At 45.7% G+C, this 144,179-nt stretch overlaps 1 long non-coding RNA gene across 1 annotated transcript; it reads left to right on the top strand.

Moving 5' to 3' along the window:
* The first annotated feature begins 23,704 nt into the window (after positions 1-23,704).
* On the top strand, positions 23,705-67,173 carry LOC138297434 (uncharacterized). The gene is made up of 3 exons (XR_011204102.1): positions 23,705-23,836; positions 64,365-64,415; positions 66,974-67,173. It is a non-coding gene; the product is annotated as an uncharacterized lncRNA (long non-coding RNA).
* The last annotated feature ends 77,006 nt before the right edge of the window (positions 67,174-144,179 follow it).

A 144,179-nucleotide genomic window follows, 5' to 3' on the forward strand; every position in this document is an offset into this window, starting at 1 on the left:
CAATGAGGCCATTGTCTCTGAATTCACGGCGTACTATCGTCAGTTATACACTTTGCGCGTTAACCCGCCAGCTGCAGATCTGGCAAACTATTGATCAGACATTGCCATAGTGTGACTGGATGGAGGCTAGTGGCAGTTTTTGGTTGCCCCTATTACTTGCAAGGAAATTTCCCAGGCCATATATTCCTTAAGCGGGTTGAAGTCCCCTGGATTGGGTGTTTTTTGGGGTGATTTCTATAAAGCATACAAAGATATCCTGACCCCGCATCTCCTAGAAGTATATTCGGACTCCCTGGAGCTGGGAGTATTCCCCCCTATCCGTTGAGAGGCTGTGATTACATTATTATTGAAATCTGGCAAGCCGTAATATCTATGTGCCTCTTATAGGCCACTGTCACTGCAGAATCACGACAATAAGATATTGGCCAAGGTTGTGGCTATTCACGTGTCTCTCCTCATGGCCCAAATCATTTCCCATATGCAATTTGGGTTTGTTCAACAGCAATTAATTTGAGCTCCTAATTTGCAGTGATCAACGCGATCTCTCCAGACCTGCCAGTGGTGGCAGTACCTTTAGATGCTAAAAAAGCATTCAACACTCTTAAATGGGCTTTCCTCCACGCTACCTTATCAAAATTAGGAGTGCCAAAGGGATTGAGAGACTTGATTTGGTTGCTTTACTCAGACCCTACTGCAAAGCTGCGCATCAATGGCACTCTATCTGAGCCTTTTTCCCTTACACGTGGCAGGGTTGCCCGTTGTCTCCATTGCTGTTTATTATTGCTATGGATCCACTGGTGCGCTATTTCTTTTGGCTTCCCTATATGCCGATGATATTTTTTTGTTTGTTTAAAACCCCTCCCTCAACCTTCCTACCCTTTTTAGGGTGGTGATACGATTCAGTACCTACTCTGGTCTAGCCATAAACTGGGGCAAATTGGAATTGTTTCCATTAATTGATGTAATACTACTCTAGCCTTTGGAATATCCACTGCATTGGTGTGAGGACCCACCTAAATAACTAGATATTTTTCTGCATAGAAGCAACGCTGAGGTGGTGCACTTGAACTACGGCGCAGAGATAGATAAACTTACTTCCCATATAGAGCGCTGGATTAAACTCCCCATTTCTATGGCTGGTAGGATATTTATTATTCAAATGGTGGTCCTTTCCCGCTTTTTATATTTGTTTTTAAACATTCTGATTCTGCTATACAATACTTTTTTTGATACTCTTAGCAGCCTGCACACGCGGCTCGTATGACGCCCCCGGGTGCAATGGGACATGGTGACTCTCCCGTACGGGCAGGGAGGTTTTTCCGTCCCTGACTTTCAACTTTATTATCTAGTGGCCCAGGCACACTTTGCTTATTTCTGTTACCACCCAGACGCCCAACTGCAATTTCTTAAACCTGATCATTCGCAGACCCTCCCATTCACTCTCTCAATGCTTCTGCCGCAAGGCCTTCCCAGGACCGCAGCTGAAATCGAAACAATTTCTATTACAAGCTGGCCTTCGCTAAAGCTACACTGGTATCTAGGCTATGATATGCTCTACTCCCCACACCTCCCCCTATTGGTGAATCCATGGCTCCTGCTTACACTGGAACGGCTAACTCACAAAGTGCCCAAAGTGTTCGGATGCGAACGCTGACTTTGCTCACTTAACCTGGAACCGCTCTCCAATCCGTACATTTTGGGACTCAGTGCATATAATTCTCACTCAAATGATAGGGCATCTGCTCACTCTTAACCCACTGCTCGCATTACTAGGCTATGTTAGGCCATTACCTCAGTCGTCTCAGCGTTTTGTTGCATTAGCTTTCCTTCTCAGGATATGACAAACCACACTCCGATGGGGCAGTAATATAATTCCTAACACGTCTGCATGGCTGTGTGACATGTCCTATTGTGACACTACCAGTGTCACTTATGCAGCACTACAGCCGCTGTCTTTCCAACCCAGGGACATGTGGCAGCCGCTTCGTAATTATCTATTGACCCTACCCTCCCAACAAATGGAGGATCCAAGCAAGACTGATTAAATTCCTCATCATACAGCTATCCTGACCCCCCACTCAGTGGGACACATGTAGACAGTACTACTGAAGGGTTGGATGATTAATGCCCGTGATAATTTCTACCTCTCTTTCTGGCTGGGCTACACTTCATATTGATATTCTATATTGCTTTTCCGTCCCTCTTGTCCTACTGTCCCTTATTAATTTCTAAATAGGTATTGAATTATTTCTACATGGCTTCAGATGTGGACTAAGATGATGTTCCTACTATGACCCTCTGTGATAGTGTGCATGTTTGTAATTTTTGTTGATTGATGATAAAGCATAAAACCAAAAAATTGTTTAAAAAAAAAGAATTTATTTGACAATGTTTGTCCGAACGTTATTTTTCTTTTACAATTCATTGATTCATAAAATGTTTATGATGCAAATGTTATTTACATATATTTACTTACAATTATGACAAGGAATAGAACAGTTGTTTTAAATGTCTTATTAGTAAAGTCTATACACTGGTAAAAAAGGAATGCAATGGACATAATCTTTTTGGTGCAAGCTTTCATCATGATAACGAACATTTACACCAAAAACTAAAGTTGAAAATATTTTTTTAAGCTTTAATACAGGTGTGTTTATGTCAAAGCAATAAGTAAATAAATAAATACATATGCATTGCACCTTACAAAAAACATTAATTTAAATTTAATCAAGTACAAAAAATGCACTAGAATGGGAGAAATGTTACAATAATAAAAACTGAGAAATAATTTCAGTTTATGACTAGCATTGATTTTACTTATGTTTTTTCAACTAAAACGTTTTGCCTTGTCTAGTGCAATTACAAAATTATATAAAATTTTCATTATTCTAAAAATATGTGATGCATATATTTATACTTTGATAGTTTACGAACAATAAGGCAGCACACTGTATGAACACATTATACATTTTGTTTACTGCCATCTTTTGTGTAAGTGTCCATTATCATGAAGGAAGCTTGCACCAAGATTGCCAATATTTGAATTATTTTAATACAGATGTGCTTCTTTAAATTTCTTAAACTACAACCTTACACACATGTTCATTACACATTTGTCAAAAATTGTTGTAAGTGAAATTTTTAAATTGTACTAGTCCAGAGTTAATGTAAACAGACAATTCAAAAGGAAACCTTTGATCCCGGCAACAACAGGGTTGATTTTCTTTGTGGTCAAGTAGCAGCAGCAAAGGAGGGACTTAGACAATTGAGTTCATGTCAGAAAAGGAAGTGGAAAAAAGAAAAAAAGTAAGTTTCTACTTTACATCCCTTCCAAACTGCCAACTCAGGTGTGGAGGTTTACTGACGAGAAGGCACATCATGATTGGTCCGGCAGAAATACTGGCTGTACTCCCTCCGATTTTGCCTATGATGCCTTTGATTCTGGCAGAGACCGCTTGATGCTGATGGACTATCATCTGTAGCCCCACCAGCATCTAAATAGAGCAGGTGGACTTCCTAGTAGACTCACAGATTAACAGATGGAAAGGTGAGGGCAAGACCAAATCCGCCAAGATCTAAGTCAGGCCCTGAGTTCCTCAAAAGCAGCACACGTGTATTGTCCTGCCTTGGTTCAGGTTAGAGATATTTTGTTTGGATACCCTCTCTTCCAAATTTTTAATTTGTCTGGTTGAATATCTTTTCTATGGTTATACTTTAGCATTGTGCTTGTTTACACTTTTTCTATTATGAAAAATAGAAAAATAAATAATGAGCAATTTACTTTAAAAATCTTGGTGAGTATTGGGGTTCTTCTTAAATGCACTGATCTTCTTACCACTTATTTACAAATCCATTATTTTGGGGTTCTCCTTTTCTCTAATGTGCACAAGACAAAGATTCTTGAACTTTTATTTTCACCTGAAGTCACAGTGAAGCGCAGTTAAGGGAAAAGCCTGTAGGTAGAAAAAACACAGAGAGGAAAGAGTGGATATCTAAATCACTCTGGGCATCCTTCACAAAGGTAAATGTACACTTCGTAATAATTAAGATTACTACTTTTTGGTATTCATAAAGACATTACAAGTAGTATCTTTATGAATGCGGAGTCTCCCCAATCAAGCAGAGTCTCCTTACTCAGGGCGCAGCCTCTGCTCTCACAGTGGACATTATGCACTCAGGGCAGAGGACTCTGCACTTGAGGTAAAAGACTATACATCCCAGAGAAGATGAGAACTACACATGACAAATTGTGAGTACATACACCTGAAGTCAATTACTGACACCTGAAAAATCATTGCATTCAAGCCACAGAAATGCAGCTCACAACCAAGCCTCAGTTTGTTCCCACCTCATTCCACTACCCGGCTGCTTCCTTTGCTACCTGGCTGCTCCATTGGCTACCTAGCTGACAGAAAAAATGTAACATTTGTAGTGGCAATCTTCAAAAACTACATGGGGCAACCCCATGTATTAGTAGTGCAACACAGAAGGCAGCCTTATGGCAGCAGTTGGTACATGGAATCAATGCATTAGCGGAGAACATTCAGATTGTGTGTATTATAAAAAAGAAATGTGGCAGGATGAGAGGAGGCAGGTGACAGAGAAGTTCATTAGGATAGAGGTGGCTAAAGCTGTTCCTGGTGGACACACTTGATCCTGTCTCCGTCTCATCCCTCTCAGGAAGGACATACTCTCCACTATGAACCCACACATGCCACATAGGCTGCCTGTTACAGATGACCGTAGTGTGGTGCCAGATAATATATTAAACAAAAACATCCATTCTATATGTAAATAAGAGTTTTCATTGTAGCAGTTGTGACTATGGAAATCATTCCATATTTGTTTTTTACCTTATAGTGAATCGTACTCTAATCTTTTGTTATTTTCTCTATCACACAATTCCCAGAATTCTTTGTAAAGCAAAAATGAAGTTCCTTACTCATCATGTTTGAAATTTGTCAGTGTTACTTGTCACTTGATATAGCAATAATTATAGGTTAATGGATTTGCCCTTGTTTGTGTTACCATCACACCTGCATTGTGTAGTGTCCAACACAGGTATGTTCATTTATTAATTTAACAATATTTTGTTGTCACTGTTTTTAATATTTCATTTAACTGTCCTCAGCCAGAATGAATCCCTCTGCTGTGGCAGAAGTCCATGCTCCTTCAGAAGGTCAAAGTCAAGGGCTGGTTCACTGACAACCACAAGAGGTGGTATGCTAACCAGACGCGTCTTTCATGTTATCCCAAAGTTTAAATCATTCATTAGAAATGTTTTGCATTGTCCATTACTTGGTTTTTAACATAACAATTACTACTAGATGTGTGTCTGGCATGTTGAAAATTGTATTTAATTAGAAATGTACTCATCGGCCGTGTTGTTGGCTCTGCCCCCACTCTAAGGCAAGAGCGAGTTCTGATCCTCACAATGATATCACAACTGGTCAGACACCACACAGTGGGCAGATGGTAGACAATGGTAATTTACTTACCTATTACTTCACAAATGACAAATCTTTTGATTTAATGTGCGACATGTTAGCAGTATGTTTTGTTAAACATCCCTGTAGTCACAGAATTCATTATGCACATTTATGGTTTCAAAGATTTGAAACCTTCATAACATATTCTTCAATGCAACTGTCTGCATTTTCAATTGTAATTTTAAATCTGTTTTAAAAGTAATTCATATTGTGTTTTCTAAAGAGGAGTAGCTCAAACATTTTTAGAGTGTCTTCTAGTAAAACTTACACTTGGTTTAACACTTAGGGGGTCATTATGACCCTGGCGGAAGGCGGAGAAGCGGCGGTAAGAACGCCAACAGGCTGGCGGTCTTTTTTTTTTTGTATTATGACCATGGCGGCTACCGCCATGGTCATCCGCCGGTTCTCCGTTCCGCCCGCCAGGGCGGAGACGACCGCAGGGCTGGAGACCAGGGTCTCCAGCCCGGCGGCCATCACTATACCGCCGGCGGTATTTTGACCCGGATTACCGCCATGGATTTCATGCGGTTTGAAACCGCCATGAAATCCATGGCGGTAAGCACTATCAGTGCCAGGGAGTTCCTTCCCTGGCACTGATAATGTCTCGTCCAACGCCCACCCCCACCCGACTCCCTCCCTTACACCCTCCACCACCCCTGCCACCCCCCAAAGGTGGCAGGACCCCCCTCCCCACCCCGACCCCCAACATAACATCACTCATACACACACGACACGCACGCAGGCACCACCAACACACATACACGCACACACACGACATACATGCAAACATCCACACACACAGTCAGACACGCACATCCACATTCAAACATACACACACACATCTATACAGACATACCTACAGACATACACACACTCATTCCCAAACACACAACACCCCCGCAAGCATACACCCACTCACACACCCCCTCTACATACACACATGCACACCCACATGCACGCACACAACACACAACACCCCCCCACCCCCATCCCCTCACGGACGATCGACTTAACTGGTCCGACGATCCTCCGGGAGGGGACGGGAGCCATGGGGGCTGGTCCACCGACACCACACCGCCAACCGAACACCGCCATGCCGAATTACAGGACGTGATTCGCTGGGCGGGGTTCTGTTGGCGTGGCAGTGGAGGTGGAGCAACCTCCACTTCCCCGCTGCCCGCCAGTATGGCTGTTGGCGGCTCTCCGTCTGTAAAAGGACGGAGAGCTGCCAACGGTCATAATAGGCCGAGCGGCAAACCGCCACCACTGGCGGTCTTCCGCACGGCGGTCCCTCGGCAGTCTTGGAAAAAGACCGCTGAGGTCAAAATTACCCCCTTAAACTTCTTTACTCAAATATGGATGTGATGGCTTCATTTCAACTGCTGTTAGGACCAGACTGGTCAACAGGAGCACTGAAAATACCACAACTCTGGTATCGGAAGACATAATGTCAGTAGCAATTAGGCCCTCTATCATTCACCTGTCAGGAAATGTTGCTAATTTTTGTATGTAATTAAATAATAGCATACTTTACACAACAACTAACTCTTGTGGAAATTAGTTATACAGTCTTTGCAATTTTTTTCTAATCATGTAATGGTGGTGTGCAATTTTTCCTAATACCTGGTGTAATGTTTCTGCTTTGGTTTTCATGTTTACTTATTAATACCTCTGAAACATAATGAAGGTTAAACTGGATTTTTAATCATCTGGATTGAGGAGCTCTTTGTCCATTCAAAACTCAAGGAGCCAGGTTCAGCAGCTGACCTCACGGGGATACAGAAACCACATAGATCTGTGTCTGGAGTTGGCGAGTTTGAGTCTGCATTTTATGTTTGTTTATCACATCACTGCTAATCTCTGAGCTATCATATGTTGGATTTCACAAACCCCATATCACACATAACTTAAAACATAGCTGAAGATGTATTCCATTCATTTGTAGTGTTGTAGCACTTAAACTAGTCTGTGATTTACTTTGTCTGTTGCAATCTTCTTCTTTCAGGTGCTGGGGACAATGAGTCATTTGATGATGCAAAACCATCTACAAGCAGAGGGCGGCAGGCAATCTGAGGAAAGAATCCGATTATCTGCCAAAGAGCAATGTCTGCAGCCAGTACTGCTCAACAAGCAGAGGATGAGGAAGAAGAAGATGAGAAGGAGCTGATCGAGGAGAAGGCCATGGATGAAGAGGCGGGCTTTTTTGGCTCAAGGTCTCAGGCCTACACTCAAACATCTGAAGCATAAAACATCTCTGGTGAGGTGCAGTTATCCCCTGTGAATTAATCTTCTCTCCACAATCTCCCACAATCCGTGATTGTTGAACTTCTGGACATATCAGAGGACATCCCATTCAGATGGAGATACCATGCGCTTATGTTGGCCATCAGGAGGAAGAATTTTTCAAAAAGCAGACTGAAGTGCAGCAGGTTATTTGTGCACTAGGTGCTACTCTGTCTGTCATTTCAGGCTCACTTGTATTATACGGTTCTTACTATAATAGGACTTCGTATTAGGACAACAGGACCCCAGAATGTGGGAGCCTACGTTCATCCACACCATCGGAATCTGTTGGCCCAAATCCTAGGTAGCACACAGTGCCTCAGCTGAACCCCCAAATCAGCCGGGGTGGAAGGTGATTATGGCAGCCTAAAAATAATACTCTGACCCCCCAGGGAAGCCATGGAAACATATCTTACTCTTTAATGGCATTACTCATGCATGTCCAGGCAAGACACAAAGAAATACACAATATGTTTTTAATACATTTATTGAAGCAATCACAACCTAGTATAAAGAGAATGAACTGTGATTATTAGGCAGATGAAACTAAGCAAAGTAATCAGTATTATAAACATGGGACAAAATAAGCAATTCAACCACAGTGAATGTGATTCTAGATGTTTTAGAGATAATGGAGGTTCCTACCTAATCCTAGGGCTATACTCGAGAGTACAGCAGGTGTACCCTTCTCCCTGGCCAGATCAAAGGGATTATCCCCAAACCCATAGCTGAAGACAGTGTCAGGAGTTGGCCTGTGGTGTAGATGGCAATCCTCTCAGGGACTGGTGGATTAGCACCAGCAAAGCTGCATGTTAAACCCAGCCTTCATCCCAGGGTGGTCGTGGCTGGAATACCCTCTGCCCCTTCCGGGTCAGTGCATCGTTTATATAATAAAGCCATACTGTGTTGGAAGCACAGCCCTAATGCAATGCTTTGTCTAGATGTTAGAAGCTGTCTCCTGGGAGACCAACACAACTAGCATATCGTGTACAATGTTCCTAGCCTTGAGCAAAAAGTACAGATTACATGTTGTGCAAAGGCTAACTAAACAAGCAGCTCATTCTTTATATTCCTAGAATAAAAACAAGCTGATAAAAGTATGTAAATAGTCATTGCTAAAAGCAGCCTAACTAGATTGAATAAAATATTAAAATTAAGCTAAAAACAGGGAGAACCAAAACGGGTCCAAGAGGTCCTCACAATATTTCTAGGGCTTCCTCAGATGTTTGGCAGGCAGCCCCGTGCCTTGGATAATGTTACAAGACAAGATCAAATCAAAATTTAAAGGGAAGAGAGAGCAAGATATCATGCCTTGGCCTGAACATGATGAACACTTTTCAACGTTTACCTTCAGGGTCAACACCTGGAGAAAAATCTACACAACCACCTGCACTCCCACCTGCATAGCCACGTGCATCCCCCACCTGTATTGCTACTGGCACCCCTACCTGTACAGCCACCAGCCTCCCAACTTGTAAAGCCACCTGCACAGGCAAGTGCCACACATCCACAGACACAATGTCAACCACCCAGAATGTGTACACAGTCACAAAGATTCACTCCCACATTTGCGCAGCCATAAATATAGTAAATATATTTTTATTAATTGTATATAAATAACAATATGTGCACTAAACACGAACTCTACTGTGAGTTGACTTGGATTTTTTTAAATAATTTCCCTGGTTGTAGGACATATCTTGCAATATCACTGTTCATGATTACTACATTTAGAGCAGTACGCCTATTTGAGTTATAAACCATCACATTGCAAGCATTCGCTAAATACCACACACATTTACACAAAACCACATTGAATACAACAACCATTATGAAGAATAAATGACAGAGAGTTTTGGTAAATTGCAAGAATGAATTCAATGTCACAAAATAAAAATAAAAAGTCAAACAATTATCGATGGAATTGGAGAAACATACACAAATAAAGTCTTCAGGCAGACTAGGCAAGGGACCTTGAAGGTGGTTGGCCAACATTAAAATAGCAGGTCAGGAACCACCAGGAAAACCAGTCTATATACAAAGGTTCAAACTAAATAGTACAAAGCCATGACGTTTTCCAAACATAAGAGTCCACAGTCAAGTAAGATAATAATGTGAGCCCCCAAGCCATATGTAGTTTTGTAACTAAGGTTTGGACATGGGGGAAAAAGTCCTTGGCCATCCTCACTTCCGGTTTTCACAATAATGTGCAAATCCTCCTCCAACGTGGAGAGATAATGGTTGGTCAATGCAAGGCCAGACACCCCACGGGAAAAAGCAGCATGAGAGGCAGCATGAGCAGGGGAAAAAGTAAGGACAGAAAAAGTGGGAGACTGGACAACAGTAGGTTGGGTATGGTTGGGAGCCAATGGAGACAAAATAGCTACAGTCAAGTTGCTGATGGTAGCATTCAAAGCTTCAAGCTGCACAGACAGTTTCTCTCAGACAATCAGAAACTCTTCCTTCAAGTTCCAAATTTCTAGAGGTTCACCATCTCAACATACTTGATTGCCAACATCGCCCCTGGAGTGCAGCCAAAGGAACAGATACAGATAAGGGGTTGGGGGCTCACAATTGGGTTGTGGGGTGTCGGGTTCAGATGACTCCTTCGACTCAGGGTCATCTGTGTGGGCCATGGGAGTGGAAGTAATGGCAATGCTGCATTTGGAGGCCATGTTGGAATGAGGGCCTCAGGAGTCGAGTTTAGGGGCAGGCCAAGTGGTGTTGGGGCCTGCTCCGGGGACACCATTTCCATTAGTTCTTTTTAATAGGGTAGGAGGAGACCCAACTTCTTCCATCCCCTGACTGGTGGTCTCCATTGCAATTTCCCCCCATTAAGCCTCTTCAGCCTCCAGTCTAGTAAATTTAAGAGCAGGAGTACTACCCCAGCTGATGGTTTGCTTCTCCTCCTGTTCGCTTGTGGAGTCAAGTGGTTGTGCTCACCTGTGAGCAGAGGATCTTCTGTCCAGCCCCTGGTCCTGCAGCGATGTTCCTCGGCCAGTCCAGTCAGCTGAAAACCAAATATAAACAAATATAAATTTGGTTAACAAATTTTGCACAAAGAAAAACAACAATTGTAGTCATTGTAGTTCTTTGACCTAACTGATGAATATCATGTGCAGTAAAAAATAATGGTTGTGAATTAGCTGAAATGTAAATCATTAATTCATAAGAAATATAATTTGTCACACATGTTAAGCATTTTGAAGGCAATCAAAAAAGTATTCAGTTGTAAGTAGTATTTTACACAAGGGAACTTAGATTTTTACATGGGTAAAGCCACTGTTTCCCTTACAATAACGCTTTGTTTATGCAGCACAAATGCACAATGCAAATCATATGTCCTTCCTTAGTATTGCTATGAATAAATATATGTATATATAGATATATATATATATATATATATATGTATATATATATATATATATATAATATTTGAACAATAACTGACATGACATTGTCCAGAAAATGTGTGCCTGTCCTACACTTCGAATATGTACGTATTATATGAAGTACGGTAAAGTTACACCATGTCATCCTTGACTATGTTTCAAACAACAAATAGTTAAGAGAAACAAAACAAACAAAAGGAATGCTTGCTACAACATCACAAACTGTCATGCTAACAATAAGCAGTGCCAAGACAAAAACGCAACATAGCATTCAAATGTTATAAGGTACCTGGGTCACTAGTAATACCAGTCCTAGATTTTTTACTTTCATAAATGTACTTGTAATGCAATTCTAACCAATTGTGAAACGAAAACTACACGTCACAGGCTTCCTTGTGAAATGGCTTAGCCAAATGAAATACTGATGCATGGAACTAGAGGACATCTCTCCCACTACTCACATCAAACTTTATGACAAATAATACAGTGCATGCACCTCCTATGGCTCAGCTTCGAGGGTCAGCCAAGCAGCTTGTGGACCTTCCTATACAGTGAGGTCATGTGGGGCTGCTGTGTATGTGGCTTGGAAGGCACACCCATGATGTCCTGGACCCTGATTCTGGCCCTGGATCACAGGTGCTCAAAGCATTTTTGGGATATTTTTGCCCACTGGTTACATGTTTCAAGTGCACTGCAGCACATAGAAATGTCCAGTCTGATTTGGGCCCACGCAGCATTGCTCAGTTGGCTTTATGGACCCCAACATAGCTGGGGGTAGTTTCCAAGCACCTCTTCACTTATGATGTTCAATTCACTGTAGATCAAGTGGTGGGGGGGCTTCTTATCAAGTCCCTTAGTCATGTTGGACGCATGATTGATACACAGAGCATCAAGATGGAGGAGGATATTTCTCTGAAGAGAGTATGGCACAGAATGATTTTTAAAACAGCATACTTCCTCTTCTTGTATGACATTGCCTGTATGTCTTTTCCTCTTCATTCTCAGTAGATGGACCCACCCCACGACTGTGGAGTCTCCGCTCTGTATATGGGGCAGAGTCTCCACACATGGAGCAGAGTTGTCATGCTCGGGTGGTATCTCTATTCTCAGGGCAGAGCTCTGCATGCAGGAGAAAAACGTTGTACATGGATATGTTTGTTGACAAATGTGATTATGTTCTCTCTGAAAAATAGAAAAATATTATTATGTGTATTGACCTCAGGTAGGATGATCTGCAACACTAAATAACCTACAACAGCTCAACTCTGTTTTGTATAAATATATGGGCTTGATTCAGAATTTTGCAAATGGGATATTCCATCACAAATGTGCCAAATATCATGTCCCCCATTGTACAAGTGCCATTGGATATAATGCACTTGTAATATGGCAATATCCTTTGCATGTGTGACAGAATATCCCATCCTCCAATCCATAAATCAGGCCCTAAGTGCTACATGTATAAGGTAAGAAATTGTTCTGGAACCCAGTTTATACCCACATTTACTTGTTCTTTGTGTTGTCATTGCATTTGCAATGCAAGGCAATGAAAAAATCTTAACTGCTAATCACAATGCCATGCAAGGGGAGATTTGCACCACCATGTATGTCTTTGTGACAACAAACAGAGAGCATTACACTGTTTTGCTTTGCCTTGCATCATGCAGTCCTTACATGGGTAGAACAAGGACATCCCGTGCATCTAGCCATGGATTTTGACACATTCCTAGATTTCTATGTCGATCTGGATTTTAGAGAAAATGGTAACCCTCCCCAGCCTAGGCATCAGGAAGAGACATTTATCGATTTCTCCAAGTTACTTATTATTTGTATGTGTGACGCCTATGGCATCACACATACAAATCCAAACATTTTATTTGGTGCAGGAAGAACTCCCTTCCTGATCAAACAAAATCCTAACCATAACCCAGAAACACTTGGCCCCGGGTGCAAGGGTGCCTGCATTGGTGCTACACTGCCACAAGAGTAGCAGCACAAGGAGATAGCAGAAAGGATACATATCTTGTACAATTTTGAGCATTTTTGTTCCCTTGCTGTCACACTATTCTGCATAGTTAACTTGCTGCGTTCCATTACATCAGAGTATATCATGTATGCTCCTTACAGTTTGGCACAGAGGGTACTTTGTCACAACTATGTCATACTACCCTGTCCTGAAGGCCATACCTCATCATTTGTACTCATCCAGAGCCTCAGTAAGTCAATACCAGAGACTACTCTCTCTCCATCACTGACATTCAGCTCAAATGGATTAAGCCATTAAGTCCCATCTGAGGTTTCACCATTTGCCGGCCCCACAATGAAGTGTTAACTGCCTGCTACCCCAATGTTACATCTGCTTGTAAGGACCATTGAAAATGGGGAAAATGAGCCACACAGCATGGCATCTAAATCCCATGGGGAATGTATAATTGCTTGTGTTTTTGTAACCTGCTAATTCCAAAATAACACTTTTTAAAATTAGAATTCAAATAAAATTAAATTTTGTTATAAAACCTGTAATGCTCCATCATGTTCACAAAGCCATCCCCCTCACTCTCAATGCATAGACATGAACCATTGTGACTGCTGTTCCTGACAGTGCTAGAAATGTCCAATGGGCGGGGGACATCTCAAAATTAAAGGAACGGCTCGTCACCGAGGGTAAAAGAGTCTGTAACTCTGTAACCTTGACAGACTAAAGACACGTCCCACAGAGCAAATTTGATGTGCTTTATTTTAACTTGTGAATACAGCATTTATTCACATACATTATCAAAGGGTTACAGAGTTGTCTCTGTGTGAAATTTGTGGACAGGGTATTGAATGTCCACCAGTCATCACTGACAACAGACTGCAAAACAACATAAAGAGTGCAACCTAACTAGTACCAGAAGAGAAAAAAGAGTTGACAAGCTGATCACACACCTGCATACACTGACCTCTGTTTGGACAACACCCTGGTTCCCTGTGGAGGGTTCAACGGTACGTGTAAGCCTTGTCATATTGTAATGCTGTACAAGACACAAAAGGCTACTATTATCTCACAAACAACTACAGGGGAGGACACCAGCACCCCCTCTGTATAGTTAAGACATCTGCATCGCAACTTAAGGACACCAAAACTCTGCACAATAGTAGCTTGTGTACGAATGTGTGCCCTATTGTAACTCAGATGAGATAATGTGGTAGGACGTCTGTACGGTCAGATCAAATGGGGAGATAATACATGAGCAGCATAACCTGAAAGGAAATATACTACAACATTGTAAATGGTCTCAGATCATATTTAGAGTACATTATTTATGCCAGGCTACATGCAGTGTCTATTGCTTAAGTATTAATCCCTGTATATTGCTAGAGTATTAGTCATTTGCTTTGGATGTGAAAAGGTCACCAGCAAGTATGAATATTAGACCTGTGTGGTGAGTAAGTACTTACCAAGAAGCCACATGTTACTCAGTTCTCCAGCTTCCAAGTGGCATGCAAGAGGTGATCTGTGGAAAATGAAGCGGTTGTGCGTACTGCCTGGAAACACAGCATACACATTGCTGAAGTAGGCACTGGCATCACACATAGCCTACACGTTGACTGGGTGTCAGTGGTGTCTGTTGTGGAAAATGTGTTTTGTGTGGTAAGGTGGCTGAAGTGCCACATGAGTACAATCAACAGTAGTTAGCACATGTGGTAAGTGGCAAATGACATGAAATTCTCCAGCAACCCTTTACCTTCCTGCCAGTGTATGTGGCAGGCCTATATAGAGATGCACTCTTCTATTGATGCGTCTTCGGATCTGATGCAAGCATCGGGACTGGCTGTGAGATGTCAGCAACATCACTAAACACTCAACACGCTCAGAAAAGGGTTGGTGGCAAGAAAATGTACAGCAGCTAATATCTTCACATGGGCTGGGATAGCCTGGGAGCGGCATGTGTTAGAATCAAGATCCTGCTCCCACTCAGAAGGCATGTCCGAGATGGCCTCAGGTGAGATGTCAAAAGCTGGCTGGTGCGCACGTGCACCAGTCCCAAAATGCACTGCCAAGCAACATGAGTTGAAGCTGAACCAAGTAATCCATAGTAATCCAAGTTTTATTCCTATTTCTTCAATACTTTCAATGTTCGCGCAGAGGCAACACGATTGCAGTCTTCAAACGCAGGGAAATGCCTGTCCAGGCTTTATTTCTCACCATGTCGAAATTCTCGTTTCATCCTGGATAACCGGGATAGCATACACCAAATGCATTTCATGGAACAAGTCCTTCGTCAGGGGCAACTATCATGTAGGAAGAAAAAACCATCAGCAAACTGCAATGACATCATGCATATGATCACGAATAAACAATCAAACCTTTCCTGCATTAAAACTAATAGTTTAAGCCCCCACCAAAACATATTATGAACGATTTTCCCCAAAATAAACACACTCTATATGGAGCCAAAAGGGAAAAAGGAAAAAGTGATCAATGCTTCCCCAAGTGTGGTGAAATTAAACTAAACAAGCACTTGTACATGCATTAGGTTTTGCTGATGTGATTAGTAATACTTTTTTGGATGTAATTTGTACCTTTGTGAGTAGTTGTGCAATGTAAGTTAGTGAAACTCTGTTAAAGTGGTATGAATTGTTTATTGAGAAAGTCAATATATTGTGCTGTTACTGCTGGTATTATAAAGGTGGAATATTAGGTAAAGTGTGGATGTCAAATCAAGAAAACATGTACCTGATAAGTGGGGCTGAAGTGAATCATGCCATGCTGACCATGCTTATTACATGAGCATCATGCCAAACTTCTTCTCAAACGATGTTAATAAAATGTATTGGTCTACACAGTAATAAAAACCACGTAATACATTGCTCACTATTTGAATTAACAATGCCTCAAACCAAACACAAACATAAACATGTACCCTTTCACTGAACAAATAATGCAACAAGGAAAACAATATTTACTCCAAAGGTAAATTATTCATTATTTGCTATTGAATGTGGATGACTTCTGCTGATACACATAACCCATTTAGATTTTTCCACTAGACTCTTAAGTGATGTACTATATCACCATTATTTTTAACTTAGCAACATAACCAGGCAGGACAGAAAAAGACATCTCTGAATAGATAATGGTCAAATGCGCTCCACGTTCCTCAAAAAAAAAATTGTAACGCTCAAAGGGAAAAATTAGTTGTGCAGCATTTGGTTAATGCTCTGCCTCACAGCACAGTTAGTATTCCATAAACTGGATGTAGCACATAGAGCGCGCAAGTTGCAAAACGCACAGCCTAGCAACATGAGTTCAATTTGAACTAAGTAATCCATAGTAATCCACTTTTTATTCTAATTTCTTCAATAGTTTCAAAGTTCGTGCAGAGGCAACATGATTCCAATTTTCAAAAGCATGGGAATGCTTGTCCAGGCTTTATTTCATAGCATGTCGAAATTCTCATTTCATCATGGGTAACCGTGATAAAACACACCCAATGCATTTCATGCAACAAGTCGTTCCTTGGGGTAACTTTAATGTAGGAAATGAGATGTGGTATCTGGAAATCACGTTTTGACTGCACATCCCAAAGATGTTAATTCTTTCCCTACAAATCCACTCTGCTTCCCTCCTCCTCCTCCTCCTTGGGACATTCATTCACAAAATAATGGGCAAACCCACAAACACATTCAGTGCACATGCAGAAAGCTCTGAAAGAGATTGTGTCTCTGCTATAATTCAAAAGTATGACTCAAAGTACAGCTCAGATGAGTATTTATTGGTAAAAAGTAAGACAGCCTCACAGCCACTTCAGGTACTAAACACTTTGCCTCAGAACCTTCCGACTGTTCAACAATGGTCCATACAATGCTAGTAACTACCACTAGGAAACAAGGGAAAACAGGGGAGGAAAGGAAGGGTACATTTGAATATATATTACATGCAGATAAATAAATATAAAACAGAGTATTAAGAAAAGCTTACATATCTTAATATATCCTATATTATTCCTTGATAGATTACAACACTTTTCCTTCCCAGAAAATGAAGATTATTCTGTAGAATAATTCAAGACAATTCTTAATTCATGAATTAAGTTAATATGTAATCCTTATGCCAGGCAAGGACTGTGTGAGTTTTGGCATTGCGGCCATGCCCACTGCAGTTTAACTCACTTTTAAGTTTTACATCTATAAATGCGTTGCTCTGAGCTTGATGATGAGGTGTCAATCTGTCAATGCACCATGTTCTACTGCCCTCTAGTGTTACTACATTTTACATCTGCTATTTTCACAGGTTCAGAAAACTTACTACGACACCTTTGGTGGGAATCTGGGGGTTTAACCATTTCCCAATCACCAACCTTCCACTTGTCTTACTTGGACCCATGCTTTTGATCATACCTTTTGCTGTGATATCTTTTGACTTGATTGCTCATTTTGTCTCCATGCACCCATCTTGGCTCTCACCATTAAGCCAGTTCCGGGTCGGTTTAGTGCATGATATTCTCCCTTAGAGTGCAAAAAAGGTGACACATTAGTGATGGAATTCGGAGTTGTGTGATAGGACAACATCATTTTTGAAATGCCTTGTCTGCAGGACTTCCTGATTTGTGTGCAAATTGAATGCAAGCTTTGATCATATGGTTGACACATTCCAACAACCCGTTTGCTCTTGAACAATATAATGCTGTTTTATGATGTTCTATAGACAATTTTTCCAAGAATTCTTGCATCTCTGCCAACCTGAATTGAACACAATTGTCTGTTGCAATGGTACTAAGCAAACCTTCAGCCATGAATGAATCAGTTAAGAAATTCACAAGAGATTGAGGGCAAGATGTATCAAAGTGTTTTGCGATCGCAAAAACTGCATTTTGGTGTGTAACAAATCCAATCTGCGATTCGGTAACTTGTTGCCGAATCGCAAATTGGATTTGCCACTACATACAGATTCGGTATTAGGAAGGGGCTTGTCAAGGGCGTCCCTTCCTAACACAGAATAACCGAGGTGTGTATGATTGTTTTGTGACCGTGAATGCATGACCCCTTCCCCTTTGTGAATGCATGCAAAAGCATTTTTTTAAGAGCAGGCAGTGGTCCCAAGGACCACTGTCTGCTCTTAAAAAATAAAAAGAAACTTTTTCATTTTTCTTTTTTAAACTCATCCCGCTTTCCTTTAAGGAAAATGGGCTGCAGTTAAAAAAAAAAAAAAGATTGCTTTACTGAAAAGCAATCACAGATATGATGGTCTGCTGAGCCCAGCAGGCCACCATCCCTGTGATTGTAGCCATTCGCAATGGCTCGCAAATTGCGACCTTCCTCATGAATATTAATGAGGTAGGTCCATTTGCGAGCCCTTGCGAATCGCAGTGTGAAACTCCTGCAGTTTCATATATTCCAATGGCGATTACTTAATTGCAGTTCGCAAAAAATCGCAATTAGGTAATCGCTATTGGAAATAATTATACATCTGGCCCTGAGTCATGATGCTACTGACTACTTTGGTGGTAATCCAATGAGAGAGGTAGTCTACTAGTATTAGCATAATCTACCCAGCCCACATGGAAATGTTTAATGGACCAATGATATCTAGACATAGCTTGTCCCAAAGCTTGAATGGCACAGTCACAGGAGATTGCGGTGCAGACCTAGTATTCTTCCTTTGATCACCTTCCTGAGCTAATTCTGTTATCCATTCCCACAAACCCTTGGGTGGTGTTATCCTTTCCCCTCTCGTGACTTTGTTATCTATAATGCTCAATTCTTGTCTCACAGCCCAAAAGTTCTTGAGGTCTTGGTCTAAATATTTTGACTTAGAGGGCCATCCCGAACAATCTTTTCCTTCACACGTGATACAGTTGAGTCACTTTCCATGCAAGTATCCCACTCCTCTTTTGTAATACTAGGAATAATAATCAACAGTAAAGACTCTTCAGTCTAATTTACATCTGCCTCTTCCCCTATGCACGGTAGCCTAGATAAGCAATCAGCTACTGGGTTTTTGTACCAGGAACATACTCAACTTTGAAATTGTATCCTTCCAGACCTATGATCCATTTAGCTATACGAGGAGGAGTGGTCTCCCTCCCCTTCATGGAAAATATGTAAATCAGGAGCTTATGGTCCATGCGCATGGCAAAAGGTAATCCCCTTAGAAAATATGTAAATACATGCAAGTGCCTCACCCTCCACCGCGGAATAGTTGCATTCCGCATCTTTTATTCTCTGGATGCAAACTCCATAATTGGTTCTTCACCTTCCATAGTTTGTGTTAAAGATGCTCCAATTCCCTTCTGGCATCAGTAGTTGGGACAGTTTTACACCTGGTGTCAAAGTTTACCAAGGATGAGGCATTAATATTGGCTTTTTTGACTAATTCAAAAGCTTCCTGGCATTTTACATCCCATTTGAAATGAGTACCTTTTTTAAAAGGATTCAATGGTGCTGTGATATCTGCAAATTTCGTAACAAACGTTGTCATGTATTCAACTAACTCTATGAAGGATTTTAATTCCTCTTTGATCATGGGAGGTGGAGCATCTTTTACTGCCTTTACCAAATCAAGTTCAGCTTTAGGACCATGTCTGGAAATAGTATGCCAAAAGTAATTTACTGATTGCACTCCTATACAGCAGTTCTCTTTTTTATGGTTAGCCATGCCTCCTTGAGTGCTGTCAGAACTTCCCCTAACAAGTTATCATGAATGTTTACTGAATCAGTATAAATGAGTATGTCATCTTGGAAACATAATACATTTTTATTCCCTGCAAAGCTTGTTATATAACTCTCTGTAACCCTGCAGCCGCTGACACAAGACCAAATGGCATCCTGCAGCACATGAAAGCTCCGAATGGGGTCATGAATGAGGTCAAGGATTTGGAATCTCAATGTAACTCTATTTGGTGGTACGCCGAGGAGAGATCAATGACACTAAAACGATTGGCCTTTCCAATGACACTGTCATTTCATTTATTCTGTATGGAGGAAATCTATCCACCCAAATATTTGTGTTAAGGTCTCTCAAATCAACACCAAGGCGAAGATCCCTCCCTCCAGACTTTTGGGTGATCTCAATTGGGGCTAGACATAAGAAGCTTTCAATAGGTTCTGTGATTCCATGTTTAACTAATTTATTCATCTCCTTCCGTAGAGGATCACGCGTCAAATGTGGAATTGGTCTTACTTTGTGTATTACTGGTACAGTGTTGTTTTGTAATGTAATTTTGTGTTGAAAATTTTTAAGATGGCCTAATTCATTGGCAAACACTTCAGGGAACTCCACACACAGTCTCCCATACATGCACCTTCCCTTCATCAATCAATAACACAGTTTTATCGACTATCAGGATCAAACTTGATTCCTCAGTCTTTCTGATGAGCACATCCTAATAAATTAGACCCTTTCTTTGTTAGATCAATGTTTCCCACCATAGAGTGGTCTTTAAAGGTTTTATGCATATTTGCCGTTCCTACTAATGGTATTGGATCCTTGTTGTATCCCCCAGGTTCAATATCTGCTTGAAGAATGACACACTTCTTTCCTTTGAATTTCTCTTTGAAATTATCATAACCAATCCATGTGTAGGGAGAGCATGATTCAGCATACACTCTGAATTTCTCCATCTAGTGGTATATCACATGTTGGGTAATTATTTCCATTAGTAGTTACTTTACTTACTACTTGAAATATATATTTATTTGCACTTTCCCCCAATTCTTCCACTACATGCACACTCTTCTTTTCATCCTTTAAATTGTTTACATAGTCTAGCATTGTGCCCTTTCTTATTACATTTTCTACACACAAGAGAACAAACGGGACAGTAGGGATTATTTGCTAGAGAGTTGTAATTTCCACAACAATAACACTTCAATTTTTGCTTCTTCTCACCTTCATTTTTTTTTATTTGAGAATCTGCATTTTTTCTCCTCTCTCCAACTTCATCTAATTTCTCTTTTTTTCCCTTGTGCGATCCTTTTAGTACATGGAAATTATCTGAATTGTTGCTTTGCTTCATTTCACTAATGCACTCTGCAGTATATTCTATACTTTTGGCTATTTCCACTGCCTCCTCAATGTCCAGATTCCCTGCCAATAGCTTTTCCTGTATTTTAGGATTGTTCGTGCAGCAAACCAATTGGTCTCTAATCAGGGAATCATACAATGGCCCCAAATCACACATACCAGCCAATCCTCTCAAAATTGCACTATAGCTAGATACTTTTCCACTCTTTCCTTGCACTCTACAGAAACACTTGTGTCTTTCAAACACACTATTTACAGTTTTACTGCCATTTTGACCTCACAAAATAAACTTTTAGCCAGGCACAAACCTTCCTTCCTAATACATATGTCACCCATAGTGTAGGCCCTGGACAGCCCAGATGGTAGGATGCAATGTCTCTAAAAGTAGGACATGTATTTTTTAGTTTTGCATGTCCTGGTAGTGAAAAACTCTTACATTCGTTTTTCACTACTGCAAGGCCCATCTTTCCCAGAGGATAACAGTGTAACAGGCAAGAGATGATCCCTTTATGTTTGGTATTGCTGGAATCACAATTTAAAATCCTAACTCATGGTGAAGTCAGATTTTAAATTGCAATTCTGAAAATGCCATTTTTAAAAAGTTGGCATTTACTTGCCTTAGCCATTTGGGGTCTGTAGCTTGTCTCTGGTCATATGGCTGGGAGTAGTTGGGGTTTAGGCTTTGTGTATTCCTCCCAGACAGTCACACAATAGTGGGATTAGGTGTGCCCATGGCTTGATGGAAGAGCAGAGCTGAGCACAGGCTCAATTGCACCTGGATATACTGTGTCCTGTCCACACACAAAAGGTGTAACAACCCTATATTTTCACTCCAGCCAGCGTGGAGCCAAGGCAGGGAAGGAAGGGGATTCCTTGCACTTCAAAGCCATTGTCTGTAAGTTTCTCCCACCTTCCAGAAAAGGGGTACCAAAGTATACATACTAGACCCCAGACACCACCACTTCAGGACATCTGGCCCTGTATATACTCTGCCAGGAAAAAGGACTGCTGTAAAGGACTGCCACTCTGCTGGACTGCTGCTCTCAAAAGACTGCTGCCTGGCTGTGCTGACCACCTTCCTACTGCCCTACTTACGTGAGTGGGAAGGAATGGACCCTCATCTCTGTAACCCAGAGTGACTCCAAGAGCCAGACAGCTGGTCTCCTTATCTGAAGTCTCAGGGAAATAAAAGGTTTCTAACCAACCCAACTTTGCTGTGGAGCGGCCCAGCCAAGTGATGCCAACCCTGTCCTAGGGCCTTGGAGGTTGATCTTTAAGTGCTACTCCATCAGAACCGTTGTATCTCCGCCTTTGCACGGACAGAACCGGCACAACTCTGCCCTTTCTGTGTGATAAAACTGTGGCATCGCTTTTGGAAGCAGTACTGTGCCGTTTCCTTTGATGCAAGACTCCTGCTTCTCCGTCAATGACCGCCTCAATGACAACTACGAAATCATTATTGCAGCCACTACGCTCATCAGACTCAGTGCATTGCCTTGACGTCCATGCGACTGACATTTGCACCGAAATTCCTTCGCACCTCGCCTCCAACACATAGGCGGCGATGTGAGGGTAACTATGATGCATCTCTCCGACTGCATGAAGAAAACCAATGCATCTCTGCAACGGAATGGTTCAGAACCAGTGCAACACTCCTGCAATAGAATTTGAGATAGTTTGGTTCAGCTGGCCCAAATGGGTCCCTGCAGCCGGCTTGTGCTCCATCGTGGTCAGCCTGAACGTTTGACTTTGTCCCGGTCTAGCACAACCAGATAACCCCGGTTGGGGTTTTTGCTTCTAAGCACTTAAGTTCTACTTATTGGATTTTTGTTGTTTTGGTCTTGTTTTATTTATTAAATTAAATTCTATTTTCCTAAGCAGGTGCCATATCTTTTTGTGTTGTGTTTTCACTGTTTAACTGCTTGAAGTGTTGTACAAATACTTTAAACACTGCCCCTTAAGTTAAGCCTGCCCGCTCAGTGTCAAGCTACCAGAGGGTGAGCACAGGTTAATTTAGGGTGTGTTTGTGACTTACCCTGACTAGGATTGGGGTTCTTGCTTGCTCAGGGTGCATAACTCTGGCAATCAGAAACCCAGTACAATAATCTCTTTGTATTTTCTTTGCTATATATGGTGTATGTTTGTACTACAGGTTTTTCTTTTTTCCTTATTAGGGTTACCTTGCATGACATTTGTAAGTACCCATACATCAAAAGCTTTTACTTTTCATTACATTTCATTCTGTTCTATGCACAAGTAATGATGCTATTTTATTTATATGCTTTTTATATGTACCTGTACAAATGCAAATGAAAATCTTTGAATAGCTATCGGAACACAATGTACATCATCTGATTTCTTTTTAAGCTGCTCCAAGTCTCTGGGCTTTAAGGAACAGCCATAGATCAACCTTCTAACACGCCTGTGCCATACTGAGTATATTTGAAGCATTTAACCTTTATATATATATCTATATATATATATCATGGAACTGTATTCAAGAAACCCTCTCAAATCCTTTGCAAACGTTCTGAGCAGAGCAAGTGCACTTTGTGATTGTAGGAAACCTGACATTTCCACATTGGTCTGCTGACAATTTGTGAGCACCATGAAACCCCTGTGCCTTCTCCTCTTCGCTGGGATCCTCCTTATTGCAGCCACTGGTAATATCTGCAACATTAGAAGAATGGATTATTAATTGTAGTGAAGATGTAAGATTTTGCAGAGTGTACTGTTGTTTGATTGTATTCTTTCAGTCACCAAAAGATGACAGCAGGAATTCTTGCAAACAGTCTAATAACTGGCAATCACTCTGGGTAACATTCCAACCTATTGCCTTTTACTCATTGTGCCAATCTAGAAAAACACCTCTCTTATGTAAATCAGTATTGGCCCTACTCTTCATTAGAGCAATCTATCCCATACTGTTAGGTGAGGACCCCACCAGCAGGCTACACAAGCACTCCAGACTGGTTTTGACCTTGTTAGCTCTCATCAATAATGTATAGCTTTGGTCATATGGCATTATGAGCAAGGAACCCAGTTCTGGACATAAATGAATACGCTATGAGCTTATCTTCATTTATAGTTAACCATTTTGCTATATATTTAATTTTGGTAACAACATGTTTATTTTGTGATGGGAGTAGGCAAATAAGAAGAATCAGAGTTCTACCATTATATTTGTAGCCAGAAACCTTGACAAAAGAGGAGGCACTAGCCTTGACCACTAAAACTGCTATATTTGGGTTGAGTGTAATGACCAATACATCGTCGCCATGTGCCAAAGATTTGATTTCATTGGTAAAAAAAGGTATAAGGGGGATTGTCAATACAACCCATCAGTGATCATTAAAATGGTTCCATGTAGAGTCCGTAAAGGACAGGAGACAGGGGACATCCTTGTCAAGTTTATGAGGATATTAGAAATACAACTGAGAGGTGTTTGTTAATGGCTGCTACTGCTGGAGGGGCAGAGCATGTAGCCTATATCCATTTGATAGAAAGGCAGTGGCAGCTTATATTGTCACAAGGCTACCAATAAAAATGGTAATTTCACTCTATCAAATGTCTTTTTTCATCAAGATATAAAATAAATAGGATGTTGTATGAGCATTTGCCTAGTCGATCAGAGTGACAGCTAGATTGGTATTTCCTACTGTATCTTGACCTGGCATAAACGCATGTTGCTGAAGAATCTCTAACTGGGTAATAAATGTATTGGTTCTCATCAACAGAAGATGTGCATAGTTTTATGGTACAATATGTAGTGATATAAGCTGTTATGAATTTAGTTCTCAGGGAGATTTGACTTTCTTAAGGAAAACCCTAATTTGAGTGAGATTCCAGGATTTGGGGGCTGTTGCTTTCTTAAATACTGCCTTGCGTAAAGAAAAAGGCCTTTTCATTAATCCTCACTTTGCATAACTCACTAGGCAGTGTGCCCATCCAAGCCACTTTACTTAGCAGAACTGATTTACTATAATCCTGGAGCTCATCTAGAGTTACTGGAGCTTGCATGAGGTCAGGACTATTTAGTCTTGTAATTATTTTAAAGTCTCCTAGTCAGTATGGTTATCTATTGAGGTACTGTAAAAATCTGTGCAGTATTTTTACAAGGCAGTAATATTGGCAGATGTTGTTAGACAAAGTTCCCCTTCCTGAACCATAATCTCTAAAATAACCTGGTGGGTGAGGTCTTGATAGCTGGAAGCTCATAGTGAGAATGGCTACAGGTTTGGAGTTGTTGATTAGCTTTGATGCTCTAACTTGACAGCTACCAAGGGTTAATTTATCCTTTATTGTATGGTGCTGTGGATTCAGAGTTTGAATAAATAGAGCATGTTTTTTCAAAATCACTAATATAAGTTTTACCTGTGTTTTTATAGCATATGTTTGCTGTTGGGCTGTGTATTGTATAGGAAAACCTTGGATAACCACCTTTATCACATTCCCAGCTATACTGCCTGAGGCTGGCTTGATGTTACACTTCAGGTACTCTTTTATGAAACCCTTGATCTGGTTAACATATGCATCCTCCTCTGAAGAACAGTACAAAATGTCCATTGTGGCCTTTCTTGTGAATCACCTGCTGACCTCAATTTTAAAGTCACAGGTCCATGATCAGAAACTCAAATCGGCCCATGCATGACCTGTGAGTACTCTAGTAAGGCAGGACTGACTAAAAAGCAATCAACTTTTGATGATGGATCGGAGATTACAAGGAATACACAATCTCCTGAAAGTGTCTTCTCATCCAGGGGTCAGAAACATCTAGTAATGTGGAAAGTGTTGAGAAGCTATTTCAAACTCATGACAAGCACATGCCATCCAGTATTGGTGATATCTAACTACAGACACGGGATACAACTGAAATCTTGGCTATTATGATATTTCTTGAAGTTGTTAGTGTGTCTGTTAGATCTGAATAAAAGGCACAGAAAACTCTTTGATGGGGCCGTATACTGAACAGATATGCAATTCCGGTGTACCAATCATACTCCAAAAATAATCTAATAGACATTGATACCTATAGTAACGTAGATAACTTTGAGAAACGGTTCAAACTAAATATTTTGGTTGCCTTCACCAAAGCCATTGTTTGAGAAGTAGCATCTGATGATTTAGCCCCCAAGTGTGAAAAAATGCCACGATTTCCATAAGCGACCTTGGTTTTCAATAATCAAGCTCGTCTTTAATTTTATTTTGCATAGCATACACATTTAGCCCTTTACCATCAAGCGTAGCAATTCTTAAATGCTTAGACATGACTATATATCTATAAATATAACTTTATCAGATTTCTAGCTCAAGCACAAAACTGCCCTTTTTCCCCATTTTTCCACTACTTTTCCTAACACATCACCCACCCATCCCTTATGGACGGCAAGTCCAATGTGAGCTGAGACCTAGTGAGGCCTTGTACAATTACTCATGTCTTCTGGTTTGGGAATGTCTGTAGCAGCATTCCAGGATGCAGCTTAACTGTTACTCACCCATATCCAATTTCTTTTGATTATTGTCTACATCTGACCTACTTTAGATGAGAACTGATTGTTCTCCTTTTTAATGAATTTTAATAAGAAACTTGTGAACTTTTTCTAGTTCATGAAAGACATGTGCTTGTCTCTGCCAAGTCGTTTTCAAACTAGTTAAGGGTAATATGGAACCTGGAAACTCATTTTATGCAGTTTCATGTAGTTTTATGTAGTTTGAATTGGCATGATTTCATATCTCCTAATTACTCTGCCATACTACAGGACTAGTCAAGAAATATGGAAAGCAGTATCCAGCTGAAGACTTAAGTCACCTTTATTCCACATGCTTTAGACAGTATGTTCTCCTTAGTGAGAAAGTCTTGGAAAAACTCTCCATCAGTTATGGATGGAGTGCCTGATTTCGAGGCAGTGTACAGAATCCAACATGTGCTAGCACGTGGCAATCATTTTTGTGTACAGTTCTTTTTCTTCCTCCAATATCTCATCCCTAAATAATTGGGTGGTCCACCTGATTAGGGATTCCCCTTCTGTAGCATCTATGATGCCATCAGGAATCCCTACTATCCTCTTATTAATCTGTCAATAATGTCTTTTAATTTCCTCACACATTTGAGGCTCTTTATTCACAGATTTTGCTGTATTATTTCTTTCTGTATTTAGATTACAGCATCACAACCCATTCTTCAATGTGTTCTCTTACAATCATCCCAATCTTTTCAAATATTTTGTGTTGCTTTCCAGTTAAATACTCACAATTTTACATATGTTGTTTATGTGTAAATTTAATTTCAGTAACTTGTTTTATTATGAGCAGAATTTTTGCTTTACTTCCAACTATGATTTTCGAGATCATTTTGGCACTTGATGGCCTTGCTGGGTTTTATGTCATCTAACTCATTTCTGTTGATCAGTTACTTGTCTTCAAAGCTAGAATCTTCCAAATTTCTCACACCAACTGAGTCAGTGAAAAGATGTCGAAACCATAAGTTTTCTTGCAGGACATGCAAGGTGTTGGTTGACGGTACTCTTTGTTTGAGAGTGGGACCTTTCGTGGATTTTTTGCTTTCTTCACTCTCCTCCTTGTCTTGTTTTCTTCATCTATCTCATCAGAATTTTTACCAGCAGTTTGTTGCATAACCAAATGCTGCCTTTCAGCTTTGATTTCGCCTTTGGTTATGCTGGGTGAATTTTAGCAAGCCCAAACCTCTTGAATTCAAAATTATTCCACTTGTTTTTTTATTCTCTCCCCTTCTGTTGCAGTGCTATGTTCCTTAGGTTGCTCACTAATATTTAAAGTCAGGTCAGCCCTGAATGAGCTTGGGAATTTTGGGCAAGATGTACGAACATTTAAGTTGGCGATTTCCTAATTGCGAATCTTTGTGATTCGCAATTAGGAAGTTGCAAACTGGGATGTACAACACTGTCCCAGACAATGTTTGTGATTTCCAATGGGTCGCAAATGGACCTGCCTCAGAAATATTCATGAGGTAGGTCGCTGTTTGCGCCCCATTAGGAATGGCCTACACTCCTTGGAAGGGTGGTCTGCTGGGGTTAGCAGACCACCATGTCTGTGATTGCTTTTTCAATAAAGATATGTTTTTTGTAATGCATCCTGTTTTCCTGAAAGGAAATTGAATGCAACACAAAAATGAAAAGTTTTCTTTTAATTTTATAAGAGTAGACAGTGATCCGTGGGGACACTGCCTGTTCTTAAAAATGTTTTTACCCACATTCACAATGGGGATGTGGTCCCTTGGGTACACTTTCCTGTTTCGGATGGGTTACCACCTCCTCTATGGATTCAGTAAAATATGAATGTCTTGTGACTACATTCCAGTCGCAAAACATTCATACATACCAGTGCTATTCGGTATTAGGAAGGGATGCCCTAAATACGATCCTTCCTAATACCGAATTGCAAAAGCAAAATGTGATCGGGTAAGTTACTGAGTTGCATTTTGCCTTTAGTACATGCCAAAAAGCATTTTAGCATTCACAAATAGCCCGATGGGCTGTTGGCAACTAGTAAAATGGTTTGTACAAGTGACCCTTAATCTAATTTCTGTTCAATGAAAGGCCACATGTTCGGTGTGGCTGTGATGTTTGTACCTGGATTATTGCCTTAAAAGAATAGATTTCCCTGTTTTTTCTGTCAACGTAGACAACGGATGGGGCTCCAGGCCGGAGACAGAGGAGGAGGATGTAGTTGGTGAGGACTCCAAGGGCACTGTGACCCTTGCCAAAAAGAAAGTCCTAGAGCATGATGAGGTTAACTAGCCTGACTGTCCCCAGCTCTTGCTTTGGCAACTTCTTGGAGCTGCAGATCCATGGAAACGGGTATAGCTTGTAGGCACACAGGGACACAATGGTATGGAAAGTAGTAAGACTATGGCAAAAACCTCCAGTAATACCTCAAACACTATAAACACTATAAGCGTCATTTATTTTGACGCTAAAGCAGCGGTAACTTAACTCCATATTTATATTTTTACACTAGACTCATCTAGCATCAAAATATTGGAGTTAGTGCCATTTATAGGAAGCGCCAACCCACCTTGCATCAATGAGATGCAAAGTAGGCGATCTCTTCCCAGCGCAATATTTAACACAAAGACTCAGAAACGGCACGCAACTAGGACGTGGGCCTAAATAATGGCACTAAGCCCGATTAGCGTCATTATTTACCACCTGGTCAGACCAGGTGTTAAAGTGCAGGTAGGCCCATTTCCATGGGAAAACACCATGGGATGGGCACATAGATGCCCACCCCAATACCCAGCATCACCATCACCAACACCACAGGGACACTACAGGAGGAGGGAGCCCATCCCAGGTAAGTTGCAGGTAAGTGTACATGCATAAATGTGGTGTGCCACTGGAGGCCCCTTACATGAGGCCCCCTGGCTGGCACTGGTATGTTGGGCTTGCCCTGGGGACACTGGTCTCCTGTGCCGGGCATTGGGGTAGTGGTAATGACTCCTGTCTATACTTAGACAGGAGTCACTTTTTGGCTGCTTCTGCATCAAAAAATGTTGCTAGGCTGACTAGCGGCAGAAATGTTGCCGCTAATCAGCCTACCATCATTTATTACCCACTAACGCCATTTCCCCTAACGCCATCTGTCACCAGCTAGTGTCTTTTTTGAGAAGCTAACCATTCTTTAGCGCCATTGTGCATCATTTCTTTAATATGGCGCATGGATGGCATTAGGGAATGGCGTTAGCTTGCGTTAAATTATATGATGCAAAACTGCGCAGGTGCAGTTGTGTGCCATTTTTCATAAATATGGGCCTATATGTAGGGCTGTTTCCAAAGAGGACACACAAGTCTTTCCACCTGGGGGAGGTTTACTCACTGTTATATTATTTCCCTTCTTGTTATTGGTCGGGGTGAAGGCAGTAGATTAGGGACGAATGGAATAAATGGTACATGGGCAGTTTTAAGTAGATGACATGATTAAAAGTGGGACTCAGCCGTGATGTACAAAGTAATGACACTAAGGCCCGTATTTATACTTTTTTAGCGCCGCATTTGCGGCGCTTTTTGACGCAAAAACGGCGCAAACATACAAAATACAATTGTATTTTGTAAGTTTGCGCCGACTGTGCGTCAAAAATCGACGCAAATGCGGCGCTAAAAAAGTATAAATGTCGGCCTAAATGTGGAGGGTTGAACCACCCAACAAATGTGCTGACATTGAGGATTTACTTTGGTATGACATTGAAAAGGCAGGACTGAAAAGGATTCAGGCCTTCTCACTCACACTACTCAGCAAACCTATTCCAGTGTCCCACATATATGGATTTTGTGGCAGGTTTCCTAGTGACCAAGATGACATCCGCAACCTCTGATGGCAAAAAGAAGGACTGCAGTTGGCACCACTCAATCTCTAATACGTGCAGCTGTGAGAACTGGGGTGGAGGATCAACCATTCTGCTGTAAAACCAGATACAGTCTGTGCGGTGAGACCCAGGCATGACCTTCTAATCTGAAGAAGATCATTTGTGTCACTTTGGGATGAAGTTCTCCCATTACAGAGAAGGCCTTCATAAAAAGATGAACTTCCCACAGTACCAACATATTTATGTGTAGACATTGCACTGATGTGAACTTCAAGCTCCGTGTCGTGATGTCACACCGATGGGCACTCCATCCCAACAAAGTTTTAGTAACCATGGTAACTTTGACCTTCAGAGGACTGAAAGTATGACCTCCTCCCGGGGCATGATCACCACCAAAAGAAGTGTTGCAGCGCAAGGAGAACAAGAATCACACTCCTTATAAACATTAAAACAGGAAATGACAGACAGGAAGAAAAAAGATGCCATGTTGGATTGGGAAAAGGACCATAGGAGAATATAGAGAAGGTACCATTTTGGAAAAGGATCCTAATGCATGCAGGGAAAAGGGTAGAAGCAAGGCATGCTGGGATAAAGAAGAACATGGCTTCTAAGTGTAAAAAAGGAAAGAAAGAAGAAAAAGAGAAAGAAGAGAAAAGAAGAGAAAAGAAGAAAAGAACAGGCTTCACCAGGTAGGTGAGGAGTCGGGGGAGGGGTGCCTACTTCTAATTTCGAGGGCACGCCACGCTCTGAATTCGCCGAGGCCCAGTGCCCACTTTAGGGCCTCATGTGAGAAAATACAAGAAAAAGGGAGCCTGGCATGCTCGGTGGCCGAGAACATGAACCGTGGCTCCAGCCGCGCCCCAAGCCGATCGCTATGCTCGGGTCGCGGTGGGCCATTACAGGACTGGAGCAAAGGATGAGTTAATGTTTCAGTAGATGATTACTGGAGGATCAAAGAACATCAGAAAATGGTGAAAAGGAAACACAATTTTTATGCAAAACGTGGTGAGAGAGATAGATGTCAAGGTAGGAGAGGATAAGAGCTCCAGTTGGGATGTGATCTGGATCTAAGTGCACAGAACCTAGAAAAGTAATCAAATTGTTTAGAAATGCCATCAACATGGAGGACGGCAGAAAATGGGTGGTACTATTGAAAAACTATGATTTTGAAAATGATTCTCAAAAACCATTTCCAAGAGATTCTTTTCTAGAAAAGAGTCAGATGATTGTGAAGGATCTACTGAATTTTTGGGTGCTTCATCCCAAGAAGAGGTTAATCATTCTGGCAACAGCAGCAACAGGTTGCCACAAGGTATTAAGCCAAAAAGATTACGTAGAATTCCTAATTAACTCAATGACTATGTAAGGACATAGGGGGTTATTACAACTTTGGAGGAGGTGTTAATCCGTCCCAAAAGTGACAGTAAAGTGACGAATATACCACCAGCCATATTACGAGTCCATTATATCCTATGGAACTCGTAATACGGCTGGTGGTATATCCGTCAATTTACCGTCACTTTTTGAATGGATTAACACCTCCTCCAAAGTTGTAATAACCCCCTTAATGTATCTTGTTTTGACATGCACTGTAACACTGTGTGTGCCTTGTTATTCTGCTTTTCAAGGAAACTAGTAATTGAATGGAAATAAATGTCTTATTTTATTGTTAGTTAAATTATTGCTTATTTTCTTCTTTAATTGTTGTTGTATAAAGGGAAGATGTGTGGTATTACCCATGCCTCACACCTCTCTCTTATCTGTATTCTTTATCGGGGCATAGCCTTCTGAGTTCTACGTTGGGAACTCGGTTGGGATTTGAGATGTGAAATGTTAGTAGAAGTGAGCTGTGGATGAGGCAGTATTAAACCCAGCTACTTCTACATCTCAGTCTCTGCATCTGTTCAAATACCACAGTATGACTTCTAGAAGTTGATCTGAAGCCCAAATTATGCCAGCGGCAGATGGTGCGCTGAAGAGGTTCTATGACCAGCACAGGGACCCTGCCTTCACCAGCCAATCATCCAAGTACTGAAATATATGTGCTCATAAACTCTGCAGTGAATCCGCCCCCACAGTCAGCACCTTGATAAAGACCCAAAGTGCAGTTGTCATGGAAGAACCTGGTAGCACTGGTAGTGCTGAAATCCCACAGTAAACCACAGATAATTCCTGTGAGCAAGAATTATTGTCAGAAGAAATATTTGTTCTAGAGATCCAGCCAATCCTCCATACTTGCGGCCAACAAAACAAGTCCCAAAGACAGCATTATGAACTTGCCTGTCCTAGTGAATGGAAAAATTGAAGAGGCCAGTTTCCTGGTGGGTTTGAGCCCTTCATCTTTCTTTAAAAAGCAGTAGAATCCTGTACCCCTTTCTTTTAAGGTCATCACTTCCATCAACACTTTGTTTGTCAGGTAAAAACCACTATCTCTAAATGTGAGACATGAGCTAGAGATCATGTCCTGGAGAAATTAAAGCAGTCAAGAGAGGGGAGGACAGGAAGGGTGTAGCACTTGCTGTAGAGCTTGACCATCCAGAGATCAATCTTGTTTATCACCCTTTGATAGAGAAATAGGATACTCTCACTCCAGGGAATCTAGTGGTGTAGTGGGGAGTTAATGTTCATGTGAATCACTTGGAAGGCAAGGCATTCAGGCTGTGGCCATGGATTAAGCCAGTGTCTGTGGAATCCAGGCCGTTATTTACTAATGGAGGCATTGAGACCATCATTGACCAGATCAGAATAGGGCTTTGTTGTGTGGCCATGGAGACTGATGGTTATTTTTTTCAAGTTGCAACAGAGTTTGGGTATAAGACCCAAATGGTACATAGCCATTGCAGCAGAAAAGGCAAGGCCTTCAGAGCCTAAAACGTGTTTAGCCCATGCAGGCCAATCTCTTAATTTCTTGAGCTATAGGGGCCATAGGAAAGGTCCTTGAGTTTAACCTTGGACCACCAGACTCTTTGGAGTAAGATGTAAAAAAAGTCATTTTGGATCATAAAGGGGCATGCAGGTTGGTATCATTGAGTTATTTGCTCATGGACTGACTGAGAAGAGTTTTTCACATGCAGACAAAAATGGGTCCAGTAGCGATTCAATGAAAGGTATTAGGATCTCTGAAACTGTAGATGAATGTCACAAAATGTATGTCAAAATATTATATTTGCCCTCAGTAGTGGGCAGGTGCATTTGAACATTTCCGGAGCTTGTTGTTTCACTGGTGTGAACAAAGAGACTTCCTTTTAAAGAGGACCAGAGTGGTAAGGAATGTCCCCTTTTGGAAATTTATCCACACAACCTGCATTTTGTAAATTCAGGAAAATGTCATAATCTGTATCTTAAGAAGAAGGAGCTTAACTTTTAAAGTCATCATCTTCTGTGAGGCATTGATGCAGCATTTTAATCAGATCAAGAGCTTCTATCCAGTTGATTATCTGGGTCCTAGGGAGGAGCTCATTCAAGGATCATCATTGACAGGGCAGGACTGGGAACCCAAATCAGCCTTGGAAAATGTAGTCAGAACAGCCCCCATAGTGTGCATAGCAAGCGAGCCTTGGGTAAAAAATGGCAATAACTGTGCATCCTACAACATACTTTTCATTATATATTCAATTGTCTTAATTTTTGAAGCATAGTAAATGATGACCTTACAGTACACCAGGATGCAGCAATCTTTATTGAGGTTCTTCAATGATTCCCTTACCATCACCCTCCAACAATGCCTCTCATCTCTTAGCCCCTCTCTCACATGTACTTCGTTTGTATTATATGTCCTCTCTTACCAGCTTAGGGTGTTGGAGCACTTTATATCATACACACATACAGAAACAGTGAATCATACGTGTGTAAATCAGGGTATGTTGACAAGGGTGATGACAGGGTGTAGGATTCATATGTCATCCATACTTGCAGACATTTATTGAGAGTGCTTGGTCGGGGGAAGCATAAACTCAGTATTCAGAATGTAACACATTGGAGAGGTTTGACTTTACTAATAATTTATTTCTACCCAAACAAACCATCTTTAGCAAAATTAGGATAATCAAAGACTGGAAAAAACATAACTTTCTAACCTGTACCATGCAGTTTGCACACAGCTTTTTGATGGCAGTCCATAGCTCTCTGTGCTAGATTCTGATTGTAATTTACGAAGTGCACAGCAACAAATGGACCTCTGTGACAAAAGTAGTCTCACTGAGATCGCACATAAAATACTGTTCTGTGATCTGCATAGTACACGTTCTTTGCAGCAGGCATATTAACCCTCTGCGGTACCATAGATGAGTCAAAACTGCCACCAGACAAAACCCTGATCTCTCTCCAGCAGGTACATTACTCACCAGGCGTGGCTCCCAGCGCGTTGAAGGGGCGAGGTGATGGAGTGGGGGGAAGAGGGGAATACATATTAAAATAATATAAAATAAAAATAAAAACACTTACCTGCATGCCGCCGTGCTGTGCCACTCCTCCGTCTCCTCTGCTGCAGGCAGGCACAAGCTCCCAGCCTGCCCTGTGGCCAATCCTGACGATGCTCAGAGTAGCGTTAGGATTGACTGCGAGCACCTGTGCCTACTCTCTCCAGTCCAGCAACACAGTGCCGGGTTGGAGAGCGCACATTGCGCATGTGTGTTTGGCTGGCCCGAGACGGCCGGCCAAACATACATGTGCAATGAGGGGGAGTGCTGCGCACTCCCCCTCACTGCTCGTCACCCGTGGCCCACCCATTTACAAGAAAACAATAATAAACACAGTTTTTGCAGCTGCCGCTAACCTGCCCTAACGGAGAGGCCCCCCCTGTTATTTAGCAGAGTTATTTTGCCACTTTTATTGTTGCCTGAAAACTGTTTGATATAAAGAAGGAGCTCTGCAGTGCTTTTAAAACTGCTGCACTTCTACAAGTAACCAGTAACACAACCAGACCCCACCCTTCCAGCTTCCTGGGGCCTGGTACAAGCAGTCTGGCCTTGAACGTTGAAACAGTCTCAGACATTTTCTTGAGCCCTCGGACAATATGAGCCAATTTTAAGGGTGGAATAAAGTGCAGGAATTGGCTTGGAGAGTGTGGCACCAGAGGCGGTGTCAATGACGGCACAGGGTGGACAGAGGCTAGCACTTTGGAAGGTGCTTAAGTCTATAGAAATGGCACCAGAGCATGTGGATGTGCACAGATGGAAGGGGTGGAGTGGCTGGAGTTGCCAAACCTGTAGTACTGGATCCACCTTTGCGAGCTGCCCAGATGGTAGCAGGGCCACCCTGAAGATGTCCAACATGGCATGTCGGATAAGCTCGACCTGTGCCAGATCTCCCCATTCTTAGTTAAAAAAAAATGTTATTTTAAGTATTAGAGTTTCTAAGATCAGAATCAGCTCTGTCTATGCGGAAGAGATTAGTATCAGTGAATGGCGTAGATTAGCTTAATGATCCCAGGAGCAGGAACCTTTGCTGAAGAAACAAGAGGGCGTACGTTTATTAGGGATCTTTTTTTTTAAAGATTTCTAGCCAGGGCATTCCCTATCAGGAGATTTACCTGGCGGCAAAGGGACCACCTGGCATGTTAATGTGGGTCTTGGCCAAAAATGAGTTGGCCTCCCTCTATCTAATGGATTGTGGGAGCATCAGGGAGCAGGAGGAACAGATAGACACCACATGTAGAAGTCATGATGGTACATTAGGAGATCTTCTTTCAGCATCTGCGTTAGGGGTTGAACCCTGACAGTTTCAGAGGAGGCATTTCACCTTGTTGTTTTAAAAGCTGAGGAATTGTGTTGGTGAAAAACAGACAATCGTAGAAAAAAGTGAAATGATGCCCGCACACCACTGTGAGCCTTTATTGTCACAGTCATCACACCCTAGGCGAGCGAAGTGATATATTTTTCTCCGGTGGGAAACACTCAGGACTTATTTACAAGCCCCTTGTGCCGCCGGTGCGTCACTTTTTCCCATATAAAAAGTGACACACCAGCGGCGCAATGGGCTTGTAAATAAGCCCCTCAGTATTTTGGCATTGCTTTGAAAGCCCTTTGACTTGTGCGTGCCCGTGAGTAGGACTTGAACAACGTTGTTTGCATGCAAGCAGTGTAGACAGTTTATTGTGGATGGCAAGCCTCCTACTGGATTTTGTAGAGTGTTTTGTGGGTTATATTTATATGTTGCACCAATAAAACAATTGTTCTTTAAGTGTGTCACAATACATCCAATGTACACGGTACAGGGATGGTTTAGGCATTCAGAGAACACCCAAAGGGTAAAGGGTATAGTGGGGGTGGAAGAGGTAGTGCACGCGTTTGCACTTTTGAGCGCACGCACACACACACACACACACACACACACCCACACACACGCTCTATCTCTTTCTATGTCTCTCTCTCGCTCTCTCCTCCTCCCTCAGCAGCGGGTGGGAGATGCAAACCACCTTCAGAGAACTGTTCTTCTCTAGTTCTGTCTTTTTTTTCTGTGGCTCTCTTTCAGCAGATACAGGCACACATTTATGGGCTGTCTTCACTATTAATGCACTAGCTGCCCAGAGGCTCTCCCTATGGAATGAGTTTGACCTTTGCTCTCCAACCACTAAGTGATTTATTGTACATCTGGAGACGGATTTTCCAACTGTGGGTGTCTGTCTAATCAGATAAAAAGTACAGTTTCAAACAGGCAGGATGACCAGGGTCTTCCCACATAAACCAGCATAAGTGTTGTGCGGGCATCATTTAACTTTTTTCTACGATTGTCTGTTTTTCACCAACACAGATTCACCCTCATTTGAAGCGCCCATGGACATATCTGCAGTGAGTAAAACAGAATTCAGTCCATCATTTGTCAATCTTCACAGAGAACAGTTTCATTCAGCATAGGCTAGTAATATGATGTGCAGTATAACTAGTTTCCAGCTCATTCAGTCCACTGTTTGCAGGATGCCGCCTACATTTATGTGTGTCATTGCCCCCCCACCCACAAAAACGCGTCAGTAACTAGTCCAGCTAGGTATGTGTGATATGGGCCCCAATTATCTCTTTGGTGGCTACAGCTTGGGATAGTTCACTGTATGTGCCTGACTACGTATGATAATACGCCATGTCCTTGTGCCAATTCCTCAAGAGAACAAGATCTACCCGTATGTTCACATGAACATGGGCATAAACATGACAACATACACACCTATTCAGGTGAAACTTATTCACAATCATAAACAATGAAGCAGACAATTCTGCATCATGTCAATCAATGAAACCTGCTTTTTTTCTCTTCAAGATAGTGTGCATTCTGTCTGACATTAATCCGTCATAGAAAGCGCAAGCAGTACTTGTAGTAAATATCAAACACATTTTTCATTCATAAATATCATTGAACAAAATCATAGAAAAAACCTTTTTGAGAGGTGAAAAATGTGAGACAGTGATAAGTGCACCCCAAGTGACCGCAAACCAAAACCAAGGCAAAACAACGTGATTTACGATATCATGGATTGATTTGTGTACTGGTACACAACTTTAGACATCCACAATTGTTAAGGGTATAGATGTACACATGGGTTGTTGCCCTATGTGAAAAAACATCAAAGAGGTCTGTCTATTCAAGTGTCAGCAGCGTTTCAACCCTATGTAGGGATATCAGGGTCTCATCAGGACAAGCAATGACCTGGGTGATTAAATAAAAAAATGAAAAATTATCAATATCCCAATAGCATTGGACCACAGTGGGTTGATATGACTTAATTATACCTACTTGTTACCCAGTCAACAGGGACTCCGAGTAAGACGTCTAAGATTGTAGAAAAACAGTTGTACAATAAGGGGTCCAGGTGGTACCTGTAGGAGAGGGGGCACCATCGAAGTAAGGAGATAGTGGCTTAAGCATTAAGAGCTATGGATACATGCACTGTAATAGTTATGTGCCTCTTATTCAGCATAGACAATGCCCAGAACACCCATGTGGGAATATGTAGGCTGCACAAATTATTCTCCGAGTACCGAGGCATGCAATGGCCCAGGATAGGAGAAAGGAATAAAATGATAAAAGGGTTAATCAAACCAACTAGGAAATTTCCCGAACGATTAAAAAGAAATGATGACAGTGTCGTGGGGCCTGCATTGGGTCTAGATGCTTAAAGATGAAGCACAATTGGTGCGCTCCCGGTTGGAGACCCGCCCAAAGGAGAACAAGAAGAGCTCTCCTGCTGGTCCCTAACTATAGACAAGCAGAAGCAAGGATACCGTCTTCACCACAGAGCAGCAGTGCATCCATTGCTAGTTGCCAATTGTTGATCGTAGGTCTCTTTGCTAGGCCAGTCTGATCTTAGACATTCCCACCCTACGCGCTTCCTGCGCACATGCTTATAGTCTCGACACTATGGAGTCTAATGACTGCCAGGGTTGAGGTGGTGGTCGGACCACCACCAATGCAGCGGTCTGAGCGCCATATTACGGCCGTGGTGGTAGCGCGGCAGTCAGACCACAAGCACCGCAGATTACGACTTCACGTCGGTCTGGCAGTGATGCAGGTCCCAATCTGCCAGGGCAGTGCTGCAAACAGCACTAACCTGGGGATTACGACCCCCTTCTCTGCCAGCGATTTCATGGCGGTAACACAGCCATGAAAAGGCTGGCGGAGATGGGGTGCGGGGCCCCAGGGGGAGCCCTGCATTGCCCATGCAGTTGGCATGGGCAGTGCAGGGGCCCCTCTGGCCAGCCCTGTTGCAATGTTGACTGTAGTGTGCACCCTTCGCACTACAGCATTACCTCCGGCTTTATTACGAGCCGGAGACAATGCTGTAGGCCATTTCCTGGTGGGCCAACGGGCGGAAATTGAGGGGCATATTAATACTCTGCTTGCACCGGATTTGCGTCATTTTTTTTAGGCAAATTCGGCGTAAAACTAAGACCATATTAATACTTTGACGTTAGACCTCGCTAACGTCAAAATTTCGCAGTGTGCGTCATTTTCTGGATGCGTGAAACCACCTTGCATTAATGACATGCAAGGTAGGCGTTCCTGTCCAAAAAATTACTTAAACACCCGTGCGCCACATTTATCTGACCGGGCAAAAATGGCCCACGGCTGGTAGGCGGAGCCGGAAAATGACATAAATCCCGATTTGTGTAAAAATTAACGCCTGGTTCAGGGCAGGCGTTAAGGGACCTGTGGGCTCTTTTCCATGGTGGGAGACCATGGACACAGTCCGCAGGTGCCCTTCCCTGCACCCAGGGACACCCCCTGCCACCCTAGCCCACCCTTGGAAGACACCCATGGATGGGGGGACCCATTCATGGTGAGTGCAGGTAAGTGCAGATAAGTTTATATATATATTTTTTTTTAGAGTGGCATGGGGGGCCTAACTTGGGCCCCCCTACATGCCACTATGCCCAATGGCCATGCCCAGGGGACATGAGGCCCCTGGGCATGGCCATTTGGCAGGGGGGCATTACTCCTGTCTTTGCTAAGACAGGAGTCATTTCCATGGGGGTTGTCCGTCAAAAAATGGCGCAAGTCAGGTTGGAGCCAATATTTTTGACACTAACCTGACTTGCAGCATTCTTTGGCACACAACCCCCAGTCTTCCCTTCGCCCCTGCTGCCGGTTTGAGTAATTTATTTTGATGCAAACCAGGCCGCAGCGCCGGCTAACGTCATTCCATAAATAAGGCGCCTGGCTGGCGTGTCGGAATGGCAAATAAATCCCCCTTTGTGGATATGCCTAGGTCCCTCAGTGCCCTTGCAGTGCCTCATTCCTGACCAAGTGGAAACCATGTGAACCAGTCCAGAGGTGTCAGAGGTGAGTATAGCAGCGAACCCGCCTGTCTCTCCAGGAGTTGAAGCCAAGCACTGAGGGTTGTGTTCAACAAGTCACTGCCATAATGACGAATTAGTTGATGGAACATGAGCTGGGGCAGCATGTGTGGAGTCGCCACACTAAGCTCTAACCACACATGTGGTATGTCCCATGGGCCATTGACCCAGTAATGTGTACATTTTTACTTCGCAGCCCAATAGTACACTTTGAAGTCAGGAGCATTGGGTACCTCCATATTATAGGGTAAGATAAGAGTTGTCCACCCTGACTGCGGTTGCTTTCCCATCCATGCTAAACTGTCCATCAGGTACCTAAGTTAATCAAACACTGAACGGGTCAGAAGGAATGGAAAATTCATGAAGAGGAACAGAAAGCATGGCAAGACTACCATTTTCATAATAGCTAGGGACCCGGCAAGCAAGAAAGGCAATCTGAAACAGCTGTCCAGAGGGTCCAACAGACACTGCATCGCCCTGCTATAATTATCCCACATAACGACCACTTGGTCCATGTGCACCTGAATCTCCAAATGATGTACTGAGTCTTCTGTCCACTGCAAAGGATAATCAATGGGTGTCGGCTTCATGGACGAGGTGAGTGGGAATAGGACAGATTTACCCCAATTCACTCAAAGTCTGGCATGATACCCAAACAGTACCACCTCTCTGAGCATAAATTACATTCAGGGTCATGAATGTACAGCACAGGCCAAAACAATTAGACTATAATTGGGGAACCATAGACGACTATGTGAACTCAGAACTCACAAGCCAACGGTTCTGCAACCTAGGGCATACAATGGAGGGGTAACGGGACATCCCAGTTTGGTGCCCCTTGTAATAGAGATGGGAGCCGTGATCACATCATTGACCCTGACCTGCGCTGTTGGTTGTACGTATAGTTTCCTGTCCTGCTGAAGAAATTTTTTGCCTACCCCAGTACAGAGCAGAACCGCGAGCATGTCTCCCTACTCTACAAAATCAAACACTTTTTCTGCGCAGAGAAACACTGCCACAGTTCTAGCTTCAGGGTCCATATAGTGTATTGCACCGAATAGTGTCCTGATATTAAATGAAAGACTTTGACCTGGGAAAAATCCTGTGTGCTCTGCGCCTACCAACCCAGGCAGCAGCTGAGCCAAGTGGTTGGTCAAGGTCTTGGTGTATAGTTTAGTATCCACGGTCATGAGTGACAGTGGCCTATACAATGAGCAGCAGTCTGCTGGTTTATCCCATTTTAACAGGACCACCCGCAACGCATCACACATAGTGGGGGGGCATAAAGCCATCTTCGTTCATTTCTTTGTACAGTGAGCCTAACGCCCTCATTACGACCCTGGTGGTTGGCGGTAATTTTGGGAAAGGCACTGGCAACAGGCTGCCGGTACCTTTTCACAAATTATGATATTAGTGCCAATGTACCACTCCGGCCGCCAGGGTGGTAAGGTGCCGCTGGACTGGAAACTCCGGTCTCCAGCCAGGCGGCCTTCACAATCCCACCCTCGGGATTATGACCCTGCCTACTGCCATGGTTTTCGTGGCAAGCGTACCGCCACAAAAACCATGGCAGTAGGCACTATCAGTGCCAGGGAATTCCTTCGCTGGCACTGAAAGGGGTCTCCCCCACCCCTCTCCCCAGAGTCCTCCCCCACCCTCCCCCTCCCTCTCCTGCCCCCCGCACATTTACACACCCATACGTGCACACATACACAATCATACACACATGCATACCCACATACACCCATGCATGCACACATACACACCCACACACCACAACACACACCGACATACATTGTCGCACACATGCTTTCACAACACACAACATACACGTACACTCACATTCAGTCATTCACGCCCGCATTCAACGTGACTCACACCCGCATGCACGCATACAATAACAGACACACACCCACACACAGAACACCCCCACACACGCACACACCATCCCCCACCCCCCTCTCCTGTCAGAGAACCCGACTTACCTGCTTGCAGGGGGTCCTCCGGCAGCAGCATCCGCCAGAAAAACACAGCCAGGCCGTATCATTGCTCATGATACTGTTGGCGGTGTTTTGCTGGCGTGGTGCTGCTGCTGGCAGCAGCGCCACCTTACCGCCATCCGCCGCCATGACCGTCGACGGTATTCCACCAGCCTTCTGGCGGAATTCCGTCTACGGTTATAATGTGGGTGGGTGGCTGGTAGCCACGGCGATGGAATGGTGGTGGCCGTCGCCATGGCGGTAGGCAGCAGTTACTGCCAAAGTTGTAATGAGGGCCTAAGTGTGGTATGAGTTGCTCTTGGTACGCTTTACACTGTGAGCCCAGCAGTTCCCGGTGCCTTTTCCGACGTCATGTCTCTAAGGGCAGGGCAACGGGTCCATAAGTCGCTCTCCATGTTCCGCCATGAGCCACTTCATAGCTATGTGCGGAAGATAATCTGTGACAGCATCCTCATCAAATACCAACGGCGACAGGTATAAATCTACCTCTTCTGCTGCACACAGGATCTGACCATGCTCATCCTGTATTTCTAGAATCATATCATTCTCCAGTCTGCAATGCAGTAGTGATGCCAAGGTCGCCCCAGGGCGTTCCCCTTCACCTTACACACATGCCACTGCATATTTGCCCATACTATTCACCTTGCTCTCTACCACCTCCTGAAATTCTTCCATCTTAGTACTGATGGTTCCCAAGGTGCCCAATCCGCCACTGTCTCGTGTTGCCTCTCCAGATCTACTATCTCTGCCTTTAAGAACTGTAGAGTCCCACATAGGGACCTAAGAACTACAGCATGCTTAACCAAAGTGACACCCCTTATATAAAACATGATGACTTCCCACACCATAGCGAATCTTGCCACTGATCTAATGTTCACAGCAAAATACTCTTCTATAGCCTGACCTAATTCCTTCCGGAATGCTGTGTCCAGTAACAAGTTTTCTTGGAAAACGACCTGAAAAAGCAGGAGGGTATGATGTATGAAGCTCAAGGTCCAGCAGGGCCATGGAATGGTCTGTACAAGTCAAGGTTTTGCAGCTATGTACCTGGTGAACTAACCGTCACAAGACCAGCCCATGGTCAATGCAGGTATCTGTGCCATGTACTGAAGAATAGTGCATGTACCCCGGGTCAGCTGAGGATCTATGACACCAGACATCAAGTAAACCTTCGTGCAGCGTTATCTTGGTGATAGCACGCAGGCTACCGTGGGTCACCTGGGTGGGCCCGGAGATCGATCTTGGTCAGGGCTGAGCACACAGTTAAAATCTCCTCCCCATACCTTTGGTAAATCGCCCCACTGCAGCAGCCTAGCATTGAGAACATAGTAGAATTTCAGGTGATCATGATTAGGCCCATAATTAAAAGGATTGCTATATCATCCTTGTAGCATTGACAATGTACCTGCCGCTTTGATCCGCACAGACCTCTGAAGCCGAACCCAAATGAGTATGACTTGAGTGTTGTGAGTCCTGTCACATAGCATAAGCCCTGCATTCTGTGCTGCGTTTAAACTACTCCCAGGTGCTAAGTGTGTTTCCTGCAATTTTGTGACATCAAGTTGGCCAAACTACCTGAACAATGTGCATCTAAAACCAAAAGTATAAAATCATACCACCACTAATTGAGCATCCTTGGTCTACAACTGTCTTAAGTACCTTGCAGGATCTTACTCAGTCAGTGTGGGGCCTGGAACCGGAGCAACCTCAGTATCTAGCGGCCGCTCCCCCTTACCATTCATGCTTCTGGCTCTTGTTGGGCAGATCAGGGATGGGGCCATGTACAGAAATCTGCGTTGCCTTAGTAGTCCAGTGGAGCAGGTGAACCCACTCCAGTGTTTCAGTGATTCAGTCAAATTAAAAACAGGGCCCTCCAGATCCAGCGGTCCCTGCAGCCTGTAGAGGGAGAGCGCCAATCCCCCACCTGAGGGGCACCAAAATATTCCACCTCATCCAAACATTGTTTGCCACCTCACTGCCTGGGCCAGGAGAGGCTCGACGTCCACCAGTTGCCTCTTTCTGCATAAGGAATTACTGCAGTTCTTAAGAGTCGGTAAAGGGCATTACCTTACCATCCACCAACACTCTGAGCCTTGTGTGGTTAAGCATATTGTACTCCAACTTAAGCTCCTCCAGCCATTGCTTCCCCGCAAAAGCTGTCTCCTCACCTTCTGCACCTGCTGTGTGAAATCTGGGCATAGCATTAAATGGGAGCCCTCATGGCACAAGACCTTCAATTTGCAAGCTGTTCGAAGTTTTGCATAATGATCTCTGTAGTTTAGGAGTCTTACTATAATAGGACGTGTCAGGGTTCCTGGGACTGGGCACTGGGCCAAGGAGCAATGTGCATGTTTCACTACAAAGATAGCAGAGAAAGTCTCATGACCCAGTAGATTTGTCAGCAGTTGTTCCACATAATGCTCCATATTGTTGATGAAAGTGGATTCTGCTGCTCCGAGAATTCTGAGGTTCGTCCTGCGTGAACGGGCTTCAAGGTTCTCAGTCTTTGTTTGCAATGTAGCTTGTCCATCTTATTTTGGGGTGTTGGCAGTGTGACCTGTTCATCCTCTGATAATCGTTGCTCTACCATGTCTAGACATTCAGCTTGTTTGTCGAGCCTTTCCAACAAGTGGTCCATTCTGAAGGTCAAGGCATCTATCTTCCCATTGATTTTTGTGAGGCTGTGCTGCATGGAAGTGAGGATTTACTTCAGTCCCCATCTGCCTCCATTCCAGTCTACTCGCTCGCAGGCTCAGGCACCGTCGCTTCCTCCACAAGACCCTTGGGTGTCTTCCCCAAATCGAACTGCAGTTTGGGCTGAGACTTATCTGTCTTCCCCATGATTGTTTGTTGCTGCCACTACACAGCATACTAGTGCTGTCCTTTCCTCCGAGGCCAGCACAGAAGTCACTATCATAGGACTCCCTACAGGGCCTTTGTTGTGCACCCCTTCTGAGTCCAGTGGTCTCTTTAGGCTCTAATCTTCACACAAGCAAGGGGGTGTCAGTTAAAGGAATGCAGAGCTGGGATCAGGCTAGGGAGGATGGGTCGGCAATGAACACTGCATGTGGGGCCCTCTTGATCTGATGGGCTACTCCACGCCGATGCTGCCGCAGCACTCCTGCCCACGGGGCTGCCACATACCTCAAAGGGCTCAAGTTCGGGCTGCTCCCCCACCTTTGGTGTACCACTCTCACTCAGGGAAGGTCCTCGGGCCAGTAGGCACACAAGGCTGCAGAAGTGTATCGGCGGCAGGCCCCATCTAGTGAGTCAGGCAGTAGCTTCTCCTACTCCAAGTAGGCGGCCGAGTCTGGAGCCCTCTGCCACCATCTCCTTCATTCCTCCATCCGTCACCTGCACCCTCTCACTCAGGCCTCAGGAGATCTTTTCCTAGTGCCAAAGACAACCAACCACAAATCACTCACAGCCTCGGTGGTGACACCTCCCACTGAGCATGTCTTGGCGACAAGGCAGGCTGCTGTCCATCTGGGGCACAGCTCTGATTGCCCAAAGCCCGTTTCAGGGGGCAATTGTTGCAGGTACCTATAGTATCAATGAATGTGGGTGGTCATGCATAATGTTAGTTCTGTAAAGATGCCAGGATTATGATGGATCGCTAAGAGACCAGAAGAGCTCTGTTTCTGTAGCCATTTTTGAGACCGACAAGCTCCGCCCCCGTCCTTGACATTTATGGTCTTGCAAAAGGCATTTTGCAATACAGATATAATGTATGTGCCATGACACCTAAGTCTCTAACCTGCTAAAACCTATACTGACCCGCCTGGGCACTTATTAGAGGTTTGATGGAATATGTCTCCATTGTGATTTGTTTACATAGCATGATCACTCATACAGTGATTTTTGTCCAGTATGTAATACTTACAGGAATTGTCTGAACTTACAATGTAAGCAGTTGCGTCTGATCTAGAAGTGAACTACTATTGAACATGCAGATTTAAGACACACTTACCCAGGGGAAAACTGTGATTGTGGCCTAAGTTCTACAGTAAGCAGCACTAATTTCAATAGAGGATTTTGGCCCTCATTACAACCCTGGTGGTAAATCCCGCTTATCACCGTACTGAAGGCCGGCAACATACCGTGGTGGCGGCGGAAATCCGCTACAGGTATTACGACCCACATCTCAGAATCCGCCACAATACATACACCCACACAAGTCCGCCACACCAAAGGTCAGTGATAAACTGGCGATACCAAAACCTACACCGTCACGCCAACAAGAATACGCCCATACTATCACGACCCACGAATCAACGCGGCGGTCTTTCAACCGCGGTAACCCATTGGCGGTACACACCGCCGCGCTCAAAATATACACACATTTACAAAACACAACCACATTGGACAATTGGAAATACACACACCTGATACACATACACACACACACACACACTCACACCACTATAAAACACATACCCACATTACCCACAGACCCTTACGACATTTTTTTGATAAAGCTGAGAGAGAAAGAATAGCAAACGCAACACCAGCATCCGCAGGCACACAACACCATCACTCATACAACATCCACGCACCTCAAACAACACACCCCAACACAACACATCACACAGCACAACAAACAGCACCTCACACATCATCCACACCACATTATGGCACCTCAAAGACACCACAGGTTTTCTGAGGAAGAGCTCAGGGTCATGGTGGAGGAAATCATCCTGGTAGAGCCACAGCTATTCGGATCACAGGTGCAGCACACCTCCATTGCTAGGAAGATGGAGCTATGGCGGAGAATTGTGGACAGGATCAACGCAGTGGGACAGCATCCAAGAACACAGGATGACATCAGGAAGAGGTGGAACGACCTACGGGGGAAGGTGCGTTCAGTGGTATCCAGACACAAGATTGCTGTACAGAGGACTGGCGGTGGACCCCCTCCTCCTCCCCACAACTAACAACATGGGAGGAGCAAGTCTTGGCAATACTGCATCCTGAGGGCCTCACAGGAGTAGCAGGAGGACTGGACTCTGGTAGGTCATATCTTATTTACAATATCCCCCACCCCACCTGCATGCCATCACATACCCCCACCCTCACCCTCACCCCATCACTCCAACACCTCACATATGCCCCACTATCACAATCCAGCCATCCCAATACCAAGGCCCTGCATGCAACACCTATGCATGGACCCCCATCACCAAAGCATGTCCAGTACAGATACCCACCCATACCCCAAAACACTAATCACACAAGGGCAAACACAATAATGCAAGCACAGGAGTAGAGGGTAACTCACCCAATGCACAAGATGGCACACACAGATACTAAAACTCTGCATTTACAACCCAACAGGACCCATACCCAACGTCACCGGACAGGAGGTGCCACACATATCCAGCCCCCCCACAGAAGAGGCCCACTGTGATGACAGCAACTCTGCACGCCAGGATCAAGATGACCAGCCCAGCCCATCAGGGACCTCTGGACAGTCGGTTCCCCTGCCACTGTCACAAGCCACCACAGACCCTCCCCCTCAAGAAACACCACCACAGCACCTACTCAGGGGGCCCATGCCACTTTTCCCAGGACACGTAAATCAGCAGTGTGTCCACCACTACAGGGACCCCAGGCAAACCCACCAACCCAAGACAATCAGGGACCTGGGGTCAGTGGCAGTGGGCACATGGTTCAGGGGACAGAGGCACAGGACAACAGGGAAGCTGGGAGGACTGCTGTGCAACAGGGGGAGGACAGGCCCAGGGAACCGACTCTCCACAAGGCACTTTCCAACATCATGGGAGCATACGACCATTCCCAGGAGACCATGGGCACAGTACTGGCCTAGTTTCAGGAGACCCAGCGGCTGCAGGAGGAACACTACCTTGGGATCAGGGAGGACTTAAAGTCCTTTAACACCACCCTGGTCACCATTGCAGGGGTGCTGGCAGACCTGGCCAACACCATGAGGGACACAGTGGCACACAAACGGGCCCCTGACACTAGCCTGGACGATGAACAGCCCTCCACCTCCGCCGGCGCTAGTGGACAGGAGGCACCGCCACAGGACCAACAGGCCACCAGCACCCCATCCCCTGCAGAAGGAATACCACCCTGCAAACGATCCCTGAGATCCAGGAACAAGACAGACAATATTGCCAAGATCCCAGCCAGGAAATAAGACCCTCCTGATTGTCACCCTTCTGTCCCACTTTGTCACCCTGTCCACCTTAAACTGCCATTGCTCCCCTTCCTATGCCCCCATGGCCAATGCACCTGTGAGACCAAGAGACTGAACTCTACCATGGACATTTCTCCACTACCACCCAAGCCCATTGCACGCCGCCCTCCACTTATTAGCACAGAAATAAACACCCTTGAATCACAAATCAATCTGGAGTCAGTCTGTACTTTCACAAATGTGTAATTGCAACCTCTCAGAAATATAGCAAAGTCAATGTACATATTCACATACCAATGTTACACAGCTGTTGGGCAGCAGTAAACATAGCAGAGGGCACAGAGTCGGACCCAGATCTGTGAAATGGAAAGGCAAAGTGACATGTCAGGGTCCATACTCAGAGGTAAAAAGGTAGATTTATGCTATGTCCTACAGTAGTATGAGATGTGTGTGTCAGCGAGACAGGATCCTCGGGGTTTGCGCCTGTTCCCAATACGTCCACCTCTTGGCAGCTCCAAACTCTACTAGCTATCATAGCACAGAGTTAAAGAATGGCCAAGTGGGGGATGGGGTTTTAGGTTGGGAACAGCGGGGAAGGAGACCTGTGGAAGAAAGAGTTAAGAACAGAATAGCAAGGTTATTCACATTAATCTTCATGAACTTTGTTTTAATTATCTATTCTCTAACAACATGAGAGATTAAGAACTTTTCAATAATGTGACCTTTTTAACTCTGGATACCTGGAAATAAAAGCAGGATTATGCAGACTTTCATATGAGCGTTTTCAAAATAACATATTTTTATAATCATATACTCTGAACATTGAAGTCTCTCAAGTTAGTCCTTAGAATAACAATTACGTCATAACAAGAATCAATGAGTACATTCGTTCTAAAAGAATTAACTGCTATAGGATTCATGAATGATACTGTAGAAGAGGTAAACTGACTAAACTTGTTTTGTCTAGAAAGATCACACTCTGTTTGGTCTGAGTTTCAAGATTCAATTGCCCAGGAGTTATTGTGCATCTTATTGCCAGACTGCGCATCAAGACTCAAATACCTGTAATGATTGCGCGCTCTGCCGATCTGAACTGTAAGGGTTAATTGCCAAGAATGAATCGCGCACACTGTTGCCGATTTAACCATCAAGATTCAAATACCTCGAAATGCCTCGAAATGATCGCGTCCTCTGCCGATCCAAACTGCAAGGGTTAATTGCCAAGAATGAATCGCACACACTGTTGCCGATTCAATCATCAAGATTCAAATGCCTCGAAATTATCGCGTACTCTGCCGATCCGAACTGCAAGGGTTAATTGCCAAGAATGAATCGCGCACACTGTAAATCACAAGGCCAGAACTCAAATGCTTCTAGAAACGGAGTCGGGGGCCTACCCCGACCTCCGCCTTACCGCCCTGCTTGAAGATCAGCAAAATAATGAGGACAGGGCCAGGTAAATGCCTAAGTAGGCCTCCGGAACAGGAGTTCAGGGAAATGCTGCTGCTCTGCACCAGGAACTCTGAATAGTGAGCATGTGGAGCTGGGCTGGGTCCCTTAAATAGACCCAGCATGCCTCACCCACATGCCACACCCAGCCAGGCTGCAGGAAAGGTGTCTAGAAAGGCTCAGAATAGGGACCACACCCTAACCACACCCTGTATTCTTGCAGAAAAGCCTTGAAAATGAACAATACATTACAAACAGCATTAATGACATTTCAAGATAAATACCTGCAATGCAAAAGGTTAATATACAATATCAACACATAATGCATGAATTATTACATTGCATAAGGTTTGTCATTTTGCATTATGCTGCCCGTAGAGCGCGCACTGTCCTGGTGTTGACAGTGTGAAGCAGTGCCATCCTCTTACCTGTGTCTCACTGGAAGTATTGAATAATTATGTAGTTTCGGTTGTCTATATCTTCTTCTTCTTCCTCCTCTTCTTCACTGTCCACAGGCTCCACAGCTGCCACAAGACCAGAATCAGGCCCATCCTCCTGCAGAAAAGGCATCTGGCGTTGCAAAGCCAGGTTGTGCAACATACAGCATGCCACGATGATCTGGTACACCTTCTTCGGTGAGTAGTATAGGGATCCACCTGTCAGATGAAGGCACCGGAATCTGGCCTTCAGGAGGCCGAAGGTGCGCTCTATTATCCTCCTATTTTGCCCATGTGCCTCATTGTAGCGTTCCTCTGCCTTTGTCCTGGGATTCCACACTGGGGTCAGTAGCCATGACAGGTTGGGGTAACCTGAGTCACCTGCAGATATCGAGGGACAACTGTTAGACATCCTCCAAACATTAGGGAATCTCCCATACCCAGACACCTACTTAAACTGTGTGGGGACCTTGGGCTCACCTATTAGCCACACACGGTACCTCTGGAGTTGCCCCATCACATAAGGGATGCTGCTATTCCTCAAAATGTAAGTGTCTTGCACAGAGCCAGGATACTTGGCATTCACATGGGAGATGTACTGGTCTGCCAAACACACCATCTGCACATTCTATGAATGGTAGCTTTTCCGGTTTCTGTACACCTGTTCATTCCTGCGGGGGGGGGGACAAATGCCACATGTGTACCATCAATGGCACCAATGATATTGGGGATATGTCCCAGGGCATAAAAGTCACCTTTCACTGTGGGCAGATCCTCCACCTGAGGGAAAACGATGTAGCTGCGCATGTGTTTCAGCAGGGCAGATAACACTCTGGACAACATGTTAGAGAACATTAGCTGTGACATCTCTGACGCTATGGCCACTGTTGTTTGAAAAGACCCACTTGCCAGGAAATGGAACACTGACAGGACCTGCACTAGAGGGGGGATTCCTGTGGGATGGCGGATAGCTGACATCAGGTCTGGTTCCAACTGAGCACACAGCTCCTGGATTGTGGCACGATCAAGCCTGTAGGTGATGATCACATGTCTTTCCTCCATTGTTGACAGGTCCACCAGTGGTTTGTACACCGGAGGATGCCGCCATCTCCTCACATGCCCCAGCGGGCGGTTCCTATGGAGGAGAACAGCGAGCACAGAGTCAACCAACTCTGAGGTACGTAAACACAGCTCACTCTAAAAATATTCATAAATCGAAATTTGCCTGTATTAGTGTTTAGGCAAGGCTTAGGTATGTGTGACGCAGTCAAAAATAATGCCATGTGTGGCGGCTGCCTGACCTATAAGGTGGGACAAGGGGATGTGAGGTAACTGCGCTGGCGTTGTACACCGTCGCGGTAGGCGGTCGAAGACCGCGGCGCAATTCTGCATTGGTTAACATTGGACCCTATGGGTCCCAGGAGCCAATGACGATGTAGGCCGGTGGTGACGGTACGCACTGCGCGGACGTGACTGCCATTTTCTCTCTGTTCAATCACTCGATACCTGATCTTCGACAGGAGAGGACCTACACTGCAAGTGCTGCTGTGACCTCAGTCTGGAAGAGACAATGGCTCGTGTGTCTGGAGAAAGGGCCCCTTTTTTCAGCACGGAGGAGTTGGAGAAACTTGTGGATGGGGTCCTCCCCCAGTACACGCTACTCTACTGTCCTCCAGACAAACAGGTAAGTACACTGTGAGCATGCTGTATGGGCAATGCCTGTCTGGAGTGGGGTGGATGAAAGATAGGGGGGGTGAGAATGAGGCGTGCATGAAACGACGGTGAGTGCATGTGCATCATGGCAATGGTAGGGATGCGGGACAATGACTGTGACGGTGCAGTTGGTAATTACTTCTCATTTTCCCCTGTACAATTCCTGTAGGTCAGTGCCCACCAGAAGAAGGACATCTGGCATGCCATCACCAAGGAAGTCCGGACCCTGGGGGTCTACCACAGACGGAGCACCCACTGCCGGAAAAGATGGGAGGACATTTGCCTCTGGAGCAAGAAGACAGCGGAGGCCCAGCTGGAGATGGCCTCCCAATGTGGGAGGGGTGCCCGTCGCACCATGACCCCCCTCATGTTCCGGATCCTGGCGGTGGCGCACCCGAAGTTGGATGGGCGCTTTAGGGCATCACAGCAGCAACAAGGGGGTGAGTACACTCTCATTCTGCTGATTCAGCGCGCATTGTAGGTGTCTGGGTTGGGGAGGTGGGGGATGTAGGCTGTGGGTTCCCCTAGGCCAGGGCGAGTTTGGTAGTTAAGTTCCCTTCTTCAGGCAGGCCCTGTGGCACCCCACCTGTGTACAGTGCCAACTACATCTAGTCAGGCTCCTGTGACATCCATGTGTGCAGAAATCGGCCATAGCCTTGTAAGCCATGTCCCAGGGATTGAATAGTGGACCCCAAGTGCGCGGCGTAGTGCAGGGGGCTTCTGTGTCTGTCGTGTCCGCCAACGGTAGTGGTATTGCATGCACTGAACATGTCTTTCTTCTGTCTCCCCCCCTTTTTGTGGTCTCCCTGTTCTTGTGTGCATTACCATCATCAGGCGGAGGAGCAGTGGCACCGGAGCAGGAGGGAGCTGCATCCCACATGGCCCTGGAGGGCGACACTACGGACTCCGAATTCACCAGTGGGACAGAGGGCGAGGGGAGCTCCACGGCGGGGACAGGAGCTGACACCAGCCATACGGACTCCTCCTCTGATGGGAGCTCCCTTGCGGTGGCGGCCCTATTTGTGCCCCCTGCATCTACAGGTACAGCCGCCACCACCCACCAGCACCGCCCTCCCAGCAGCCCCTCAGAATTTGCCCCGTGCCCGCTCACCCAGGAGGGTGGGCATCACCTTCGCCCCAGGCACCTCAGGCCCTGCCCCAGTCACCCCTGCTGCCCTCAGTGAGGAGGCCATTAACCTCCTCAGGTCCCTCACTGTTGGGCAGTCTACCATTTTGAATGCCATCCAGGGTGTTGAGAGGCAGTTGCAACAAACCAATGCATACTGGAGGGCATTTACTCTGGTCAGGCAGACCTTCAGTGAGCTTTTCAGACTCTGGCCTCAGCACTGATGGCAGCCATTGTCCCTGTCTCTAGCCTGCCCCCTCCAACTTACTCCACCCAGACCCACACCCCTGTACCTCAGCCTGTCCCAAGCACACCATCAGACCAGCATGCACACACCTGAACACACAAGGGAAGCTCAGGCAAACATAAGCATCACACATCCCTCAGGCACTCACGCAAGCATCACACACAAGCAGACACAACAACATCCACTGCCTCCACTGTGTCCCCCTCCTCCTCGTCTCCCTCCTCCCTCCCAGTCTCATCTCCACTCACACCTGCATGCACTACATCCTCAGCCACTACGTCCATCACCAGCACACACACCACCACATCCCACTCATGTGCAGTCACCACCCCCACTACCATTCACACATCCCCTGTGTCCTCTCCCAGTGTGTCTGTGAGGCCACCTCCCAAGTACACAAATGCAGCCACACACCCACCCAACAGCCATCCACCTCACGAGAGCCTCCAGCCCATGCACCTTCACCCAAAGTCAGCAAACGTACACCTCCTACAACCACAACCTCTTCCTCCACTCCCAAACCCCCTCCAGCTACCCGTCCCAGTGTTCCTAAGAAACCTTTCCTGGCCAGCCTTGACCTCTTTCCCTCATTTCCCCCACCCCTTCAGTCTCCAAGAGCCCGACTATCCAGGTCCCAACCTAGCACCTCAGCCACAACATCGGCGGGACCTGTGGTGCCAGTAGTCACTGGATTATGGAGTGCACCAGGCAGCAGGGCAGGCAGTGTGGCAAGGAGCCACAGCATGGACAGTCCCCCACCTGTCAAGCATAAAAGGTTGGACAGTGCCCGGCCGGAGAGGGGAAAGAAATCAGCCACCAAAGCCGCTCCCAGGGGTACAGTTGGGAGTGTGGAGAAAGCTGTAACACCATCCAAGGTGGGGAAGGGGCACAGTAAAACCGGCAAGTCTGGGAAGATCAGCACGGCGGACAAAACCGCCAGCAGCCCCGCTGCCCAGGAGACGACCGCCAGCAGCCCCGCTGCCAAAGACAGGACTGCCAGCAGAAGCCCTGCTGCCCAGGAGACGACCGCCAGCAGCCCCGCTGCCAAAGACAGGACCGCCAGCAGCAGCCCTGCTGCCCAGGAGACGACCGCCAGCAGCACCGCAGGCCAGGACAACACCGCCACCAGCTGAACCGCTGCCCAGGACACCGCTGCCAGCAGCACCGCTGGCCAGTGAGCGCCAATGATTCCGACGCTACTGAGTCCGCCACGTGCAGGATGAAGCACTCTGGGCACAAAGCCCCCTCCAGAACCAGTGGAGAGATACATCCACTACCTCTGTCCTTGGCAGGATGAAGCACTCTGGGCACAAAGCACCCTCCAGAACCAGTGGAGAACTGTTATCCACTTGAGAGACTGTTGCTTTGCACTCCCCAGGATAAAGCAGTGGGCAAACTTCCCACTGTAGAGACTGTGGCTTTGCACTCCCCAGGATTGAACAGTGGGCAAACTACCCACTGTAGAGACTTGTGAGACTGTGGTTTTGCACTCACCAGGATTGAACAGTGGGCAAACCACCCACTGTAGAAACTTGAGAGACTGTGGCTTTGCACTCCCCAGGATTGAACAGTGGGCAAACCACCCACTGTAGAGACTTGAGAGACTGTGGCTTTGCACTCCCCAGGATTGAACTGTGGGCATGGAGCCCCCTCGTGGATCTGGCGTTGTGCACTCATCCGGCTGAGGTGCCCCCCTTCCCTTCCCCCTGAGGTGCCTGTTTTATTACTAACTGATGCCCCTGCAGTGTTCTCGCCGTTTTGTTCGGGTATTGAGTGTGGGCCTCGCCCATGCCTTTTGGGACCAGTGATCCACAGACTATGATGGTGGAATCCCTTGGACTTGTGTTCTTGGTGTATATAATTGTATATATTTGTAAATATTTTTGATGTATGTAATTGAATATATCACAATTATTCGACTCATTTCCTTTTGTCCTTGCATTCTTCCAAGGGGGGCTGGGGGTGTAACTGTTATGTATCAATATGTATTAGTGTGTGTGTTGTAGTGGGTGAGGGTGGGGATGGGGGTGTTGTGTGTGTGTGCCACTGTTTTTTCCCTCCCCTGTGTCGTAGGTGCAGTACTCACCGTGGTCTTCGCCGCCAGCATTCGTGCTCCTGGTAGAGGAGCAGGAAGATAAAGACTGGCAGAATCTGGAGCTCGGGTTCCATGGCATCCTGATTCCTCGTGTAGTGTGTAGAGGTGAGCGTTTTCCCTTCGAAGTCCTGTTTCTGCCGTGTTTTTGTTCGTGGTGAATCCGCCCCGGAAAAGGTGGTGGATTGGTGGGTTGTAACAGTGTGGGTGGTACATTGTCCTCCGCCTGTCTGTTGGCGGTTACCGCCACGGTGTTTGTTTGTACAGCCATGGCGGTCGGAGTGTTAAAGTGGCTGTCCATGGTGGCGGTTTCCGCCACAGTCGTGATTCCATTTTTTCCGCCGGCCTGTTGGCGTTTTTACCACCGCTTTAACACCGACCGCCAGGGTTGTAATGACCACCAGAGTCTTGATATTCCAGAGGTTTAAGGGGAAAGTCAGACTTGCTACCCCTTTGCTTTACTAGGGCCTCAGTATCAGCCAGAATAATGAACGGATGCAACTAAAGGGATTATAAGTATTAAAACAGAGAGGATAAACCTGGCAAGTATGCATTATGAGTCTATGAAGAGGTATAGAAAGTTGTGAAACTTATTGGTTCACATTTTTTTAAACTTCGAAGCTTTGTGAAAAGTTAAAATGTCAAAGAATATTTTTTTTAAAAGCAGCATAAAAAGCAAGAGGTTTAAAAAAAAGTTATGAACAGCAATTGGTATATTCCTATTATCAAACTGGTCTACGATTCTGCTGCATCATATGTGTTCTGGGTATGGGTAGCCACACAGTTTGCCACCCTTGATGGTGGAATTCCCTGGGCTGTATTTTCAACAGAAGAAAAGTAGAATTATATATTGTCAATGCAGGGTTCGCCTGACATCAGTTTCAGGTTATTAAACATGTTTGATTTTATGCTAATAAGGCAAAACAAACATGAAAATGTATGAACAGGATAGAGTACTCCATACCATATATCACAAGAATAAACTCAGTCACAGAAGAGTTCCTTTTTACAGTCATGGAACTCCGAGGTATTCTCTTAATGTACTGTATTCCTTATAGTGCATGGTCATGAATCAATCATTCCACCAGCCTCTTAAATCTTTGATGTCTGTATATTTCACATAAAAGAAATACTATGGTTGTAGACCTGAAGAACAAAAGAGACATTTGTAGTGTGAAATAAAAGAAAAAAGAAAGCAGGTAGTGACTTGTTAGAAAAAGGCACTAGAATCAGTTTAAAGTAGGTCACATTAGAAGATGCTGTAGCTCAGAATGTGTAGACACATGTAGAGACAGTCTTTTCTGTGGTCTTCATTTGTACAAAAAAATAACGTGCAACTCCTTTCTGCTGATCCCTGTTTATTTTAGAAAAAGTAATCAGAAGAAGGACAAGTCAGTTATTGTTTTCATAATTTATACTGCAATTGTAATAATTATCCATGGCCTGCCTTTCAACTTGGCTGCTGACATTGGCATTATGATATCACTATTCAGCTGTAATAACTTATAACAATTTCCTAGAAAGCAAATTTTTTAATTTATTCTTAAAACATTCATATCTTTGTTTTCCTACATTGGATTTTTTTTTTTGCCAGTTTACTCACAAAAATATTTCCTAGTTTTATAAATGGATGTTGGATTTTTATTGTGTGTTTTGTCTTACTTGTTTATTGTATTGGTGTTTTAAGTGCTTTACACACCTGTCTCCTAAGTTAAGCCTGCCTGCTCATTGCCAGCTACCAAGGGTTGAGTAGGGATTAATTTACTGGGACCGTATGTTGTGACTGTGGCATTATTACTAACAGTGGGCACCTACGAACCCTTGCTAATACACCACTTTCCAACAGCTGTAATATGACCCCACCCCTGGATTCAGAGCTTATCCATTTCAGGCATGCCCTATAGCCAAAATGCTTGTGTCAGTGCTAATATCATGCCATTCCTGTGCCTCTTGAGCCCTGGACACAGACCAAGACTAGCACTGGGCACATACCATGACCTGTGCCCATGCCCTGAGCGAAGTATGCTGCTCCCAGCATCCACTGAGCACAGTCTGCAGCTTGCCCAGTGGCCACTATGATTGGGGCAAGGCTTTCACCCCTGCTCGGCGTGCAGTACCCCGGCTTACAGTACACATTAGCAACTGTTGCTATCACTTAGGCCCAACATTGCTAAAGATATGTAACTTTCCCTTTGTATCAGTGTTAAAATTGTCAGTCTATGAACTCAGATCTTCAAACCCTTAGTTTATTTTTGCCCATTCCCAAATGCATCTTTTTAACCCACCCATTCTTTTTCATGTCCCTCCAAAACCCAGAATCCTGTGGCTGGGCCTGGTTTGAAGACCTTTGCTACATTTTACCATCCTGTCTAAATGTGTTTTCATTTTTAACCTGGGCAAGGATTTAGTTGTTGGGCTCCTGTGAATGGCCTAGGGACCTGCAGCTCACTTTTTTCTTTGTTCCTCGCACTTAGAATCTTTTAGCCAAACCAGCACATGAATAATGGTGCACTTATGCCCCCTACTTGGGCTGGGGATGAGATCATCCCAATACTCAAGCAGGCTGTAGGTCCCTATCCTACAACTACAGACCAATCAGCCATATTGACAGCTTGCAAAAGATGTTTAGTCGGATAATCTTGAACAGGCTGAATGAGTAGATGTTCGACACTTGTGTATTGATTACATTGCAGGATGGCTTTAAGGATGGCATGTTTCACCTGCAGATGCTGCATTAGAAAGACATTAACTAGGGGGTACAGACTCTATGTGATCTTTGTGGATTTTCGGTCTGCCTTTGACCTTGTTACCAGATAATCATTGTGGAAGGTGTTGGCAGAGATGGGGGTCCCTGACTATCTTTTAAAAGTTATAATTAGACTACATTCTAACTATTATGCCCAGGCCAGATGTGGGCCCCAGGGTGAATTTACAGATTCTTTCCGAGTAAAGCAGGGAGTGAGGCAGGGGTGTACCCTGGCTCCAATCCTATTTCTTCTATATATTAATGATTTGGTTTCCTAGCTCAAGAAGTGTGAAGGTGATGCCCCATGTCTTGCTGTGGCTGGGATCCCGGCTCTACTGTTTGCAGACAACACCCTTTTGTTATCTAAATCCTCTACAGTAATTGCAGAAGCCTCTGGATTGCTTCGGGTACTTCTGCAGGGAGTGGGAGCCGAAGATCAACATCAGCAAGACCAAATACATGCCCAACTTCCCATTCTATCCTGACTCTCAGCTGTGTAGCGCTGGAGAAAGTCCAGGTGTTTGATTATTTGGGAGTTACACTCTCTGAATGCTTCGATTGGTCACCCCATGTTCAGATGCGTAGGCTCAAACTAGAACAACACTGTGGTGGCATTTTGAGGGCCAACGTGACTCCTTTTTAGGGTCAAGCCTGCGCTAGCATGCGCTCGAGCATGCGTACCGCTTGCAAGATGCTCTAGTAGTTACAAAAGGGATCGGAGCCCCGTCCATTTCACATCAGTGTCTTTCATTGGTTCGTGGGCTTGCGTTTTAAAATCTGCTTGCTTTCATTAGCAGAAGGCATGCCTTTTCCGGTGGTTAGCCCTCCTCGAGCACAGCGACCAAGTACTGAAAACATACAAGGCTTGCTGTTTTCCGTCCGGTTTGTGGACTACTTTCTCTCTTTTTTTGCAGCGCGATCTCGCTTGGCAGAAGTCGAGTACTTTGCCTGACATCGACCCTGTTACACGGTTAATTGCACTTTTGCCGGTTATGTAGAGCATTGCACTTTTGCCGATATATTTCACTACGAGTGAACTGTAGCAGTGCGATCGCGCACTTTTTTAACATTTTTTTTTCTTTTTGCATGCTCACACTTGCATCCCCATGGTCTCCCAGGCATCTTCATGGCCCTCTTAGACCCAAAGTTCTAGAGCCGGACCTGATACTAGCCTTGCGGTAGCTACCAGTAACTCGCCTTCTGTGCCGCTCCCCATGACTTCTGTATCCTGGTTGCATGACTTCTAATTTGTGTAAAGTGATACCTTAAATTCCCTTTTCTAGTGTTGTTGCTCTCCACCTTTGCAAGAAAGAAAGGAAGATGACATTTGAGCATTTCCTGAAACCAAAAGCAAACAGGCAGCTGGGAAGATAACCTTTCCTCACCGTCAGATGCCTTTCATGTAATTTAAGGAACATAGCAATTACTGAAAAACACACATTTACCAGAAAACCTGTTCAAGAACTTTGTCATACTAGCCTTTATGGAATTTGAAATATTGCACTGCTTTCCAATGGAAAATATAATGGATAGTGTTTTTCTTTCCCAAAACGTTGGAATGTTGATTATGAAAGCATGCTCGGTAAAAACGTGAAAGTATTTGACCTCCGTCAAAGATGTACTTTTCTTTTCCAAAGGAAACAGTGGATTTCACAATGTACGATCGTACAACCACACACAGAACACACAAGACTCGTGACTTCCATCAAGTTTTTAAGGAAAAGTTTAATTTTTTAGGTCGAGCGGTAGCGTGCAGCCTGCTGTATACTTTTAAGTATACTATAGAGTGAATTCCAGCGTTTCCATTTGTTAGTTGCAGTGTCCTCGCTTGCTAGAGGTCAGTTCTGCCTCTTTGTCCTGCCTTTTTTCACTTTGGGAGCAGCACAAAGTACTGTGTAATTACGCTATGTCCTGTTTATCTCTTCTGTAAGGGACTTTTTTTTGCATTTGCCAGTTTCACCTCAACAGTGTGGGTGCTTGTTCAGTTACTCCTCCCCACCAGCCCCCTCTGTAAACATAAACCAACATAAACCAACAGCAGAGGGGGGCTTTTCCAGGGCCAGCTCACCCTCGCTCTCTTCCTTTTGTTATTTTCAGTCTGTGTGGCAATAAAAGTCCAGTCAGTAATTTACAACACTATGAGCACTAACTCGAGCAAACACGAGACTATTGCATTCCAAGTGCTTACTTTATTTTTGTTTGGCATTTGGGGACATGTCTTCCTGGTTTTATGAGCTAAAACATGTCCTGGAACAAATCCTCGGCTGGATACACGTCTCGCAAATGGACCCGAGAAACATGAAACAGCTGGTCTCTCCCGCTGCCCATTCGCAGCATGTCACCATTTAAAAGGCACAGCAGAATCACTGGGAGGAGGGCTGGACGGAGGGAGCAGCACATTCCGACCCTTTGCCGATCAGTGCTGCTCTGAGCTCTAACTTGAGGAAACACTAGACTATTGCATTCCAAATGCTTGTTTTTTACAGCCTACTTTCCAATGGTGAAACAGTTTCTCGTACTATCGTAATGTAATCTGTCTGAATGCCCGGGTTGTTGTCAAGAGCTCGTGATTCGTACTTTTCCAGTAAATCACCTCTTTTTGTCACAGCACACTCGGTTCGAGAGCGTCGGATCTTTAAATATAATGCTTCAAGACAGGCTGAATAAGTAATGGCGGCGAGCGGCTGGCATTCCGTTGAAACACGAAGGATTGTTACTGAAGGGCCGGGGCACACAGCATGGGCAAATTCCCTTTCTGTCAGTAGACATAAATAAACAATGGCGGCAGTCAATCGACGTGCTCATCCTGACCTGAGATTGGCAGGTTGATAGAAGGCGGGTAGCGCGTGAGGATAGCTTTTACTGAAACGGAGACGTCCGCTATCAATAAGTGTCTGTCAAGGCTGAGGGATTTCATAATCCACTGGGAGTATCCCGATAGCTTGTTGGCATTTCATTGCCACTTCCTTGGCCCCTCTTTCTAGGAAGCTTGGTGTCCTGTGTGTCTGCTTGCTGGAAAAAGACATATCTTCAGGGTAATCTAGACTGAGAGGTACTGAATGCATCTGCATTAAGGATAACTTGAGTCCTCCATTAACACACATCTCAAATTCAGATCCCCCAGGTGGCGGCGGTAGACACACGTTACAATGATTCTCATACCGGAAGATGCTTCTCTATTGCAACCGGCTTCCATTTAAGTCCCTCTTTACAGTTAAGTGTAATGGCTTTAGGTTAAAATGTAATGCATGTTTAAACCTGGACTTCAAGAACCAAACAAGGGCTATTGATCCCAAATCTGTCAAAAGTTGTCTTAATGAAATTAATTTTCTTTCCCATCAATGAGTATTGTATCAGAAATTATTCGTTACAGACTGAGTAATTTTTAAGTAAATTAGAGCAGATTATTTATGCTGTAAGTGGCAGGCTTGTGATTTCACATTGTTTAAATCCCAGATGTTCAAAACAAAACTTCTCAATTGTAAATGATTGAGAAAGACAAATAGTATGTGCAGTGTTTCCCTATAACTGATTATGTGATATCTAAATTATGTTGTTTGCAGGCACTAATACCCTAATACTAATGTTTACATTCCAAGCTACTCGATATACAATATTACCACCTCAGTTCTCTTCTTCCTCATAGTCCTCATTCACCAACAGAAAAGTAATTGTTGCTTTGTTTCACTCTATAAACAATCTTCAGTGGTGCATAATGACCTCATCTTCTCATTCTGTGCCCTTTTTAGGTCGAACCTAGGCAGCATGCATGCTCTGTCTGCAAGACCTGCTGTATTGATTAAAATGACTTTGATCTTGCCTGCTGCTTATCATATTTTGACTCTAGTGTTGCTCTTCTTTGCTGCCTCCTAACTGGGTTGTGCAGCCGATATGTCTCTTCCATTTTTGGCTGAGGAGCACTGGCCAAGTACAGATTAATTCCTCTTGATTAGTACCCGTCTGCTGCAGTGCAGATACTATTTCTTCTACATCCTCCCCTCTTTGCCAAGGCATTATTTATTTTTTGATAGAGTGTTTCCGCTCAGCTAGCACAGCCAACTAAGAAATGTAGTTTCTTGCCTTGCGCAAGCATTCGTCCCCTGCTGGGTTGGACTCTGGAATAATTTGGGAAAAATTACATTTTAATAGTGAAAAAACTATGCATAGGTTTTATGTGGGGAATCGATGCCATAAATCATTGGTTACTTATATATTCTTTAGCACTGGCGTTTATGCAACAGAAGGGGTCTTTCATGAAAAGAGGATTAGGCTTCCCCTCTAACATTTTTCTTGCTGTTTACATGGAGTAACAAATTATGCTAACAGGCCTCTTTCCTGTCTGTTGCTTGCGCTTTGTTCTCCCGGGTGACAGAGTACATACGCAGACAGGGCGCAGAAGTGGAGATTTATGATTGAACAGCATGTGTCTGGGTGACACAAATTTTCTGCTTTGGCCTGGACGTGGCAGCGGCGGGTGCAGCACCAAGTGTGCAAAAGAACTGTGGCACCAACATAACACTGGCAGACCTGCACCAAACTTCACTGTTGCCATGGGTCTCACCATCTCTGCGCTCTTCTCCCCACTGCTCAGCGAGAAGCAGATGTGGATTTTCATGGGTGAGAGTGATGGTTACCTAAAAGCCAGTCAGCCAATTGAGAAGACATCCCACTCAGAGCCACCCACTCCAACCAAGAGTCAGCCTCCATTTAGTACTTCTGTATAGTTGGTCTCATATATAACAATATTTCTTTCTTTCTTTTAATTGCATAGCCCCCCAGAGGTACAGACCTCCACAAAGTCAACCTCCCCCACCCTTAACCAGGAGCTTAAAAACACCCCAAGTACTTACTGATTGAATGTGTAACCATATGCCCTTCCCAGGGAAATATGTTACATTTTAGGTCCCTGGCCCATCCAGAAGGCTGATCACACGACTCAGCAGACAACTGAAACGACAAAATAGCAGATAACAGTGCTTAATGGCCAGTTGAAGGACTACTACTAATTCACGTGAAAACCGGGCCATTGCACCCGAGCTCCATAACGAGGGACCAAGCCTGACTCTGAGTACAAGTAAATGAATTTCATCGCCACCACCTTTCTGTTACAAGGAGACCACAAGCAAGATTCTGAAGGAGGAAAAGCCTTTTCGTTCTCTGCTCACTTAGGTAGGCCCTATTGAGTTACAACGTCCTACACCCTAGTTCATGGGGCCTTATAGTAACATCCTCCCCACTTGTAGTCATTTGTAGCATTCCAGGTGCATGGAAAGGAGCTGACCTTCACACACCTCACTCTCACCAATCTTTCCCTCATATTCGATAAAGCTTGGTCCCTCGGACAGTGACCACAGAAAGGGTTTGAGAGACTACCATTGTTGAGAGTTGTATGTGGTTTACTTTTCATCTCAGTCACTTGGCCAGACTTACACATTTTGAGTTAACAGATTGATACTGCATCACAGTAGGCCACTGTATACTTGTTACCAGTCCTGGCAGCGGAGGTGAAACTTCTAAATGAAACAATGAGACGTCCGCACGGTAATAAATGTCACACTACTGCTGCAACTGGGCATGCAACTGGGGGATGTTGAACCGTATATCAAAGGCCTGTCATGCCTACAATGTCATTCTTAGTTCATAACATCGTACTTTATCAAACTTTCTTTTTACCTATTTTTGTAAAAACATGCCTTCACGAATGTACTTGTAAATATGCATGGGTTAATTATATCTGTAGTCCCGATCATTAATGTCAGTGTTAATAATCTATGCAGCAATCACATTATCCTGCCAGTTGCACACAAGTTCACGTTGTTTTAGCTTGTCTTTTTTAATCTATACTGTACGAACCACAAAGTTGCTGTTTCTTCTTTTTCTTCCTCAAGAGTAGGCTCAATCCTTCAGTGCATTTGAATTTTAAAGTCCAGTTTGGTACATAATGAACTTTCCGACTGGACTTCTTTCCTCCCTCATTATCGTGAACATTATTTGTGTCAGCACTTCACAGGATGCCTTAGCCAGTTAAAGCATTCACATGGTTCCATCTCACTCGCAGTGGCTATTTAACTGACTGTCACTTTTTTTTTCTTTCAGTTGGATTGGACGCGGCTGGCAAAACCACAATCCTCTATAAGTGGAAATTGAGTAAGATCATCACCACCATTCCAATAATCAGTACTTGGTGAAAGCCTCTTGTCATCTACATTTCTTTGCACTTGTCAGGTTGATGTTTTGATTCTCTTCTTCTGCAGCTCTCACCCTTATCTATATCACACAAATACACTACACACCACACAATTCCACAACTAACAATTCTAATGCAACTCACATAATTCCACTCCGGACCACATACATCCATAACACTCCGAAAGAAAACAGATGGGTAAAAGACATTATCATTTACAACGCCAATAGCTCTAACTCTCGAAAATGCTAGACCTATTGCATTGCAAATGCTTGTTTCACTAGCAGCTTTCATTTAAAAGCGTCACCTTATACAACAATAAGCACACCTTCCTGTTTGTACTGCACAAAATCTTCATACCATGGTTGTGCTGGCCATTCTTGTGCATGAAATGTGGTTCTGTGAGGCTACCATGGTTCTCCTACCTTCCAAGTTCCAAGGTGTACATTTTGCGTTTAAACGCAATTGCTGGCGACTGAATAGAAGGAAAGAATATCTCTTTCAACAGTGTCAGGGTTGTAATAAGCAGACTGCTTCTAAATTAATACTGGATCTCCAGGGTTTGTTTACAGAAGACCATACTAGAAAAGCACAAACATTGGTGGCTTGAATAGCTAGAGCGAAGACACCTTTGGGAATCCTATTTAAGCAGACATCTGTTTTTTAGGTCGAGCATTGCAGCGCGTACGCAAGCGCTTCTTTTCCGATGTGTTGGTATGTATCTGGGCTTTTAACCACGCCCACCGCACGCCCATCACTATCACTCGCTCATGGGCTTTCCCTTTAAAGATCCTTACTTTTCGTTGGTAAATGCTTTACATTTGTCCTTCCTTGGGTAGGTTTAGTTATGCCTTGGACATCGCCCCTGTCACATGGCTAATTGCAGTTTTGCTGATTTGTTTGACTGCGAGCGAACTTCTTTTTCCTTTTGTGTGCTGCTTCACACTGATGCCGTGGAGCTTTGAATCGGCTCGCTTATGTGAAACTGTATTACTTTTCATTTTCAATTTATGTGGCAAGAAAAGTCCAGTTATGAGTTTACAAAGCTAAGAGCTCTAATTCAAGCAAATGTGAGACCCATTGCATTGCCAATGCTTGTTTCATCTGGTAACTTCTGCCCTTGAAATCTATAGATGTCAGGCCTTAGGAGCTACTAGGTATGGTGGAGAACTATGGGGTTTCCAAGATACTAGACCCTTAGAGATGATAGAAAACCGCTTTTTGAGTTTAAGCAATCTACCAGCCCCACTTGTTCCACTAAGGTTAGACTATGGTCTCAGACTATTAATGACAGAGCAGGTCTAAACTACTGTTGTATTGGCGGAGACATTGGGCAGTCCCAGACCTCATGCTGTTTTGTAGGGCCTTAGAAGATGTTCTGGGGCTTGCAAAATTGCTTGGCTTTGGACTATGAAAGATCGACTGGGTCAGATTGAGAATGAAAACCTCTGCTCCTCCCCTGCAGATGCCATCCTAGGGACTGATTTAGACATTGGCGGGTGGGTTACTCCGTCACGAGGGTGACGGTTATCCCCTCTGCCTAAATCTAAATCCCAGAAGACATAATAGGATTTAGATTTCCTCAGACAGGATATCCATCACGTTGTGACGGAGTAACCTGTCCGCCAATATCTAAATCAGGCCCTTAGTCTCCAAGTCAGAGGTAAAGGCTGCCTATTGGTGCCATATTGACATCTTCATTCTATACCCTCCTCGGCCTGGGTCTCTCACTGAATATTTCATGGAGTTCAAAGTAGATTACCACTTGGAGCGGTTCTTGGATGAGATTGAACGCCCCTTCGCAAAGTCTTTATATATCAAATTTCACTTGGGGACCATGCCCACTTGCTCCTTCACAGCCAAAGGAAAATGTTACCCCCCTGACTGCGACCGGTTCTGCCTGTTCTGCCCCCAGGTGGTGGAAACTGCTGAGCATGTTGTATTTGTCTGACCATTATATTGAGCCATTAGAAGGAAGTGCATCCTACCAGTTTGCCGCAGCCTGGGTTTTAGGAATTTTAGGATGGCATATAAAATATAAAGAAGTGACACTAGGCAATGTATCATCTTTGCTGTCTTTTGATTTTTGATGCACGTGTGGAGGCCTAGGATGAACATTGTGTCTAGCTGATGGTTTGGGTTTTATCTAATGCTACCATTGTAAAACATTTGTAGTGGAACTATAGTCTGCCATTGTTTTCATTGTGCCAAATTTGGATTTTTACAATATACAATGTTCCAGATTTGTATGAAAGTTTTATGACTGGAAAGGTCTGTATGAATGATTTTATTGTTTTTTCATTTGTATGTACTGTATTTTAATGCGCTCTTTATGGCCATTTTGCCGGAAAAAAAGAATAGAAAGGAGCTGCCCTGCAGCTTCCAGGCATCACGTGTTAGAGAAAACAAAGAGCATCTGTCCATTGGTCGCCTCGGGTGTATGAAGCTCTATATAAATGCAATTACAATACAATACCTGACGAATAAAAGAGAATCTGATCTGTTTTTTTCCCCTCAGCTCCGGGTTCTTATGACACAACAGTCTGTCAAAGAAGACGTGGCAGGTGCAGAGTAGGCATGACATGCCGTCCAGGTCGACGCCAAAATGGTACCTGTTTTAATGGATTCTTCGTCTGCTGCCTCCCAGTCCAGAGGAACTAGCAGACAGGAGCAGCCTCCAACGCCCAGGACACCAATGTGTGCATGAAGGGAAAACAGTCCTGAAATCAATCATTAAAAGTTTGTCAGACCTTCTTAGAAACTGGAAAGCATGCTTGTTTTTATTGGTTTATTGGCAAGAGTTCACTTTTCAACTTGTTTACTTATGCTACAACCAGTGCTAGCCCCAGGACCCGTATAGACACAACAGGCCACCAGCGTGATTCCACATTTATGCAAAAAATGGGGAAACTGCAGTACACACGTTCACTGTTTACACAATGTGTACGGCACTAGCATGACAAATATGATAAGGAGACAACGTCCTATACTACAGAGAGCCGGTCAGTATAATGATGTCTCGGTCAGGGCACCTGCAGGTAACAAGTCCATTGCAGGCGACCACCCCACTCACCTTCCTAACCCAGCAATGCAGCATTTGCAGCCTCTGCAGCATCGTGGAGATGAACTTCCGGTCCAAGAGGCTACGCGGCATTGTACCCTGGGTTGTTATATTTGAACTGTTGCATTGTGCACCGTGAACTTCATGGTAAGAGACTCCGGTTAACTCTGGGCAGTAGAAATACTAGTACTCACAGTCCTGGTAAATAAAACAATTCACATGAAAGACAGCCACCGTTCAACATAACCAAGCTCCCTAGTCGTGGTGTTAAAGAGAAGCCGTTGCACATCATAATCGCTGGTTCAACTCTGGCTTCCTTCCTTCACCAAATACACTAACTTGTCCCCCTTGCAACTAACACTGTCATTTCAGTATATGTGACCAATATAAATACACACCCTAAACTGTTTACACAGATAAATGGGTCAATCAGCACAGAATATATGATCAAAAGAATCAACAGATTTATGCACAGTTTTCTCATCAATAATTTTACTTCAAATATTGAAGTTATATTATCAATGATATCATAGATGATATAATGGGGGATGTAATATATGAGGTAGTTAGCAGTCCATGGTGAAGGTGCGAGTTATAGTTACCTTAGGGCACAAGTTATAGTTACTTGAAATAACTCTAACTACAACTGCTAAATTTTTATGGTTTTGTGCGAGTAAATTCAGAACCTAACTGTAACGTCTATGTAACTGTTGTTTTTTTAAGTGAAATTCTATATTTTTAAAATTATATTTCCTAACTATAACGTCCCTGTAACCTTTGTTTTTTTTCCAGTGAATTTCTATGTTTTTTTAACGTAAAGTAATTTTAATTACTATCCGCTAATCCAACCTCTGCTGTGCATGCCCTTCAGCCGAGCGCAACAGTGGTTGGCCGCAGGGCCTGGCATGCGGCTGGGCATTGTGGCCAACCTGCTATAACTCCCAACTCTGTGTCACACATGCCAGGGGTTGGCTGCAGGGCCTGACCTGTGGTCAGGCCCTGCGACCAACCCCCTAAACCTACCCAACTTAACATGCATATGTCTCTGAGTGTGTATGTGAGTGTGAGCTTGAATACCTCAGTGGGTCTGTCAGTGGGTGCATGGGTCTCTGAGTGGGTGCATGAGTGTCTGAGTAGGTGTGTTTGTGAGTGCATGAGTGTCTGAGGAGGTGTGTGAGTGGATTGTCTCTTTCTGCTAGTTTCTGACCTTCATTTTGCCTCTTGCTGCTGGTTTCTGACTTCTATTTTGCTCCGTTCTGCTTGTTTACGACCTTTATTCTGCCTCTTTTTGCTTTTTGCTGACCTTTAGTCTGCCTCTTTCTGCTTGTTTCTCACCTTTAATCTGCCTTTTTCTGCTCGTTGCTTACCTTTATTTTGCCTCTTTTTGCTTAGTTCTCATCATTGTTTTGCCTCTTTCTGCTCGTTTCTCACCATTATTCTTCCTCTTTCTGCTTCTTTCTCACCTTTATGTTGCCTCTTTCTGCTCTTTGCTGACCTTTATTTTGCTTCTTTCTGCTCGTGGCTGACCTTTATTCCGCTTCATTCTGCTCTACATTCTGCCTCTTTCTACTCGTTTCTCACCTTTACTTTGCCTCTTTCTGCTCTTTGCTGATCTTTATCTTGTCTCTTTCTGCTCGTGGCTGATCTTTATTCTGCCTCTTTCTGCTCTTTATTGTGCCTCTTTCTTCTTGTTTCGGGACCGTGGGGGAATCCTCAAAGAAACTGCAGTCCCGGTTGGCTCTCCACCTCCAGCGGGAGCCAGCATTGCTCTAGCACACAGGGAGCTACTAAACATGCAGCTCCCTGTGTGCAAGAACAATTGTTTCATCTCTTTCCCTGCCTGCAGGGAAAGAGATGAAACCTCTGCCTCTAGCTGGCGAGGGCACTTTGACAGCTCTCACCTGCTAGAAGCAGAGTGTTTGCTGTGACTTGACAGAAGGTGTCTCAGCTCCTACCAAGTCAGAGCAAATAGCTGTGTCCTGGGGGTGGGCACCCCGGGACATAGCAGGAGCTTGCCCTAGGGAGTGGCATCCCCAGGGATATTATTGGCTCAACGAGGGTGGCTGCGAGGCCCCTTTCCAACATTAAACAGCCCCTGGGAGGTGATGTCCCCAGGGCCGGTGTTCTACGATGGACCCTTTTCATTCTTACAATTCAGCCCTGGGGCTTTACTTTTATTTTAGCTTAGAGTCATGGATCCACCACAACTCTCAGTGAATTTATTTTTAAAAAATGCTTTTTTGCCCTGGGGGTTCCCTCTGGGACCCCTAGCACCAGAGCCAAGGGGTCATAGTGTCCCTACCCTGGCCCATTTTCTTTTTCTGTATGTTTTTTTAATTGGACTCGGCTGAAGCTGAGTCCCAAGATGGCTGCCAATTTTTTCTTCATGAAGTGTTGATAGCCAATTAGATCTCAGCACAAGATCGGGAGGGTTCACTGAGCCTTCATGTCTTTATATATAGAAATTTGGATTTTCTTTAATATCTCAAAAACTACTGAATGGATTTACACCAAATAACAACAAGCATAGGTAAATGCATTAGATTTTACCTATGGGATTAATAATTAGAGGTGCGGGAGCACTGTATAAATGCAAGTATGATGGTGTGAGTGCTTTCTGAGCAGGGTGAGTGGTGCATGAATGAAAGTTGATAAGTGTAAGTGCAGGGTGAAAATGCCTGAATCCACGGTAATTGATGTGTATTCAGTGCAGAATAAGAATTGTGTGCCTGTACTGGGTGAGAGATGTTACCCTGTACAAGGTAAGATGTTTGTATGTATAGAGTGAACAGTATGTCAATAGTATAAGTGCAGGAGGAGCGGTTTGCTCTCAGTGTGAGAGTTGTAGGTGGAGGGTGGGAGGAATGTGAGTGCTGTGGGGTAGAGTAGCACTGGGTACACTTACAAGGATACTCTCATTAAGCAAAAAAGTACATTTGGCTTGGAAACTAACACAGGCAGCCAGTATAAGCATGTGCCTACACCACGCGTATAAGTAAGGGAGACCCCTTTGCCCAAGAGGGACCAGGTCCAAGACGCTGGTGCTGGGTGAAACACACCCTTTTACTCTTCCTTTCACAAAGTCGACAAGCGCAGATCCTCCTCAGCTCACATCACAAAATGGTTAACATCACTGAGTGACACTCACATGTTGCTTATGTTTTCATTCCAAATCAATCCAATCGTCGAATACATCAAACTGCAGCTGCCAATGACTTCAAATAGCAACGTGATTACTAGAAGGAGCTGTCAAGATCCCTAGTGAAGGTGTGCTTGGACAACCGAAATTCCATACCGATTGCTAGGCTACCGGAGCTGCAAAATGATCGAGCTAGATTATACCTTGTGACATCAGTTTTAAAAGCTTTCAAGGGTTTCAGAGTGGAGGCACAGATTAAGTTAAAAAAATACTATTTTCATACAGAAGACATTCTGGAGCAAAGGCCCAGAATACACACAGAAGCATGCACCCCGTTTCATGCCATCAAGGAGCCTTCAGGTCCGCAGGGATTGCACCTTACATTTTAAGGCACTCTAATTAATTTCAGTCAGTATTCACCTACTTCATGTAAAAGAGCTGTGTAACCACTAGCTTTAGTTTCCACGCAGCTCACTGAAGTGTTGGCAAGGCTGCAGCAGGCACAACCCTCATAAACCCACCACTCGTAAGTAATAAATGGGACAACTAGCACATCACATATAACAATCAGAGTAATTTCGAAAGCTACTTCCAACTCTGCTTTAATCTAAATGAAATGACAAACAACAGCACGTCATTAAAATGCTCAAAGTTCAGAGCTAATCATTTGTGAGGAGAACTAATGATCTTCAAGGTTTCAGCTGGACACTTCAAAAAATGCATTCTGACAACATTTTGGCTTTGCAGAGGGCGAGGCTTGGGGCTGAAAGTGAGGCTTAAACAACGACGCATTACAAGCCTCTTGTAATAATAAATAAAAGTTACTGAAATAAAAGGACGAGGCACACAGTGGAGTGAAAGCACACTAGAATGCTGACCTTTGTCGGCAACAAGACAGCTACAAGGAGATTACATAAAGAGTGGAAGACAATCAAAACAAGCACAGCGCAAGCGCTCTGCATCCAAAACAGAAGAAAAAGTTCCCCATAAAGCGGGTGTAAACAGTACTTGGGTCCCAGGACACTGATAAGAGCAAATATGCGATGAGCAAGCATTGGTAAATGCAGGAAATATGCTACAGCCAATACAAATGGAGGAAAAGTAAGTGGCAAGCACAGGAACCAATGAAAAGCAAGGGTGCGGGAGGTAAGCCCCTTTTACAATATATGTTAACAATGGATTTCAGACGCACAGCACAAACACTGTGCAGGTGAATCCTAAAAAGGGTGCTTTCTGGACCAAGAGCTACCTTTCTGCCAAATTAGGTGCAATTCTTTCCAGCAGTTCCGGCTGTATTCCTGTTAAAAAACGTTATGATAATTAACATGGGGAAAAAATGTCTTGGGACCCACCCCCCTTTTTCTCAACCCCTGCTTGATGGATCACTCTGAAACTTTCCGGACCACAGCTGAAGTGAGAATCACATTTTTTGAGAAAGTTTCATGAAGATTCATCAACCAGCGCTAAAGATAAAGGCAAGTAAAAAAACACTTTTTCTATAGAAACTAGATCCTAGCTATACCTAGTGGCGACTGCCATAAACACATATATTTATTTAAAAAAAACAAAGGTTACGGGATGTTATAGTTAAGAAACAGAATAAAAAAAACTTTCGAAAGTCACTGAAAAAAACAAGGGTTACAGGGACATTATAGTTAGGTACTTAATTTACTCACACAATACCATAGAAATTCAGCAGTTATAGTTACCAGCCAGAACTATAACTTATGCCCTCACAATGCACTGCTTATTACCTCATATATTACATCACTCATGACATGGTCAAGAACATCACTGATGACATCATCCAGTCTGTGTAAATGTGTAGAAAACGTTGACATGAGTTAAAGATACGTACTAAGATATTGCATAAGTTAAATCAGTACTCTTCTGAAGCTACTGATCAGTGATAGTATTTGTAATGGATGTCATCTGAGAGGATATGTGTGTGTCTGCAATAGTATGTGAGTGGTTGTTTGAGAGGCTGTGCGGTTGGGTGACTGGCTGTGTCAGTAGCTTTATTACTGAGTGAGTGGGTTTCTGTTTTACTGTATGTGTAAATAAGTGGATGTGTGAGATGTTCTATGTGTGAATGAGTGGTTGTCTCAGTAGTTCTAGTGGTAAATGAGTGACTGGGTGTTTCTGTGGTTGAGTAAGTGGCTGTGTAAGTGGCCCTTTGAGTGAGTTAGAGGCTGCACCTATCTGTACGGGGGACTTAGTGGGTGTGTCAGTGACTGTATGTGTGAGTGAGCATGTCAGTGAATGTATGTGTGAGGGTATACTTGTATCAGTGACTGTATAAGAGAGTGAGTATATGTTATACTATGTAGATGAATAAGTAAGTGGGTGTGCCAGTAAGTGTGTGGGCGAGTGAGTGGTCATGTTATTTGTTGCATGGATGAGTGAGTGGGTATAGAAGTAGTTCTATAGGTGGGTAACTCATTGTCTGAGTGGCTATATGTGTGTGTGGCTTTGTGTTTGTGTTGCTGTAATGTTAACTAATTGGGTGTATAAGTATGTCTATGGGTGTGTGTGTGGCTCAATCATCGACTGTATACGAGAATCAGTACAGAATGTATTACCTGCGTAAGTGGTGTGTAGCTAACTGAATGACTTTATGGGTGTATAAGTCAGTGTATGAGTAATTACATGGCAAAGTTAGTGGTGTATATAAGTCAGTGAATGAGTAATTACATGGCAAAGTTAGTGGTATGTGTGGCTAGTACTTGAATAATGGAATGGGTGTCAGTGTATTTTCCAATTGGTGAATTTTTGTGTGCACTTCTATGGATGTGTGAATGGGTATCTGTGTAGTTCTGAGAGAGTGTGACTGGGTGTATGAGAGGTTTGTATGTGTGTATGAGTGGGGTGTGAGTGTCTAGGTGGATGATGTAAACAGTGATGTAATTTAAGATGTCATCAGTGATGTCATTAGTGATATCACTGGCCATGCATGTTATGAGTGATGTAATATGTGAGGCCGTAGGCAGTGCATTGCGGGCATAAGTTATGGTTAGGAAGATGCTAAGTCCTATGAACTTAAGAAGGTTACTCTGATTGAGGGATTTGGACTTACCATTGAAGAATACAGAATAAAATTCAGGGAGACTCGAAAAACCCAGAGTCAGGCCTGGGTAGAATTTGTGGATGTTTCACTGAAAATGCTGGGTGACTGGTTAGAAGTTAACAAGGTACAATATTTTGATGGGCTTTACAATTACATTGTGAAAGAACAACTTTTGAGGAATTGTTACAATGAGAAACTCTTTCAGTTCCTGGTAGACATAGGTCCACTTTCCCCTCTAAAGTTGAGAAAGAACGCAGACCACTGGTTCAAAACAAGGGTAACCAAAACTTCCACTGGTGGGGAGACCAAAAAAAGAGGCCTAAAAGCCCCCCAAGGAAAGAAAACAAAAACAAAAAGTCTTCATTAGGCTCCCAAAAATCTGCTCTGGAGGGATGTCCCCAAAATTCCACATAGTCTAGGGATGGGTACAAAGGAAATTACGTTGATCACAACAAGGCTTGGTGCCATGACTGCAAAAACAAAGCACACCAAACTGGAGACCTAGCTGTAGAAACAAAAATAATGCCTCTAGTCCACCTACAGTAAATGCAGTTGCTAATCTCCAGATGGGGTCACAGTTGTGGCCTGACCATGTCAGTGAACCCACAGAGGCAACATTAGTCACAGAGGGAGGGGTAGACTTATCCTTTACTGCCTGGCCTACTAACATGCAAAATACAGGCAGCACCCTTTGATTAATGGGACTAAGGTAGGAGCCTTGAGGGACACTTGAGCTAGTGTCAACATGGTAATCCAGCACCTGGTCCACTTGGATAAGTACCTGATAGAGAAAACTCATCCTGTCACCGATGCTGACAATGTCACAAAGATCCATCCCATGGCAATGGTATCTTTTGACTGGGGGTATTAGTTGGACAGAAAGAAGTGGATGTGTCCCCATCCATCCTGTAGACTGTCTGCTTGGAAATTACTTGGAGAGTTCTCCCTTGGGTGGAGTACAACTTAGGACCCATGCAGCCATGCTGCGGATCCAAGAAGAAAGACAAGAAGACTGGTTGACCAGCTTCTAAACAGACCACAAGTCAGAACCTCTCTTCCCAGAAAGAAGACTTGTTAACCACAGAGGGAAAGGAGCCTGAAGAGCTTGGGGCCTACTACCCAGAGCTCTTAGGTCTGGGGGACCCTCTAATGAGGATCTGTGGCAGTGACAAAGAACATGACCCACTCTTGAAAGCCTGAGGCAGCAAGCTGCATAGGAAGAACGAGGTAATGTCAGTAGTACCCACAGGGTCTATTGGGAGGAAGGGCTTCCATACACTGAGGCTAGAAACCTCAAAGCCTGGTGAAACTAGGAGGGTGGTAGTGCCCCAGCAGTACAGAGGCTTTCTCTTCTCTCCAGCCCATGACATTCCCCTGGCTGGGGACCTGGGCCAAAACAAAACTTGGAGTAGGTTAGTGAATCACTTTTACTGGCCTGGGATGTCACAAAAGGTGAAGGACTTTTGCCAGGCCTGTGTCTCCTGTCAAGCCAGTAGTAAGGCAGGAGGCCACCTGAACGCCCCCTATATCCCACTACCTGTGGTTGGGGTGTCCTACGAAAAGGTAGGGGTTGATATTGTTGGCCCCCTTGACCTTCAAACATCCTCAGGTGATAGATATATCCTTGTGGTAGTGGATCATGCCACTAGATATCATGAAGCTATTCCTCCTAGGACAATCACTTCCCCTGCAATGGTCAAACCCTCCTGGGTATGTTTACTAGGGTTTACTTTCCTAAAGGGGTAGTATCAGACAGGGGTTCAAACCTCATGCCAGCATACTTAAAACACATGTGGCAGGAATGTGGTGTAGCTTATAAGTTCACTACCGCATACCATCAAAAGACCAATGGGTTAGTTGAAAGATTTAACCAAACATTGAAAAACATGATTGGAGGACTCCCTGAAAAACTCCGAAGGTTATGGGATGTCTTACTTCCAGGTCTGTTGTTTGCCTTCAGGGAAGTGACACAAAAATGAGTAGGATTGTCCCCTTTTGAACTTATGTTTGGGCATCCTGTTAGGGGTCCATTGAGTGAGGGAAGGCTGGGAGAGGCCTCTCAAGGAGCCCAAACAGGACATTGTGGTTTATGTAGCACTGGTATGACCAAAAAAGCTGCTATGGTGGAGTTCCAACCAGGGCAGAAAGTTTGGGTGTTGGAACCTGTGGCTCCTAGAGCCCTCCAAGACAAGTGGTGTGGGTCCTACCCCATACTTGAAAGAAAAGGGGAAGTTACCTACTAAGTTGACCATGGTAGTTGCAAGAATCCCAAAAGGATAATACATGTCAACCACCTGAAACCCTATTTTGACAGAGCTGGTGTTACCATGTGACCATGGCTAGCCTAGTAGTTTTAGTTTCAAAACCTCACCCTAAGGGAAATGTGATTCTGTGTGGACTACAGAGGCTTCAATGCTTTGACAAAAACTGATGCACACCCAATTCCAAGAGCTGATGAGCTCATAGACAAATTAAGAGCAGCCAAATACATGAGTACCTTTGCACTTACATCTGGGTACTGGCAGATTGGCCTGACCACTACCGTAAAAGAAAGATCAGCATTCTCCACCCAATGCCCCTGCCGCCTTCCAGAGGTTAGTGAACCAAGTTGTAACTGGTTTGGAATCCTTTAGTGCAGGTTATCTAGATGATACTGCTGTCTACAGCTCCACCTTGCAGGATCAGCCAATCCACCTAGGAAAGGTTCTTGAGGCTCTGCAAAAGGCAGGCCTCACTATCAAGACCAGTAAGTGCCAGATAGGGAAGGGAAATGTATACCTTGTAGGTGGAGGCCACGTTCAGCCGCTACAGTCCAACATCCAGACAATTCTAGCTTGGGAAGCTCCAACTACCTGACTCAAGTCAAGGCATTCCTTGGCTTGATTGGGTACTATAGGAGATTTGTGAAGGATTGTGGCACTATAGTGGCCCCCCTCACAGACCTTACCTCTAAGAAAATGCCCCAAAACTGTTAACTGGACAGTGAGTTGTCAAACAGGTTTTGATTCTCTGAAGGGTGCAATTTGCTCTGCCCCAGTCCTGAAAGCTCCAGATTACTCCAGGCACTTTATTGTCCAAACAGATGGCTCTGAACTTGGGATAGGAGCAGTCCTACCTGAGACAAATAATGAAAGACATGACTAGCCTGTTGCTTTTATAAATAGAAGGCTACACCCCAGGGAAGTAAAATGGGGTGCCATAGAGAGGGAAGTCTTTGCTGTGGTATGGGCGTTGAACAAGCTGAGACCATACTTCTTTGGCTGTCATGTCATAGTTCAGACAGACCACAGGCGTCTCAGGTGGCTTCAACAAATTAAAGGTGAAAACCCCAAACTGTTTAGGTGGTCCATATCCCTACAGGGAATGGACTTTAAAGTGGAACACAGACCTGGGACTTCCACGTGGAGGATGAAGACTCCCCAGGAGAAGGATGGTTTCATCCCCTTTCATTTGGGGGCTGAGGGTATTGTGAGAAAGGGCCTCTTTTGACATGGTAGCTTCCCACCTTTTGCTTGTTGTCTGGAAAATGATGTGGTTTCAAACTGTAAGTACCTTTGTCCCCTGCTAGACAGGTTCCCTGAGTCAGTTCTCTTTTCCCAAAACTGTACTATGCTTGGCACTTCAGCCACCTTTGTAAGTCCCCAGTAAATGCTAATCCTGGTACCTGGGGCATGGGTACTGAAGAGGGCCCCTCAGAGCTGCAGCACCAATTGAGCCACTCTGAGAGGCCCCACACCAGCCTCATGCAGGCTGCCATTGCAGGTGCCTGGCAAGGCGAATCCACAGTTGCATCCTCGACATGGCACTCATCAAGAGTGCCATGCCCACTAACACTGCATTCAATATAGGTAAGTTACCCTTTTGGCAGGCCTGACAGCCCTAAGGCAGGGTACACTATAATGCATGTGAGGGCATACAGGTGCATGAGCAACTCTGCCCTACTGTGTCTTTGCTAACTCTTAGACATAGTAAATGTGCAGGGGAGCAATAGCAAATGCATATGCTGGACACTGGTCGTGATGAGTTCCACTGCTACATGATGGCTTTTCTGAACCCTTGGTTGTTTGTTATCAAACAACCCAAAATAATAAATCCACACTGATGCCAGTGTTGGATTTATTATAAGATATTCCCAGGGGGTACCTTAGAGGTGCCTCCTGCAAAACCGAACAGCCCTGGCATGGTTGCTGACTGGTCCTAACCAGCCTGCCACCACAAAAAATGATTCTGGACTTCTGGGGTGAGAGCCTGTGCTCTCCACAGCTAGAACACAATGGGGGGTCATTACAACCTCAGTGGTCTTTTTACAAGACCGCTGAGGGACCGCCGTGCTGAAGACCGCCAGTGCAGGCGGTTTTCTGCTCGGAGCATTATGACTGCTGGCAGCCCTCTGTCCTTTTCCGGATGGAGAGCCGCCAGCAGCCATACTGGCGGTCGGCGGGGAAGTGGAGGTTGCTCCACCTCCACCGCCACGTCAACAGAACACTGCCCACCGAATCACGTTCTGTGATTCGGCGTGGCGGTGTTCTGTTGACGGGGTGCTGGCGGCAGAGCAGCCCCCATCGATCCCGTCCCCTCCCGGAGGATCAACGGACCAGGTAAGTTGACCGTCCATTAGGGGAGGGGTGTTGTGTGTTGTGTGCTTGCATGGGAGTGAGTGTGTAGAGGGGGTGTGTGAGTGCGTGTATGCATGCGGGGGTGTTGTGTGTTTGGAAATGTGTGCGAGTCTGTCTGTATGTATGTCTGTATGGAAGTGTGTGTGTATGTCTGAATGTGCATGTGTGTGTGTGACTGTGTGTGTGGCTGTTGGCAGGTTTGCTGGTGTGTGTGTGGGTATGTGTGTTGGTGGTGCCTGCGTGCATGTCGGGTGTGAATCTGTAATGTGATGTTGGGGGTGGGTGTGGGGAGGGCGGTCCTGCCATCTTTGGTGGGTGGCAGGGGGGTCTGGGGTGTTGGGGAAGGACTTGGGGTGGGTGTGTGGGTTGGGAGAGACCCCTATTAGTGCCAAGGAAGGAATTCCCTGGCACTGATAGTGCTCACCGCCATGGATTTCATGGTGGTTCCCAACCCCATGAAATCCATGGTGGTCAGCCGGATGATGATACCGCCGGCGGTATTGTGGCGGCCGCCGGGCTGGAGAACCATGTCTCCAGCCCAGAGGTCGTCTCCGCCCTGGCGGTCTGATCGGAGAATTGGCGGATGACCGCCATAATTCCAAAATTCTTACTGCCAGCCTGATGGCGGTAGGGCCGCCGCTTCTCCGCCAACCGCCAGGGTTGTAATGAGGGCCAAAGTCTTTTGTGGGTGGAGGTGTTACCCCTCGTCCCCCAGGCAGGCACTCTGCACCAGCAGTCAGCTGAAAAGGCTTTGCCAGCTTTGAAATCAGACCTCCAGCTCTGCTGCTAGCAGCAGATGGCTGCCCAATGGTTTTGCCCTCACTTTAGGCATGAAGATCGGTGGGAAACCTATCTAGGCTAGAAGGAATGGCCATCCTCAGCCTGCACCACCCCTCAGGTGTAGCAGGCGAGATGATCACTCCGTTTAATTTTCCACCATCTTGGATGGTAGGAAAATAGCCAATCAGGGTTAGGGATGTGACCCATTCCCACAGGAAGTGGTCACTTAGTGGGTGTAGACACCTAAGGTAGGTGTCCCATTGGCCACTGCCAGGTACTCCCTCTCACACCCTCTAAATGCAGTATTTTGAGGGCATCCCTAGACCAAGAATTTAGGAGTGATGGACACAAGAAGATCAGAAACAAATTAGACCCAAGTCATGAGAAGTGAAGTTTTGCTGCACAAAGAAAAAGGTGCCAAACGCTGCCTGCTGCTGCAAGGACTCGACAATCACCACTTAGGTGTCCCCTGAGTACCTGAAGGACTCTATAAAACCCTGTAGCACCTCCAGCCTTCTAAGAATTGCCAAGAACCTGCCTTTGAGTGAAGGTATCACTCCCCTGCACCCTGCAGAGAAGGAACCCACGAAGTCTGGTGAAGTAACCAGTTGCTGATCAACCCCTCAGTCCTAGCAGCAGAGCCAAATTCTGTACGACAAGACCTGCCACCATGCCAAGTTTAGTGGCACTGTGACTGTCCAGGACTGTGGCGTACTACTATCCCGGATACCATGCCCCCAAAATCAGACACCCAGAAGCAAAGTCCACTCCGGACCCCTAAAAGCCCAGGAGCAAGCACAAGTCAAGGGACTTCAGGACATTCAAGAACCACCCTGCTGACCTGCAATCTACCCTCAAAGTTGCCTGCTTCTGATTTCAACGGACCTAAGACGCACAACTCCTGGCTCACCTATCTGCATTGCACCTGGCCTCCCCACAGCTTGCACCAACCAACCAGCTGTGTTCTAGGGGTCCCTGACCTCCACCTTCCGAATGTGTGTACACAATTATTGATACTGTACCTACAACAAATGCTTAGCACATCTCTTCGATTAGCCTAACTGCTCACCCATACTACCACGAAAACAGAGTATTAGGTGGTCTGCTTTTTACCACCGGATACCAAAGTGGGGTTGATTGTAATCTCTACAAATTGCACATCATTTTTGTACACCATTTAGAGAGCCAGCCTCCTATAGAGTGAAAGAGTGAGCAGAAAGGAGTCAGAAGTTGGGAAAGGTATGAAGCTAGTTTGCACAAAACCGGACTGAGAATGAGTAGTAATCATTGAGCAGGAGGGAAAGGCACGCAGTCAGCAGACACAATTGGGGTGTGAGAGATGAGAAAGCAGGAACAAGGAGGAGAAAGCTACAGAGCAGGGACCTAGAAAAACTGGGCTGAGAGTCAGGAGAAAGCAGCGAGAAGAAGGGAAGGACACGCAATAGGCATTCAGAAAACCAGGCTGAAACTGAGGGCAAACTTGTGAGAAGGAGAGAAAGGCATACAGCGGGGATGCACAAACCAGGACTGAGTGCAAGGAGAAAACAGTGAGAAGGAGGGAAAACTACTCAAGAAGCTCGCAGAAAATTGGGCTCAAAGCAACTTTGGTGTTTTTTAGTAATTTTATGTTTTTTCTGTGAATTTGTTTGCAGTGCATATATTTTAGTCTGTTCAAAGAGAGTCAAAGTAGTGAATATTGATTGTAATATTGGAGTTTCCTGAGTTGTGTATCTTTAGTGGCACTTTTCCATGTTATTGGTCTTACAACAGTTACATTCATGCAAACATTGTTATGCATATAACTAATTCTACCACGATGAGTGTATTTTAAGACCCAAAATTGGCTTGTTTTGTTGAAATGTAGTTAAAGATATCTATGTTTTTTTCTCCATAATTTAAATCATTGTAATGATTAATAGTTCTACCACTTATTTTTACATTGGTTAGATGTATGAAGTTGTTTTCTTGTTGTGAATATAAGGAGTGTATTTTAGTGTTCTGTTTACTGTAATATTTGTTTTCATTATTTTTGTTATTCCCAAATTTGTAGTGAAATGTAAGTATAAATAACATATATATATATATATATATATAGACATTCTAATTAATGTTGGATGTTAGTAGTTCACTAACAAACATCCTAACTGAAATATTGATAGTTGACTTTTTATGATATTTTCTGAATTCGCTATGACCCTCGGCATTTACGAATATCATACTACTATGAAATAAAGTGATTTCACTGGGCAGGGCAGTTTTCTGTGTCCTGGAAACGAAGACTCCACCCAGCCTCCATTTCCTTACACCTGCAGTGCTTTTATTGGCAGCTTCTTTTCCAGCTTGACTTTCCATCCAATTTGGAGGGTATTTTGGTGTTTTTTTAACATTTTCAACAGTTAAAATAGCATATGGTGGTAGTGGGGAGCAAGAGACACACCATCAGCAAGACAGTTCCTCAGAGGATGAACTCCCTGCCAATAAACAGTCTGTGGCATAGGAGTTCTGTACTTTCCTCTCTAGGGAGAAGAAGACTCTCGCCAAAATTGGTAACTGCAGGCTTTGTGAAGAACCTTTATCTAGGGGCACTTCTAAAAAGTATTCCTGCAGAACCAAAAGCATGCTGGCTCATCTTAAAACCTACCATAGTAGGCAGTTGGCAAGAGACCAGCGAGAACACAGTGCAGCTGATCCAACAACATTTTGAGCTGCAATGGTGGCACCAGACGACCCTATCCCTGCTGGTGTACAACAACAGCTGACACATAAATCTCCTGACCTGAAGAAGATTGACACTTAGGCCCATATTTATACTTTTTGGCACAAACCTGCGCTAACGCAGGTTTGCGCCAAAAAGTATAGCATCGGCTAGCACCATTCCAAGACGCCGGCCGGGCGCCATATTTATGGAATGGCACTCGCCAGAGCTAAGGCCCTGTTAGCATTCTTTCAAAGGACGCTAACAGGGCTGTGGAGGCGTAGAGGGAACTGGGGCTTGTGCACCAAATTATGCTGCTACACTGCTTAGAGGCAAAAGAATTGCCTCTAGGTAGTGTAGTGCCATTTTCTGGTGCACAAGCCCCATGGGCATGGCTCCTGTCTTAGTAAAGACAGGAGCCATTCCCACCACCCCAGTGGCCATGCCCAGGGAACAAATGCCCCCTGGTCCTGACCATTGAGGCCAGTGCCATGCATGGGCCCCCAAGTCAGGGCCCCCTGAGCGGTGTTGGCAAAAAAAAAAAAAAACATACACACCCGGATTTACCTTGGATGGGTTCCCCATCCGTAGGTGACCTCCTGGTGTGGGTTGGAGCGGTTGGATGTGTCCCTGGAGACAGGGGAGGGCACCTGTGGGCTCTGACCATGGAAATCTGCCTGCAGGTCCCCTTACACCTGCCCTGACTCAGGGATAAATAATGGCGCTAAGCAAGCTCAGCGCCGCTATTTAAGGCCACCATCCCCCATCCTGGATTTTAGCATGGGGGGATAAATATGGCGCAACAGCTATATCATCCTTTTCTGGACGGGAACGTCTACCTTGCATCTAGATTTGTCTAGCGCCAAAGTATAAATATGGAGTTTGGTTTGCGCTGAATTAGCATTAAAAAAATTACACTAATTAATCGCAAACCGAGTATAAATATGGGACTTATTGCCTTGGGTGGAATAAAGTACTAACAGTTGTAGAGGACTGCTGCATACAGCAAAAGATTATCAGTGCTGATTTTTTTTTCCTATGATTCCAAGTTTGTTATCCCCAGTTAGATTTTTTACTGCTGAATTATTTTTCCCAGTTGCCATTTTATTTTTGAAAGGAAATAAAAAAATACAAAATTTTACAAAACTTGAAAAAACCCAAAAAATAGTTCAAAAAAATGCAAAAAAGGTTCTTCTTACTACCGTCTTTAATGGTTAACACAAAGATAAACTATATGTGTATGAATGTATAAGAAAGGGTGGTTCTATAAATAAGTGACTGTGTGTGTGAGTGGCTGTATGGGTGAGTGACTCAGTATCTGAGAGATTGTACGAGCGAGTGATTGAGTATGTATTTGTATGAGTGAGTGATTGAGTATGAGTGGCTGTATGGGTGAGTGACTAGGTGCGTGGCTGTATGAGTGAGTGACTGGGTATGTTAGTGGCTGTATGGGTGTGTGAGTCAGTGTGTGAGTGTGTGCATGATGGAGAGAGTTGTGTGAGTGGCTGTACGAGTGAGTGACTGGGTATGTGAGGGACAGTATGCTTGAGTGACTGAGTGTGTGAGTCTCTGTATGGGTGAGTGACTAGGTATGGGAGTGGCTGTATGGGTGAGTGACTGGATGTGGGAGTGGCTGCATAGGTGAGTGACAGGGTGTTTGAGAGATTTACAAGTGTGTATTTGCATAAGTGAGTGATGGAGTGTATGAGTGGGTGAGTGACTGGGTACCTTAGTGCCTGCATGGGTGAGAGAGTGGTTGTGTAAGTGACTGGGTACGTGAGTGGCTGTATGGGTGAGTGACTGTATGTGTTAGTGTCTGCAAGATTGAGTGAGTGGTTGTGTGAGTGGCTGCATGGGTGAGTGACTGAGTGTGTGAGTGTCTGTGTGGGTGAGTTACTGAGTATGTGAGTGTCTGTATAGGTGAGTGAGTGGGTGTGTGAGTGTCAGTATGGATTAGCGACTGTGTGTGATTGCATGATTAAGTGAGTTGTTGTGTGACTGTATGAGTGAGTGACTCAGTGTGAGTGAATGTATGGGTGAGTGACTGAGTATGTGAGTGTCTCCATCACTAAAAGAGTGGTTGTGTGAGTGGCTCTATGGGGGGTGGCTGGGTGTGCGAGTGACTGTATGGGTCATTGAGTGAGTGTGTGAATGTTTGCATGTATGAGTGAGTGATTTTGTAAGTGTCTGTATGAGTGAGTGACTGGATGTCTGAGTGGCTATATAAGTTCCTAGTGGAAGAAGATCCTGTCCAGAACTACTTCAAGAAATACTCATGTGGCACTACAAATATGCTGACAAACGTGAAGATTTATAACTGCAATCACTGATGAAAAAGAAAAGGAATGAAAGTTAATATTATTTTTGTATAATTCCAAATATAGAACAGTAAACACAACTTTTTCTAAAACAGTATATTACATTAGAATAAAACATTTTATTTCCCATCTTTTTGGTTCTCAGCTTTTATACCTGTAGAACCAACATTTTGGTTACTATAAAGTTTCATCCTTGAGCAAGGGGTAAAAAACAATAACATGGATTGTAAAAAAAAAAACCAAAGCTGCACAGCTTATCTTTACAAATAAGTGGTACTATGCATTGCACTCACTGCAAACACTTCATAAATTGTTTTACGTACTCTTTGTAAGGTTATTTATTCATATGTTTCTAAAAATGAACACCCTTATTATTATACCTGGTACAATAGTACTTATAAATATAAATAAAACCTTTGTTTCTGAGGCATTTTAGAAGAGATAATCTCTGGTTGGCCAAATGATCTTCAAAAGATTGTTGTTTGTTGTAAATGAAATGCCTTATATTACTTTTTCCAGATATATTTCAGAATAATTTGATTGTGTCAGTCTTCTTATGATATTCTCTCCTTTCATTGTTACCTTGTGAAAAGTACTTGAATATCCAACAATATGTTTAAATTTAGTGATTTTATTAGTATTTGTTTCTGTATACAAAAGCTGTCTGTAGTTTTTGATCTCTTTTTCCAGTTTAGTGCGTTCTTTTGTTCGTTAGTGTTTTATCCCAGGAGTAAGTCAATTTCAATATTTGGAATTCCTTGTAGGGACATTATCTTTGATGGGCCATATGATGTCATAACATATTGAGTTATAAGTGTAAAAAGTGAACTATTCAATATTTTAGTAGCAATACTTCGTAGAATTTGGCTCAAGAAAGATATGGTAAGAATTTGGTAGCATATAAGGTAATCTTTGGTTAAATGCAAGTAGTGTTCAGATGTTATATAAACTTCTTTGTGGAAAATATATAGTTTCATACAGTTTGCAGAACTTTTTTAAAGACATCACCCCTAGTTGGCCAAACGATGTCTAAAACACTGACAGTCTCGATAGAAGAAATATCATATGTTAGGTTTTTTGCAGAAATACATGTTATAGTTTTGGTTGAAGAAAGAGAAAGAGAAGAATTTCTTAGTTTGAAAGGTAGTTTTGGTTTGAATGTGAGGTTGTTGTCATTGCATTTCGTTTATCCGGCTTCACTCTTCAAATAGACTGTGTATTGTCCAGATGTAATATTAACTCCCTTGTGAAAGATAATAGCTATAGTAGCATAAGTTCTTCCTGAAACTGATATTTGTCCAGCTTTGAAGTTTGTTGTTTCAGTTTCCAATTTGGATCCATCTGCCCTTGTAGCATTAATATGAGGCATTTTCTGTTTCTTCGTAGAGGCAATGTAGATATAACATCTGATCTACAATTTGGGAGGAGGGCCATATTTTGATTTGCGTTTCTAATTAATCTGTCAAAAGTGTCAAGTACCAAAATTGCTCTGAATTTATTTGAGTAAATGATATAAAATAGCAATCTTCTCACGCATGGTTCCATTTGTAACTCAGTCCAAATATCTCATCAATATTTACTCCTCTTCTAATACTCCCAGAATGACCATTATACATTTGTACGTCTTGTTGACTTTTGAGAGTAAATACTACCGATGCACTACATGCATCCACAAGGTCTCCAATACATCAAGCAGAATGAATTACTCTTTTCTCTCAATAAACGCTGAAACAAATTATTCAGTTCATAACACAACCTCTCATCAGTTTTCCTTTGAATTTCATGTACAACATGTGGTAAAAGAAAGAGTACACTGAGAACAACATTTGCATAGCGTTGTCACCTGAACTGTTTTCCAACTGCTAATCTACAATTTCTCCCTTATTTTCCAATTTCTTCTTCATAACAGTTTCTAGATTGTCCTTCTTCTTTTCCTTCTTCAGTATCAGTTTAATCTTTTGCATGTTTTCTATTTCTCATAAATAGGATATTTACCTAAGTGAGGAGCATATAAACTTCTTAAACGATTATACTCTCTCACACAGCTTACATCAGCAGTAACTTTGCTTTCATCAAATTCAACCAAGAACACTATTCTAACACATGATAATGCTACATATAACATACCTTCTTTAAAAACTGTAATAAAAGCTGTGTTTGCACTTAAAACCTATGATGTATGGATAGTGACAGCATACGCTGATTCATCACCCCTTGGCTTGAATAGCTGCAAAAGTGCTAAGTAGAAAAACTCTCTTCTGTCTGCTGTCTGGCAAGTAAGTTTTCTGCTGGTAGTTAGATTTCCTTTGCTATGTTTCACTGAACAACCATCACATCCAAAAACTGCTTACCTCCCTTCTTCCATGTTTTCACTTTCATTATTTTTATACTTGTAGTACAGAAGTACTTAATAGAGGTATATGTTTTCTAGATGTGGACTCCTTGTTGGGTAATATGTGTCTAACATGCTTGTTTTTACATTGTCTCTACTTTCTGGCTCAAATTCTGCTAGATACTGAATTTCTGGGAAAGACTTTAAGACTCTGTTTCGTGTGTTTGCAAGCCCTAGACTTACCCAAACAATTCTTCTAGACTTTGAGAACAAGCTACATGAGCTCAACCTATCTGCACACTCATAAGATCCAATTTCCCTGGGGGAAAGCATTTTCAAGTTGAAACTGTACAATTTCTTAGTAAGACTCTTTTCTGCAGAAATCTCCTCCCACATCCCCTTCATTTCTGTCTTCTCAGATTTTGTGATATATGATGTGATGCACCAAGCAACAGCAATAGAACCATCTGCAACAAATTGTATGTCCATGTTTGCATTCCATATCTTCAAAATGGCTACTATTTTCAGGTTGTAAGTATTTTTAGGTGACTTTCGTATCACTGTTTGTCTGACTACAGATAGAAAGCTGTTTACTCTTCATTCTGAAATCACAGGTCAAAGGAATCCAAAACAGCATCTTTTATAAAATGCACCTTTGATTTTATATTTCTGTCTGCAAGTACCTTCCACATCTCTGATTTTGGAAGCACAGTACTTGTTGTCTCAAACCATTTTCAGCAGTATATTTTAGAATTGTGCATGCCACATACTTTTCAATGAAAGACAGGACAGTTTCATAACTCTCTGTTCCAAATTTAGGTGCATCTTAAATCCATAGCAGTGTGTGAATATGAGGACACCTCTTGCTTGGTACTCTTTATGCCAAAAGAAATCGTTTACTTCACCACGAGGAGGGTTTGTCTTCTTGCAGATGAAAGACATCATAGCTTGAAATCTGTGGTTAAAGTACCTGCAAGCATTCGGTGGGATTCAAGGAACAGGGATCTTCTGCTGTCTTCAGTTCAATATCTTTAATATTAGAGTTTGCTCCTCTCAAAAATTCAAGCAGATCATCCCACTCACACCACTGAATGTTAGGAACCAAGTAGGTGCACATAGGTTTCTTAACTTACATTTCAGCTCACCATGATGATGGTACCAATACTCATTGGTACCACATTGTAAAGCCATCAAATTAATTAGGCTGTACTCCAACTTTTCATCCTTTCCAAGAACTTTTTCAACAAACTTCTTAGCAGAAAGGTTTTGAAGATTTACTCCTGTTTTCAGTATGTGATTTACAGCGTTTGAAAGTCCAGACAAGTCGCTCTCAAAGAGAAGATTAAATATATAGGGAATACACTGCCGAAGTCTAGGGTTTTTGGAATATAATCTTGTTGAGCGGTACTCAGCTGCTGTTATTGTAAAGGAAGGTCATCACCGTGCTCACCTTCTCCACTGGGAAACAGTTGTGGAAAACAGCGAGCCTCTAAACATTTTTCCCAGACACTCATGGGAGCTCCTTTAGCTTGCTTTGTTTGGAAATGGTCAATTGCATCACCAATAACTTCTTTTGAATGAAGAGGATGGATACCGTAGTGCTGTGATTCCCAACCTTTTGACATCTGTGGACCCCCACTTTACCATTACTGGACCACAGAGACCCCCACTGGATCATTATTGTAATCCAGGGACCCCTATACTGAGTCATTACTGGAAGCCGGGGACCCGGGCCTAAACATTGTCGATGATTTGAACTGCAAAGCAATACACAGAAAAAAAAAAAACAAGCATTCCATCAAACACATGCAAATGATAGCACATTTTATTTATTTGCAAACAAATTTAAAAAAAAATAGTTTTCAGAGGAAGTGTAATAGGATCGTCACGTCTCTGGCTACAAAACAAGCCCCTGGATCGTATCGACAGTGCCCCGGGGGAACACACCAAAGCGATGACCACCCGGAAGAGAATCTGAACCCGGATAACCGGGTTGGATCGGTGTCACCGGGAGCAGAAATAGAGAAGACGGAGGCAGAAGAGGTGTGTGATTCGAGGGAGCAGGACGAGGAGAGGAGCGCGAACCGGAACGAGCAGAGCCAGAAAAAAGAGGATTGAGGCGAGGAGCGGAGCAAAGACTTTGGAGGAGAGACACCGATCCGGCCGAGACCGCTGGACAACAGACCCGCCATGTCCCTGGAGGGGCGTGGCTCTCTCAGGTACGATCGTGTCTTCGATTAAGTTATGTCCCGTTGTGGAGTAGGAACTGGAGTGAGAGGGGCATAGCAGGGGAGGGACCAGAAGAAAGGACCCAGGAAAACGAGTAGTAAGAACTAGGGTGCATGTAACACTAATAGCACACCCGGATAGGGACTGTGCTATAAAACAGCCCTATAAAAGAGCCATAAGACGGTCACTTAATCTTTGTTGCACCTAGAGCACTTGTGGGTTTTTTTCTTCAGTTTTCCAGCCTTGACCAAGTCACCTCCCACCACCTGCACTGCCAAAGTCCCCCACCCTTTGTCACACTCCCTAATACTAACCCAAACCTAGAAGGAATCCCAGAACCCCACACTTACCTCTTTCTCTATTTCTCTTGGGTCAACCACCAACATCTGGATCGGAGCCATCCCTGGTTATCCCGGCCAAAACACACCCACAGCTCAGAAGTCCTGGGAAGAGAAACCTTTAAGAGAATAGAAGAACCCGTTACATCAAGGAAAACAACCAAGGAAAAGACCCTGAGGACTAAAACGAAGGAACTAGAGGGAAAGAAAGAGTGATTAAAACATCCAGAAGGATGCATAAAGAGCACTTGAGCAGTATACCGTGTCTAGTGGATCCTTAATTCACCGACCCTATCAAGGTTCTAAGCTGAACCCACCACAGTGGTGAAAGAAGTGGGATTTTAAGGAACAAAACACAGTATAATCGGAGATGGAGGAAAAACCTACCATAGTAGATATGATACAGCAGCTAGCTGAAAGGCAACGGCACCTCCAGCTTGTTTGGGAAGAACAACAAAAAGAGGCCAAAACAGAGCGGGAAGCCCTTCAAAGCGCCCTGAAAAGCCAAGCCACCATCATGGCCAACAACCAGTTAGTCCACAAAAATGCGCTGAAGACCCTTACGGATACCATCGCCGCTACCAGGGTTCATCCCAATGTCCCCAGCTCAGTGTTACAAAGATACCAAGAAGGTGAGGATCCAGATGCCTTTTTTACGAATTTTGAAAGGGTCGCCACCTCCGCCACCTGGCCCCAAGATAGGTGGGGACAATACATAGCCCCCCCTGTTGACAGGCACCCTACAGGCGGCTTACCAAGCAGTGAACCCTGGGGGTATCACCCCGTACGAGGGGATCAAGAAAAGCATTTTAGAACCGGTGGGGTTTGATACCGAACACTACCCACTCCGGTTCAGGAAAGCCAAATGGGGTCCCTCAGAAACCCCTGGGCATTGTATTACAGAGTAAAAGACCTGGGTCTGATGTGGTTGGGACCAATAGGAACAAACTGAGAGGACATCATAGAAACCATTTTGTTAGAGCAATACATGGAGGCATTACCGACCGCCACGCGCAACTGGATTAAACAACACCCAAATCCCAAGACCACAACAACCATTGAGTTGGCTTGCGCCTATCATCGCACTATCGAGTTCAAGACTGGATCACATCGGGGTACCCCTACCACCAACCGTCCAATTATTGCTCCTTTCCGTCCCCCGAACAGAATATCCCCAGAAGACAATGGAAGCCCCCGGGTGGCGGAAAGACCTCCCATCCAACAACCCCAATGTTATAGATGTGGGAGTGGGGTCACATTGCCTGTATGTGCCCCCATAAAATAGAAAGGCCTGAACCAATGGAGATAGGTATCGCCCGTGAAAGGGTGTATTATGCAGGAAAAGAGGATAAGCAGTACAAGCATGAACTAGTTGTCAATGGACGCCAAGCTATAGTATTAGTCGATTCCGGCTGTAGCCAATCGGTCATTAGAGCCGCCTGATTGATAAAAACACGCTTACCCCAGGTGCAGCAGTGGCTATTTGTTGTATTCATGGAGACTCAAAGGAATATCCTATGACATGGGTCACCCTTACCTGGGGTGAAAGAAGGGACAATATTAGAATGGGAGTCATGGAACGACTGGTGGACTGATCACATCCACTTAGCTGCACTTCTCGACAGTGTCCGAAGGAACGGAGAAACTGATCCATGGTGGAAAGAAGCCCCATTTGCTGCAGAACCAATCCACCTGAGTAAAACAAGATACAGACCTAGAAAAACTGAAAAAAGAGAGATAAAGAGACTATATGCACAAAAGGAAATTGAGTCCAACCGAGTAAATATACAAAATGTTGCTCTTACTAGCCTTCCCCCTTCAGATACTGTCAAAGGGAAGACCCCATGCTTCAACATGCCTGGAGAGCAGCAAGACCTAGGAACCCTGGAGAAAAGGGACCCTGTTTTTCCATATATAACAACCTTTTGTATAGAGTCACGAATCATAATAACCAGGAAAAGAAACAGTTATTAGTCCCAGAGCCCTATCGGTTGCAAGTCCTACATTTAGCCCATAGTCAGTCAGGTGGGGGCCACTATTGAAGGGAAAAACCCGAGGAGTATCTCTTGCGTAGGTTTTACTGGCCAGGCGTATTTTCCGAGATACGTCTGTTTTGTCAACAGTGTCCCAAATGTCAGCTTATCGAATCAGTGCATAGAAAAAGGGTTCCCCTACAACCATTACCTATTATCAACATACCCTTTTCATGGGTGGGATTGGACCTGGTGGGGCCACTCATTCCTTCCTCAAAAGGATATAGATATATCTTGGTACTGGTCGACTACGCCACCAGATATCCTGAGGCCGTTCCCCTTACAATCATGAATACCAAAAGTGTGGCCCATGCCATGACTGGGTTTTTTTCCCGAGTTGGTTTCCCTAAGGAGATACTAACTGATCAGGGGACACAGTTCATGTCGAACCTAATGACACAAACCTGCCAGATCCTCGAGATAAAACACCTGAGGACCCCAGTATATCACCCCCAAACTGATGGGCTAGTAGAAAGGAATAACCGCATGTTGAAGACACTTTTGAAAAAAAAAGTCTCTGACTCCGGAAAGGACTGGGACAGACCGTTGCCATTGGTCCTAAATGCAATGAGAACACATGAGCAATCCTCTACTGGACATAGTCCCTTTGAGTTAGTCATTGGGCGACAACTCCGAACCCTGTTAGATATGGCAGCAGAGATGTGGGAGGAGGATGAGGGAGGAGAGAAGTCCCTGCTAGAATATACCCACAACCAAAAATCCCAAGTCCAATCCATGTGGGAAGATGTGAGAGAACACTTAGAGAAGGCCCAAGCCAAACAAAAACAATATTACGACCGAAACACCCAGATACGTACATTGAATACCGGGGAGAAGGTTCTTATTCTTTTACCCAGCTCAGAAAACAAATTATTAGCGAGCTGGCAGGGGGCCTATAGGGTGCTAGGGGCTGTGACTCCGGTAACTTACACCATTGAGATGACAGAAAATCTGAGAAAGACCCAGATCTATCATATAAACCTCCTAAAGAAATTGGAAGACCCCACTAATCCCACAACGGAACCCGTAGCGGGATTACTTGTTAATACAGTAAAAGAACTCAGAATAGGATGGTGTCCTACAAATCCAGAACCAAAACCCGAAGAGCCCCAGAGGAATACATCCCTCCCACATAGACAACAGGAACAATTAACACATCTCCTGTCCAAAAATGACAAGTTGTTTTCCACTCAGCCTGGGAAAACAACAATAGTCCAACACCATATCAAGACTCTGCCAGGGAAGGTGATATGCCTTCGACCGTACCGGATACCTGAAGCCCGGAAAATCGTGGTAGAACAGGAGATAGAGAAGATGTTACGAATGGGGGTCATAGAACCCTCTAATAGCCATTGGTGTTCCCCAGTGTTATGGTCCCCAAACCAGATGGGTCCGTTCGCCTTTGCATTGATTTCCGGCAAGTAAACGCCATATCCCAGGTCGACACATATCCCCTTCCCAGAGTGGATGAGCTAATAGAACAATTAGGAAAGGCCAAATACATGTCTACCCTTGATCATACGAAGGGATATTGGCAAATCCCTTTGGCCTCCGTAGATAAGGAAAATACTGCTTTTTCCACATCCTCAGGCCTTTACCATTCTCTGTTCTCCCTTTTGGACTACACAGGGACCCAGCAACATTTCAACGTCTCATGGACTCCCTATTACGGCATCATACCAGGTACGCAGCAGCATACTTGGATGATATAGTGATATATAGTGAAACATGGGGGGGAATACTGAGTCCACCTAGATAACATAGTTACAACATTACACCAAGCCGGATTGACAGCCAACCCCGCAAAGAGTCGTCTGGCTTATACTGACATTTCGTATCTCGGATACCACATGGGGGGGCATAATTAAACCCCAGCTTAACAAAGTGGAAGCCATCACGCGCATACCTCCGCCAACCACCAAAAGAGAAGTACGCTCCTTTTTGGGGTAGGTAGGATATCATCGGAGGTTCATTCCCCATTATTCCACCCTGGCAGCTCCCTTTACGGACTTACTAAAAAAAGGGTCATCCGACAAAGATAACGGCTTTAACACCATGAGTTATGTAACCCTACAGACATGCCTCACAACAAAGCCTATTCTGTGTTGTCCTGATTTCCTTAAACCTTTCCACCTTCAGACAGACGCCTCAGATGTAGGCATAGGCGTAGTGTTATTCCAAAAGGGGGAAGAGGGTACTAACCATCCCATAGTATTTATCAGTCGTAAATTACTTCCCTGAGAGCAAACCTATCCTATTATCGAAAGAGAATGCCTGGCCATCAAGTGGGCTACTGAACGCTTACAGTACTATCTTCTGGGACGCCCCTTTCTTCTGTACACCGATCACGCTCCCCTCATCTGGTTATCTCATCATAAAAACACCAACGCCTGTATACTACAGTGGTTCATGGAACTACAACCTTTTACATATCAGGTGTGCCAACTTCCGGGAGAACTGATGTGTCATGCCGATTATTTATCCCGCTATCCTGCGGAACAGGGTCTGGAACAGCCCCAGTCGAGGGAGGGACATGTAACCAGGTCGTCACGTCTCCGGCTACAAAACAAGCCCCTAGATCGCATCAGCAGTGCCCCGGGGGAACACACCAAAGCGACGACCACCTGGAAGAGAATCCAAACCCGGATATCTGGGTTGGATCGGCGTCTCCGGGAGCAGAAAAAGAAAAGACGGAGGCAGAAGAGGCGCGCGATTTGAGGGAGTAGGACGAGGAGAGGAGCGTGAACCGGAACGAGTGGAGCCAGAAAGAAGACAATCGAGGAGCGGAGCAAAGACTTTGGAGGAGAGACACGGATCTGGCCGAGACCGCTGGACGAATGGACCCGCCACGTCCCTGGAGGGGCGTGGCTCTTTCAGGTACAATTGTATCTTCGATTAAGTTATTTCCCGTTGTGGAGTAGGAATGGGAGTGAGAGGGGCATAGCAGGGGAGGGACCAGAAGAAAGGACCCAGGAAAACAAGTAGTAAGGACTAGGGTGCATGTAACACTAATAGCATACCCGGATAGGGACTGTGCTATAAAACAGCCCTATAAAAGAGTCATAGGACGGTCACTTAATCTTTGTTGCACCTAGAGCACTTGTGTTTTTTTTTCTTCAGTTTTCCAGCCTTAACCCAGTCACCTCCCACCACCTGCACTGCAACCCCCCCCCACTTTGTCACACTCCCTAATACTAACCCAAACCTAGAAGGAATCTCAGAACCACACACTTACCTCTTTCTCTATTTCTCCTGGATCAACCACTAACATCTGGATCGGAGCCATCCCTGGTTATCCCGGCCGAAACACACCCACAGCTCAGACGTCCTGGGAAGAGAAACCTATAAGAGAAAAGAAGAACCCGGTACATCAAGGAAAACAACCAAGGAAAATACCCTGAGGACTAAAACGAAGGAACTAGAGGGAAAGAAAGAGTGATTAAACATCCAGAAGGATAAATAAAGAGCACTTGAGCAGTATACCGTGTCTAGTGGATCCTTAATTCACCAACCCTATCAGGGTTCTAAGCCGAACGCACCACAGGAAGGTTAGAACTTTTCTAAATTCAATTGAAGCCACACATCACCCATACTATATTCTGTTTGATGCACCTTCACTGCTCCCACAAATCAATCTAACAATACTAATTTCATTTTTAGCCTCCAATTTCAAATTCCTTGATATTTACAGTACATTTTAAAGTTTTCAATTGTACATTTAGCCACTTTATTTCCATACTTTTTAAAAATCTGTTAAGATTAGCTAAGCAGTCTCTCGGACCCCCATGTTGGGAACCACTGCTGTAGTATTCATAAATTTCTTCTGAGCTTGATCAATCCACCTTTTCTCTTTGACCATTTGATGATAATGTCTCATCTTCCATATGCGTTATATCTTGAAGAACATTAGCATTTTTGTAATAAATGTTGTTTTGTACCAGGTATAACTTTTCTTTTTTTACCTTATTAACATTTACTAATTCTTGCCACATCTTTTTGCTCTTTTTTGGTACACCATTTATTAACACTATGTGCATCTTCAAAATATCTCTGAACCCCTACTGTTTCAATATTCTTTTTGAAATCTAATGGCAAATACACAACTCTACCCTGAAGACTTTTCTGTAGTTCTGTTGAAGGTAATTTACCCATTTTCTGCTTCATGCGAACTACTGTATAGCTTGGAAAGGATATACACATTGTATTAAGATTGATTAATAAACATTTACGGTCCTGCTTTAGATGTTGGCGGTAATGGTCTGCCGTTGACGTTTTGACTGAAAACCTGTCCGCCGCCGTGATGGTCTGCATGTGTTTTTAAATGTTCATGGTCCCATAGATGACAGCCCGCCGACTCTGCCAAGGATCTCCACCTGTGTCGACAGAGCCATCGGATATACTGGCTGATGGCGGGACCCCAGATACACTTACTGCTGGGCAGATTGGGATCTGCCTTATGGCAAAGGAAAAAATGTCTGTCCATCCTCCACTTTTGAGGTGGCGGATTGTGGGGCAAATGGGGGAAAACTCACCTTTATCCACTTCCCCATCTTAGATTGGAAATGATTGGACAAGACCTGCCATCACTGCTGTTACTGACCCACAGAGAAAACAAGACCCCTCCATCGACTAACTCATAGGAAGGTATGCTGCATTGCCATGGTACGTTGGGTGGGCACTACACTAGAGGTGAAGACGACTGGAGACATATACGTGTCCCAGTAATTCTTTAGTCACTGTGACATGCATATATCAGGGACACAAGTGGATCAGATGCAGGTGGGGACACACTGGGACACAACACATATTGCATATATATGTCATTATGGTGCCAGTATTCAGTGGCAAATGAATGCTGGCACCACAATGGTCATACATTCACATCAGTGTCCATGTGTGCACATTGTCAGGGGACCTGTACCTGTCATGTTGTGCTGCGAGTTATGTGTGCAAGTCAGTATGGATATGTGTGCATGTCATGCGATTGTCTGGGTGAGGTGCGAGATTGTGTATGAGTGTGCCTGTGTAGCTGAGTGTGTAGTTTGGTCTGTTTCTTGTGATTGTGTGGGTGCAGTGTCAATGGTGTGTGTATTGTGTGTCATGGATGTATGTCAATGTGTGTTTCCGGCATGTACGAGTAGTGTTGGGTCGAATGGCAATGTGTTATTGTGTGAGTGAGTTGTGTAGTGTGTTGTGCGGGGTTACACATATGGCTATGTTATCGTGAGTGTGTGTGTTATTTACCTCAGTTCCATAGAAACTGTGTTAAACTTCATAATTTCTTCTGTAAAATTATCAACACTTATACCTGTGTCCTGTTCTTCTATACCTGCATTTACCATCCCTTCATTTTCCCTACACTCTTGTTCTGTACCAAAGAAACTAAACTGAACATCCTCACAAATGTTTTCTACCTCTGCTACTGTACCGTCCAAAAGAACTCTATTCATTTCTACTGAAGATAGGGCAGGAGGTTTGACATAGTAAAGCTTCCTATCAAATGTTCTCACCCTTGAGTGATACACAGCTAAGATTGTGAAATGGTGAAAGGTGCTTTGGCACACTTTCTTTGATAGGCATGCTAGTGAATGCCCTTGATAATTTGCCTGATAAGTGGGGCTGGAGTGAATCATGCCATGCTCACCATGCTTACTACATGAGCATCATGCCAAACTCTTCTCAAACAATGTTAATAAAATGTATTGGTCTACACAGTAATAAAAACCACGTAATACATTGCTCACTATTTGAATTAACAATGCCTCAAACCAAACACAAACATAAACATGTACCCTTTCACTGAAAAAATAATGCAACAGGGAAAACAATACTAACTCCAAAGGTAAATTATTCATTATTTGCTATTGAGTGTGGATGACTTCTGCTGATACACATAAACCATTTAGATTTTTCCACTACGACTCTTATGTGATGTACTATATCACCATTATTTTTAACTTAGCAACATAACTAGGCAGAACAGAAACAGACATGTCTGAAAAGATAATGATCAAATGTGCACCACGTTCCTCAAAAAAGTTTTTGGGAACGCTCAAAGGGAAACATTTGCTGTGCAGAATTTGGTTAATGCTCTGCCTCACAGCACAGTTAGTATTCCATAAACTGGATGTAGCACATTGAGCGCGCAAGTTGCAAAACGCACAGCCTAGCAACATGAGTTCAATTTGCACCAAGTAATCCATAGTGATCCAAGTTTTATTCTAATTTCTTCAATAGTTTCAAAGTTCGTGCAGAGGCAACATGATTCCAATTTTCAAAAGCATGGGAATGCCTGTCCAGGCTTTATTTCATAGCATGTCGAAATTCTCATTTCATCCTGGGTAACCATGATAAAACACAACCAATGCATTTCATGCAACAAGTCCTTCCTTGGGGTAACTTTAATGTAGGAAATGAGATGTGGTATCTGGAAATCACGTTTGGACTGCACATCCCAAAGATTTTAATTCTTTCCCTACAAATCCACTCTGCTTCCCTCCTCCTCCTCCTCCTTGGGACATTCATTCACAAAATAATGGGCAAACCCACAAACACATTCAGTGCACATGCAGAAAGCTCTGAAAGAGTTTGTTTCTCTGCTATAATTCAAAATTATGACTCAAAGTACATCTGAGATGAGTATTTATTGGTAAAACGTAAGACAGCCTCACAGCCACTTCAGATACTAAACACTTCGCCTCAGAACCTTCCGACTGTTCAACAATGGTCCATACAATGCTAGTAAGTACCACTAGGAAACAAGGGAAAACGGGGGAGGAAAGGAAGGGTACATTTGAATATATATTGCAGGCAGATAAATAAATATAAAACAAAGCATTAAGAAAAGCTTACGTATCTTAATATATCCTATATTATTTATTGATATATTACAACACTTCTCCTTCCCATAAAATGAAGATTATTCTGTAGAATAATTCAAGACAATTCTTCATTCATGAATTAAGTTAATATATAATCCTTATGCCAGGCAAGAACTGTGTGAGTTTTGGCATTGTGTCCATGCCCACTGCAGTTTAACTCACTTTTAAGTTTTGCATCTATAAATGCATTGTTCTGAACTTGATGATGAGGTATTAATCTGTCCATGCGCCATGTTCTACTACCCTCAAGTGTTACTACGTTTTTACTCACATCTGCTATTTTCACAAGTTCAGAAAACTTACTACCACACCTTTGGTGGGAATCTGGGAGTTTAACCATTTCCCAATCACCAACCTTCCACTTGTCTAACTTGGACCCATGCTTTTGATCATACCTTTTCCTGTGCACTTCCTGATATCTTTTGACTTGATTGCTCATTTTGTCTCCATGCACCCATCTTGACTCTCCCCACTAAGCCAGTTCGGGGTCAGTTTAATGCATGATATTCTCCCTTTGAGTGCAAAAAATGGTGACACATTAGTGATGGAATTCGGAGTTGTATGATAGGACAACATCATTTTTAAAGTGTCTTGGCTGCAGTACTTCCTGATATGTGTGCAAATTGAATGCAAGCTTTGATCATATGGTTGACACATGCCAACAACCTGTTTGCTCTTGAACAATATAATGCTGTTTTATGATGTTCTGCAGAACATTTTTCGAAGAATTCTCGCATCTCTGCCATCATGAATTGAACACAATTGTCTGTTGCAATGGTGCTAAACAAACCTTCAGCCATGAATGAATCAGTTTAAAAATTCACAAGAGATTGGGGGCAAGATGTATCAAAGTGTTTTGCGATCGCAAAAACTGCATTTTGGTATGTAACAAAACCAATCTGCGATTCGGTAACTTGTTGCCGAGTCGCAAATTGGATTTGCGACTACATACCGATTCGGTATTAGGAAGGGGCGTGTCAAGGGAGTCCCTTCCTAATACCGAATCGCAGAGGTATGTATGATTGTTTTGTGACTGTGAATGCATGAAAAAACATTTTTTAAGAGCAGGCAGTGGTCCCACGGACCACTGCCTACTCTTAAAAAATGAAAAGAACGTTATTCAGTTTTCTTTTATAAACGCATCACGCTTTCCTTTAAGGAAAATGGGCTGCAATTAAAAAAAAAAAAAAATTGCTTTATTGAAAAGCAATCACAGACATGATGGTCTGCTGAACCCAGCAAGCCACCATCCCTTTGATTGTAGCCATTTGCAATGGCTCGCAAATTGCAACCTATCTCATGAATATTAATGAGGTAGGTCCATTTGCGAGCCCTTGCGAATCGCAGTGTGAAACTCCTGCAGTTTCATACATTCCAATAGCAAGTACTTAATTGCGGTTCGCAAAAAATCGCAATTAGGTAACCGCTATTGGAAATAATTATACATCTGGCCCTGAATCATGATGCTACTGACCACTTTGGTGGTAATCCAATGAGAGAGGCAGTCTACTAGTACTAGCATAATCTTCCCAGCCCACATGGAAATTTTTAATGGACCAATGATATCTAGACAAAGTTTGTCCCAAAGCTTGAACGGCACAGTCACAGGAGATTGTGGTGCAGACCCAGTATTCTTGCTTTGATCACTTTCCTGAGCTAATTCTGTTATCCAATCCAACAAACCCTTGGGTGGTGTTATCCTTTCCCCTCTTGTGACTTTGTTATCTATAATGCTCAATTCTTGCCTCACAGCCAAAAGGTTTTTGAGGTCTTGGTCTAAATATTTTGGCTTAGAGAGCCATCCCGAACAATCTTTTCCTTCACACGTGATACGGTTGAGTCATTTTCCATGCAAGTATCCCACTCCTCTTTTGTAATACTAGGAATAATAATCAACAGTAAAGACTCTTCAGTCTAATTTACATCTGCCTTTTTCCCTATGCACGGTAGCCTAGATAAGCAATCAAACACTGCGTGTTTATACCTGGAACATACTCAACTTTGAAATTGTATCCTTCCATACCTATGATCCATTTAGCTATACGAGGAGGCGTGGTCTCACTCCCCTTCATGGAAAACATGTAAATCAGGAGCTTATGGTCCATGCTCATGGCAAAAGGTAATCCCCATAGAAAATATGTAAATACATGCAAGTGCCTCAGGCTCCACCGTGGAATAGTTGCATTCCGCATCTTTTAATGCTATGGATGCAAACTCCATAATTTCTTCTTCACCTTCCATAGTTTGTGTTAAAGATGCTCCAATTCCCTTCTGGCATCAGTAGTTAGGACAGTTTTACACCTGGTGTAAAAGTTTACCAAGGATGGGGCATTAATAATGGCTTTTTTGACTAATTCAAAAGCTTCCTGGTATTTCACATCCCATTTGAAAATAGTACCTTTTTTAAAAAAGATTTTACTGCCTTTACCAAATCAATTTTAGGTTTAGTATCATGTCTGGAAATAGTATGCCAAAAGTAATCTACTGATTGCACTCCTATACAGCGGTTCTCTTTTTTATGGTTAGCCATGCCTAGTTGAGTGCTGTCAGAACTTCCCCTAAAAATGTATCATGATTGTTTACTGAATCACCATAAATGAGTATGTAATCTTGGAAATATAATACATTTTGTATTCCCTGCAAAGCTCGTTATATAACTCTCTGTAACACTGCAGCCGCTGACACAAGACCAACTGGCATCCTGCAGCACATGAAAGCTCCGAATGGGGTCATAAATGAGGATAAGGATTTGGAATCTCGATGTAACTCTATTTGGTCGTACGCCGAGGAGAGATCAATGAAACTAAAATGATTGGCCTTTCCAATGACACTGTCATTTCATTTATTCTGTATGGAGGAAATCTATCCACCCAAATATTTGTGTTGAGGTCTCTCAAATCACAAAGGCGAGGACCCCTCCCTCCAGACGTTTGGTGATCACAATTGGAGCTAGACATAAGGAGCTTTCAATAGGTTCTGTGATTCCATGTTTAACTAATTTATTCAACTCCTTCTGTAGAGAATCACGAGTCAAATGTGGAGTTCGTCTTACTTTGTGTTTTACTGGTACAGTGTTGTTTTTTAATTAAATTTTGTGTTGAAAATTTATAAGACGGTCTAATTCATTGGCAAACACTTTGGGGAACTCCACACACAGTTTTTCATACATGCACCTTCCCTTCATCAATCAATAATACAGTTCATTGACTATCAGGATCAAACTTGATATCTGAGTCTTTCTGATGAGCCTATCCTACTAAATTAGACCCTTTCTTTGTTAGATCAATTTTTCCCACCATAGAGCGGTCTTTAAAGGTTATATTCATATTCACCATTCCTACTAATGGTATTGGGTCCTTGTTGTATCCCCCAGGTTCAAAATCTGCTTGAAGAATGACATACTTCTTTCCTTTGAATTTCTCTTTGAAATTATCATAACCAATCAATGTGTAAGGAGAGCATGATTCAGCATACACTCTGAATTTCTCCATCTAGTACTATATCACATGTGGGGTAATTATCCCCATTAGTAGTTACTTTACTTACTACTTTAAATACATATTTATTTTCACTTTGCCCCAATTCTTCCCCTACATGCACACTATTCTTTTCATCCTTTAAATTCTTTACATAGTCTAGCATTGTGCCCTTTCTTATTACATTTTCACACAAGAGAACAAGTGGGACAATAGGGATGATTTGCTAGACGGTTGTAATTTCCACAACACTAACACTTAAATTTTTCCTCCTTCTCACCTTCCATTTGTTTTTTATTTGAGAGTCTGCATTTTTTCTCCTCTCTCCAACTTCATCTACTTTCTCTTTTTTTTATTTGTGCGATCCTTTTACTACATGGAAATTATCTGAATTGTTGCTTTGCTTCATTTCTCTAATGCACTCTGCAGTATGTTCTATACATTTGACTATTTCCACTGCCTCCTCTAAGTCCAGATTCCCTGCCAATAGCTTTTCCTGTATTTTAGGATTGTTTGTGCAGCAAACCAATTGGTCTCTATTCAGGGAATCATACAATGGCCACAAATCACACATACCAACCAATCCTCTCAAAATTGCACTATAGCTTGATACTTTTTCACTCTTTCCTTGCACTCTACAGAAACACTTGTGTCTTTCTAACACAATATTTACTGTTTTACTGCCATTTTGACCTGGCAAAATATACTTTTAGCCAGACACAAACCTTCCTTCCTAATATGTATAAGTCACCCCTAGTGTAGGTCCTGGACAGCCCAGATGATAGGATGCAATGTATCCAAAGTAGGACATGTATTTTTTTAGTTTTGCATGACCTGGTTGTGAAAAACTCTTACATTCGTTTTTCACTACTGCAAGGCCCATCTTTCCTAGAGGTTAACAGTGTAACAGGCAAGAGATGATCCCTTTATGTTTGGTGTTGCTGGAATCACAATTTAAAATCCTAACTTATGGTGAAGTTGGATTTTAAATTGCAATTCTGAAAATGCTATTTTTAAAAAGTTGGCATTTTTTTGCCTTAGCCATTTGGGGTCTGTAGCTTGTCTCTGGTCACATGACTGGGAGTAGTTTGGTGTTAGGCTTTGTGTATTCCCCCTAGACAGTCACACAATAGTGGGATTAGGTGTGCCTCAAGGCTTGATGGGAGAGCAGAGCTGAGCACAGGCTCACTTGCACCTGGATAGGCTGTGTCCTGTCCACACACAAACGGCTTAACAACCCTATATTTTCACTCCAGCCAGCTTGGAGCCAAGGCAGAGAAGGAAGGGGATTCCTTTCACTTCAAAGCCATCGTCTGTAAGTTTCTCCCACCTTCCAGAAGAGGGACACCAAAGTATACATACTAGACCCCAGACACCACCACTTCAGGACATCTGGACCTGTATATACCCTGCCAGGAAAAAAGACTGCTGTAAAGGACTGCCACTCTGCTGGACTGCTGCTCTCAAAAGACTGCTGCCTGGCTGTGCTGACCGGCTTCCTACAGCCCTACTTACGTGAGTGGGAAGGAATGGACCTTCATCTCTGTAAGCTAGAATGACTCGAAGACGGCTGGTCTCCTTATCTGAAGTCTCAGGGACATAAAAGGCTTCTAACCAACCCAACTTTGCTGTGGAGCTGCCCAGCCAAGTAGTGCCACCCGAGTCCTAGGGCCCTGAAGGTTGATCTTTAGGTGCTGCTCCATCAGAACCGCTGTATCTCTGCCTTTGCACAGACAGAACTGGCGCAACTCTGCCCTTTCTGTGTGATAAAACTGTGGCATCGCTTTTGGAAGCAGCACTGTGTCTTTTCCTTTGATGCAAGGCTCCTGCTTCTCCGTCGATAACAGCCTCAATGACAACTACGAAATCAGCATTGTAGCCGAAATGCTCATCAGACGCAGTGCATCGCCTCAATTCCATGCGACTGACATTTGCACCCAAATTCCATCACACCTCGGCTCCAACGCATAGGCGCGCTCTGAGGGTAACTATGATGCATCTCTCCGACTGCATGGAGAAAATCAACACATCTCTGCAACGGAATGGTTCAGAACCAGCGCAACACTCCTGCAATAGGATTTGAGATTGTTTGGTTCAGCTGGCCCAAATGGGTCACTGTATCCGGCTTGCGCTCCATCGTGGTCAGCCTGAACTTTTGACTTTGTCCTGGTTTGGTGCAACCAGATAACGCCGGTTGGGCTTTTTTCTTCTAAGCACTTAAGTTCTACTTATTTGGATTTTTTTTGTTTTGGTCTTGTTTTATTTATTAAATTATTTTCCTACGCAGGTGCCATATCTTTTTGTGTTGTGTTTTCACTGTTTTACTGCTTGAAGTGTTGTACAAATACTTTAAACACTGCCCCTTAAGTTATGCCTGCCTACTCAGTGTCAAGCTACCAGAGGGTGAGCACAGGTTAATTTAGGGTGTGTTTGTGACTTACCCTGAGTAGGATTGGGGTTCCTGCTTGGTCAGGGTGCATACCTCTGGCAATCAGAAACCCAGTACAATAATCTCTTTGTATTTTCCTTGCTATATATGGTGTATGTTTGTACTACAGGTTTTTCTTTTTTCCTTATTAGGGTTACCTTGCATGACATTTTAAGTACCCATACATCAAAAGCTTCTACTTTTCATTACATTTCATTCTGTTCTATGCACAAGTGATGATGCTATTTTATTAATATGCTTTTTCTATGTACCTGTACAAATGTAAATGTAGATCTTTGAATAGCCATCGGAACACAATGTGCATCATCTGTTTTTTTTTAAGCTGCTCCAAGTCTCTGGGCCTTAAGGAGCATCCATAGATCAACCTTCTAACAAGCCTGTGCCATAAGGAGTATATTTGAAGCACTTACCCTTTATATATTTATATATGTATATATTGTGGAACTGTATTCAAGCAACCCTCTCAAATCCTTTGCAAACGTTCTGAGCAGAGCAAGTGCACTTTGTGATTGGAGAAAAACTGAACATTTCCACATTGGTCTGCTGACAATTTGTGAGCTTCATGAAACCCCTGTGCCTTCTCCTCTTCGCTGGGATCCTCCTTATTGCAGCCACTGGTAATATCTGCAACATTAGAAGAATGGATTATTAATTGTAGTGAAGATGTAAGATTTTGCATAGTGAATTGTTTGATTGTATTCTTTCAGTCACCAAAAGATGACAGCAGGAATTCTTGCAAACAGTCTAACCACTGCCAATCACTCGGGGTAACATTCCAACCTATTGCTTTTCACTCACTGTGCCAATCTAGACAAACACCTCTCTTATTTAAATCAGTATTGGCCCTCCTGTTCATTAGAGCAATCTATCCCATACTGTTAGGTGAGGACCCCACCAGCAGGCTACACAAGCAACTCCAGACTGGTTTTGACCTTGTTAGCTCTCGTCAATAATGTATAGCTTTGGTCATATGGCATTAGGAGCAAGGAACCCAGTTCTGGACATAAATGAATAAGCTATGAGCTTATCTTCATTTATAGTTAAACATTTTGCTAGATATTAAATTTTGGTAACAACATGTTTATTTTGTGATGGGAGCAGGCAAAGAAGAAGAATCTGAGTTCTACCATTATATTTGTAGCCAGAAACCTCAACAAAGAGAAGGCATTAGCCTTGACCACTAAAACTGCTATATTTGATTTCATTGGTAAAACAAGGTATAAGGGGGATTGTCAATACAACCCATCAGTGATCATCAAAATGGTTCCATGTAGAGTCCGTAAAGGACAGGAGACAGGGGGCATCTTTGTCGGGTTTATGAGGATATTAGAAATACAACTGAGTGGTGTTTGTTAATGGCTGCTCCTGCTGGAGGGGCAGAGCATGTAGCCTGTATCCATTTGATAGAAAAGCAGTGGCAGCTTATATTGTCACAAGGCTACCAATAAAAATGGTAATTTCACTCTATCAAATGTCTTCTTTCATCAAGATATAAAATACATAGGATGTTGTATGAGCATTTGCCTAGTCGATCATAGCAACAGCTAGACTGGTATTTCCCACTGTATCTTGACCAGGCATAAACTCATGTTGCTGAAGAATCTCTAACTGGGTAATAAATGTATTGATTCTCAACAACAGAAGGTGTGCATAGGTTTTATGGTACAATATGTAGTGCTATAAGCTGTTATGAATTTAGTTCTAAGGGAGATTTGACTTTCTTAAGGAAAACCCTAATTTGGGTGAGATTCCAGGAGTTGGGAGCTGTTGCTTTCTTAAACATTGCCTTGCGTAAAAAATTGTCCTTTTCATTAATCAGCACTTTGCATAACTCACTAGGCAGTGTGCCCATCCAAACCACTTTACTTAGCAGAATTGATTTACTATAATCCTGGAGCTCATCTAGAGTTACAGGAGTTTTCATGAGGTCAGGCAGAGCTATTTAGTCTTGTAATTATTTTAACATCTCCTAGTCAGGATGGTTATCTATTGAGGTACTGTAAAAATCTGTTCAGTATTTTGACAAGGCAGTAATATTGGCAGATGTTGTTAGACAAAGTTCCCCTTCCTGAACCATAATCTCTAAAATAACCTGGTGGGAGAGGCCTTGATAGCTGGAAGCTCATAGTGATAATGTCTACAGGTTTGGAGTTGTTGATTACCTTTGAGGGTTAATTCACCCCATATCGTATGGTACTGTGGATTCAGAGTTTGAATAAATAAAGCATGTTTTTTCAAAATCACTAATGTAGGTTCTACCAGTGTTTTTATAGCATATTTTTGCTGTTGGGCTGTGTATTGTATAGGAACACCTTGGATAACTATCATCATCACATTCCCAGCTATACTGCCTGAGGCTGGCTGGATGTTACACTTCAGATACTCTTTTATGAAACCCTTGATCTGGTTAACATATGCATCCTCCTCTGAAGAACAGTACAAAATGTCCATTGTGGCCTATCTTGTGAATCACCTGCCAACCTCAATTTTAAAGTAACAGGTCCATGATCAGAAACTCAAATCAGCCCATACATGACCTGTGAGTACTCTAGTAAGGCAGGACTGACTAAAAAGCAATCAACTTTTGATGATGGACCGGAGATTACAAGGAATACACAATCTCCTGAAAGTGTCTTCTCATCTAGGGGTCAGAAATATCTAGTAATGTGGAAAGTGTTGCAAAGCCATTTCAAACTCATGACAAGCACATGCCATCCAGTATTGGTGATATCTAACTACAGACAAGGGATACAATTGAAATCTTGGCTATTATGATATTTCTTGAAGTTGTTAGTGTTTCTGTTAGATCTGAATAAAAGGCACAGAAAACTCTTTGTTGGGGCCGTATACTGAACAGATATGCAATTCCAGTGTACCAATCATACTCCAAAAACAATCTAGTAGACATTGATACGTATAGTAAAGTAGATAACTTTGAGAAACGGTTCAAACAAAATATTTTGGTTGCCTTCATTAAAGCCATTTTTTGCGAAGTAGCATCTGATGATTTAGCCCCCAAGTGTGAAAAAATGCCACGATTTCTATAAGCGACCTTGGTTTTCAATAATCGAGCTCATCTTTAATTTTAAATTGCATAGCATACACATCTAGCCCTTTAACATCAAGCGTAGCAATTCTCAAATGCTTATACATGACTATGAGGGTCATTACAACATTGGCAGTAAAAGCCGCTTACCGCCGTGCAGAAGAACGCCAACACACCGCAGCGGCCGCGGAATTCCGCCACAGCTATTATGACCCACATCTCGGAATCCGACAAAATGCAGACACCCACACAAGTCCGCTACACCAAAGGTCAGTGATAAACTGGTGAAAACAAAACCTCCACCGTCACGCCAACAGAAATACGCCCACACTATCACGACACACGAATCCACACGGCGGTCTTTCAAGCGCGGTATTCCATTGGCGGTACACACCGCCGCGCTCAAAATACACACACATCTCCAAAACACCACCACATTGGACAATTCGAAATACACACACCTGATACACATACACACACCACTCCCACACACCCATTACAATATAAAACACACACCCACATCACCCACAACCCCCTACGACCACAATTACAGAGAGAAGGCCAGAGAGAGACACCACCATCAACAAACTAGCATCCACAGGCACACAACACCATCACCCACACAACTTCCACGCACAAAACGCCACACACCACTACATATCACCACACTTATCACCATACACACCACCCCACACATCACCTACACCACCCCATGGCACGGCAAAGACACCCCAGGTTCTCGGAGGGGGAGCTCAGGGCCATGGTGGAGGAAATCGTCCGGGTAGAGCCAGAGCTATTTGGATCACAGGTGCAGCACACCTCAATTGCAAGGAAGATGGAGCTATGGCGAAGAATAGTCGACAGGGTCAACACAGTGGGACAACACCCAAGAAATAGGGTGGACATCAGGAAGAGGTGGAACGACCTACGGGTGAAGGTGAGTTCCGTGGTCTCAAGACACCACCTGGCGGTTCAGCGGACTGGCGGAGGACCCCCACCTCCTCCCCCACAACTAACAACATGGGAGGAGCAGGTCTTGGTGATTCTGCATCCTGAGGGCCTCGCAGGAGTCGGTGGAAGAATGGACTCTGGTAAGTCAAATCTTAACTATTACATACCCTACCTGCATGCTATCACATACCCCCACCCTCGCCCCCACCCCTATCACTCCAACTCCTCACAAATGTACCAAGATCACAAACCACACATCCCAACACCAAGCCCTGCATGCAACAACAACGCATGGGCACCCATCACTAAAGCATGCCCACTGCACATACCCATACACCCCCCTAAACCATCATCACACAAGCTCCCACACAGGAATGCCAGCACTGGGGTAGACGGTCACCCACCCATTGCACACCATGACACACACAGATGCAATAGTCATGCCTTTACACCCCTGCAGGACCACTACCCAACGTCACCAGATAGGAGGGTCCAGACATGTCCACTCCACCCACAGAAGAGGCCCACAGTGATGACAGCACCTCTGTCCAACTGGATCTAGATGACCAGCCTGGACCATTGTGGGCCTCGGGACAGTTGGTTCCCCTCACACAGGCCACCACAGACCTTCCCCCCTCTGGAAACACCAGCACAGCACCCACCCAGCGGGTCCATACCTCCATCCCCAGGACACGTCAATCAGCTGTGTGTCCACCACTACAGTGAACCCAGGATAACCCACCACCCCAACAACAACAGGGACCTGGGGGCAGTGGCAGTGGGCACACGGTCCAGAGGACGGAGGCCCAGGAACACAGGGGAACTGGGAGGGCTGCTGTGCGACAGGGGGCGGACAGGCCAAGGGAACCCACTGTCCACAAGGCCCTTTCCTCCATCATGGGAGCCTACCACCACTCCCAGGAGACGATGGCAACGGTACTGGCCAAGTTTCAGGAGACCCAGCGCATGCAGGAGGAACAGTATTTGGGGTTCAGGGAGGAACTCAGAACCATCAGCTCCGCCCTGGGCACCATCGTAGGGGTGCTGAAGGAAGTACTCAACACCAGGAGGGACACTGTGGCATTCCAAGGGTCCCCTGTCACTAGCATGGACGATGAACTGCCCACCACCTCCGTCGCCGCTAGTGGACAGGAGGCACCGCCACAGGACCACCACACCAGCACCCCACCCCCTGCAGGCGGAGAACCACCTCGCAAATGGTCCCTGAGATCCAGGAAAAAACAGAGCACGATGCCAAGACCCCCGCCAAGAAATGAGACCACCCTGATTGTCATCCCACTGTCCCACTTTGTCACCCTGTCCATATTGAAACTGCCCCAGCTCCACTTCCTATGCCCATATGGGCAATGCACCTGTGAGACTAATAGACTGGACTCTGCCACGGACACTCCTCCACCATCACCCTTCACCATTTAACTTCCCCGTCCAATAATTTGTATTTAAATAAACACACCTAAAGCACCAAAAGATCTGGAGTCTGTCTGTGATTTCGAAATAGTGTATTTGCAATTACAGTGACAAAATGTTCATGAAATAGTAATGTCAACATACCCATGTCACACAGCTCTAGTCCATGAGGAATCTAAGCAGATGACATACATTGGGACCCACACCTGTGAAACCGTAAGGGAAAGTGACAACTCAGTGACCATACACTGGGTGAAATCTACAGACAGGATAGAGGTAGAAGTGTAAAAGTACATGTAGTAGGCAGGAATTTATTCTCACCTGTGTTTCACTAGAAATATTGCTGGATGACTGAGTCCCTGTTCTGCATGACTTCTTCCTCTGCTTCCTCCTCATCACTGTCCACAGGCTCCACAGCTGCCACAACACCACCATCTGGACCATCCTCCTGAAGAAAAGGCACCTGTCGTCACAAAGCCAAGTTGTTAAGCATCCAGCAGGCCACGATGATCTGACACACCTTCTTTGGTGAGTAGAATAGGGATCCACCTGTCATATGCAGACACCTGAACCTGGCCTTCAGGAGGCCGAAGGTCCGCTCGATCACCCTCCTAGTTCGCCCATGGGCCTCATTGTAGCGTTCCTCTGCCCTTGACCTGGTATTCCTCACTGGGGTCAGTAGCCATGACAGGTTGGGGTAACCAGAGTCACCTAATAGCCACACACTGTGCCTCTGGAGTTGACCCATCACATAAGGGATGCTGCTATTCCGCAGGATGTAGGAGTCATGCACTGAGCCAGGGAACATGGCATTCACATGGGAGATGTACTGGTCTGCCAAACATACCATCTGTACATTCATCGAATGATAACTCTTCCGGTTCTTGTACACCTGTTCACTCCTGTGGGGGTGGACCAAAGCCATATGCGTCCCATCAATGGCTCCTATGATGTTGGGGATATGTCCAAGGGCATAGAAGTCACCTTTCACTGTAGGCAAATCCTCCACCTGAGGGAAAACGATGTAGCTCTGCATGTGTTTCAGCAGGGCAGACAACACTCCGGACAATACGTTGGAAAACATAGGCTGGAACATCCCTGATGCCAAGGCCACAGTTGTTTGAAAAGACCCACTAGCAAGGAAATGGAGCACTGATAGCACCTGCACTTGAGGGGGGATTCCTGTGGGATGGCGGATTGCTGACATCAGGTCTGGGTACACAATTCCTGGATTGTGGCACGGTCAAACCTGTAGGTGATAATCAAATTTCTTTCCTCCATTGTCTTCAGGTCCACCAGCGGTCGGTACACCGGAGGATTCCACCATCTCCTCACATGTCCCAGCGGACGGTGCCTATGAAGGACAACAGCGAGCACAGAGTCAAACAACTTAGAGGTATGTACCCACAGTCTACACAGAACACCATTCATACACAAAATGTGGCCTGTATGTGTGTTGAGACTAGGCCTAGGTATGTGTGATGCAGTTGGTAATTAGGCCATGTGGGCCCCTGAAATGGCGGCTGCCTGACCTGTAAAGTGGGACAATGGGATGTGAGGTAACTGCGCTGGTGTTGTACACCGTCGCGGTAGGCGGTCGAAGACCGCGGCGCAATGCTGCATTGGTTAACATTTGATCCTATGGGTCCTAGGAGCCAATGACGATGTACGCTGGCGGTGATGGTACGCACCACCGCGGACGTGACTGCCGTGGACGTGACTGCCATTTTCTATCTTTTCAATCACTTGATACCTGATCTTCGACAGGAGAGGACCTACACTGCAAGTGCTGCTGTGACCTCGGTCTGGAAGAGACAATGGCTCGTGCGTCTGGGGAAAGGGCCCCTGCCTTCACATCGGAGGAGTTGGAGAAGCTCGTCGATGGGGTCCTCCCCCAGTACACGCTACTCTACGGTCCTCCAGACCAACAGGTAAGTACACAGGGAGCATGTTGTATGGGCTATGCCTGTGTGGAGAGGGCTGGTTGTAAGAAGGAAGGGGGCAGAGTCATGCATGCATGAAAGACGGTAGGTGCATGTGCCACATGGCAAGGGTAGGGATGGGGGCCACTCACTTTGACGGCGCTGTTGGTAATGACTTCTCTTCGTACCCTGTACATTTCATGTAGGTCAGCGCCCACCAGAAGAAGGATATTTGGCGTGCCCTGGGGGTCCACCACAGACGGAGCACCCACTGTCGGAAGAGATGGGAGGACATTCGCCGCTGAAGCAAGAAGACGGCGGAGGCTCAGCTGGGGATGGACTCCCAACGTGGGAGGGGTGCCTGTCGAACCATGACCCCCCTGATGTTCAGGATTCTGGCGGTGGCCTACCCGGGGTTGGATGGGTGCTTGAGGGCATCACAGCAGACACAAGGGGGTGAGTACACTCTCATTCAGCTGACTTTGCGCGCAGTGGAGGTGTCTGGGTGGAGGAGGAGGGCTGTGGGTTTCCCTAGGCCAGGGCGAGTTCCGTAGGCTAGGCCCCTCCGTAAGGCATGGCCCTGTGGCCCCCCACCCCACCTCTGTAGAGTGCCAAGTACAGCTATTCATGCACCTGTGTCATCTATGAGTGCAGATGTCGTCTACAGCCTTGTAGGCCATTTCCCAGGAATTGCACTGTAGAGCCCAACAGCGCGACGTAGTGCAGGGGGCTTCTGTGTCTGTCTTGTCCACCAACGGTAGCGGTAATCCATGCACTTAACATGTCTTTTTTCTGTTCCCCCCCCATTTTTTGTGGTCTCCCTGTTCTTGTGTGCATTAGCATCATCAGGCGGAGGAGCAGTGGCACCGAAGCACAAGGGAGCTGCATCCCACATGGCCATGGAGGGCCACACTATGGACTCAGAATACACCAGTGGGATGGAGGGCGAGGGGAGCACCACGGCGGGGACAGGAGGTGAAACCAGCGACACTGACTCGTCCTCCGATGGGAGCTCCCTTGTGGTGGTGGCAACATCTGTGCCCCCCACTTCTACAGGTACAGCCGCCACCCCCCTACCAGCACCGCCCTCCCAGCAGCCCCTCAGCCTTCACCCCGTGCCCCCTTACCCAGGATGGTGGGCATCACCTTCGCCCCAGGCACCTCAGGCCCTGCCCCAGTCACCCCTGCTGCCCTCAGTGAGGAGGCCATTGGCCTCCTCAGGTCACTCACTGTTGGGCAGTCTACCATTTTGAATGCCATCCAGGGTGTAGGAAGGCAGTTGCAACAAACCAATGCATTCCTGGAGGGCATTCATTCTGGTCAGGCGGCCCTTCACCAATCCTTTCAAACTGTGGCCTCAGCACTGATGGCAGCCATTGTCCCTGTGTCTAGCCTCCCCCCTCCAACTTCCTCCACCCAGACCCAATCCCCTGTACCTCTGCCTATCCCAAGCACACCATCAGACCAGCCTGCACACACCTCACCACACAAGGGAAGCTCAGGCAAACATAAGCACCACACATCCCACAGGCACTCACACAAGCATCAAACACATACAGACACACCAACATCCACTGCCTCCAATGTGTCCCCCTCCTCGTCGTCTCCCTCCTCCCTCCCAGTCTCGTCTACTCTCACACCTGCATGCACTACCTCTACAGCCACTACGGCCCTCACCAGCACACCCACAACCACACCTCGCTCACGTGCAGTCACCACCCCCACTACCATTCACACGTCCCCTGTGTCCTCTCCCAGTGTGTCTGTGACGCCCCTCCGAAGATACACAAACGCAGGCACACACCCACCCAACATACATCCACCTCACAACAGCCTCCAGCGCATGCACCTGCACCCAAAGCCACAAAACGTACACCTCCTACAACCACCACCTTTTCCTCCACTCCCAAACCCCCTCCAGCTACCCGTCCCAGTGTGTCCAAACAACTTTTCCTGTCCACCCTTAACCTATTTCCCACCACCCCCGTCCAACTCATAGGTCCCGAACTAACACCTCAGCCACAACATCTCCGGGACCAGTGGCGCCTGTTGTCACAGGTATGTGGAGTGCACCGGCCACCAGGACACCCAGTGTGGCACGGAGCCACAGCACAGCCAGTCCCCCCCCCTGTGAAGCACCAGAAGTTGGCCAGTGCCCGGCGGGAGAGGGGGAAGACTCCAGCGACCCAAGCCGCTTCCAGGGGTCCCGGTGGGAGTGTGGACTCAGCTGTGACTCCTCCGAAGGTGGGGAAGGGCCACAAGAAACCCGGCAAGTCTGGGAGGAGCAGCACAGCGGAGAAGACCGCCATCATCCTCGCCAGCCCCATCGTCGCTGCCCAGTAGGCCACAGCCAGCCCCATCGTCGCTGCCCAGGAGGCCACCACCAGCCCCATCATCGCTGCCCAGGAGGGCCCCGCCAGCCACAGCCCAGCTGCCCAGGAGGGCCCCGCCAGCCACAGCCCAGCTGCCCAGGAGGGCCCCGCCAGCCACAGCCTAGCTGACCAATGAAGGACCGCCAGCCCCAGCCCCGCCGCGCAATGAAGGACCGCCAACTCAAGCACCGCTGAACAGGGCAAGGACCGCCAACTCAAGCACCGCTGAACAGGGCAAGAACCGCCAACTCAAGCACCGCTGAACAGGGCAAGAACCGCCAACTCAAGCACCGCTGAACAGGGCAAGAACCGCCAACTCAAGCACCGCTGAACAGGGCAAGCAATGCTGAACAGGGCAAGGACCGCCAACTCAAGCACCGCTGAACCGGGCAAGCACCACTGAACAGGGCAAGAACTGCCAACTCAAGCACCGCTGAACAGGGCAAGAACCGCCAACTCAAGCACCGCTGAACAGGGCAAGGACCGCCAACTCATGCACCTCTGAACAGGGCAAGAACCGCTGAACAGGGCAAGAACCGCCAACTCAAGCACTGATGAACAGGGCAAGCACCACTGAACAGGGCAAGGACCGCCAACTCAAGCACCGCTGAACAGGGCAAAAACCGCCAACTCAAGCACCACTGAACAGGGCAAGAACCGCCAACTCAAGCACCGCTGAACAGGGCAAGCACCGCCAACTCAAGCACCACTGAACAGGGCAAGAACCGCCAACTCTAGCACCGCTGAACAGGGCAAGCACTGCCAACTCAAGCACCGCTAAACAGAGCAAGCACCGCTGAACAGGGCAAGGACCGCCAACTTAAGCCCCGCTAGCCCATGAGCGGCAGGGGCACTGACGCAACAGGGACCGTCACAGGGTGAGTGATGCACTCTGGGCACCAGTCCCCCTCCAGAACCAGTGGAGAAAGACATCCACTACCTCAGTCCTTGGCAGGATGAAGCACTCTGGGCACCAGTCCCCCTCCAGAGCCAGTGGAGACATGCATCCACTACCTCAGTCCTTCCAAGGATGAAGCACTCTGGGCACTAGTCCCCCTCCAGAACCAGTGGAGAAAGACATCCACTCCGTCTGTCCTTCCCAGGATGAAGCACTCTGGGCACCAGTCCCCCTCCATAACCAGTGGAGACATGCATCTACTCCGTCTGTCCTTCCCAGGATGAAGCACTATGGGCACCAGTCCCCCTCCAGAACCAGTGGAGACATGCATCCACTACCTCAGTCCTTCCCAGGATGAAGCACTCTGGGCACCAGTCCCCCTCCAGAACCAGTGGAGGAAGACATCCACTCCGTCTGTCCTTCCCAGGATGAAGCACTCTGGGCACCAGTCCCCCTCCAGAACCAGTGGAGACATGCATCCACTCCGTCTGTCCTTCCCAGGATGAAGCACTCTGGGCACCAGCCCCCCTGCAGAACCAGTGGAGACATGCATCCACTACCTCAGTCCTTCCCAGGATGAAGCACTCTGGGCACCAGTCCCCTTCCAGAACCAGTGGAGAAAGACATCCACTCCGTCTGTCCTTCCCAGGATGAAGCACTCTGGGCACCAGTCCCCCTCCAGAACCAGTGGAGACATGCATCCACTCCGTCTGTCCTTCCCAGGATGAAGCACTCTGGGCACCAGCCCCCCTCCAGAACCAGTGGAGACATGCATCCACTACCTCAGTCCTTGGCAGGATGAAGCACTCTGGGCACAAAGCCCCCTCCAGAAACCAGTGGAGAATGTTATCCACTTGAGAGACTGTGGCTTTGCACTCCCCAGGATGCAGCAGTGGGCAAACCACCCACTGGAGAGACTTGAGAGACTGTGGCTTTGCACTCCCCAGGATGCAGCAGTGGGCAAACCACCCACTGGAGAGACTTGAGAGACTGTGGCTTTGCACTCCCCAGGATGCAGCAGTGGGTAAACCACCCACTGGAGAGACTTGAGAGACTGTGGCTTTGCACTCCCCAGGATGCAGCAGTGGGCAAACCACCCACTGTAGAGACTTGAGAGACTGTGGCTTTGCACTCCCCAGGATCCAGCAGTGGGCAACCCACCCACTGTAGAGACTAGAGAGACTGTGGCTTTGCACTCCCCAGGATACATCAATGGTCATGGATGCCCCTCGTGGATTTTTGCGTTGTGCACTCATCCGGCTGAGGTGCCCCCCTTCCCTTTCCCCCTGAGGTGCCTGTTGTATTTCTATCTGATGCCCTTGCAGTGTTCTCTCTGTTTTGATCTGGTATCGTGTGTGGGCCTCGCCTATGCATTTTGGGCCCAGTGGTCCACGGACTATAAATGGTGCAATACCTGGACTACTAATCTTGGTGTATATTTTGTTAATAGTGTATATATGTATATTTTTGCTTACTGAATTTTGATATATAACAATGGTTACACTCATTTTCTATCGTCTTTGCATTCTTCCGGGGGTTTGGGAGGGTGCAACTATAATGTATAGATATGCATTAGTGTGTGTGTTGTAGTGGGTGAGGGTGGGGGTGTTGCGTGCTGCGTGTGTGTGTCCCTGTTTTTTGCCTCCCCCCTCCCCTGTGTCGTAGGTGCAGTACTCACCGTGGTCTTTGCCGCCGGCGTTGGTGCTCCTGGTACAGGAGCAGGAAGACTATCGCAGGGAGAATTTGGAGTTCCGGGTCCATGGTGTCCTCCTTCCTCGTGGAGTGTGTAGAGGTGAGCGTTTTCCCTTCAAAATTTCTGTTTCTGCCGTGTTTTTATCCACAGTGAATCCGCCCCGGAAAAGGTGGCGGATTGGCCTGTCATAATAGTGTGGGTGGTACATTGTCCTCCGCCTGTCTGTTGGCGGTGACCGCCAAGCTATTTGTTTGTACCCCCGTGGCGGTCGGAGTGTTAAAGTGGCTGTCTTTGTTGGCGGTTTCCGCCACGGTCGTAATTTCAAACTTTTTTCCTCCGGCCTGTTGGCGGTCTTACCGCCGCTTTAAAACTGTCCGCCAGGGTTGTAATGACCACCGATATGTTTTGTTCAGTTTAGCTGCCTATTGGCTTTGACATGGCATTAGACATTACATTCTGTATTCAGTTTAGCTGCCTATTGGCTTTGACATGGCATTAGCCATTACATTCTGTATTCAGTTTAGCTGCCTATTGGCTTTGACATGACATTAGACATTACATTTGATATTTAGGTTAGCTGCCTATTGGCTTTAATGTGGGGTTAGACATTGCAAATGAGACATTGCAGATGAGCTGTGTTTTTCCAAGCTGTGTTTTTCCACAAGATGGACCAAGCTGTTTTCTTCACACCAGACCTTAGCACGTGGATTTTGTGTTAACCTCGCAATCCAGTCTGAGAGCGAGTGAGCTCGGGAGAATTGGCCACTCTCCAAGGTTCTTCGGTTCTCACACTGAGTTTGCTTTTAAAGATGACTCTGGGCTACAGCAGTGGTAGACTGAATCTGCTTGACTTCAGACAGGAACGTAGACGTCAGTTGCCTGTCTCCCATTTGGGTAGAAACACTTTCTCGCAGTTGACCGGAGTCATCAACTTGCAGACCCCAGAAAGATGAAGCTGAGCTATAGGCCCTACGGTGATGAATTTTGACTTTTATGCTTTGCTTTGAAGTTATGCTATAATATAATCACATATATTTGTTGTGTACATTGCAACTGAAAAGTACTTTAATATATTTTTCTTTAATTGCTGTGAATACTTTTGAACATGTGCTTCCAATCTACTAATTTCATCTCTCAGGAACCTTGTGGTGAACAATAAATGTCTTCTTTAAACTCAGAAGTGCATTCCAGAGAGGTTCTGTAAGCTCGGTTATGAGATAAGAGCAGGAAAGCAGAACATTATGGCATAGTCAGCAGTTTTGGGAGTCAAATTGGAGATTTTGAAGTGCACGATTTAAAAGTGTAATTGTTTTTTGTTGTTTAGAGAATTAAAGAAGCACAGCAGACCATGTTTGAAAATGCATGTGAAGTTAAACTGCCTAATGGTGCTGTGAGAAACATGTTTTCTTGCTGTGATAAAGCATATTTAGAAAATGTGCTTTTTGAAGAAAATGATGTTCCTTTTGTTCTTGACAGAAGGGTTTGGATACTTTTATCTGCTTACAGAAAAATGCAGGAGAAATGTAGGCAGTTAGAACATGAAAATAAGAATTTACGTGAGCAAATTAGCCAGAACACATTAATGCAAGATAATGCTGAAATCTATAAAACTGCTGTTTTAGAAGAATCTGGCTTTTCCCATTCCAGTAATGAGGGGGTTAAGACAGCTGTGGGCCAGTCTGAGCCTCTGTGTGAGCAAAACACCCCTCAGTTTTTGGCAGTTGAAGAGCATTCCTTAACTGATAACACTGACAACAGAGCTCAGAATGTTATTTACAGACCGCTTCTGCAAAGAAAAATAAATTCGGACATGGCAGAAGTACCATCGCAAAATGTGCAGTTACTGGCACAAGTAAAACAAAAGATTTTAGAGTTTCTTACTGTTTGCACTAAGCAAAAGACACCGAGTTTCATGAGCTTGTTTGATTTTTGGAAACAGCATAGCCCTTATCTGAGTGAAATCTTAACACCTTGGTATAAAGTAACTAGGTATAAAAAACATGTGCAGCTGTGCGCTTGTGATTTGGCAAATGAAATAATTCAGACTTTAGGTTTCTGCGCAGTGCAAGATGGAAACACTGATTTACATGTAAATCAGGAGCAGGGGAGGACAAGAGTGCCCCTGGAACTTTGGAGTAAGCTTTTGACTTGCTATCAGTGGGTGATGAGTTCACCTAACTCTCACAGTTTAGGACAGGTACAGGAAGCTAGTATCATACACTGGATCTGGTACATGCAAGACAGGGCTAGAGTCACTGCAGCCCTACATGAACAGGTGTCACAAGCCCCTTTTCAAGATGTGGAGAGGGTGCAGGGAGTACCACAGGTAAAAGAGTCACCAGTGAAATTGAGTGCACCATTTGAATTTGTGTCCCCTGAGGATAAAAAGCGTGTGTGTTTGACTAATGATTACAATCCAGTTACTGAAGAGCTGTTGTCTAGCACAGGAGAAGGAACAGTGTTGTACAATGTGTGTCAGACTTTAAAGCCTTTAAAGCAAGAGCTGCTTGAGATGTGCCATTTCTTCACTGATTCTTGGTTCACTGCCAATGGTTTAGCTGTTTGGTTTTCCACATGGCTTGTACCTAACTGGTTCAATTGCCTTGCAGATGTTAAAGAGAAAAATTCAGAGAGAGAAGTGTCCACCCAGAATTCTGACTTAGTGGGGATGGCTAAGTGGATGCACCAGAAATGTGGACAGCTGGGAGAAAAAGCCACTTATAGGTGGGCAGAGATGAGAGAGATGCACATTCCCCTAGATTTGATCAAAACTGTGCAGCACGCACAACATCAATCTGTCCCACAAACAGTCAAAGATCAGTTGGAGAGAGGAAAGTTACCAGGACAGATATGGCTAATTGATCAGGTTTTAGGGGGAATGATTGCTGCAGATTACCAAGGAGAAATCAAAATTACGCTGATAACTAGAAAATAATCTGATTCATTCATACAAATTGGAGACAGAATGGCCCAACTTGTCAAAAGTGCAGTGAATGGAGGTTTGGTAAAGAAGGAGTCTGCCCTAGCCCTTCTGACAGTGCAAGGAAAGGGAAACTGTGGTGCAGCAGATAAAAACCTCAGTGCTAAGGTTTTGATTGAATCCCCAAATGACCCTCCAGAACCTGCAAAAATCATAACAAAAGGCCCCAAAAACATCCTGCTGATTATAAAACAGGGAAAGGAAGAGGAAGGGCACATTTCAGATGACAAATGTTATTTGCAAGAAAAGTCATACTTTTTTCTTTTGCAGATCCTACCATGTTTCGCCACTGACCATGAGTGTGCTGTGTGGTCTCCCTTCTGGTGTGTGCGTGTGGGGTCGGGGAAGGGACCGAACCCCCAACCTGAACCTGATTGATTAAAGTACAGACCCCATGGATCCATTTTGCGCAAATGGCGCCTTCAGTTCAAGTTCAACTTGTTTGATTACATTCTTCCACTGGAACTAAGCAACCTTAACAGTTAACTGTCTGTGTTTTTTCGTATGGAACTCTGACTTTCACTTACATTCCAACAAACCTTTCAGGTGGACCGTGCACCTTTACATGAGTAGAACTCATGCTACATCAAATTGCTGTTTTAGAGACACTATTATCCCAATCAGAGTAGATAGGTTTCAGTATTTTCTGTGTAGATGTATCTGATGTGAAAGGTTATGAGATCAATATGTTAATCCACTTCCATTGCTTTACAGTGATTGCTTTTATCATTCAAATCTGATTTGCTTATAATGTTTTTTTTTTTGTGTTGATGTATTTTTTTTTTATTTTTTTTTTTAATAAGAGGTATGAAACAAGAATTAATTGGTTATAGGGTGGAATGTGATGCTATTAATTGTGTTTGACCAGTGACTTTGTGTTTCACCACAGCTCATATTAGTTGCTCAATGTTCACCAGTAGCACATTATGGTGGTCATTACAACCCTGGCGGACGGTGTTAAAGCGGCGGTAAGACCTCCAACAGGCCGGCGGTAAAAAAAATTGCAATTACGACCGTGGCGGAAACCGCCAACAAAGACAGCCACTTTAACACTCCGACCGCCAAGGCGGTACAAACAAACAGCACGGCGGTCACCGCCAACAGACAGGCGGGAGACAATGTACCGCCCATACTATTATGACAGGCCAATCCGCCACCTTTTCCGGGGCGGATTCACCGCGGATAAAAACACGGCGGAAACAGGAATTTCAAAGGGAAAACGCTCACCTCTACACACTCCACGAGGAACGAGGACACCATGGACCCGGCGCTCCAAATCCAACCTGCGATAGTCTTCCTGCTCCTGTACCAGGAGCACGAACGCCGGCGGCGAAGACCACGGTGAGTGCTGCACCTATGACACAGGGGAGGGGGGAGGCAAAAAACAGGGACAAACACACGCAACACCCCCACCCCACCCTCACCCACTACAACACACATACTAATACATATCTATACATTATAGTTACACCCCCCAACCCCCCTGGAAGAATGCAAAGACAAAAGGAAATGAGTGTAACCATTGTAATCTATTAAAATGCAGTACGCAAAAATATACATATATACACTATTAACAAAATATACACCAAGAATAATAGTCCAGGTATTGCACCATTTATAGTCCGTGGACCACTGGGCCCAAAATGCATGGGCGAGGCCCACACTCGATACCAGATCAAAACGGAGAGAACACTGCAGGGGCATCAGATAGAAATACAACAGGCACCTCAGGGGAAGGGAAGGAGGGCACCTCAGCCGGATGAGTGCACAACGCCAGATCCACGAGGGGGCTCAATGCCCACTGTTCAATCATGGGGAGTGCAAAGCCACAGTCTCTCAAGTCTCTCCAGTGGGTGGTTTGCCCACTGCATTATCCTGGGGAGTGCAAAGCAACAGTCTCTCAAGTCCCTCCAGTGGGTGGTTTGCCCACTGCATTATCCTGGGGAGTGCAAAGCCACAGTTTCTCAAGTCTCTCCAGTGGGTGGTTTGCCCACTGCATTATCCTGGGGAGTGCAAAGCCACAGTCTCTCAAGTCTCTCCAGTGGGTGGTTTGCCCACTGCCATATCCTGGGGAGTGCAAAGCCAAGTGGATAACAGTCTCCACAGGTTCTGGAGGGGGACTGGTGCCCAGAGTGCTTCATCCTGTGAAGGACAGAGGTAGTGGATGCATGTCTCCACTGGTTCTGGAGGGGGACTGGTGCCCAGAGTGCTTCATCCTGTGAAGGACAGAGGTAGTGGATGTTTGTCTCCACTGGTTCTGGAGGGGGACTGGTGCCCAGAGTGCTTGGTTCTGGAGGGGGACTGGTGCCCAGAGTGCTTCATCCTGTGAAGGACAGAGGTAGTGGATGTTTGTCTCCACTGGTTCTGGAGGGGGACTGGTGCCCAGAGTGCTTCATCCTGTGAAGGACAGAGGTAGTGGATGCATGTCTCCACTGGTTTTGGAGGGGGACTGGTGCCCAGAGTGCATCACTCACCCCGTGACGGTCCCAGTTGCGCCAGTGCCCCTGCCGCTCATGGGCTAGCGGTGCTTGAGTTGGCGGTGCCCTGTTCAGCGGTGCTTGAGTTGGCGGTGCCCTGTTCAGCGGTGCTTGATTTGGCGGTGCCATGTTCAGCGGTGCTTGATTTGGCGGTGCCCTGTTCAGCGGTGCTTGAGTTGCCAGTGCCCTGTTCAGCGGTGCTTTATTTGGCGGTGCCCTGTTCAGCGGTGCTTGAATTGGTGGTGCCCTGTTCAGCGGTGCTTGCCCTGTTCAGCGGTGCTTGAGTTGGCGGTCCTTCATGGCCCAGCGGTGCTTGAGTTGGCGGTCCTTCATGGCCCAGCGGGTCTTATGCTGTAGGTCCTTCATGGCCCAGCGGGTCTTGTGCTGGTGGTCCTTCATGGCTCAGCGGGTCTTGTGCTGGCGGTCCTTCATGGCCCAGCTGGGCTGGGGCTGGTGGTCCTTCATGGACCAGCTGGGCTGGGGCTGGCGGGGCCCTCCTGGGCAGATGGGATGGGGCTGGCGGGGCCCTCCTGGGCAGCTGGGCTGGGGCTGGCGGGGCCCTCCTGGGCAGCTGGGATGGGGCTGGTGGGGTCCTCCTGGGCAGCTGGGCTGGGGCTGGCGGTGGCCTTCTGGGCAGCTGGGATGGGGCTGGAGGGGCCCTCCTGGGCAGCTGGGCTGGGCTGGCGGTGGCCTCCTGGGCAGCTGGGATGGGGCTGGCGGGGCTCTCCTGGGGAGCTGGGCTGGGGCTGGCGGTGGCCTCCTGGCAAGCGGCGATGATGGCGGTCTTCTCCGCCGTGCTGCTCTTCCTGGACTTGCCGGGTTTCTTGTGGCCCTTCCCCACCTTGGCAGGTGTCACAGCTGAGTCCACACTCCCAACGGGACCCCTGGGAGCGGCTTGGGTGGCTGGAGTCTTCCCCCTCTCCTGCCGGGCACTGGCCAACTTCTGATGCTACACGGGGGGGCTGGCTGTGCTGTGGCTCCGTGCCACACTGGCTATCCTGGTGGCCAGTGCACTCCACATACCTGTGACTACAGGCACCACTGGTCCCGGAGATGTTGTGGCTGAGGTGCTACTTCGGGACCTATGAGATGGACGGGGTGGGGGAGGTGTGGGAAAAAGGTCAAGGCTGGACAGGAAAAGTTTTTTGGGCACACTGGGACGGGTAGCTGGAGGAGGTTTGGGAGTGGAGGAAGAGGTGGTGGTAGTAGGAGGTGTACGTTTGGTGACTTTGGGTGCAGGTGCATGCGCTGGAGGCTGTCGTGAGGTGGATGGCTGTTGGGTGGGTGTGTGCCTGCATTTGTGTATCTTGGGAGGGGGCGTCACAGACACACTGGGAGAGGACACAGGGGACGTGTGAATGGTAGTGGGGGTGGTGACTGCACGTGAGCGGGGTGTGCTGGTGGGTGTGCTGGTGAGGGACGTAGTGGCTGTAGAGGTAGTGCATGCAGGTGTGTGTGTAGACGAGACTAGGAGGAAGGAGGGAGACGACAAGGAGGGGGACACAGTGGAGGCAGTGGATGTTGGTGTGTCTGCATGTGTCTGATGCTTGCGTGAGTGCCTGTGGGATGTGTGGTGCTTATGTTTGGCTGAGCTTTCCTTGTGTGGTGAGGTGTGTGCAGGCTGGTCTGATGGTGTGCTTAGGATAGGCAGAGGTACAGGGGATTGGGTCTGGGTGGAGGAAGTTGGAGGGGGGAGGCTAGACACAGGGACAATGGCTGCCATCAGTGCTTAGGCCAGAGTTTGAAAGGCTCAGTGAAGGGCCGCCTGACCAGAATGAATGCCCTCCAGGAATGCATTTGTTTGTTGCAACTGCCTTTCTACACCCTGGATGGCATTCAAAATGGTAGACTGCCCAACAGTGAGTGACCTGAGGAGGTCAATGGCCTCCTCATTGAGGGCAGCAGGGGTGACTGGGGCAGGGCCTGAGTTGCCTGTGGCGAAGGTGATGCCCACCCTCCTGGGTGAGCGGGCACGGGCGAAGGCTGAGGGGCTGCTGGGAGGGCGGTGCTGGTAGGGGGGATGGCGGCTGTACCTGTAGATGCGGGGGGCACAGATGCTGCCGCCACCACAAGGGAGCTCCCATCAGAGGACGAGTCCGTGTCGCTGGTGTCAGCTCCTGTCCCCGCCGTGGAGCTCCCCTCGCCCTCTGTCCCACTGGTGAATTCTGAGTTCGTAGTGTGGCCCTCCATGGCCATGTGGGATGCAGCTCCCTCGTGCTCCGGTGCCACTGCTCCTCCACCTGATGATGCTAATGCACACAAGAACAGGGAAACCACAAAAAGGGGGGGGGGAAACAGAATAAAGACATGTTGAGTGCATGGATTACCGCTACCGTTGGCAGACAAGACAGACACAGAAGCCCCCTGCACTATGCCGCGCTCTTGGGCTCTACAGTGCAATTCCTGGGAAATGGCCTACAAGGCTATGGATGACTTCTGCACACATAGATGACACAGGGGCATGAATAGCTGTACTTGGCACTCTACAGAGGTGGGGTGGGGGGCCACAGGGCCATGCCTTACGGAGGGGCCTAGCCTACGAAATCCGCCCTGGCCTAGGGAAACCCACAGCCCTCCTCCCCCACCCAGACAACTCCACTGCGCGCAAAGTCAGCTGAATGAGAGTGTACTCACCCCCTTGTGTCTGCTGTGATGCCCTCAAGCGCCCATCCAACTCCGGGTAGGCTACCGCCAGGATCCTGAACATCAGGGGGGTCATGGTTCGACGGGCACCCATCTCACGTTGGGAGGCCATCTCCAGCTGAGCCTCCGCCGTCTTCTTGCTCCAGCGGCGAATGTCCTCCCATCTTTTCTGGCAGTGGGTGCTCCGTCTGTGGTAGACCCCCAGGGTCCGGATGTCCTTGTCGATGGCACGCCAAATATCTTTCTTCTGGTGGGCGCTGACCTACATGAAATGTACGGGGGAAGAAGAGAAGTCATTACCAACTGCACCGTCAAAGTGAGTGGCCCCCATCCCTAGCCTTGCCATGTGGCACATGCAACCACCGTCTTTCATGCACGCAGAACTCTGCCCTCTTCCTTCTTACATCCAGCCCTCTCCACACAGGCATAGCCCATACAACATAATCCCTGTGTACTTACCTGTTTGTCTGGAGGACCGTAGAGTAGCGTGTACTGGGGGAGGACCCCATCAACGAGCTTCTCCAACTCCTCCGATGTGAAGGCAGGGGCCCTTTCCCCAGACACACGAGCCATTGTCTCTTCCAGACCGAGGTCACAGCAGCACTTGCAGTGTAGGTCCTCTCCTGTCGAAGATCAGGTATTGAGTGATTGAACAGATAGAAAATGGCGGTCACGTCCACGGCGGTGCGTACCATCACCGCCGGCGTACATCGTCATTGGCTCCTGGGACCCATAGGGTCCAATGTTAACCAATGCAGCATTGCGCCGTGGTCTCCGACCGCCTACTGCGACGGTGTACAATGCCAGCGCAGTTACCTCACATCCCATTGTCCCACTTTAGAGGTCAGGCAGCCGCCATTTCAAGGGCCCACATGGCCTAATTTCCAACTGCGTCACACATACCTAGGTCTAGTCTCAACACACATGCAGGCCACCTATTGTGTATTATTGGTGTTCTGGGTAAACTGTGGGTACGTACCTCTGAGTTCTTTGACTCTGTGGTCGCTGTTGTCCTTCATGGGCACCGTCCGCTGGGACATGTGAGGAGATGACGGAATCCTCCGGTGTACCGACCCCTTGTGGACCTGTCGACAATGGAGGAGAGACATTTGATAATCACCTACAGGTTTGACCGTTCCACAATCCAGGAACTGTGTACCCAGTTGGAGCCAGACCTGATGTCAGCAGTCCGCCATCCCACAGGAATCCCCTTCAAGTGCAGGTGCTATCAGTGCTCCATTTCCTTGCATGTGGGTCTTTTCAAACAACTGTGGCCATGGCATCAAGGATGTCCCAGCCTATGTTTTCCAACGTATTGTCCAGAGTGTTGTCTGCCCTGCTGAAACACATGCGGAGCTACATCGTTTTCCCTCAGGTGGAGGATTTGCCTACAGTGAAATGTGACTTCTATGCCCTTGGACCTATCCCCAACATCATAGGTGCCATTGATGACACCCATGTGGCTTTGGTCCCCCCTTCACAGGAGTGAACAGGTGTAGAGAAACCGGAAGAGTTCTCATTCCATGAATGTACAGATGGTATGTTTGGCAGACCAGTTCATCTCCCATGTGAATGCCATGTTCCCTGGCTCAGTGCATGACGCTTCTATCCTGCGGAATAGCAGCATCCCTTATGTGATGGGTCAACTCCAGAGGCACCGTGTGTGGCTATTAGGTGAGCCCCTGGAAGCAAGACAGTGGGAATGGGTGTCTGGGGTTATCCCTACAGGTTAGTGTGTGTCTAACAGTTGTCCCTAGCCATTTGCAGGTGACTCTGGGTACCCCAACCTGTCATGGCTACTGACCCCAGTGAGGAATCCCAGGACCAGGGCAGAGGAACGCTACAATGAGGCCCATGGGCGAACTAGGAGGGTGATCGAGCGGACCTTTGGCCTTCTGAAGGCCAGGTTCAGGTGCCTGCATATGACAGGTGGATCTCTATTCTACTCACCAAAGAAGGTGTGCCAGCTGTATGCTTCACAACTTGGCTTTGCGATGACAGGTGCCTTTTCTGTAGGAGGATGGTCCAGATGGCGGTGTTGTGGCAGCTGTGGAGCCTGTGGACAGTGATGAGGATGAAGCAGAGGAAGAAGACATGCAGAACAGGGACTCAGTGATCCAGCAATATTTCCAGTGAAGCACAGGTGAGAATACATTCCTGCCTACTACATGTACTTTTCAACTACTACCTCTCTACTGTCTGTCGTTTTTACCCAGTGTATGGTCACTGAGTTGTCACTTTCCCTTACAGTTTCACAGATGTGGGTCCCAACGTGTGTTATCTGCTTAGATTCCTCATGGACTAGAGCTATGTGACATAGGTATGTTGACATTACTATTTCAAGAACATTTTGTCACTGTAATTGCAAATACACTATTTCGAAATCACAGACAGACTCCAGATCATTTTGTGCTTTAGGTGTGTTTATTTAAATGCAAAATATTGGAGGGGGAAGTTAAATGGTGAGGGGTGATGGCGGAGGAGTGTCCATGGCAGAGTCCAGTCTATTAGTCTCACAGGTGCATTGCCCATATGGGCATAGGAAGTGGAGCTGGGGCAGTTTAATTATGGACAGGGTGACAAAGTGGGACAGTGGGATGACAATCAGGGTGGTCTCATTTCTTGGCGGGGGTCTTGGCATCGTGCTCTGTCTTGTTCCTGGATCTCAGGGATCGTTTGCGGGGTGGTTCTCCCTCTGCAGGGGGTGGGGTGCTGGTGTGGTGATCCTGTGGTGGGGCGTCCTGTCCACTAGCGCCGGCAAAGGTGGTGGGCAGTTCATCGTCCATGCTAGTGTCAGGGGCCCCTTGGAGTGCCACAGTGTCCCTCCTGGTGTTAAGTAGTTCCTTCAGCACCCCTACAATGGTGCCCAGGGTGGAGCTGATGGTTCTGAGTTCCTCCCTGAAGCCCATATACTGTTCCTCCTGCATGCACTGGGTCTCCTGAAACTTGGCCAGTACCGTTGCCATTGTCTCCTGGGAGTGGTGGTATGCTCCTATGATGGAGGAGAGGTCCTCGTGGAGAGTGGGTTCCCTTGGCCTGTCCGCCCCTGTCGCACAGCAGCCCTCCCAGTTCCCTTGTGTTCCTGGGCCACCGTCCCCTGGACCGTGTGCCCACTGCCACTGCCCCCAGGTCCCTGTTGTTGTTGGGGTGGTGGGTTATCCTGGTTTCCCTGTAGTGGTGGACACACAGCTGATTGACGTGTCCTGGGGACGGAGGTATGGGCCCGCTGGGTGGATGCTGTGCTGGTGTTTCCAGAGGGGGGAAGGTCTGTGGTGGCCTGTGCCTGTGTGAGGGGAACCGCCTGTCCCGAGGCCCTCGTTTGTCCGGGCTGGTCATCTAGATCCAGTTGGACAGAGGTGCTGTCATCACTGTGGGCCTCTTCTGTGGGTGGAGTGGACATGTCTGGACCCTCCTGTCTGGTGACGTTGGGTAGTGGTCCTGCAGGGGTGGAAAGGCATGATTATTGCATCTGTGTGTGTCATGGTGTGCAATGGGTGGGTGACCGTGTACCCCAGTGCTGGCATTCCTGTGTGGGAGCTTGTGTGATGATGGTTTAGGGAGGTGTATGGGTATGTGCAGTGGGCATGCTTTAGTGATGGGTGTCCATGCTTTGTTGTTGCATGCAGGGCTTGGTGTTGGGATGTGTGGTTTGTGATCTTGGTACATTTGTGAGGAGTTGGAGTGATAGGATGTAATAGTTAAGATTTGACTTACCAGAGTCCATTCCTCCACCAACTCCTGCGAGGCCCTCAGATGCAGAATCGCCAAGACCTGCTCCTCCCATGTTGTTAGTTGTGGGGGAAGAGGTGGGGGTCCGCCGCCAGTCTGCTGAACCGCCTGGTGGTGTCTTGAGACCACGGAACGCACCTTCCCCCGTAGGTCGTTCCACCTTTTCCTGATGCCCTCCCGATTTCTTGGGTGTTGTCCCACTGCGTTGACCCTGTCCACTATTCTTCGCCATAGCTCCATTTTCCTTGCAATTGAGGTGTGCTGCACCTGTGATCCAAATAGCTGTGGCTCTACCCGGACGATTTCCTCCACCATGACCCTGAGCTCCTCCTCCGAGAACCTGGGCCGTCTTTGCCGTGCCATGGGGTGGTATGGGTGATGTGTGGGGTGGTGTGTGTGGTGATAAGTGTGGTGATATGTAGTGGTGTATTGTGTGAGGTGCGTGGAAGTTGTGTGGGTGATGGTGTTATGTGCCTGTGGATGCTGTTGTTCTTGCTGGTGGTGTCTCTCTCTGTGCTTCGTTCTCAATTTTTGGTAGTAGGGGTTTGTGTGTGATGTGGGTGTGTGTTTTATATTGTATTGGGTGTGTGGGAGTGGTGTGTGTATGTGTATCAGGTGTGTGTATTTTGAATTGTCCAATGTGGCTGTGTTTTGTAAGAGTGTGTGTGTTTTGAGCGCGGCGGTGTGTACTGCCAATGGAATACCGCGGTTGAAAGACCGCTGCGTGGATTCGTGTGTCATGATAGTGTGGGCGTATTTCTGTTGGCGTGACGGTGGACGTTTTATTTTCACCAGTTTATCACTGGCCTTTGGTGTGGCAGACTTGTGTGGGTGTCTGAATTTTGGCGGGTTCCGAGATGTGGGTCATAATAGCTGTGGCGTAATTCCGCAGCCGCGGCGGTGTGTTGGCGGTCTTCTGCACAGCGGTAAGCGGCTTTTACCACCAATGTTGTAATGACCCCCTATATGTTTTGTTCAGTTTAGCTGCCTATTGGGTTTGACATGGCATTAGACATTACATTCTGTATTCAGTTTAGCTGCCTATTGGCTTTGACATAGCATTAGCCATTACATTCTGTATTCAGTTTAGCTGCCTATTGGCTTTGACGTGACATTAGACATTACATTTGATATTTTTCTGTTAGCTGCCTATTGGCTTTAACGTGGGGTTAGACATTGCAGTTGAGATATTGCAGATGAGCTGTGTTTTTCCAAGTTGTGTTTTTCCACAAGATGGACCAAGCTTCGCACCAGCCCTTAAATGATAAGAGCACGTAGATTTTGTGTCTACCTCGCAATCCAGTCTGAGAGCGAGTGAGCTCGGGAGAATTGGCCACTCTCCAAGTTTCTTCGGTTCTGACACTGAGTTTGCTTTTAAGGATGACTCTGGGCTACAGCAGAGGTAGATTGAATCTGCTTGACTTCAGGCAGGAACATAGACGTCAGTTGTCTGTCTCCCGTTTGGGTAGAAAACCTCTTTCTTGCAGTTGACCGCAGTCATCAACTTGCAGACCCCAGAAAGATGAAGCTGAGCTATAGGCCATACGGTGATGAATTTTGACTTTTATGCTTTGCTTTGAAGTTATGCTATAATATAATCACATATATTTGCTGTGTACATTGCAACTGAGAAGTACTTTGATATATTTTGCTTTCATTGCTGCAACTACTTTTGAACGTGTGCTTCCAATCTACTAATTTGGTCTCTCAGGAACCTTGTGGTGAACAATAAATGTCTTCTTTAAACTCAGAAGTGCATTCCAGAGAGGTTCGGTAAGCTCTGTTATGCGATAAGAGCAGGAAAGCAGAACAAGGATAAGCTACCGTGTGTCCATGCAGTACATACATTGGGCCACCAGCGTGTAGGAGTACACGCTACCGGCAACACATTGGCTGACAAAGTGGCCAAAGCAGCAGTAGCTATGGCTTCTGTGGCTGCAGTGACTCGTTTACAAACGAGGTTGGATAATGAAATACTGACTGCCGTGAAAGCTTTGGTTACAGGCAAACCCCTTCCAAAGAGATACCCTACAAATTATTCTTACCATATCAGTGCACAGAATGTTGCTTATGCAACAATTCCTGGGGTTGGAGATCGAGTGGTCCCCAACAAAGACCAGAGATTAGATCTAATAAAAGCACCGCATGAGGGTGTCGCTTCTGCACATGCTGTTATATCGGCCACAATAACACTTCTACAGAAACGCTTCTGGTGGCCTGGTCTATGCAGACGGACAAAGAAATATGTCCTTTGCTGTGACATCTGCCAGCAGATAAAGGGTTCTAATATCAAACGCCCAACGCAGACATCCCTCTTAGTGTCCAACAGGCCACTACAGTGTGTGTAACTGGACCATTGTGGTCCTCTACAGCCTGATGGTGCATACAAATATATTCTAGTTGCTGTAGATTCTTGTTCTAGATTCCTGTGGGTATGGCCGCAGCGGTCGGCTGACACTCGAACTGTTATAAAAGACTTGCTGATCTTTATCGGTACATATGCGGTTGCAGCATTCCACTAGGACCAGGGCCCTGCATTTGCCTCTAAGGCATTCAGGGACACCATGGGGACAATGGGTGTTGAACTCCATTACTCCTCACCATACCATCCTGAGGGAAATTCGGTTGTGGAGAGGCAGAATCGTGATCTAAAGCAGTCCTTAACAGCTCGAGTATTAGGTTCAGGCCGCAGCTGGCTACATCACCTATATGAGGTCCAGAGAGCACTGAATAATCTACCAAGACGGTCCTTGGGGGGACGCACTCCTTATGAGGTTCTCTTTGGTATACCTATGTATGTCCCAGATCTTGATGTCTCTGTTTTGGTGGCAGCAGAAACACCATTTGACATAAAGGAACATCTCACTGTCTTACAGGAGCTTCAGCAATTTCGTGATGATAAACAATCTTCTAGTGCTGCCACCTTAGGAATAAGGGATTTAGCGAAAACTTCGACTGGCTGGATTCCTAAAGTTGGGGATCTGGGTTTGTGAGAAGATCGCTGTGAAGAAGGAATTCGGTCCATCATATAGAGCACCTGTACCAGTCTTGGGAATTCAAGGTACCAGGATTGTCATCTTACCACCATTGTCTGGTTCTTGAATGAACAGATTAATTTTCATTGATGACATCAAATGACACCATGTGGCCGATCCTTCACAGTAGACCAAGAGGCCCCTTGGGTGGTTCCCGATCCCCTCTCACTACCCAACAGGACATACATCTACATAGTAGGATGAACAACACTACTACGAACTATGCAACAATGTCCAGTGCTGTTCCTGACATCTCCTAGACCATGGGGAGGGCGGAAAATGAACTTTTGCTAGTTCCAGTCACCACTTCAATGGCAACTCCGGTCCAAGATTTGGCTGTTTTTTACACCAACACCTCATAGAATGATGACACTGTCTACCAAGAGCCTCCATGCGAAGTGGACCAAAGTACAAGTAATGCACAGGCTCCAGTTTTGCAGAGACAGACTCTGGCTATTTCATAGACATTGATGATTTTTCTTCAGATTCATCCACTACTGTGATTGACAATGTTTCAACAAGAAGTAAGCTGTATCAATAGCTTAAAAAGAACTATTTTATATACCCGTGGAACTACTTATGGTTCTGTCTGACATTTTCAACATTATTTTTATGGGTTGGTTTTGTGACTCTTTTCTTTTTACTCATAAGTGGTCACTATATTCCTGGCTGCTCCTCTGTTGAGCCTGTTGATAAAGTTTTAACTCCATATCATTCCTCGCATGAGGTCCGAAGAGACTAGTCCCTTGTAAATATTACAGCAATACCGATTTCTGATGGGATTGTGTGGGACAAAGTTCCCTTTGATATATACGGGCCTACAGAGATTATTCAAATACCATATATGTTCAAAATATCTATGACAGATGTAATTACACCTAATGTTGTCTTTGATGATTGGGATGTCCAAACAGTTGATTCCATGCTAACTGAGATGAAGGACTATTCCCCTTTTGAAAGTGATGATGTATATGAACACACAATGAATTATGGGGAAATGTTCTGTTATAACAATTGGGGACATTACTACCTACACCGTGCCACTAGACAAGACCAGTATTAAACTACACACAGTGGGAACACTGTTCAACACCACCAGTGGGGAGCCCAAAATAATATAGCGATAAATTTACCTATTTTTCTGGGCATGACACTAAAAGCGCAGAGTCATATTATTTTAAATTACCTCCAGCACAAATTAGGAAAATGTTGCTAACTGATACAAAACTGATGTATTCAGATCCCTTTGTTTCCCGGCTCGCAGTTGAAGGTTACGAATGCTGGAAGAGCACTGTTGACTTGAAAAGTGTATGGAGAACACAAGATTGGCAGATACAGGGTAGGGAGGTGTGACAGGTTGGTGCAATGAGGACAAGTAGACAGCGGCAGGTATGCTATTGGATTTTATTGAAGTTGTTGTTTTGTTTTGTTCAGATTACGTTTTTCCAGATGTTGGGAACTGTTTCACATACTTCTCTCCTCTTCTTAGGTTCCCGGGAGGCGCATGTGAGAATAAGAAGGATACAAAATATAGGTAAGTGTGAGTCTCTTCCCTACGTCTAGGTTTTCTTATAGTACCTTTGTTTTCCTTGCTCTTTCTTTCGCTTGCCTCCTCTTTCTGTATGTCTGTCTGTCCTTTTCTTCCTCTTTCCTGTGACCTGTTCTGTGTATCTTTTCTTTTCTTCCCCTTTCTGTATGTTTTCTTCTTGTCGCGGGCATTTTTGGCTTTCCTTACTCTTTCTTTCGCTTGCATCCTCTTTCTGTATGTCTCTCTATTCTTTTCTTCCTTTTTCCTGTGACTTGTTCTGTGTATCTTTTGTGTCTGCTCTACTGGTCCCTTTTATTCTCCTCCTGGACCTAAAGCGACTAAAGAGTCCTCTCAGCACTCTGTGCTCTTATGTTTTTATGTCTCTAGTGCCTTCTCCTTTTCTGTTTGTTCTATCCCTCCTCTCCCTCTCTAGTAGCACTAGTGAGAAAATAAACATAAAAAGAAACAATAAAACAAACAAAGTGTATAACCGAAACCAATAATAAATACTCAATTAGGCTCTTTCCCGAAGCCTGTATTCCCTTTCAGTTCCTTCTCCCCTCTCCCTCCTTTTTCCCCATATTATACACGCACCTGAGGTGGCCACGCTTTCCCATAAGTGTGGCCGGAGTTTTCGCTTGGCGCTTCCCGTGACTCGGATTCCTCAGACAGGGCTTCAAAGGTTCGGCTGGTCTCTGTGCTGTCGTCGGTGCCGGATACGTCGCCAGGACTTGCTCTCGTCTCCTCCTTCCTGCTTGACACTTCGACGCCGCCAGTTCTCCTTGGACGTCTTTTGGATGCACTCGAAAGGCGCGCATTTCCTGTCCCTGCCCTCTGTTCCCCGGAGTCGGCAAGGTATTGGACGCTGTCATGACCGCTTCCGGGTTGGGAGCGGCAGTGATAGTTCCAGTCTGGTTTGACGGGTCCGCTTGATGCACCCACAGCCCGTCACAGGAGTCTTTATTTCGAGCATGCCTTATTCCTGTGCAAATGATTTTCTTAAATGACACTATTCAGCAGACATCCTGTCTGGGGTTAGCAAAAATGAAAGACATGAATATGCCCAGTATCCCCACTCCAGCACGGTTTAAAGATTGCCAATATTTCCTTAATATCACCGGGGAAAGACTAGATGCAATGGTTAAGGCTGGTACCTATAATTCTTCACTTTCCAGTCCCGGTGGGTGGTTAATATGGCCAACAGACACTAATGAGTGTCAAGCGCGTTTTTGGAATTCTTCAGGGGTTTTTTCAATTAACAGGCCAGACCCTCGCTTTGTATCGGGTCAACATACATGTATAATTACGACATACAGAGTGGGTAAACTGTGCCAACAATGGATACAGACTAACACGTTAGCCGCAGTTACAAAACATCTGAACACTCTTTCTGAAGATGTAGACTTGCAGGATTTTCTGCTAGGTCCTAGAAAACAGCGCTCAAAAAGGTTCCTATATGCTATGTATAATGAAATCTGGAAACTTTCACAGATTGAGGCTGCTGCACGTTTAAGGCAATTGGATAAGGAAAACTTAGAGAAGGCTTTAGCTGTTATCGACAAAGGCATGAATACTCTGTCCAGCAGGATTTATTCGCTATCAAATATAGGCCCTCATTATGAACATGGCGGTCCGTTCCGCACTGCCGGCGGTGGCAGTAGAAACCGCCAACAGAGGAGGGGCCAAATGAAACACACGCATCCCGCGCACCACCCACCGCCAGGAAAGGAGTCCCGCTGACAACGGCAGAGTCTGCCCACAGGCCGTCGGAAAGGCCCAACTCGCCCATCAAATTATGAACCACCATTCCGCCGCTAGTTCCGGGGCGGGAACCGCCGCCACACAAAGCCAGGCGGAAAAAAACAAAATGAAGGAAACACTCACCGGAGGTCAACAAAAAGTGCAGCAGCAGCCATGGACAGAGAGCTGCAGATCATGCCAGCCTTGCTCCTTGCCATATATCTACACGACCGAGACCGCTGACGAAGACGACGACGGTGGTAAGTACTGCAACCTACGACACAAGGGAGGAAAGGGCAAAGTTACATACCCACCCACTCCACCCACCCCGCAACGTCCCCCCCAACCCTTCCCAGCAGCACAAGTCAGACACCCCACACATAGAGGGACGTACCCGACTGAAGGCCACTGCAACTTGGCCATAGTACACACAATAGCCCCATACCCATAAATAATGTAAACAAACACCAGGGTGGAACTGCGTGCAGCCCAAACACAGGCCACACAGAAACTTTGTTTATGTAGCTCAGTGAGCGAAATGGTGCCAACAGGGCCAATGGCCATTCCATCAAAAGTAATTTGTCCTTGGCCACAACTGGCCACACCTGACTCCCACAAGTGCCGGGTATTCCACTGAACGGGGCACCATATGGGGATCCAGGCACCTCACGGAAGGGGGGCAGGGGACGATGGGGGGATTTACGACAGGGGTGGGACTTTGACTTCATGAGGAGGTTGGAAGGGGTGGGCTTCTCCTTTGAAGGGAGTGGGGGCTGTCTGGCTCGGGTGGAGCTGGATGGCTTAGGCTCCGAGTGGGCCTTCTTCTTCACCGGAGAAGGGGCACGGGAATGGGAAGGCTGGACTGGGGTGGTCTGCGATGTGGAAGGAGCGGAAGGGGCAAGGAGGTGGGCACGTTTCTGGACAAGACGGGGTGGGCCAGTGGGTTCAAACAGGTCTTCACAGGAGAGGAAAAGGTTTTTGGGAGCAATTGGGGTTGGCGTGGATGAGGGCGTGGGAGTGGAGGCAGAGGGAGTTGATGTATGGGGTGTAGGTGTGCGTGTAGTTTGTGCAGGTGACTGCTCAGTATGCTGTGGTGGGGCGGATGCCTGATGGGTGGGTGTCTTGGTGCGTTTGAGTGTTTTGGAAGGTGGGGGGTGGACACAGTGGGAGAAGACAGACAGCTAGTGTGGATGTATGTTGGGTGGGTGCCTGCAAGTCGGGTGAGTGTGCTACATGTGTCAACTACAGTGGAGGTGGTGAGTGCAGGTGTGGTGTATGGGGTGCATGTATGGCTGTCTGCTATTGTGGTGAGTACAGGAAGAGGAGCAGTAACAGTGAGGGAAGATGCAGTGCATGAGGATGTGGATGTAGAGGGGACAGACAGGGCGGCGGAAGAGGCGGGCACACTGGGGAAAGTGGACGTTGTTGTGTGTGCAGGTGTCTGTTGGCTGTGTGAATGCTTGTGGTGGGAGATGTGGTGCTTGTGTTTGGAAGTGTGCTTCTTGTGTATTGATGTGCCTGTAAGTGGATCTGATTGTGTGCTTTGGACGGGTGAAGGGAGTGGGGTACTGGAAGGGGTAGAGGAGGTTGGAGGGGGGAACGGAATGGCCAGGAAAAGATATCTGTAGGGCAGACACAGCACCGTGAATGCCATCCAGATAGGCATTGGTCTGCTGCACCTCAGAAGCCAGACCCTGGATGGCATTGAGGATGGTTGTCTGCCCTACAGAGATGGTTCTCAGGAGGTCAATAGCCTCCTCTGTGAGGGCAGCAGGGCTGACTGGGGCAGGGGAGGAGGTGCCTGTGGCGAAGGAGACGCCCACCTTCCTGGTTAGGCAGGCACGGGCAACTGGGTGGGGAGCAGAAGGGAGGGCGCTGATGGTATGGGGGGTGGCGGAAGATCTCACAGTCGTGGTTTGTCCAGTAGTGTCCGCCACCGCGGGAGGACCCCCATCGGAGGAGGTCTCCAAGTCACTACCTTCTGTGGTAGTAGCCTCCCCCGTGGAAGTCCCCTCACCCTCCCAACAACTGGTCCCCTGGGCATCCATTGTCTCTGCCTCGGAGGATCCGTGGGCCGCTGCCTCCACACTTGCTGGTGCCTCAGCTCCCTCGCTTGGTGTTGATGCTGTACCACACAAACACAAGAGAACAGGGATGGGGAGACAAAACAGGAGAGACACTTGTAAGTAGCTGAATGCTGATACACAATGGCCAGACATGCACCTACCCAGCAGACACACCCAACAGGCAGCACCGTGCACTAGGCTCATGGCCATGGCACTGACTACTGAGCATTATACTGACCTACACCCATATCCTGACATTGTAATGGAGCTGAGGTAGGTGAAACCTGACAGGGACACCTCTACACCCTTTGGTGAGCAGACAGTAGCTGGACACCAGTCAAAATCCCTGATCTAAGCACCATGAGCCCTATTGCACACACACTCATCCTTCCAGGCTGAAGGATGGGCTGTGAGTACTCACCCCCTTGTGACTGCTGTGCAGCCTTCAAGCGCCCATCCAGGTCTGGGTACGCCACCGCCAGGATCCTTCGCATGAGGGGGGTCAGTGCCCGACGGGCACCCCTTCCACGCTGAGAGGACTTCCCCAGCTGGGCCTCAGTGATCTTCCGCGCCCAGTGCCGCCGGTTGTAGACCCCCAGGGTCCGTACCTCCTTGGCGATGGCATGCCAATGTGCCCTCTTCTGGTGGGCACTGACCTAGTAGGGTGACACAGAAATGGAACACAGAGGTCAGGCACCTGCACGATGGCAAAAGCTGGCAGATTGTCAGACATAGGACAGACAGTACTCCAAGACTTGCAGGACAGTGGCACGCAGCATTCCATGCATCAAGCCCCATTCTGGCTCACAGGACATCACTCACACAGTGACCCAAAACCCGGACTCACCTGTACCTCTGGCCGTCAGTAGAGTCTTCCGTACAGGGGCAGGACCCCTTCCATCAGTTTCTCCAGTTCTTCCTGGGTGAAGGCCGGGGCCCTTTCCCCTGCACCATGTGGAACATCCATAGCCAGAGGCAGGCCACAGCAGTACACAGAGTGGAGTACTTGTCCGCACAGGATCAGGGAGTCAAGTGATCAAACTATGATGAACGTGAGTACGTTCTGAGGCGGTATGTACCGTCACCGCCGGCGGCGATCATGATATGACAGGATTCCCCATTGGTATCCATGTTAGCCAATGAGGGTGCGAACAGCGGTCAACAACGCCGTACGCTGTGACGTCAACCACTAGCGGTATTAGGTCACTTCCACAATGAAGGGGCAGAACTACAGTGGGCAGACATTTTGCCATCTCCTACGCATCTTGAAATTCATATTACTCACAATGCTGGGCCTACTAGCCATAAGAAGCACCTAGGCCTCTATCCATTGAGTATATAATCACACATGATTTACTCTGTTCCCTCCTAGTGATGTACATGTACATCTGTCAGGTTGCAGTTATTGTACAGACACTAGTATAAAGAATGCAGTGCATGTATGTAGCAAATATACCAGTGTATGTGTGCACATCACTCCTTTTTCTAACCCCGCATAGGTACCGACCCTTGTGGTGTGGAAGGGCACTATCAGTGTTCAGACCACTTGTGGATATGGGGACCATGGTGGAGCGTCAGATCATAATCACCTACAGACTCACACGTGCAACTATTCAGGACCTATGTGCATTACTGGATCCTGCACTGACTCCCGGAAATCATAATCAGCATGCCATTCCAACTGAGGTGCAGGTGCTGTCCGCACTCCATTTCCTGGCCACAGGCTCTTTTCAAGTGACAGTGGTCATAGGTGCTGGTTTCTCACAGCCATGTTCAGCCAGGTACTGACAAGATTTTTGAATGCATTTGTACAACATCTGCAATCCTATGTGTGATTCCCCCAAAGTGCTGACCTCCCTGCCATCAAGTCTGACTTCTCTGCCTTTGCAAACATTCCCCATGCCATAGGTGCCATGGATGGCACCCACATAGCTATCATCCCCCCAAGAGTGAGTGAACAGGTGTACAGAAACAGGAAGAACTTTCACTCCATGAATATCCAATTGGTATGTACTGCAGACCAGTACATCTCCCATGTGAATGCCATGTTTCCGGGTTCTGTCCATGAGTCATTTGTTTTGAGGAACAGTCGTGTGCCACAGAAGATGGAACAACTACAAGTGGACAGAGGGTGGATCATAGGTAAGTTTGCCTGTCATTAACTGACACATTGCTGAGAACCAGCCTGTCTTACTAAGGGGCATAACAATGACAACTCTATTGCACCATTTCTCTAGGTGATTCTGGCTATCCAAACTTGCGTTGGCTTCTGACACCAGTGAGGAATCCCAGGATGGATGCAGAGAGGAAATACAATGAGGCCCATGGACGTATTAGGAGGGTGATAGAGGCCCTATCTACTATACTACTATAGGTCTCCTGAAGGCTAGATTCTGGTGCCTACATATCTCTGGGGGTTCCCTGGCCTATGGGCCTGATAAGGTGTGTAGAATAGTGGTTGCCTGAAGCATGCTGCACAACGTGGCAGTGAGACATTCAATCCCCCTTTTGGAGGTGGAGGGTGCTATAGGTCCTGATCAGTTACCTCAGAGAGATGAGGAGAGTGATGGTGAGGATGAGGAAGGGGAAGATGTCAATTCCAGGAACCAACTAATACAACTCTACTTCCAATAACTGTGTGGGACTTAAGCCTGTAAATGTGGTTAGTGACTGATACTGTAAGTGTGCCATGTCATCTAGGGGGAATTGGTCATGATAGGCGAGACATGGACCTCTTCAGCATGGTACTGACAAACAATATATGCATTCCCTCCTTGCCTAATTTGAAACACACATTACCACCACCATGCACAAATTGACAATAAAGTTGTTCCCTGCCAGTTGCATCCATACTCTAATTTGTTCAACATTGAAGACAGGGGACAGTGTTACAGGTGAGATATGTGGTTTATTGGTGGAATACATTGAAATGTGCTATGTACAGTGATGGAAGTCGTAATGGTTGAGTGTCCTCAAAACCGACTCGGTGGCAGGCCTGTTTGATGTCATAGGTGGGTCCTATTTGCAGTTTAGTACTTTATTTAGCCCTCAGCTAAGTGTAGTTGGTGAATGGGTGGGATGGTTGCTTGGCAGTAGTAGCAGTGTTAATTGCTGGAGTGGGGCTTGTTCTTAGCTGGGTTTCTAGTACCATATCTTGGCCTGAGACTACGTTTGGGCACCTGCTGGTGAGCTTCTTGGGTTGGCATGGTTGGTCCTTGTGATTCCTGGGAGGATATTTCCTGTGCTGTTTCAGCTGCTTGGGTTATCTGTTGCTAGTTGTCCAGGGCTGTTGTGGGGGCCTCTTGTCCGGTATGGGTGTCTATTGTGGCATTGTGTTCTTTCCACTGCTCCATGGCCTGTTGGTGTTGTTCCAGCTGCTTCCTCTGACTTTGCTCCCGGGTGGATATAATCTGTGCCAACCTGTCTTGGGTATGCTGGTAGGCCCCCAATACCTCTGCAATAACGTCCTGGGCTGCTGCATCTATCCAGTGCACTGACCCACTGGGGCACTTGACCTTGCTCCCTGTGCCTGTGTCCCCTACGCAGGTCTTGACGTGCCACTTGTACTGGGGCCCTTGTCTTCCTGCATGTTGGGGGTGGGAGACTGTGACCTCTGTAGCTGTGCTCCACCTGTTTGTGCCCTGGGTCCACTGGTGTGGGTACGTCTCCCCTGGCCTGCTGGTCTTGACTGGGTGTTAGGGGTGACAGTGTTTTCCTGGGTGGGGCTGCTGCATGGTGAGCATCCACGGCTGTGTGAGGGGCCTGCCTGCTCATCAGTGTCCAGGGATCCTTCACCAGTGTCCTGTGATGTACCTCTGTCTCCCTGGAGTGCTGTGGCACTCCTTGTCCCCTCCATTAGGGTTGCATGGGTGGTGGTGCCTGTTGGTGGACATAGAAGTGTATGTCACATATGCATTAGGGTTTGAGGTGTACTGAACTGTGCAATTTTGTGCTGGTGTGCCTTTCAGTGGCCTTCCAGGGTGCCTTTGTGAGATGGCAATTGCATTTAGTGGCAGTGGTGGGGTTACATTGTGGTGGGGGTTATTATTCCATTAAGGGTACTTGCAGGGGTGGGTGGCTGTGCACAGCAGGAGTGATGTGGGCCTGGTAGTGAGTTGTGGGTGATGCAGGGTGGTGGATGTGATGGGTAAAGGCTGGGTGGGGTGTGGGTCTAGGTGGGTGTGGGTGGGGTGGGGTGGTGCATGCAATACAGGTATGGTGTATATGGGGTAATTGTAGATGACTTACCCGAGTCCATTCCTCCAGTGAGTCCTGTGAGTCCCTCTGGGTGCAGGATGGCGAGTTCCTTCTCCTCCCAGTGTGTGTAGTCGGTTGGTGTTGGTGGCGGTCCTCCCCCAGTCTTCTGCACTGCGATGTGGTGCCTGGATGCCAGGGCCCGGACCTTCCCCAGCAGGTCGTTCCATCTCTTGCGGATGTCGTCCCTGGTGAGTGGATGGTGTCCCACTGCATTCACCCTGTTCACAATGGTCTGCCACAGATCCATTTTCCGTGCGATGGGTGTGTGCTGCACCTCAGACCCGAATATTTGTGGCTCCCTTTTTAGGATCTCGTGGATCCATGGTCCTCATCTCCCTTTCGGTGAAGCAAGGAATTTTTGGGCGGGACATGGCGAGGGTGGTGGATGGCATTAGGACTGGGGACGGGGTTTGGGTGCTCCTGTGTGGGTCACTATGCGTGTCCTGTCTGCTGGCGTTCTCTGCCTGGCTCTGGTGCTCTCCATCTTCTGGTCCTGGTTTTGTTGCAAGGGATTGTGTGGTGTGTCTGGGGGTGTTTTATGGTGTTCTGGATGTGTGTCAGGTGTGTGGGTGCTAGGCCTAGCCAATGTGTGCACTGGTTGCTGTTGGGCCTACTTGCCACCCATGGCGTTCACAGCCGCCAATGGTCATCTGGCCTCCACTGTCTGCCAAGATGATTTGTGCATCATTATTTGGAGGGCGGGATGTGGGTGTGTTTGGCGGTGGCGGAGTGGGGTGGGCCGGGATTCCCGCCGACAGGGTCCTGACGGGGAGTGGTGGTCTGGGAATTTTTGGCGGGGTTGGGTTTTTAGATCATTATATGGCGGGTTTCCATTCGCCGGCGGGATCCTGTTCACCGCCGTCACGGCGGTCAGCGGCCTTTCCTGCCATGTTCATAATGACCACCATAGTGTCGTCTGCTATTGATATCACTCAGACAGACTTGCCCCGGTTATATCATGGACAGACACATCTACGTTGCATCATGCAGCTGGGTTGGACATTACAGACACTGAAAAATGGCCGCATTCCATGGAAATATATTAACGGGAGTGAATCATTCACTGCTTTTAACTTTTCCGGGAAACAACAGACAATGGCTAAAAGGTAAGCTAGTTTCACCATGCTTCAAGTAGAAAAGCTAGACAAGTTGCCCTTCACGGTAGCAGAGAGTCTTTCAACTATCTGGCTCTTACATGGCATAATTAATTTACCCATTTCGACCTTTGGTTTCTCAAGCTGCCTGAAACATCTTGCAGTGGGGAGGCACAAGCAACTAGGCGATAGCTATATTAAGGAAGAGTGGGAGCTGCCCTTTGATTATAAATGTCTGAACGGCAAAACAGAGGTCTTTCTTAGCGGAGGGGAATGTGAGACTAATGTTAGTCATTCAATGATATGTAAACAGGTGTCCCTTCATGGCCTTTGCAATGCGGGGGTCGCGAACTTGCCCTGTTTTCTGAAGGGTACTCCCATCCCTTTAATTTGCCCGGTATTTCATGTACTTTCCAATGGAAGTTATGGTGTACAGAACGATCAAAGTTGTTGCGGCATGCGACCAGGAATTGCCTACGCAATCTCGGTCTCGAATGTCGTTATGTGTTGCGGACATGTTTTATTCCCCACCACACAAGAGATAAAAGTATCTGACATGTGGCCCCACATAGATACTATTAATGTGAACTATGACAAGCTGAGCAGGCTAAAGGCGCTATTGTTTCAAAAACGGGTCGCCTTGACATCTGCCAGAGAGACGTATGCTCTCCAGATTGTGAGATCATCAGCCGAGATACAATCCCTATTAAATACCAACTTCCCCAAGCACTTTAGAGAACTGGTATCCAGAATATTCAATGCTTCAAGCACTACTGGGATTGTCCACTTCTTTAAGGCTGTCGGGTCTGGTTTCGTGTCCATCTTCCAGACTGTCTTTGGAGTCATCCCGTCAGCCATCCATTCGCTCTTTTCACGGGGGGTTTGGTGGCTTTCCAATTATTTTGGCTTTGATTGGTGGACTACTATTGCTATTTCTTCTGATTCACAGTCGTTGTTTCTTTCCAGCTACGCAGAGCAATGGAGCCGCTCCCACCAACTCTGCTGTGCCGTGAACGCATGGTTCGGATCTTCGGTGCAGCCTTGCTGGTGGAATTGGAGCATGATTGGTCGTTGTAATTTCGGCCCCTTCTCTGGTGCGTACAACCAGTTTTCCGCTGCGTGTGGTGCCTCTTGAACATCTGCTTATGGTCTGTCTTGCTGTTGCACCGACATCTCCTGTGGACCACAAACTGTTGATGTCCCTGATGAGGGGTCATGCACAGTCATGCCCCTTGAGACTGAGGTTGCTCGGCGAGGCCACCTATTAGCCTTCCGTTTTAAGATTTACCATGGACGACGGCACTGCTGCGGATGACTTTACACTAGAGACTACTGCTCACTACTGCTCTGTGGATCTATTTGTCCGCCCAGCACTCGACTTACCATCATATGATGTGGACTCATTTTTGAGGTCCTTGGTTGGTGACTTCGATGACACTCTTCGAGATCACGCTTACAACAAATAATTTGATGAATTGGCTTGCCATTCCTGATTAAAATTATGCATGTAAATTAACTTTGCTTGGCACGCTGTGCTTGTCATGGTTGACATTAACATCTCTGTATGTATTTTAGCTGAACTGTTTTTATTCCCTTTTTTAACACATTTTAAATAATTTTTTAGCTAGTTTTTATTCTTTTAGCTTTTTAGTTCGGAGCATGTCTTATCCAGGTGATTGGTTGACACCTGTTCGGTATAAGTCAATAAGGATGCTCAATGAAGGACCACACGCCAATTATAAATACAATTTAGCTTTACTAGAATTTCAGGGAAATGTATGAATTTAGCACTTCAACAATGGCAGAATAAAAATAGCAATAAAGAGCATCTACATATATATATATATATATTTATATATATATATATATATGAGTACACTACAAAGAGCATCTATGTATGTATATAAGCAAAGAGTTAATTGACAGATATAAGCTTGGAATTACTGTATACCAAAATGTGTTACACTACGATGTTCAGGAAGTAAAATATAAACGAGTTGAAAACTTCAGATAAGCTTTGATTTGCTGCACACCAAAATGCATGTTTCAATTACTGCAGCAGGCTCACACTACGATGTTCAGAAAGTAAAAAATAAACGAGCTGAATTCTTCAGATTAGCTTTGCTTAACTACATACCAAAATGTATGTTTCAATTACTGTAGTAGGCTCACACTAGGATGTTCAGAAAGCAAAATATAAATGAGCTGAATACTTCAGATTATAAACACAGTGCAATCATAATAATCAATCATAATAATAGAGCAGAGAAACAAAGGCCTTTCATCCCTGGGTAGAATTTAACTTAGTCCACAAAATGCTGGGAAGCCCTCTACCGCCCGCTTGGACCTCTCTCCCCCTCGAGCATCACGGTCTCTCAGCAGCACAACAGGGAGGCAGCGCTGGGTCTGAAGATGACAGTTTTCACGACTCCATCTGCGAGCTTCAATTCC

This window comes from Pleurodeles waltl, chromosome 5, assembly GCF_031143425.1.
Source record: "Pleurodeles waltl isolate 20211129_DDA chromosome 5, aPleWal1.hap1.20221129, whole genome shotgun sequence".
Classification (NCBI taxonomy): Eukaryota; Metazoa; Chordata; class Amphibia; order Caudata; family Salamandridae; genus Pleurodeles; species Pleurodeles waltl.